Here is a 129773-nt window from a genome sequence, read left to right as displayed (position 1 = left end):
CGCTCTTAGATACGCACCATCTGATTTCGGCCCATCCACTCAGACCGTCCGAGCTTATGACAGCACCCGTAGAGAGGTCATGGGTACACTGGAGATTGAGCTCCTGATAGGTCCGATATTTACATAACATCATGGACAGAAGCTAAATCATTCAAACTCATCACTGCCTTAGATGGGTTGGGACTCAAACGCTTCATTACCGGAGGTCTCAATGACGGCATCCGAAGTGGGTTTGTTCAGGCTGGGTGTGAGCATTTTCTCTGACCTCATCACAGCTTTTATAAGCTCAACATGCGGCTGGTCTGGTTTATTCACTTTAGCAGCTAAGTAGCGTGCCAAACAGTCTCACAATGTCCACATCAGCGTCATCAACCGAAGCTTTCATGGAATCTTCATGAGGGGTACGTGGTGTGGGAATACGGGTATGTGACTAAGAAGGGGGATGACACACATGGGAGGTGAGATATGGGTGTAAGGAGGAGTGAGTGAGGACGTGGGCATGATGGATACGTGATAGGCAGGGGCGTAATGGAAATATGGGTAAAGGCGTGAAAGATTTAATGGGTATGAGGTATGGTTTAGTGAGAGAAATGATGGTGAGAGGGTGTAGAAAGTGGCTGACATGGGTATGAGGGGGATGAGCAATGGCATTGACGTAATGAACCTCCCATTATGGCTATACATTGAAATCCAACCTCGTGCATACATCTTGAACACGGTCAGAATACCTTCTGTCACAGAACCATGAACTCCTCCAATCTCCTTGCCCAATCAGTCTTGTCTTCATATCCCCAGCTAATGACATGGTTTGTCTCTCTTAAAAGGGTTTCAAGTTTAGTTGACGAAAGAATGCCACCTCTATGGATAGATTTGAGTCACCAGTACAAAACAAGCTAGATGTCTCATTTACAGATGAAATGAGTGGAGCGTAGCCATGGCCTTTCTAGTACCCACAGACAGGGAGCATATCTCCTGGGTCCTCTTACTCCTTCAAGCTGAGATGGAAAGTCTGATCCCCTCTATGGCCGAGCACCAATGACAAAGGGAGAACAACAAAAACAGAGCACAAGCAATAAACACAAAATGACCCTTCACACGCATCATTTCATATAACGATCCATGGGCTCACATGCAGGAGGTGTGTCAAAATGTATTTCAAACAGATTTCTAAGAGAAAACCAAATGGGCATGACTAACAACTCACAAAAAAAAGAAAAAAAAAACGCAGAACAGAGTCTAAAGGATAAGTCAGAAAATCAGATGCAGAATATGAGTGAGCAAAATTAGATACTAAAAAAAAGTAAGCATCTTAGCTACTCGCCTCTAAGAACTGAGATAGCATCTCATGCTAGCTAGAAAGCATAATAGAATGTGATGAACACAAAAAAGATCCTCAGCTAGCAGGAAGAATGCCTGTATCGCCCTCCTGCAAGGTGTTTCCCAGCGTGTTTTTCTCCTCCCTCCTTTTTTCCTTCTTTTTCCTTTTTTTTTTTTCTCTCCCCCGGCTCTCCTTTTTCCTTCTCCCCCCTGTTCCTATCTTCTTTGGCAAGCCACTACTTGCCCTACTGTTCCTCGCATCAGCAGCATGGCCCTCCAATCACCAGCATGGCCCCTGCCATCTTGACTTGCTGCACATCCCATCTCTCGTAGCTGCTTTCATGCCGAAAGGGGTCCCCCCACTTGCCTAGGGTGCTGCCAGCTGCTGGTGATGAGGAGGCCCCCTTCCAATGTCATAAAAAAAAACTAAAGGTCCCCGGCTCTAGAAAGAGGGGTCTACAAATATGCCCCTCTTCGGTAGAGTTCACAAGTGTAAGGAACATGAACACTAGAGTGAAAAGAAAGTGTGAATGATGAGTGGAACGGAGTAAACTCTACCGAAGAAAAAGAAAGACCCCGAAGGAACACTAGTGAAATACAGACCTACTTAGGTCAATGGACGAACATAAAGGCCCTAATCCTAAAAGAAAATGATGTCTCACAATGACTCTGAAGCCACACTAAAGGATCTAGACTCTCTCTAAGACGTCTCCATAAGTGACTCGAAAAACCATATCAAAGATGAGTAACGGTCGAACCACTCCGGAATACAATAAAGAGCGTATCCCAAGAAAACTGCCCCAAGGGAACTACACAAAAGTGCCAAGTGTAGTGCGCCCAACGACATGACCGAAGTATGTGTCGAAAACTCAGAGGACTACGTCATGAGCTATGAAAAGAGAAATCTGGAAGAGCAATGACAAATAAGCGATGAGCACAGGATAACATGGTGAGGAAAATGAGGATAGATGTAAACCCCTGAAGGCAAGATGTGTAATGCTAGTGAACATGAATGTCGAAACTGTGACTCCGAACGATACAGTCGAGGAGAAAGGACTCTGAACGTCAAAACACGGAAAGATGGTGACTCAAGGTCCTCGAATGAATATGTACAATGGCTCTGAACGCGAAACTAGAGAATGACGGTGACAGTGAATGCTAAACAGAACAATGGTTCTGAATGCCCAAAACTAAGAAAGATGATGGCTCAAAATGCATGAATGGGTACGAAGAATGGCTCTGAACGCCAAAAACTAAAGATAGAATGGTGATGGCTCCGAATGCCGAAACTGAGAATGACGATGGATTTGACCGTCGAAACTGGAAATGGTGATGGCTCTAAACGTAGAAACGGATGAGTGATGATGGCTATGGATGAGTGATGATGATGGCTCCAAACGCCAAGATTGGAAATGTCGATGGCTTTGAACGCTGACTGAGAAGTGATGATGGCTCTGAACGCTAAAACTGAAAAGCGATGATGGCTCTGAACGCCAAAACTGAGAAGTGATGAAGGCTCTGAACGCCAAACTGAAAATAGTGATGACTTTGAACGCCAAAACTGAAAAGCGATGATGAAGGCTTTGAACGCCAAAACTGAGAAGTGATGAAGGCTCTGAACGCCAAACTGAAAATAGTGATGACTTTGAACGCCAAAACTGAAAAGCGATGATGAAGGCTTTGAACGCCAAAATTGAGAAGTGATGAAGGCTCTGAACGCCAAACTGAAAATAGTGATGATGGCTCTGAACGCCAAAACTGAAAAGCGATGATGAAGGCTCTGAACGCCAAACTGAAAATAGTGATGGCTCTGAACGCCAAAGCTGAAAAGCGATGATGGCTCTGAACGCCAAAACTGAAAATGATGATGACTCTGAACGCCAAACTGAGAAAATAATAGCTCTAGAAGCCAAACAAAAAAACTAAACCTAAACACTAAACTAGAAGGCCCATAGGTGAAGACCTACGGTGGTGATACAATATAAATGCCCATAGATGCCAATCTATGGTGGTGAAATAACTGAAATGCCCATAGATGAAAATCTACGGTGGTGAAAAACTGAAATGCCCATAGATGAAAATCTATGGTGGTGAATCTGAAAGCCCAATGATGAAAATCTATGGTGGTGAAATAACTGAAATGCCCATAGATGAAAATCTATGGTGGTGAATCTGAAAGCCCAAGGATGAAAATCCATGGTGGTGAAATAACTGAAATGCCCATAGATGAAAATCTATGGTGGTGAATCTGAAAGCCCAAGGATGAAAATCCATGATGGTGAAAAACTGATCAAAGCCCATAGATGTCTGATCTATGGTGGTGATAATCTCGAAAGCCCAAGGATGAAAATCCATAGTGGTGAAAGTAAAAATAAATGCTCATAGATGAAAATCTATGATGGTGAAAAACTGAAGTAAAGGGGGATGCCCTAAACAAACTGAAAATAGGGGGATGCCCTAAACAAGATGACAGTGGGGGAATGCCCTAAATAAAATGACAGTGGGGGGATGCCCCAAACGTAAATGACAGTGGGGGGATGCCCCAAACGTAAATGACAGTGGGGGATGCCCCAAACGTAAATGACAGTGGGGGGATGCCCCAAACGAAAATGACAATGGGGGGATGCCCCAAACGTAAATGAGAGTGGGGGGATGCCCCAAACGAAAATGACAGTGGGGGGATGCCCCAAACGTAAATGACAGTGGGGGGATGCCCCAAAAGTAAATGACAGTGGGGGGATACCCCAAACAAAAATGACAGTGGAGGGATGCCCCAAACGAAAATGACAGTGGGGGGATGCCCCAAGCGAAAATGATAGTGGGGGGATGCCCCAAGCGTAAATGACAGTGGGGGGATGCCCCAAACATAAATGACAGTGGGGGGATGCCCCAAACATAAATGACAGTGGGGGGATACCCCAAACGAAAATGACAGTGGGGGTATGCCCCAAACGAAAATGACAGTGGAGGGATACCCCAAACGAAAATGACAGTGGGGAATGCCCTAGGTGATAACTCGTAAAGATCGAAAAAATGGGTCTGACAACCATGAAATCAACATGAGACACGGTAAACCCAAAGAGAGGGGGTATGCCCCAGTTGAAAAGCGCTAAAAGGGGTATGCCCCAGTATGATGACTCGCAAAGATCAAGAAATGGATTGAGTAGTGAGAAAGATCTGCAAAACATCCGATGAACTCAAAGATGGGGGTATGCCCCAGTGTGGCATGCCGCTGCAGATCTCAATCTGCTGGAAATGGCTGAAAGGGACTCTACGAGTCTCGAGCGACGCTCCACTGAGAGCTCATATCGATGAAAAGCTCAGGAATAATGGTCAGTGAGGCGAATACAATATATCTCAGCCGAGTGATGGAAACTGTAACGGATATGTGAGAGAGCGATCGCCTCCATGGCTAAATGAGGGAAATATGCCCCAGTATGGCGTCAGATGTACCCGATCTGTCCTGATAACTTGGGAATAACACCGTGGGGTGCGTAACAGATCTGATATGTACCCCATTGAAATGATGACGCGGGAACCCCAAGCACCTAAAGTAACTCCATCCAGGAATCACGACTATATCAAAGAGTACGAATCTGGCTGAATGACTCAAGAGAGGCTCCTCGAAGTATCCGGACAAAATGAAATCAAACATCGACCTGGCGTGTATCCTATAACCGTGGATGATCATGTAAACCAGTGGGGATCTAACTCCATGAAGATCCGTAAATCTCAATCGAAATGGAAATATGCCCCAGTATGGCATCAGATGCATGATCGAAGATCGGGTGGCATGAAATCATCTATCATCGAACACGCGACATCTGTGAAGAACCATAAATCACGTCTAAAACGGAAAATACGCCCTAGTATGGCGTCAGGTGTACGACAGGTCAGAAAAATAAATGACGTGAAATCACCTATCGTCGCACATGTAACCTTTGTGAAAATCTGTAAATCTCATCTGGAACGGAAATATGCCCCAGTATGGGCATCAGATGCACGACAGGTCAGAAACTAGGTGGCACAGAACCATCTATCGGCGAACATATGACATAAGTGAAGATCTGTAAATCACACCTGAAATGGAAAATATGCCCTAGTATGGGCATCGGATGCACGACAGGTTAGAAATCGGGCGACATGAAATCATCTATCATCGATCATGCGACATAAGCGAAGACCCATAAATCTCGTCTGAAACGAAAAATATGCCCCAGTATGGCATCAGGTACGCGATAGGCCCGAAGAACAACATGACATGAAGTCATCTATCGTCAAACATGTAATACTGGTCATCCGAATCCATAACTGAATCATGCACATATATCCAAGATGACCTCCCAGATGGAGAGGCATGATGGCATCCAAGTGTCGAGAAGTGCGAAACTAGCTGGATGGATCTCAGGGGCTCCGTAAGGTAACGACCATGTCCACATCTCAATGAACATCCAGCAAGTGATAATGATCGTGCAGATCTGTGAGGATCCATAAACCTCCAAATGAAATGGGATATGCCGCAGTGTGGCACCAGAGGTACGATAGGTCAAAAAACAGGTGACACCAAGTACTCATCGTCAAACTCACGATCCCGGTAATCCGAACACAACTGAATCAGACCTACACATCAAAGAGGCGACTCCCAGAAGAAGAAGCATGACAATATCTAAATATCAATCAGATCTCAATCACCTGTCCAAGTAGAGGCTGTTGAAGACGACATCTGATCCCATGGCCTCAGGGTGGTCTTAAGACACGGGACGTAACGTAGGCCAAGGTGATAGGGTGATAGAAACGAAAGAAAACTAGGCTCAAATACCCAATGATCAAAACTCATGCCCTCATATATGAAATGCAACATGTATAGTGAACCTCATGAGTCATGGACCTAAGGATGCCTAACGTGAATATGATATCGATAAGGAGACAAATGAAACAGGATGAACTGATAGTGATATGTGTAATGATGATGCGAAATGAGCATTGAACCTAAGATGGGTCGCTGTAAGGAGAGAATAAGACGCGAAGGGAATGAGATGAATCACAAGCAACGATAAAAACGATAGCGAAACAATGAATACATGAAGAAAAGTGGTGATCGACTCAGATCAAACATGAAGTGAAGTCACATCAATAATGAATGTAATGATGGAAAGGACAATGACTCGAAGTCCTTAGGAGAAGGTCACTCATCTCTCTCACAAATAGATATGACGAAGCAATACAAATAACATGGGATCTCAGAGAGCTCACATACGAGCTCCCAATAACGAACATACTCGATAAAAATGACCCCCAGACATCAATATACATATCCAATGATCAAGAACACTATGCACATACACACATGTGCTAATAATAATAATAATAATATATATATATTTTTAACATATATACAAATACGCGTACCCTAAACGTGAACAAATGAACCCCAAAGATGATATCAATAACAAATGGACATACCCCCAAGTGCTAAGGTAACAAACAAGCTCTCTCTGACAAGATGACCATTCTCAAACTAAGGATCTCTAAACCAGTGTCCGTGAGATAGATGGTGGAAATGATGTGACTATCCTCCATGTGATGAACTGAGGAGGATCACCACCCAAGGTGAAGAGAATATGAGACAAACAAATAGTAAATAGTATAAGGATGAAGAGATGAATAACACAACCAAGTAAGATGAGATGAAAATGCAGAGGTGCAGTGATAGGAGAAGAGATGAGAAAAACATGCCCCTAGGTCCAAGGCTCATGAAACTCCCAAACAATGCATGCATACATTAAAGGGCCCCTATCCCGGTGTGAAAATGTGAGCAAGGCGATAAGAAAAAAGGCTGTAATACACACGTGAGGCTCAATGGGCTAGCAACGGACTATGTATCACAAAGGAATAACAAGGTAATGGCTAACCGAAATGATGGCCACCCATCCTGCGACCATGGTCTCAAACATAGTACCTCTTTAGCTGATCCACATTGGTTGGTTCTGAGAATCGGTTTCCGTCTAAATCCATCAGCCATGCAGCGCTCTCTGGGGTCAACTCCCTGATGAAATAAGGTCCGCTCCAGGTAGGTCTGAACTTCCCTCTAGGATCTCTGATCAATCCCCTGATGACTTTCAAGACTAAGTCACCTATATGTAGTGGTCTGGGCTTGACCCGCTTTTTGAAAACGCGGGCCATCTTCCTCTGATATGCACGAACATGGTCTGCTGCTCTCAATCTCCTCTCATCTAGGAGATTAAGCTGATCAAATCGAGCCTGAGCCCAATCTGTCTCGGGAATCTGCTGCTCTAGTGCTACCCTCAACGAACCCATCTCAATCTCAACGGGTAGCACCGCCTCCATGCCATATACCAATGAGTATGGTGTGGCGCCTGTAAAGGTGCGAAAAGAGGTCCTATAAGCCCACAATGCAAATGGGAGCTTCTCTGACCAATCTTGAGAAGTCTCGACCATCCTCCGTAATATCCTCTTGATATTCTTATTCGCGGCTTCTACTGCCCCGTTCGTCTACGGCCTGTACGCAGACGATCTATGATGCCGGATGCTGTATCTCTGTACTAAGGTGTCAACCTCTGCTCTGAAATGTACTCCTCCATCTGAAATCAACTCATGAGGGACTCCATAGCGACAGATAATGTGTGATATGATGAAACTAGCGACTCCAGCTGATGTCAATCTCGCATACGAAGCGGCCTCCACCCACTTGGTGAAGTAGTTGATGGCGACCAAGATGAACTCATGACCACTGGAAGATTTCGGCGAAATCTTCCCAATGATGTCGATACCCCATACTGAAAACGGCCAAGGTGAAGTCAGTGCGTGCAACTCTGAAGGTGGCACGTGAATGAGGTCCCCATGTATCTGACACTCGGGACATCTCTGAACAAACTGGCAGCAATCCGTCTCCATGGTCAACCAGAAGTAACCGGTCCTCATGATCTTACGGGCTAACATATGTCCTCCCATATGTGGTCCGCAGACTCCCGCATGAACCTCTCTCATCACTCGATCGGCGGAGGTGCGGTCCAAACATAATAGTAGCATCCCATCAGGCGATCGTCTATACAATGTCTCGCCACAGATGACGAATCGGGCAGCCAACTGTCTCAATGCTCTCTTATCTTTGGCCATGGCGGCCTCAGGATATACGCCAAGTCTCAAAAAGTGATATATGTCATGATACCATGGCAAACCATCATCTGGCTCTGCATCATCGATCAAGCAACAGTAAGCAGGAGCAGATCTCGACTCGATCAACAAAGGTCGAACAGTGGCGTCAACGGGAATATCGATCATGGAAGCTAAAGTAGCTAAAGCATCAGCAAACTGGTTCTGCGCTCTAGGCAGATGGGTATATCTCAAATCATCAAATCTCCCAACCAGTAGCTCCAAATATGCATGATAAGGCTTAAGCTTCACATCTCTAGTCTTCCACTCACCCTGAATCTATCTCAATACCAGATTGGAGTCACCAAACACCTCCATCTGTCTAATCCCGAGCTCAAGGGCTGTCTCTAATCCCAAGATACAAGCCTCATACTCAATAATGTTGTTCGTGGCAGGATGTCGATCCGAGAATGCCAAACGAACAGATCTGGGAATGTGATCACCATGAGGGAATATCAACAAAACACCTATCCCGTATCTAGAATGGTTAGTTGTACCATCAAAGTACATGCGCCAACCCGACAGACTAGTCACGGCAGCGACATCCTCGTCTGGGAAGTCATCATCAATGGCTCTGCCATCGGAAACTGGTAATGATGCCAGATGATCTGCGACAATACTCCCTCTAATGGACTTCTGAGTGACATAATGGATGTCAAACTCAGTAAGAAGTACCGGCCATCTCATAAGGCGACCAACCAGAGCGGGTCTATCAAACAAATATCTCAGAGGATCTAGACGGGATATCAAATGCACGGAATACTCGGTCATGTAATGTCTCAATCGGCGAGTGGCCCAAACCAATGCCAAGCAATAGCGCTCAATCATGACATATCTCATCTCATAGTCTAGCATCCTCTTACTCAGATAATAGATGGCTCGATCCTTGCCCGAATCATCGAGCTAAGCTAACATGCATCCTAATGCTACGTCTGAGACTGATAGGTATAGGAGTAGAGGACGGCCTGGTGTAGGAGGCGCTAGAACTGGAGGCGACAACAAGTACTCCCTGATCCTCTCAAATGCGCACTGACACTGATAATCCCAAACAGTAGGTTGACTCTTCCTCAAGAGTCGGAAAATGGGCTCACAAATGTCTGTCAATCTGGCAATGAATCTGTTGATGTACTGAAGTCTGCCCATGAAGCCTCTAACCTCTCTCTCTGTCTTCGGTGCAGGCATGTCAAGAATGGCTCTAATCTTGTCCGAATCTACCTCTATGCCTCGCTCACTGACCATGTATCCCAAGAGTTTCCTAGAAGTCACTCCAAAAGTGCACTTCTTGGGATTCAGTCTCAATCTGAACGTCTGATCCTCTCAAAGAACCTCTCAAGAGCTGCCAAGTGATCTGATCTATCTCGGGATTTCACTATCATGTCGTCTACATAAACCTCGACATCCCGATGCATCATGTCATGGAAGAGTGTGGTCGCCGCTCTCTGATATGTGGCTCCTGCGTTCTTCAATCCGAATGACATGACTCTATAGCAATAAGTACCCCACTCGGTAATGAAGGACGTCTTCTCCATGTCCTCTGGAGCCATCAAGATCTGACTGTACCCGGAAAATCCGTCCATAAAGGACAACATCGAATGACCTGCTGTACTGTCAACTAGCATGTCGATGTGTGGAAAAGGAAAATCATCCTTAGGACTGGCCTTGTTGAGATTTCGGAAATCAACACAGACTCTCACCTTGCCGTCCTTCTTGGGAACAGGGACGACATTGGCCAGCCACTCTGGGTACTCGACCACTGATAAGAATCCTACACTGAGCTGCTTCTGGATCTCCTCTTTCACCTGCAAACTCCAACGAGGGTACAATCGTCTCAACTTCTGCTTAACCGGTCTGGCATGGGGCAGAAGTGGCAAACGATGCTGGACGATAGATGGATCAAGGCCTGGCATATCCTCATAGGATCATGCGAAAACGTCTAAGTAGGATTTGAGTAGCTGGATGAGGCTATCCCTCTCACCTGCAAACAAATCCGATCCGATCCTCAACTCCCTAGGCTGATCTGCCGTGCCAAAGTCAACAATCTCGGTGTCCCCTACACCAGGTGAAACTCTCTGATCAACGGGGTCTGAATCGAAATCGGGAGATGAGTCATCATCTAAATCATGCTGTGCAATCTCATCATCAATGTCAAAAATCTGTGATGTGGGTGAAGATGGTGCAGATAAATCAATAACATGAGAGACAGGCAAATACTCAAAGGTGCTCAGATCCATAAATGAAAAGTCAGAAACATAGTCATGATGGGAGACAAATCCCGATAAAACATCAAAGGGAATAGGTGGGTCCACAAGGTCGGACGCTCCCTCAACTAGGCCAATAGGGCCATCAAACAAATCAACAGCAACTATAACATCCTCGACGACCTCTGGAGTGGGGGCAACCTGGATCTCCTCGGCGATCTCGAGGACGAACACCCCGAAGAGATCAAATGGTGAAGCGAGCTCCGGCGGGGCTATTTCCTCGGTCTGGCTCAAACTCATCGCGAGCATCTCATCAACGTACTCGTCACGCGACACGACTCCATCCACTACGTCTCCAATCTCGGAAAAAGTCCCATGATCATCGATCTCATCCGGGAAGCAAAGCGTCATAAGGCTCGTGCGATCTGGGGAGGGAGGAGCAATCAACACAGAAGCCGAAGGGCCAGGGGCTCTATCACTCAACTGTAACTACTGGACGAGGCGCTGAAGCTCGGCCTCCTGAGTGGTGCTGAGTCCTCTGATGATCCCATCAGATGGTGCATGTGGCTCTTATGCCCTCACAAAGTAATCGGCTAGGCTCATGGTGTATGGGCGGACAGGATAATAAAAGGGCGTATGAGTCAAGCGAGCCCTCACCCTCTCCCTGCGCAGCCGCGCCATATGACGATAGTCGGCCTCAGTGGGAATGAATCCGAGCCCGAATGGTACATCGCGGTCCGGAAAGGTCATGAACTCACTAGGCCCGTGCTGACGTCGCCCCAAACCCATACCGGGAAGATAAGACATGCTCCTCATAATATCGAGTACCACCGTGCTGCTGTGCTGGTCGAAGGACATGGCTACAAAGTCTCGACAAAAGTCCTCTAGCTCAAGAGTCTGTACCTCATCAAAAGTGAACCCGGTCAGCAGTAAGTCGTCATCGCTATGGTTGATCTGGAGCACGGGCTCAACGGAAATGAACATGTCTCCTGCCGACTATACGATGACTACCTGACCCTCATGGATGAACTTCACTTTCTGATGAAGTGAAGAAGGAATGGCTCCAGCTCGGTGAATCCACGGTCGGCCCTAAAGCAGGTTAAAGGATGTAGGAATCCTCAAAACCTAAAAGACAGTGATAAATGTGGTCGGACCTATCAGGAGCTCAATCTCCAGTGTACCCATGACCTCTCTACGGGTGCTGTCATAAGCTCGGACTGTCTGAGTGGATGGGCCGAAATCAGATGGTGCGTATCTAAGAGCGATGGCGGTGGCCAGAGGACATATGTTCAGGGCCGAGCCATTGTCCAGAAGGACAGATGGAACTCGGCGACCTGAACAGCCAACAGATATATAGAGAGGACGCGTGTGGCCAGAACCCTCTGGTGGCAAGTAGTCATCGGAAAAGACGATACAAGTGGCTCTGCCAGCCGTCATCATATGAATGAGTCCCTCAGGAGTGGTCGTGGTATCAACTCTGATCTGGCTCAGAGCTCGAGTCAGTGCATCCCGATGAGTACTGGAGGACGCTAAAAGGCTCCAGATAGAAATACGAGCCTGAGTGCTCTGCAACTGCCTCAAAATCTCGTCATCCTCTGCTCTGACCTCCTCCTGGTATGACGTACCCCCTAAGGGTCTAGCGGCAGCGGCTGGAGGTGGTTGTCTCATCACTCTACCTCCTCGGAGAACATACTGAATGTCCAGAGTCTGAGAATCATCAATGTACGGAGCCTGAACCCCCTCAACATCCGGGATCAAGATGAAAGGCGTCCGGACACTGTAATGTGGCAAAATCAATGGCTCAACGGTGGCAGCCTGCACGGACGCCGCCTCGGGGACTAATCGGAATGGAGCAGGCATCCGAGGACCCAGAGTCACCCCACTCATCTCATAAATCACATCTGGCATGATGGGCTCTGGGTTTGAATCATCATCACTCAGCATGTGGATGTGGTCATCGATCACATCAAACTCTAAGAAATGAATGTCATCGGCTGGTGAAGGGACTGCATGTGTGGTGTGAGCAGGTAACGGGTTCGTGGTCACACTCGGCTGACCCAAGTGTACCAAACCCTGGTCGATCAAATCTTGAACGGCATGCCTCAAAGCAGTGCATCGATCGATCTCGTGTCCAGGCCCTTGATGGTATGCACAGTGTAGATCCATCATGAACTGAGGTGGAATCGGCTGAGGCGGTGGTCGAAGGGTGAGAGTAGTCAATAACCCAGCCTCTGTAAGCTTCCGAAGAGACTGGCTCAACGGCATGCCTATCTGTGAGAACTGCCTCTGCGCCCTCAAAGCAAAGGGAGCAGAAGTCTGTTGAGCTCTGGGTCGGGGATAAGGCGCTACGGGTCTCGCAGTGAACTGAGCAGCATAGCATGGCTGCCCTGTAGCCATGTAGGAAACCGGAGGTCTCTCAATGCCCTGGGAGGCATAATAAGGCAAAGCCAAAGTCTGCAGAGTATGTGTCTAATCATAAGCTGGACAAGGTGCCCGTGGCCTATACTGATGAGATGCATAGGACGAATGAGGCTCGGGAAACTGTGGGATCGGCTGATGGCGCCTAGGAGGCCTCTGACTGGATGAACTGATAGCACTAACGTCTGTCGACCTCTGTCCTACGAATGGTTTCTTCCCCTTAACATCACTAGGGGAAGAATCTATCCATAATCCTCTCGAGATGCCGTCCTCGACATCGTACAAAGCCATAACCAATGACCCAAAATCTGCGAACAGTACCCCGACCACATGCCTAGCGATCCTGGGCTGTAAACTCCTCAAGACCATCTGTATCTGATCTCGCTCTGAAGGTCTGTCAATAATCTTTGCAATCTTCCCGCGCCAGCGAGAGATGAACAAAGAAACTGACTCGTCCGATCTCTGCCTAAGAGCCTCTAGCTCTCTCCTCGATACGTCAGCGACAGTATTAAATGCATACTGTCTCAAGAACTCTTAGGCCAGATCATCCCAAGTCCGACGACGTGATACATCCAAAGAAGAAAACCAACGCTGTGCAGCGCCACCCAAAGACATGGGGAAAAGCATAATCATCTAAGCCCCGTCCAATCCATGAGCCCTCATGATCGTACTGTAAAGCCTCAAATGGATGCGGGGGCACCCAATCCCCATGTATCGCTCGATCTCTGGCATCCTGAACTTGGCCGGTAAATTGGCTACTGGTGCTCCATCAAAATCCTCCCAAGTAATGGCTCTGTCCAAAGTCCTCAACTGCCTCAACCCCTACTCAAGCCTATCCATGCGAGCATGCGGGTCCTCTAAGGTCGGGGTAGGCACGGTGACGGGAGGCGGAGCAACCTCGGTCTGGCTATGTAGGGTGAACGACATGGCCTGTGGTGCTGACTGACTGGGTGGAGGGGGTGGTGGCACTGTATGGTCATACTGGGCACCATCCGAGGGCGGGACCTGCTGGGCCTGCTGCCCATCTATCCTCCGGCCAAGACTAGCTATAGCCTCCTGAATCGAAGCCATGGCCTCAGCGAATTGATCGACGGTAACTATCTGTGAATCCATATCCCTCTGATCTGATCTCTGGTCTAACTGGTCCGATCCCCTGATCAATCTACCCCCAACTATAATCCAAGAAGTCAAACCCAGACTGAACGTATCGGTACTCCTGCAATAGTGGAAATACTAGATAAGGTGCGGGGTAAGGGAAACTTCACAAAGAATGTCTATCAAATGTGTCGAAAGGTAGCCCGGAAGCAACCAAACTGATATCCAATCCTGAGCAGATATATAAGAGACTACTGCGAAGGTAACCAAACCTGTCACTACTGAACCGACTCTGAAGGCCTACGGATGCACCCGCGTGTAGGGAGGGAGTCCTAATCGGAGGATCTACGACTCAACCTACAAGGTGAAGGTGGCTTTAAATGGATATGGGTGGACTTTAAAAGATCCCTAGCAGAAGCGATCATACCCTCCGGCGGTACGCAACCATCTGCACGCCTCAAAAAGAGACGGGGTGCTTCCATGCAAGGTGGTCATCACCTCCACACATGCACTACCTCGACATCCCAGGGGGTTTCCTATGGTGAAACCTCTCAAACTCTCAATGCTCAATGGTCAACTAAAGTGCACAGTGAATGGTGTGGGTGCATCCGAAAAAACCTAAGAATCTAGAGCAGAAGAGGAAACACACTGGTCGCACAACTATCCATGAAACCTAGCTTGGGGCTATACAGGTCCTCAATGATCGGACTCCAATCGACATCAAAGTGTCGCCCTCCTCCAGAATGCTCCCGTACATCGATATAGACCGTCGCTAGACCCTACTCCTAATCTCTGGCTCGGTCAGGGAGCAAGCACACAGAAGGTCTCACACTTGCAATAGTGAGAACCGAGATGAAAGGAATGACCGAAACCAAGAGAGTTGGAGGTAGGGGGATAGAAGTGAGACCCACATAGACAGACGACATGCAATCATGCAGAGGGAGGGCAGTCATGCATCATACAGTCAGACAGAGCAGGATATATCACTCATGTACACACAAGATAAGCGAGAATACGACAATCAAGACGAATAGTGATATAAACATCATACTCAAAGATGATCAAAATAGTATACAAGTCAGAGAATCAACATGTCAAGCTGAGTGATATACAATGGTGAGTGTATGCATGTGAAGTGATCAGAACAATCATGCCAAAATCAGAATCAATACGCTAAGCAATGCAATAAGATCAATCATCAATAATCCAGCATGTCAAAATCTCAAATGAATACGACATCTAAGCATGCATCAAGAAATCCTCAATGTACAATCAAGAGATGAGCATCCCCTGATCGTCCAATCAAATGCCACGTTTGCTTCACTCTAAGTTCAAGCTTGACCCTCTAAAAAAAAAATCCCCAGTGGAGTCGCCATTTTGTGGACCCCGCATTTCGGCTCATGCGTTTCCCACTCGATGGCGAGCTCGATTTTAATTTGAAAAATGATTTTTATTGATTAAGAAAAATGACTTGGAGTCGCCACTTATTTTTGTTTTATTTATGTAAAAAAAAAAAGGGTAAACAAAATAAGAAAGAAAACCCTAAGTGCGACTCTTGGTTTTGGAAAAGGTGATCTACGAAAAACCGGATCGGGCTCGGGGGTCAGGTTACTTATCGGAAAGGTACGGTGAAGACCGTAGCACCCCTCTAAGTCCCTAAAGTCGGGTCTCTACTAATAAAATGAAGCTGATGTGGCAATTGATGAGTGAATCAATGAATACTCGAGTTGATTATGTACATATGGGAATCAGAACATGCATAGAGAATGACCAGAATAGGAATTGATGCATACCTGAGCCACGAACGAGCGATGCGCTATCATAAAAACAGAGTCAGTGCACAATATAGAGCACGAAATATATCACATGCATTACCAAACAGAAATTAAAATTGTTCGAAGGAAAACTGGATTTTTGAAATTCATTTTGAAAATCGGAGTCTTAGAGATTACTTGAAAATTCGATTTTTAGAAATTAAATATAAGAATGAGAATTTTAGAAATTAAATATAAGAATGAGAATTTTAGAAATTAAATTTGAAAGGAATTGGAATTTCAGAGAACTAAATTTGAGAATCGGAATTTTGAAGAATTATTTAAAGACGGAATTTTAACAAATATAATAATGATGAAATAATAGAGATTCGATAAATAATTGCAAAAAATAGAATTTTAGAGATTGGAGATTGAATTTAGAAATTGAAATTTTGAGAAATTATTTGGAGATGAGATTTTAAATATATGAATAAGTGAATAAATAAATGAACGGGATAATAATAATAACGAAAATAATCATTAAACAGCTAAATGTGAATAGTGGAATTTTTGAAATTGAAAATTTGAAGAGTTATTTAGAAATGATATTTTAAATAAATGAATAAGTGAATAGGTAAACAAATGGAATAATAATAATAATGATTAGGTAAATAATTGTGAAAATTGGGAAGTGAACTTGGGAATTGAAAAATTGAAGAATTATTTAAGGACGAAACGCCGAAAAATCGAATTTCGAAAAGTGAAAACCCGAAAAATTAGTTTAAGGATGGGATGAAAATTAAATTTGGAAAACGGAATTGTTTTAAAAAATATTGTTTTTTTTTTTAAAAAAAAAAACGGAATTTGGAAAATAGATAAATAAATAAAATAATAGTAATGTTGGAAATAATAAAGATTAAATAAATGAATGAAAACAATGGAATCTTGGAAATTATAAATTGAATTAGGAAATAGGAATTATGGAGAATTGAACTTTAATATTAAAACATAAAGGAATAAATAAATAGATAAATAAAGTGGTGAGTGGTGGAATAAATAAATAGATAGATAAAATGGTGAGTGGTGTTGGCAGCTTGCATGCCAAAATGGCCATGCAACGTGTTACCCAGCGAACATTCATCACTCTGGGACTTATGGTAGTTTCCCAGCAAAGCGAGCAAACAATCATCACTTGATCAATCATCAAAGACCTCCGATATTTACATAACATCATGGACATAAGCTAAATCATTCAAACTCATCACCGCCTTAGATGGGTTGGGACTCAAACGCTTCATTATCGGAGGTCTCAATGACGGCATCCGAAGTGGGTTTGTTCAGGCTGGGTGTGAGCATTTTCTCTGACCTCATCACAACTTCTATAAGCTCAACATGCGGCTGGTTTGGTTTATTCACTTTAGCAGCTAAGTAGCGTGCCAAAAAGTCTCACAATGTCCACATCAGCGTCATCAACCGAAGCTTTCATGGATTCTTCATGAGGGGTACGTGGTGTGGGAATACGGGTATGTGACTAAGAAGGGGGATGACACACATGGGAGGTGAGATATGGGTGTAAGGAGGAGTGAGTGAGGACGTGGGCATGGTGGATACGTGATAGGCAGGGGCGTAATGGAAATATGGGTAAAGGCGTGAAAGATTTAATGGGTATGAGGTATGGTTTAGTGAGAGAAATGATGGTGAGAGGGTGTAGAAAGTGGCTGACATGGGTATGAGGTGAGCAATGGCATTGACGTAATGAACCTCCCATTATGGCCATACATTGAAATCCAACCTCGTGCATACATCTTGAACACGGTCAGAATACCTTCTGTCACAGAACCATGAACTCCTCCAATCTCCTTGCCCAATCAGTCTTGTCTTCATATCCCCAGCTAATGACATGGTTTGTCTCTCTTAAAAGGGTTTCAAGTTTAGTTGACGGAAGAATGCCACCTCTATGGATAGATTTGAGTCACCAGTACAAAACAAGCTAGATGTCTCATTTACAGATGAAATGAGTGGAGCGTAGCCATGGCCTTTCTAGTACCCACAGACAGGGAGCATATCTCCTGGGTCCTCTTACTCCTTCAAGCTGAGATGGAAAGTCTGATCCCCTCTATGGCCGAGCACCAATGACAAAGGGAGAACAACAAAAACAGAGCACAAGCAATAGACACAAAATGACCCTTCACACGCATCATTTCATATAACGATCCATGGGCTCACATGCAGGAGGTGTGTCAAAATGTATTTCAAACAGATTTCTAAGAGAAAACCAAATGGGCATGACTAACAACTCACAAAAAAAAGAAAAAAAAAACGCAGAACAGAGTCTAAAGGATAAGTCAGAAAATCAGATGCAGAATATGAGTGAGCAAAATTAGATACTAAAAAAAAGTAAGCATCTTAGCTACTCGCCTCTAAGAACTGAGATAGCATCTCATGCTAGCTAGAAAGCATAATAGAATGTGATGAACACAAAAAAGATCCTCAGCTAGCAGGAAGAATGCCTGTATCGCCCTCCTGCAAGGTGTTTCCCAGCGTGTTTTTCTCCTCCCTCCTTTTTTCCTTCTTTTTCCTTTTTTTTTTCTCTCCCCCGGCTCTCCTTTTTCCTTCTCCCCCCTGTTCCTATCTTCTTTGGCAAGCCACTACTTGCCCTACTGTTCCTCGCATCAGCAGCATGGCCCTCCAATCAGCAGCATGGCCCCTGCCATCTTGACTTGCTGCACATCCCATCTCTCGTAGCTGCTTTCATGCCGAAAGGGGTCCCCCCACTTGCCTAGGGTGCTGCCTAGGGTGCTGCCAGCTGCTGGTGATGAGGAGGCCCCCTTCCAATGTCATAAAAAAAAACTAAAGGTCCCCGGCTCTAGAAAGAGGGGTCTACACCATGTATTTTTTTTTTTTTTATGTGGGTTTGTTAATTGATGTGAATTTTGGGGTCCATAATGTGGATGAGATTTGTTGGATTATTTGAATATTTGTTATGGGCTTGGCCAATTTGAATTGTTTAATTTGGACATGAGACAATTGTGGTGTATATTAAACTAGGCTTATATTATGAAATATTAAATTTAGGTCTAGTAGAATTTATTTTAATTTATCTCATTTTAGGTTTGGTTGATTGTGTTTGTATTTTTGGTTATTAATTTGGATGTTCTAGGTTAAGACTTATAATAATTTGGACTCATTTTAATTAACGAAATTTATGGGATTAATTTGAAATTGGAATTTGGGTTTGAATATTTGTTTGAGATTTTATACATCTCTAGATATTTACATCTATGCTATTCTTGTTTTTGCATGAACCCACTCTACAATCTTGTTGGCTGAGTACGAATTGATGACACATGAAACTTATTGTAAGTTTATTTGGGTACATATTTTATTTTCCACTTTTATTTGGTTTTCTTTTTATTAGTTTTTGTAAATATTTGTTTGCAGAATTGAACATCGAAAAAACTAGAATTTTTTTTTTTAAATGAGAGGACGAAGTCAGTAAATGTGTTTTAATAAAACAACAATGTTAAAATATTATTTTTAATAAAAGAAAGTTTTTTTTATTATTTATAAAAATTCAGAAAATGCACTTAGAAAAATTCAAAAAAATTGTTTTTAATGACATTGTTAAAAAATTTCTTTGTTTAATAAAAACTGTCCAAAAATTGTTTTGTAAATAAAGTTGTTCCAAAAATTAAATTTTAGTAAAATTGTTTAAAAATATTTTTTTTCAAATGAATTCTTTTTCCTTAATTAAAATGGGATTAAAAGTGTTTTTCAGAAATAGAGAATTTAAATATTTGTTTTTCTTTTTAATTAAAATTTCTTTTGCAAATAAAGTTATGTCATTTTAAATAATTTATAAAAATCACCCTTTTAAATGAAAATGAAAATGAATATTTTTGTAAATAAAATTGTAAAAATTCATTATTTTATAGTAAAAGCAAGTAAAAATAATTTTTGTCCTCAAATTGAAATTTTGTAATAAATTCTTTTGATACAATAAACTATAATTAAAATTAATTAAAAATGTATATATTTTCAAATTATTTAATCTTTATATTAAAAAGGTAAATAAGTTAAATAAGTTTGCAGTAGCATATAAAAATAATTTATTTGTTGTTTTATTTTTATTTTTTATTTTTTCTTTTCTTTCACTTTTTTTCTTCATTTTATTTCCATCATATTTTCTCTCAAATTTTTGAGGAGCCAAACATAACCTCATAGATTGATCACATGTAATTCAACTTGATCCTTGAATTAATGTGCATAACTCATCAAATTTTAATAACTTGGTTGTGCTTTGTTGAAACTTTCGTTTGAACCCAATTTAATTGAAGATAGAATCTAAACTAAATCTATTTTATAACTTATATTTGATGTGCATAACAAAGCATTAGAAAACTGATTCCAATTAATGAAGAAAATCAATGTTTTAAAAATTGGATCGGATTGGTCGGTCACGGTTCCAGTCTAGTATGATCAATTGGACCGGATTTGAATTGAACCAGGGTTGGACCGCTTGAATCGGTGGTCCAACCAGTGAACCAGACAAACCTGTCGGTTCCCTCCGAACCTGTCAGTTCCCTTCGAATCGGCCGGTTCAATTGAATTGATTTTTTTTTTTAAATAGAATCAAAACAACATCATTTAGATGCTTATGGCATCAAAACAACGTCGTTTTGGAGTGTATATAACTACAAGCCTGCAACTCCAAACCCTTCCTCCTCCCCTCGCAATAGTTGTCGACCTGCCATTTTGCCCGCCACCGACGCGTAGTGGCCAGTGACACCCAAACAGCTCTTGTCGGCATTGGAAACCTCCTTGCCCCCCCCCCCCCCCCTCCCCCACCCTCGTGGCTGGTACCCCCCTCCCGACTGGGCAAGCTTTCTTTCATTCTTTCATTTAAATTGTTATGTTATTTGTTGCTGGACATCATTAATTGGGGTAAATCCCTAACGTGAAATCAAATAATGGCTTGGGTTACCAGCTTATTGATAGATATAATTTATTAATTTATTAATTTTTAATAATATATAAAATAATAAAATATATATTTACGACGTCATTGATTCGACCAATGAACCATGAACCGCTAATTTTTTCAGTTCAATGACTGGTCCGGTTTTGAAAATATTGAAGAAAATAATGTCATCATTCCTTGGAGACCTCCAATTCATTTTTGCCACCGTCATGGGTAATGGACTAGGTTATCAATAAAAATATTGATTTCATGAAAAATATCATAATTGGATTTTATAGATATATATATATATATATATATATATATATTAAGAAATATCAACATAATTTTTAATCAAAACTATATATTAATTAAATAGAAATTAATCAAAACTTATAAAAGAAATCTAAAACAATCTTCGCTTTTAGTAATAATATGTTCAAAAGCTAAAATACATTTACTCAACAAATTTATTATTAAAATAACAATCTATTTAGTTTGAATGTATTTAAGATATACAAGAAATAATAATATGTGTATAATTTTTTAAAATTTTATTTATAAATTTACATTTTTTTAATATTAATTACTTTACAAAAAATTCAAAAGATACTTCTTAAGAAGATTATTATGATCATTTTTATATTTTCGATAATCAATTAAATAAAATTTAAAAATAGTATAATTAAAATTAGTTGACTAGTATCAAACATGCTCTAATTGTCTTCATTGGATCAAGGGAAGAAGAGAGAGCTTCTCACAAAGAGTGCTAACAACATGAAAGAGGTGACCCGTTATTTGAACATTCTCTATGAACATTAAGCATTGGGATCCATTGTTGGAAAGTGTTTCAAATTCCTACTTGGCATATATTCCTTTTAGTAAAAAGTATTTCCAATCTTGATAAATTATTGTGATTCTTTTAAGCTTATAACAAATAGGTAGAGATATAAGGAATTGGGGGAGTGATACTCATGGTTTAAAGTATAGACAAAAGAAGCAAGAAAACATGTGATGTTTTAAGACTAGATAGTTGTATTTATCTTCTCTATCCTTTATATATTCTCTATGGTCGGATTATTCTTTCTTATCCATGCATGGATAAAGGTATAGTTGGGTAAACCATATTAAATCCTTACATACTTTTGTTTGGGCATTACAATGATTACCCATATGGCAAAACATAAATGGGAAAAATTTTAGAAATAAGGAGAAAAGGGAAAGAAAATATAAGTGAAGGGAAAAATCACCTACACCAAGACATTAATAAAACATGGTTATGGAAAGTAGAGAAGTTTATGGGAGTTATACTTGGTAACTGCTAAAACTAATGGAATTTGAATGGAAATTTGAGGTATAAAAAATGGAGTAATGGATAAGGAGACAATTATGGGATCGTAAATCTAATACAAGAAAATGACATGGACATGCAAGCTAAAGGGAAGCACGACATGGAAGAACAAATTAGGAATAAAAACTAGGATCACTAACTATCATATATCTTTGCACTCAAGCCTAAAAATGAAGAATGCAATCAATAGAAGTATGGCGCAATAAAAAAAAAAGACTCACAATCAAGAAGGTACATTAGGATTGCAATCAATCCTAGAGAATTGATCCGTGAGCTAAAATCAATAGGGCATGAATTATTATAAATAAGATGGACAAAAGAACTTAACTATCCCCATAGCTAAATCTTCTTCACTGCCAAGCTTGTTACTTTTTTTTTTTTTTTTTTTTTATCCTTTAGTTATAGGATTAGTACAATTCAAAAATGGGTGATCAATGAAAGGGTTTCTTTCTTCCTATTCTTATCTCATGTTCGACATGGGATTAATTTGTAGGGAACTTTGGATTACTCTGTTCCCAAGTCGTGGATCCTATAGAGTGCATGCAATCTAGTCATATACTTTTCTAGATCTAATGCAGTGAAAAACATGACATCAAAAACCAATAACAAATATAGATCTAGAGACAGTGTCCATACCTATGATTTGGTTGTTTCCAAATTGAATCAAATCCAATCCAAAAAAGATGTCGTGGGCATCGTAGATCTCATCTGCCCAAGGATTCCGCCTAATTCTCCCTTCATAGATTTAGGCATAAGAGAAAGGCAAGTTTCTATTACTCTCTTAAGGTTGGCTAGGTTTTGCACTCTTTCTTTCTCTCTGGAAGACAATGCCAAAAGGTGTAAAAGTCTAAGCCCTAAACCCTTGAGAGATAGGCTCCCTTGTGGGCTTAAGTGACTTGAGCCCAAATTGGGCTTGGGTCACCTAATCTAATCCACTTGGGTCTTAATTAATTAGTCCTATTATATCACAATTAATGAATTAACCCAATCTAGAAAGAACATTCATAAGATCTAGTGTAATATTGCATTTTTACCAAAATGCCCTTATGCACACTTATGAACTACAAACCCAAAATCCCTCAAACATATGTGCCACCATGAAGTAGGAGCTAAAGTAGGGACTATGAAGATCCATAGGAAAATACTAGCTCTCTCAGAGTCTAATTCTGAAATTGACTTTACATTTCACTAAAGAGAGTAAACTACGCTTTAGTATTCTATAATATTACAATGAGACAAAGCTTGGGTTCATGACCTACTATCCATTGCATGTAGACTCCCCATGAATTAGTATTTGTGATATAATAAAGTAAATGCTATCATCCTTTCAATATCCCCTCTCTAATCCTTTAGTTATAAATCCTCCCACTTTATGATCAATTGACATATTCTAACTTATAAAAAACATATTTTAAGTTCTCCTTAAAGAATTACTACGACCATAGATTTTATGATCACATATCCTTAGGATTACCTAAGAGGGCACACTATCTCAATCCCAAGAGACATTATGGTGCCTCTGTTGAGAATACCTGTTTTCACCAACCTCCATCAATAGTAACTTAATCTGTAGGGAATAGATGACAACCTTAAGGTCTCACTTTAAGGTCTTACCTACAGGTCAAAGCCTCTTGATGACATCAACACAAGCTCAATATCTTCTTAAGGTTAAGAGTTCATGCAATATAGTAGCTTGGTGAATCATGAGTACTCGATGACCAATATCATGATTTACTGTAAGTCTTATCCCATATTTAATCATGCACACTAGTACACTCATCATGTTAAATTCATCCTGATGACTATGACCAATCATCCCTCCAATTAGGAGATACACTATAGCCTCATATGAATTGTCTAAGTCCATGAACCAATTGTGAACAACTCATCAACCTTGCAAGGAACTCATGACTTAGATCTTTTGTACAACTCCTAATGCATCTAAGTCATATACAATGCAAGTGATGCTGGCCTGAATGCCCAAATGAATATCAATGCAAAAGAATAGAAATTAGAAAGTCAAGTTTAACTTTGGTACACCTTGTCTTGTTTTTAAGAGCTCTATCTCAACATAATTTTTCTTTGTTTTATTAATTGAATATATTTAATTAAGGAACATAAAAATTAAAATTTTGATTTTTAGGCTATAAAAGAAAGACTATTTATTCTCCTCCTCTTCTAGGCCATTCTATGATACAAGATCATAAACTTTCATAGTCCTTATAGAAATGACAAGCTGATAAGAATTGAAATGAGGAATCTGATAAGTGGGTTGAGGTAGATGGTCTAGAGAATTCTTAGTATTCAACACAATATGAAGGAGGAGATAGAAGTGTTGTTATGATAAGCAGTGATGTCTCCATAACATTAATGCAGATGATCAAGTGTATTTGGGATGAAAAATGGCATAGTGAATTTTTAATGAGGAGCAATACGTGGTTACTAATAAAGAACATATTACAACATTGTCCAAAGCCAATGACAACATTGACTAGAATTGCAGAAGTGAAAGAGAAAATGAAGGAGTGCCCATAAATCCAAAGCACCCTAATTAGTATATATATCGAGTTGTTCTAGTAGTTCCCTACTTAATTATTCCTATAGGATTCTAAGACACAATAAATTTAAATTCCTTTCCCAAGATAGGAAAAGAATCCAACGCTTGCAAAATTTCCTAACTCATGCACATATGTGCTTGATGAGGTTAGAATAAGCAACATATATCCTCGCCCGATGACTTGTGGATAAGAATATCAATATTAAGGAATAGTGGTTGGTTCTTGTAATAAGACCCAACTTGCTTATGTTCTTAATTGGCATATATTTATTTTAGTAAAAAATATTGTATAAAATACTTCTTATGTTAATACATCATTATAATATTATTTTTCTTAGAGAATAAAAAAAGTTATTTGAAATATTTGTATAAAAATTCTAGATAGAAAAAATTATGAGATAGAGATGAGCAAGTAAAGCCCATATTGAGCAGGTGGAGATATAAGAAAAAGTGGCGGGCACCTAGTAGTACAAGAGCTCATGGTTGATGAGATAGATATAAAGAGAACCCAAATTTAATATATTTTAAAGCATACCATAAAGTAAGAGACTAACAATTTATCACATAATTGACACAAAATTAAAAATTTTAAACTCTATTAACTTGTCTAGAAATAAAAAAGAGGTTTACAAGGTTACTTGGATTAAAATGTTTTATTACTTAAGGTTAAGTTTGGTTCCTAAAATGCACCAAGGAAAGAAAAAAAATGTTAAAAAAAATTATTTTTGTTTTATATTTGATTGTCTATAGAAAATATTAAAAAAAGTCAAATATAATTAAAATTAGTTAAAAACTTATGCATTTTTAAATTATTTAATCGATAAATTAAAATAAATTAAATGAGTTTGAAGTAACAAATAAAATTAATTTATTAACTTTAAATTTATTTTTTATTTTCCTTCACTTTGTATTTTCTTCTACTTTTCCTCCTTAGTTTCCTTTATTTGCATTTTCTCTCAAATTTTCCATGAACTAAACATAGCCTAAGTATTCGACAGATGTTTGAATTCGGATATATGCCTCTAGGCCCCATTTGAAGATGGTATTTTCAGTTTCGTACAAGGTTCTCTTCTGCGTTGTTCTTAAGCCGCATTTACCACTACTATATTATCAGCCAAGAGAAATTAAGCAACAATATAATTAAACTAATTAGGCTCGTAGAGCTGTCTCCCATGGCGAAAAATTCAGGAATTTTGACGACCGTAGCTGATGCCTTCAGTGAGGTAGCCCAAACTGTGAATTCTCCGAGGCCATACGTGGAAATCGGTCGGCTGGTTCGAGCTTGCCGCCTCCTTTCTCCTCTCTTGAGTAGTTTAGGAGTCTTCAAGTTTGCAGAGAAGGAGTTTTCTGCTAAGGTATACGTATCTGATCATCGTAACTATAGAATTATATATCGCTTAAACCTTTAATGTATTTGCTTGATCTCAACGCCTTGGCCATTTGGTGTATATGGAGATAAGGTGGATGATCTTGCAGAAGCTGAAAAATCAGTACATACTCTGGAATCCTTGCTTCACTCCGATATCAGAAAGAATTGTGAAAAGGATTCTAACAGTCATTCAAGGAACCTTGTGAGAGTGAAGCGATCAGTGGACATGCTAAAGATCATGTTTGAGCAAATTCTAGCTAGAGGGTATGGCCATGTTTGGTAAATCAACTGTTTTTGAAAACAAGTTTAGCAATCAGAAAATAAAAAACAGTTTTCTATTCTCCAAAACATCATAGAACAGTCTTTCCGTTATTTTCTTTGACCCATATATGAAATATCGAACACTTTATATTATATAGCTAAGATGGTGAAAATTGCCAGGGGAAACTCTATTGTCGGTCCGGTCTCTACGGCTTATAAGCAGGTATTTGCACCCTACCATGGATGGCTGATAAGGACAGGTGTTTCTGCTGCGATGATAACCCTCCCAACAAAGGCACAACTCCTGAGGAACCTGAATGAAGATGGTAATTGAATTCCATCAAACACCTTTCATTTGAAACAATATTAGAATGTTTTGCATTTTGTTCAAGATTCTAATAGAATATCAAACACAATTTCATGTTGTTTTCAGAGGCCACTGCTAATGTTCAGATGCAAAAGTACGTGACTGCATCGGCTTCTGTCTTACAGTACATTGACAAGTTATTCCGCTCCAGGTGCTCAGGCAATGAACTGCTTGGGATGGTTTGATTCTCAACTTGTTGCTTGTAGTGTATAATATAATTATAATTAATAATATGTTGTCACTGCTTTTATGTCTCTTGTGATTTTGATCGTGTAAGGGTATTAAGAATTTCTACTCTATACTTGGTTGGGGAACGTATTAAGAAAAGAAAAAGAAATATTAAAAGAAAATTATTTTCTCATGGTTTTACTATTAAAAAAAAAAATTAAACATAATTTTAAAAGTATTTAATCTATATATATTAAATGGGTTAATAACCATATAAAAATTTTTAAAATTTATTTTTTATTTTTCCCTTAATTTTTCTTTGCTTCTTTTTTTTTTAGTATTTTTCCTCAAATTTTATGGAACCAAATATCCTACATGAACAATTCCCATGTAAACTTCAAAGCCCTACTTCACTATCAATATGTTTTGGTTTTTGGAAAGTATTGAAAAGTAAAAAAAAATATTAATAAAAATATTTGATTTCACTATAAAAATATGAAAAAAAAAAAATCAAATATGATTAAAATTAATTAAAAAATTATTTATTTTAAAATTATTTAATCTTTATATAAAAGAGAGAAATAATTTAAAATGGGATGTTTGATGTAGCACTCAAAAATAATTTATTGATTTTAAATTATTATTTTTTTCTTTCATTTTTTATTTCTTTTTACATTTCCTCTTTATTTTCTTTTTCTTACATTTTTTCTCAAATTTTTCAAAAACCAATAGCTAGCCTATATACATCCACTGCCAGGTATATATCCATTTGTTGTTGTGTACGGCGTAATTAATCCAATTGGTTGAATCTAAAATAATAACATGCCCCTATATGATCCCCTATAGATATCTACACTCCAACCATTACAGGCTTTCCTTATGTTTTGCCCATTAAGCTATTAGTCTATAAACCATCTTGTCTGACCATGGGCCGAACTAATGTTTAGGAGGGATGGCCCAAATTAATCTCTTGGGTAAGGCCTTGTTGGCTTGGCAAGGTGGCCCACAGCTCTGCTAGGCCCTTCAGTGAGTGTATAAATCCTAAACAACTCAGCAATAAAAGTATTGAAGAAACTTTTTTTGTTTGATTTACCATAGAAAATATGAAAATAAATAAAATTAAAATTAATTAAAAAATTACAATGTTTTAAAATTATTTAATTTTTATAAATAGGGTAGATTATTAAAATCATTATTATATTTTCACCCATATATCAATTTATTTCCATAACTTTTTTTTTAATGTAATGTCAGTCCTATGTTATACCTAAATGTCAAATACACCATTTTATTAAGATTTCTTTTAAATTGCATAGACTTCAAAAAAAATATAATTGTATATACAAGAGAAATAACAAAGTCATGATTTAAAATGTATTAATTTTGGTTTATTATTTTTTGTACTAATATGATCTTTTTTTTTTAGATTCAAATTCATTTAAAATTATTGAACTTATTAATTGAAATTCATTTCTCTACTAAAAAAAATTATAAAAAAATAATTATGTGTGTAAAAGACATAATAGAGTTTTGTGGACCGATGTTTATACATAAATTTCTAACCATTAATTGGATCACTATGCCTAAAATCCAATGCTTTAATTCTTAGTTATTTTGAAGTTTACTTGCGTAGATTTTTTGTGTGACTTTCTAATGTTATTGGGTTTTATAACTTTCTAGCACTAATTATTAAATCAATTTTGAATTTTAAATTATTTATAAAAATTAATAAAATTAATGTATAACTTAATTTGAAATTTTTTTGTTAGATGAAAAAATTTAGAGAAATTCAAAGAAATTTAGAAAAACTCATATAATTTAAAAGAAAAATCATATTTGAAGATTTTTAGCATCGGTATTGGATTGTGGATGAAAAAAAAAAAAAAAAGATTGATATCGTACTCAAATTTATTTATTTTTTATGATTTTTTAGTTCCTTTATATATTTTTTATTTTTTAAAATTGATAAAAACAATTTATACTCCTCCATTAAAACTATTCTTTATTTCACTTTATTTTTTATAATTAGAAATTGAGAACCACAATAAGACAATGCTATGAATTTTTAAAAACAATTTTTTTAAATTAAAAAAATATATATATATATATATATATATACCACAAAACATACTCTATATTACACAAAACCTATAAAAATGCTATGAATGACATGCTCTAGATGGGCTCAATGTCTTAAAAATTAGTGTGAGCATTCACATAGATTGGGGAACTTTGGCTATGCATGTGCTTTGGTCTACTTCCTTCTTTCAAATCACTTTCATGTACACCCTAAAAATTTAGAGAGAAAAAGAGACCTTGGAGGAAGGGGAAGGTTAATTGTTCATGACAAAATTATTATTCCATGGTTCATTCCAAAAACCTTTTTGACCCATTTAATCAAAATGAAATTAATTTGCACAAAATCGACCAATTTCTTATTGACCAAATTAAAACAACTTTTCTTTTCACATTATAGAAATAAAACTCACAAACTAGCTTGTAAATGAAATTTAATTTTATATCAATATATTTAATTTCAAATTTTGTAGATTAGTACTTATCATTTATAATATATCTTTATATTTAGTATAAGAGTTTAAATCCAGAGACTGAATAAAAATATTTGTCATCTATTGAAATGTAAAAGTAATTTATGCCCATACTATATGGTTATTCAACTGGTAGAGAAAATCTCCTTTCCTCAAATATTTTAATGGGTTATGGGTACTCTCACCTCTATATTGAATATTTGTTCAAAGGGTCATTGTTAGGTCGTGTTCGAGTCTTTCGACACAAGATCTAGGAAGATGCATTGAAAGATCGATATTTCCTAGGTTTGTTATTTTTATTATCATGGGTTTTTTTCTCATATTTATAAAATTTTTAAAAATTTGAGGAAATTTTCGCTTCTATCGGGATTTTTTTTCTCTTTGTCACTTAATTTTCATCAATTATGAGTATATTATTTGTAAAATTAATTGGTTAAAATGGATGAAATAATCTTCATATTTGTAAATTTAGGTGATATTTGTTTTTTGGTTGAATAGAAAAAGTCAAAATATTTGATTTTTTTATTCAGTTAAAAGCAATATTTTCAAAACCGGACCGGTCATTCAACTGAAAAAGTTATTGGTTCACGGCTCATTGGTCGGATCGGCAGTCGAACCGGTGACGTCATAAATATATAATTTATAAATTATTAAAATTTAAAATAATTATAAAAATAAAAATAATAATTTATATATTATTTAAAAATTAAAATTTTATTTGAAAATCATTAAATTATTCTCAATAGTCATGATTCTTCTTTAATCATGGAAGGAAAATTCACATGCCTATTTAAAAAGAAAAAAAAATGGCAAAAACATGGAATGTGAGTTTTTAATTTTTTTAATTATTTATTTGTTAAAAAAAAATATATTTAAACATTCTTAAATTTATTCTAATAAATTACAATTTTATTTTTATTTAATTTTTAATAAATGCATATTGCCAAACGCGTCCTAGGGTAAACGAGGAAAGGGCAAATCCTCTTAAAAGCAATGGCTTCTCACTCTCCACTGCTCTCTCATCTTCTTCCTCCTCCCCATTTCTTCTTCCTTCTTCTTCCATGGCTTCTCATTTCTCTCCCAAACCTAGTTCTCTCCCAATGCCACCACACTCCCGTTATATTCTTTTTCGACGATTCCAACTCTGACACTTCGGACTTGTTGTCGAGCTCGGCTTCCCAGTCAACTTCCCCAATAGTCGTTTCTTCTACAAATCAACTGGTCGTCTCTCTGACGGACGCCTCAATCTTCTCTATAAGTCATTGCACCCGACCATTACTCTGGATTCTCATTTCTTCTTCCAGTGCGGGGGGTAGGAGGATGGCTTTGCAGGAGGAAGGGTAGGGTCTTGTCGGCGGGAGACGGTGAGGAGGGGGGCTTTTCCAACAGCGGGGGACGACAAGAAGGGGCTTTTTCAACGCAGGGTGGGGGTCCTGTTGGTGGGGGACGACGATAGTGGAAAAAAAAAAAAAGTTGAATCGGACGGTTCAAGGGGAACCGTCCGGTTTATCCGGTTCACCGGTCGGACCACCGATTTAACCGACCTAATTCCGGTCTGAACACTTTCTGTTTAAATGACCAGACCGGACCAAAGTCGTGTCCGATCCAATTTTTAAAACCATGGTTAAAAGTAATTCATTAACATCAATCAACATAATTAAATTAAACTTATTGATAACAAGTTCACTTTAGTTATGTTAGTTAATATCAATAAGGTACTTTTAACTTAATAGTAAAAGTCAAATATTTTAGTTTTTTATATTCAACCAAAAAACAAACATCATTTTAATCTTTTTCATATTTTGTTTGAGTAGTAACCAATTTTTTATATAAATACCCTCAATTTTTCAGGTATTTACATATAAGTTTTAAAAGAAATAATTATTTTTACGATTAAAGAATAAGTACATTTTTATGAAAATGTGACTAAAAAAAGGATAAAGGGTCCATATCACTTCTAATCAAATAATGGGTGCTCCCACTCCTGTGTTGAACATTTCCTCAAAGGGTCTTTTAAGTCAGAAAATAACATAGTGCGTGGTTACCTTTCCGTGGAGACTTCATATTCATTTCATAATTCGGACTAGGACTTGAATATCTCTTCAATGGGCCGGTCATTGGTCAGAAACTAAAATACCGTGGGCCTTAATTTCCATGCAGACTTCATTTTCATTTCATCACGAAAAGTGAAGAACTTCCACGTATGTATACATTTGTACACATTGAAAGATACACGTTGAAAAATCAACTCAATATAAAATACTGAAATAAAAGTGATGGTAGCATCAAGTAAGCTCAGAAGCAGCTCCATCAATTGTCATGCTGAGAGTGATGTTTGAGCAAATGCTCAGTAGTGGGTATGTTCATACTGGTTTCCTCCAATTCATATATATATATGAATTTAATCGAAACGGGGCTTGATTAATTTTCGGGGAAAACTCCATTGAGGGTGCGGTTTCAAAGTCATACGAGCAGTCCTTTGCTGCATTCCATGCATGGGCTACCAGAACTGCCGTCTTCTCCTCGCTGCCTCACCTTCCTACTAGGGTTAAGTTTATGAAGAACCTGAAAGAAAATGGTCATATATCAATATATGGAAGATTATAATAATATCAATTTACTGATCAATGTTGTATGCTGTTTTTCAGAGGCGTCCATGACTGTTAAGATGCAAAGTTTTATTGATTCATCAGCTATAGTAGTGCAGTACATCCACGGCTTGTTTCATTCAAGGGAATTGGCAAAAGAATTGCGTGACAGATTTGGTCTTTGGCTCTTATTTCAGCTTCAAAGCCTACGCGTTAGAATGTGACTGATGGGCATATTTTAAGGAAGGTTGGTCAAAATTGGATGGTTGGAAGGTTTTTCACGTCAGCTTTAAGTGAAATTCTAGAATTTTGAATTCAATCTTAGCTCAGTTTCTATTAGTAAATGCTTGGAAATATTTTTTTTTTTTTGGATATTTGAAGTGCATAGGTGGTACAAGGTAAAGCTTAAGCATTGTACAACTAACTACATGAGATGAAGGATTCAATTGAGGTAGAAACATTTAACTTGACGACGCTAGAGTATATAGTATTTCGATCATGTTAGAATATTGAATCATAGAATATGGATTAATTCATTATGTTGGGGTGCAATGCTGTCGTTTTTAAACCCAAAAATTTGGATTACCTAAATGATAGTTCTAAGAATAAGTCTAGAGGTATAACGTTGAATGTAATAAAATCTTTTACCTACCCGTATAAGATATTAATTGATTTTTTAATGAGATACTTAAAACTTCATCCAAAAATTGATATCTATTGAAAATGATAATAATAACAAAAAAATATGTTATATGGTGTGAATAGTATACGTATAAAGTGAAGTTATAGATTATTATAAAATATCAAAGTTTTAAGAGTACTTTTTTAGTAACTTGTGACTCTTTGAAATTTTCAAAGTTTTGACTATTTCTTTCATATACAAGTGATTTAATTTGAGGGTTACATTGTCTGGAGGCCAGGGTGGCCCCTACTGGCACGTATGCGCCACCGCAGGGTGCGATCTTGATGCCTCAACCCTTTCTTTGACAATTTTGGACCCCTTTTTTGGGGCCTTGACCCATCCACTAATCCTTGGAAAATGGTAAATTTAAGAAAGTCTTTGGACATCCCAATCCTATGCACAAAACTTTTGATGCAATGATCTAAGTTGGGTTTCAGATAGCTTGGAAGCCAAATTATGACAATTACCATATTCAAAATTGATGCTGGAGCTTATATATCTACATTAATATTGATGATTTGTTTCTTCATTTATTAAATTTGTGTACAACAAAAAAGTATTAAGTATTAATCTATTGGGCTTAGTGTATTGCTTTGTGGTTAAACAATAATCATTGTCTACTTACGGTCTGAATTCAATAAGTCACTATTTGATATTTTATCATTGTTGGTTTATTCTTTTCCAATTTAAAATTTTAAAAACCTTTTTCTAATAAAAAAAAATACATTATTTTACAATTTATGTCAAATTTTGTTGATTATTTATCATCTATTGTTGCTATTGTTAATCCAACTGGTGGAGAAGATAATGCCCACTTGCGAATGGGTTTTTGTCTGTTTCCCAATTTTAGTGGGAAATGGGTCCTCACCACTCTGTGTTGAATACTAGCTCGTTAATGGGTCTTTGGTCAAAAAAAGCGTGTGCACAAGTGATCGAAGAGCCTCTCTCTCTCTTTCCCTCTGTATATACATACAATACTGAAACTTGATATGACAGAGTACTGCAATCGAAGTAATAGTAGTGTTGGGTAAGCTCAGGAGCAGCTCTGTTAATTGGCTTCAATGGAGAGGAAACGGGAGAAGCTACTCACAAGGATGACAGACTTCATAAAAGAGGTGGCAGATTGTGTGAATTCTCCCAACCCAAGCGTAGAGGTCCATCGTCTTGTTCGCTATTGTCGCATTGGCTCCACTTTTGTAGGGTACCTCGGCCTTCCTTTCAAGTTTGCTCAGATGGAATTCTTATCCAAGGTAACAGGCCAATATACTACTTGATCATTTGATCCCTTTCCAAAGCTTTTTATGTGTACAAGGTTATAATTCAGTATCTATCAAAGGTTAATGATCTTGACAAGGGGGCAAGGCCCGATGACACACTAGAAACCTTAATTGACCGAGAAATCCAGCAGAATTTAGCTAAGAAGCCTTATAGTGGCTCAAGGAGCCTGATCAGAGTCAAGCGTTCGATCGTGATGCTAACCGTGATGTTTGAGCAAATGCTAACCAAAGGGTATGTTTAAACAAGTTTCCTTTCCATTCATAGATGAATTGTGAGACTATTCCATCGACTACAACATGGGGGTTTGCTTGATTTGCAGAGGGAACTCAATTGTGGATGCGGTTTCAAAGTCATACGAAAAGTCCTTTGCTGCATACCATGGATGGGCTACCAGAACTGCCGTCCTTGCTTCGCTTCCTGCCCTTCCTACAAGGGCCAAGCTTATGAAGAAGTTGCACGAAAATGGTAATTAATAAGGTGGTGTTTGTTTTTTTGGTTTTTTGCTAAAAGTAATTTGTTTTTAGAATTTAGGTTATTTGTTTTTATAACTTATTATAAACTTTTTACTAAATACAAAAAGTCAAAATATGTAGCTTTTTTTAAATAGAAAAAAATAATATATTGGTTTTTCTTTACTTTTTAATATTTAATAAAAATAAAATATTATAAAAACAAACAACTTATTAACATTATTAAGCATTAAGGTTCTATTTAGAATTTAGTAAAAAAAACAAACACCACCTAAGTCTATGTTTTATGGACATATACATCAACATATATACAACACTATGACAACAATTTTCTGATCAAAGTTGTATGTTGTTTTCCAGAGGTGTCAATGACTGCTAAGATGAAAAGTTTTGTAGATTCATCAGCTGTAGTAGTGAACTACATCGACAGTTTATTTCATTCAAGGGAATTGGGCCAACAACTGCTTGAATTGATTTGATCTTTGACTACATGCAATAATTTATCATTGTACAAGGTTGTAGTGCTTTTTCATGTTCCGATTCTTTTATTATGAAATAAAAAATTAAGGAAAATGATTTTTTTATTATTGATTTTCGATTCACTTGAGAAGTGTGAATTAAGCTTGGAGAATGACATGGTGAGAACATCAACAAGATGCTGATTAATTGTCGGAACTTGAAGAGCACCATGGGTGAATGGAAATCAATAGCCATATCATGCTTCATTGGAAAGTGACATGACACAAGGATTAGCACATCAATATGTAGAGCAAATATTCTCACAGTACATGAGAGGAGTAGCTGGTGGTGGAGGACCCAATTGACTACTAACTATCAGTCAAGTAGTTGGAGATGAAGGATGGACGTTTCCCCATTTTTGGCCTGTCAACACAAACCTCACACATAGAAGCACTCTCTACCATCCAGGCTATCTCACCCTTAATTATATAGTATTCATCTCTTATTTTCAATTTAAAAGGAATTAAATAAATAAATAGATTATTTAATAGATTCATACAAATATAAAAATAAAAAATTAATTAATTAATTAGTTTTAATGATATTATATTTAATTGATTGTTGAATAAAATGTACAAATCATTCTCATAATCTTATTGATAGTCTTTCTTTATATCTTTTGTATATTAATTAAATATATGAAAAATACAAATTTATAAATAATTTAAAAAAAAATCATACATATATTATCATTTTTTAGTATCCTCCAATACATTCAAACTAAATAGATTTATATAAAATGTGTTTTTAAATTCTGCATATTATTTTCAAATGTCACAAACTATATTGTGCATTTATCAATTTCTTTGACAAAAGAATTTCAACACATGTATTATTGTTTCTTATATTATTTTTAGGATTTTTTCCTAAAAAATTTTAGTTTTGATCAACTTTCATTTCATAAAAAAAATTTTATCAATATTTTACAATATTCATAATATATCCTTAAAATCCAACTGCCGATATTTTTGTAAAAACTAATATTTTCATCCATGATTGAAAAGGTTGCAATACATGGTATACTTGAGATAATTAAAAGGTTAGCTTTCAAACAATTGATGGTTTTAATATGACAATGCATAAATTGAGCAAGCTTTTTGACTATAAAGGAGAAATCTTGTTGGGTAAAAGAGAAAGATATTGAAGAGAACCTACAACTTGTCGATATTGTATGGCCTTTATAGAAGAAGACCTTTTTCCTTATGCGGAGGTAGTAAAGCATATAGTATTGGAAATTTCACGAAGACTATGTTTGGTTCCCAAAAAGTTTCAAGGAAAATGTAAGGGAAAAAACAATAAAGAGGAAAAGTTAAATAAAAGAAAAAGTGAAGAAAAATAAAAAAATTGTTTTAAAGTTAATAAATCATTTTTATATATTTCTTCAAACTTTTTTCACATATTTAACTATTCTATATAAATATTAAATAATTTTAAAATATAAAAATTTCTTAATAATTTTAATTATATTTTATTTTTTTTCTCATTTCCTATAATAAAACTAAACATGAGAAAAATATGTTAAATGAGATATTGAAAACTTCATCCAAAAATTGGTATCTATATATTGAAAATAATAATAATAACAAAAAATATGTTATATGGTGTGAATAGCCTACCTATAAAGTGAAGTTTAGAACTTCGATTATCATAAAATATCAAAGTTTTAAGAGCACTTTTTTAGTGACTCGTAACTCTTTGAAAATTTTCGAAGTTTTGACTATTTCTTTCATATACAAATGATTTAATTTGAGGGTAATATTGTCTGGAGGCCAGGGTGGCCCCTACTGGCACATATGCACCGACGCAGGGTGCGATCTTGATGCCTCAACCCTTTCTTTGACAATTTTGGACCCCTTTTTTGGGGCCTTGACCCACCCACTAATCCTTGGAAAATGGTAAATTTAAGAAAGTCTTTGGACATCCCAATCCTATGCACGAAACTTTTGATGCAATGATCTAAGTTGGGTTTCGGATAGCTTGGAAGCCAAATTATGACAATTACCATGTTCAAAATTGATGTTGGAGCTTATTTATCTACATTAATATTGATGATTTGTTTCTTCATCTATTAAATTTGTGTACAACAAAAAAGTATTAAGTATTAATTTATTGGGTTTAGTGTATTGCTTTGTGGTTAAACAATAATCATTGTCTACTGTCTGAATTCAATAAGTCACTCTTTGATATTTTATCATTGTTGGTTTATTCTTTTCCAATTTAAAATTTTAAAAACCTTTTTCTAATAAAAAAAATATATTATTTTACAATTTATGTCAAATTTTGTTGATTATTTATCATCCACTGGTGGAGAAGATAATGCCCACTTGCGAATGGGTTTTTGTCTGTTTCCAATCTACTGGTGAAGATAATGCCCACTTGCGAATGGGTTTTTGTCTGTTTCCCAATTTTAGTGGGAATTGGGTCCTCACCACTGTGTTGAATACTAGCTCGATAATGGGTCTTTGGTCAAAAAAAGCGTGTGCACAAGTGATCGAAGAACCTCTCTCTCTCTTTCCCTCTGTATATACATACAATACTGAAACTTGATATGACAGAGTACTGCAATCAAAGTAGTAGAGTGTTGGGTAAGCTCAGAAGCAGCTCTGTTAATTGGCTTCAATGGAGAGGAAACGGGAGAAGCTACTCACAAGGATGGCAGACTGCATAAAAGAGGTGGCAGATTGTGTGAATTCCCCCAACCCAAGCCTAGAGGTCCATCGTCTTGTTCACTATTGTCGCATTGGCTCCACTTTTGTAGGGTACCTCGGCCTTCCTTTCAAGTTTGCTCAGATGGAATTCTTATCCAAGGTAACAGGCCAATATACTACTTGATCATTTGATCCCTTTCCAAAGCTTTTTATGTGTACAAGGTTATAATTCAGTATCTATCAAAGGTTAATGATCTTGACAAGGGGGCAAGGCCCGATGACACACTAGAAACCTTAATTGACCGAGAAATCCAGCAGAATTTAGCTAAGAAGCATTATAGTAGCTCAAGGAGCCTGATCAGAGTCAAGCGTTCGATCGTGATGCTAACCGTGATGTTTGAGCAAATGCTAACCAAAGGGTATGTTTAAACAAGTTTCCTTTCCATTCATAGATGAAATGTGAGACTATTCCATCGACTAAAACATGGGGGTTTGCTTGATTTGCAGAGGGAACTCAATTGTGGGTGCGGTTTCAAAGTCATACGAGAAGTCCTTCGCTGCATACCATGGATGGGCTACCAGAACTGCCGTCTTTGCTTCGCTTCCTGCCCTTCCTACAAGGGCCAAGCTTATGAAGAAGTTGCACGAAAATGGTAATTACTAAGTCTATGTTTCATGGACATATACATCAACATATATAACACTATGACAACAATTTTCTGATCAAAGTTGTATGTTGTTTTCCAGAGGTGTCGATGACTGCTAAGATGAAAAGCTTTGTAGATTCATCAGCTGTAATAGTGAACTACATCGACAGTTTATTTCATTCAAGGGAATTGGGCCAACAGCTGCTTGAATTGATTTGATTTGATCTTTGACTACATGCAATAATTTATCATTGTACAAGGTTGTAGTGCTTTTTCATGTTTCGATTCTTTTACTATGAAATAAAAATAAATAAATAAATAAAAAGTTAAAGGAAAATGATTTTTTGATTGTTGATTTTCGATCCACTTGAGAAGTGTGAATTAAGCTTTGAGAATGACATGGTGAGAACATCAGCAAGATGCTGATTAATTGTCGGAACTTGAAGAGCACCATGGGTGAATGGAAATCAATAGCCATATCATGCTTCATTGGAAAGTGACATGACACAAGGATTAGCACATCAATATGTGGAGCAAATATTCTCACAGTAAATGAGAGGAGTAGCTGGTGGTGGAGGACCCAATTGACTACTAACTATCAGTCAAGTAGTTGGAGATGAAGGATGGACGTTTCCCCATTTTTGGCCTGTCAGCACAAACCTCACACATAGAAGCACTCTCTACCATCCAGGCTATCTCACCCTTAATTATATAGCATTCATCTCTTATTTTCAATTTAAAAGGAATTAAATAAATAAATAGATTATTTAATAGATTCATACAAATATAAAAATAAAAAATTAATTAATTAATTAGTTTTAATGATATTATATTTAATTGATTGTTGAATCAAATGTACAAATCATTCTCATAATCTTATTAATAGTCTTTCTTTATATCTTTTGTATATTAATTAAATATATGAAAATTACAAATTTCTAAATAATTTTAAAAAAATCATACATATATTATCATTTTTTAGTATCCTCCAATACATTCAAACTAAATAGATTTATATAAAATGTGTTTTTAAATTCTGCACATTATTTTCAAATGTCACAAACTATATTGTGCATTTATCAATTTCTTCGACAAAAGAATTTCAACACATGTATTATTGTTTCTTATATTATTTTCAGGAGTTTTTCCTAAAAAAATTTAGTTTTGATCAATTTTCATTTCATAAAAATAATTTATCAATATTTTACAATATTCATAATTTATCCTTAAAATCCAATTGCCGATATTTTCGTAAAAACTGATATTTTCATCCATTATTGAAAAGGTTGTAATACATGGTATACTTGAGATAATTAAAAGGTTGGCTTTCGAACAATTGATGGTTTTAATATGGCAATGCATAAATTGAGCAAGCTTGTTGACTATAAAGGAGATAGCTAGAGAAAGATATTAAAGAGAACCTACAACTTGTCAATATTGTATGACCTTTGTAGAAGAAGACCTTTTTTCTTATGCGGAGGTAGTAAAACATATAGTATTGGAAATTTCACAAAGACTATGTTTGGTTTCCAAAAAGTTTCAAGGAAAATTTAAGGGAAAAAACAATAAAGAGGAAAAGTAAAATGAAAGAAAAAGTGAAGAAAAATAAAAAATTGTTTTAAAGTTAATAAATCATTTTTATATATTTCTTCAAACTTTTTTCACTTATTTAACTCTTCTATATAAATATTAAATAATTTTAAAATATAAAAATTTCTTAATAATTTTAATTATATTTTATTTTTTTCTCATTTTCTATAATAAAACTAAACATGAGAAAATTATATTTGACATTTTTTTTCCTTTTCTTAATACTTTCTAAGAACCAATCATAGCCTTAGGGTTGACTCATTGATTGTGTGAAGGCTAAGATTTATATTTTAATTTAATTTTAGAAAATTTGCTCAAGTTTTTGGGGGCTTCTCTCAAATGTTTAAAAGTATATTTTTGCAAATGTGTGTGAGCATTTTTACGTGGCTGATCATATTTAGGCTATATCTTAATATTTGGCCTCATTTGGTACATTTTTTTGGAAGATGGGTATTTTGATCATTTTACAATCTTTGTGGCCCATCTCAAGTCCACATGGTCTTCTCTTTCCTTCAAGCATTTTTAGTTTTATGTAGTCTATTGAGGTTGCTCAACCAGTCAAAGTCTAATTAGTTGGGCTCTTACCATCGGCCTAATTTTTTTAATGCTTTTAAATTGTGATATTTGATCCTTAGAGGTCTGGTTTGTCATGGCTCAACTCAGTCTCCTATTTGTTGGAGCATCTAATGCCTCATTTTATAACCGTTGGACACTTTTTTGCCCTTCATACTAAACGTTGTTTGTCAATTTTGTCGGGCTTTGTGGAGCCTAATTTTTTTTGATCCGGTTTGATGACCCAACCCGAATAATATTGCGTGGTTTTTTAATGGGAGATTTACTGAGGCTTAGTCCATGGAGCGAAGGCTTAGGCCGATAGCCCATTGTGGAACCGCCTTTTGTAATTAAGGTTTTTTAGTGTGGTGTTGTTGCCGTGTTTTATATAGAGAGAAAAGATTGTAGCAGAGTGTGGTACTCTATATTCTTTCCTGATAATAGTGATATCCCTACAACTCCATGGACGTAGGCAAATTGCCGAACCACGTAAATACTGTCTTGTGCGTGTAATTGTTTTTTCTTTGGCGTGTGTTTTCTTTATTTTTATTTTCTTTTGTTTCTCACAGGTTGAGAATTCGGCTTAATTCCTTTCAACTAGTATCAGAGCCTAGGGTTAGGTTTGAGTGGGAGCAATGGCAGAGAAAGCAAGAAAGGCGTCTGGAATACAAAAGTTTGATGGCATAGACTTTGCGTATTGGAGGATGCAGATTGAAGGTTATCTCTATGGGAGGAAATTGCATCTGCCTTTTTTGGGGACAAAACCTGAGAGTATGAAGGCTGAGGAATGGCCACTTCTTGACAAACAGGTTTTAGGAATTATTAGGTTAACTCTGTCTAGGTCTATTGTACACAATGTTGTAAAGGAAAATACCACAACAGATCTAATGAAGGCTTTGTCCGGTATGTATGAAAATTCGTCCGCAAACAATAAGGTGCATCTAATGAAGAAATTGTTCAATTTGAAGATGGCAGAGAATGCATCAGTAGCACAACATCTGAATGAATTTAATACAATCACAAATCAATCGTCGTCTGTAGAAATTGATTTTGATGATGAGATTCGTGCTCTGATTGTCTTGGCTTCTTTGCCAAACAATTAAAAGGCAATGAGGATAGTAGTAAGCAATTCTATGGGAAAGGAAAAGCTCAAGTACAATGATATACGAGATTTTATTTTGGCTTAGGAGATTTGCCGAAGAGATGCAGGCGAAACCTCAGGATCTGGTTCTGCCCTAAACCTTGAGACAAGAGGTAGAGGTAATGACAGAAATTCAAATCGGGGTAGATCAAAATCTAGAAATTCTAATCGGAACATAAGCAAATCTAAATCAGGCCAACAAGTACAATACTGGAACTGTGAGAAAACAGGTCACTTTAGAAGGCAATGCAAAAGTCCTAAGAAAAAGAATGAAGATGATTCTGCTAAGTTGTAACAGAAGAGGTACATGATACATTACTTCTTACAGTAGACAGTCCACTTGATGATTGGGTTTTGAATTCAGGATCTTCGTTTCATACCCCTCCACATCGAGAAATCATACAGAATTATGTTGCAGGTGATTTTGGTAAGGTGTATTTGGCTGATGGTTCAGCCTTGGATGTTGTGGGTCTGGGAGACGTTTGGATATTGTTGCCTAATGGGTTTGTTTGGTAACTAGAGAATGTTCGACATATTCCTGACCTGAGGAGGAATCTGATTTCTATTGGACAACTTGATGATGAAGGACATGCAATACTATTTGTTGGTGGTACTTGGAAGGTTACAAAGGGAGCTAGGGTATGGGCTAATGGAAAGAAGACTAATACTCTGTATATGACCTCATGTCCAAGAGACACAATTACAGTTGCTAATGCAAGTACTGATACAAGCATATGGCACCACAGACTTGGTCACATGAGTGAGAAAGGGATGAAGATGTTGTTGTCAAAAGGAAAACTACTAGTATTGAAGTCTATTGATTTTGACATGTGTGAAAGTTGCATCTTAGGAAAGCAAAAAAATGTGAGCTTCTTGAAAACTGGCAGGACATCGAAGGCTGAAAAATTGGAACTAGTACACACTGCTTTGTGGGGGCCTTCTCCGGTTGCATCCCTTGGAGGTTCAAGGTACTACATCACTTTTATTGATGACTCAAGTAGAAATGTATGGGTTTATTTTCTGAAAAATAAATCTGATGTATTTGAAACTTTTAAGAAGTGGAAGGTCATGGTTGAGACAGAAATAGGTTTGAAAGTAAAATGTTTGAGGTCGGATAATAAAAGAGAGTACATAGATGGAGGGTTCAGTGAGTATTGTGCTGCACAGGGAATTATGATAGAGAAGACCATTCTTGGGACACCACAACAGAATGGTATAGCTGAGTGCATGAACAGAACTCTCAATGAACGTGCTAGAAGTATGAGGTTGCATACTGGACTACCAAAAACTTTTTGGGCTGATGCTGTTAGCACTACAACTTACCTGATAAACTGAGGACCATCAGTTCCCATGGAGTTCAGACTTCCTGAGAAGGTTTGGAGCGGTAAGGAGGTAAAGTTTTCACATTTAAAAGTTTTTGGTTGTGTTTCTTATGTTCATATTGATTCTGATGCTCGTAGTAAACTTGATGCAAAGTCTAAAATATGTTTTTTCATTGGCTATGGTGATGAGAAATTTGGCTATAAGTTTTGGGATGAACAAAACAAGAAAATCATCAAAAGTAGAAATGTGATATTTAATGAACAAGTTATGTACAAGGACAAGTCAACTGTAGTTTTAGATGTTACAGAGATAGATGAAAAGAAATCTGAGTTTATCAACTTAGATGAATTGACTGAAAGTACTGTCCAAAAAGGGATGAAGAAGATAAGGAGAATGTAAATTCACAGGTAGATCTGAGTACACCTGTAGCTGAAGTTCGCAGATCTTCCAAGAACATTAGACCTCCACCGCGTTATTCACCTATTTTAAATTATCTCTTGTTGACTGATGGTGGTGAGCCACAGTGTTATGATAAAGCCTTGCAAGATGAGAATTCAAGCAAGTGGGAGTTAGCCATGAAGGATGAGATGGATTCCTTGTTGGGGAATCAGACATGGGGACTGACTGAATTGCCAGTAGGAAAGAAGACTTTGCACAACAAGTGGGTATACAGAATAAAGAATGAGCACGATGGTAGCTAATGTTACAAGGCTAGATTAGTTGTGAAAGGGTTCCAGCAAAATGAGGGCATTGACTACACAGAGATATTTTCTCCAGTTGTGAAAATGTCAACAATCAGACTTGTACTGGGAATGGTGGCTGTAGAAAACTTACATCTTGAGCAGTTAGATGTGAAGACAACATTCCTTCATGGTGACCTAGAGGAAGACATTTACATGATTCAGCTAGAAGGGTTCATTATTCAAGGACAAGAGAATCTAGTCTGCAAATTAAGAAAGAGCTTGTATGGCCTTAAACAAGCTCCTAGACAGTGGTATAAGAAGTTTGACAGTTTTATGCATAGAATTGGGTTCAAGAGATGTGAAGTTAATCACTGTTGCTATGTTAAGTCTTTTGACAATTCTTACATCATATTATTGTTGTATGTAGATGATATGTTTATTGTAGGGTCTGGCATTGAGAAGATTAATAATCTGAAGAAGCAATTGTCCAAACAGTTTGTAATGAAGGATTTGGGAGCTGCAAAGCAAATCCTTGGTATGAGAATCATTAGAGACAAGGCTAATGGTACATTGAAGCTTTCATAGTCAGAGTATGTGAAAAAAGTTCTTAGCAGGTTCAACATGAATGAAGCTAAACCAGTGAGCACACCCTTGGGTAGTCATTTCAAACTAAGTAAAGAACAGTCACCGAAGACAGAAGAAGAAAGGGACCATATGAGCAAGGTGTTCTATGCCTGAGCTATTGGCAGCTTGATGTATGCTATAGTGTGTACAAGGCCAGACATTGCACATACAATGGGAGTTGTGAGCAGATTCATGAGTAGGCCTGGAAAGCAGCATTGGGAGGTAGTCAAGTGGATTCTAAGATATCTGAAGGGTTCATTAGATACATGTCTTTGTGTGGACCCGCATTTTTCACGTGCGCCCCCACTCGATCGGCGAGACTCGTTTTTTATTTGTGAAAATTTGATTTTTGAAAAAAAGTTGGAGTCGCCACTTATTTTATTTTTATTTTTGAAGGGAAAATAAAACAAGAAATAAAACCCTAAAAAAAATGACTCCATAATTTTTGGAAAAGCGTGTCTTTGAAAAACCCGAGTCTAAGTCCGGGGATCGGGTTACCTATTGGGAAGGTACCTTTGAAAGGCAGCACCCCTCTAAGCCCTATAAAGGTCTCTATTGACAAAGTTAAGGGAAATGTGGTCATTAATCAGTTAATTATGAATACCTAAGTAGACTAGATGATTTCGAATATTGCATGCCTAACAAGATCAAATAACAATGAAGGAAAGTTAAGGATGCGTACCTGGACGGCTTCCCAAGCGCCATCATAAAACATGAGAGATAGTATAGAAGTATAGCACACAACATGTATTTAATCATAGCGAATCTAGCATACATCTAAGCACCTAAGGATTATCAAACATATGCATATTTCACAGTGACATGATTGTTTACAAAATTTAGAAAGTAGGTGATACGTACCTGGATAACATAGATGACTTACAATGCGCTTCCATAAGACATGAGGGGTTAGATAATAAATAATAAAATATAGGAATCCTAGCATGCTCGTTATCTAATTAGCATAGCAAAAATTATCAAAGTCTATGAAAACACTAATTATCACACTCATCTTGTATACAATTCCTAAAAAAAGATAGACATAATTTCAACAAGTGACAAAAATGGCAACAAAAATAATTTTTGAAAAGATTTTTCTATGTAGGGGTTTCACCAATTCCCCAATTGATATACACGAATTTAGCTCAAAATTATCCCATTTATGTGGGACCACAAGCTTTGATTCGTGTCTGATTTCAAACCAAAATTTTCGTTAAAAACCGAGAAAGATGCAAACCGATCAAAAAAATGGTTGCATATTATTTTAAGAAAATGGGGTTTTGATTTTAAGAATCCTAAAGGAATCTTTGAAATGAATTTTTAAAGGGAATGGGATTTTGATTCTGAGAACTCTAAATGAATTTTTGAAATGGTTTGTTTTTAAGGAAATGAGATTTTTAGAATATTGTTATGTTTTAAAGATAAAAGAAGTTAATTTGAAAACAATAAAATGTATGAATCAAAATACCAAGCAAAAGAAAAAAAAGAACAAAATCACAAAGTAGAATTTTTGACAACCGATAAAATTGAAGTGATGGGAATGGAGGCCAATCTTCACTATTTTCCGATAATCTCTAAAAATTGATTTTGACAAAGGATGACCAAAGTGATAAACCAAAACCTTAGATCTTACAAGCACTGAAACTTTAAAAACATTTAATCTTAAGATAAACTTAATCAAACACTAAATATTATGTGACCTTTAAAATAGTACAAACGATACGTATCAACTAATATTGATGATTTGGAGTCATAAATTTAATCGACTAACTAAATAATTGAATAAAAGAAAAAAAAACACATAGAATAAATAAAATTAGTCAAAAACTAAAATGAACTATTTTTAAACACAAAATGACAACATGAGAATAGATTAAACTAATAGCCTACAATTCGAAAGCATAGAATTAATGGGAAAATAGAATAAAAAAATAAAAAAATAAAAAATAAAAAATAAAAAAATCTTAACATAAACTAAACAATATGAAACCAATCAAATTAATTAAAACTCTAAAAAATATCAACTAAAACAGGATCAATCAAAACTAAAATAATTTTATATTTTTTATTTATTTATTTAATTTTATATTTTTTATTTTAAAACATGAATATATCAACGCGGAATGAAATAAATTAACCAACTTAAATTCTAAAACTAATAAACTAAAAGGATGAATCATGAATTAAATTTAACAACTTTTAGATATGAAAAGAGTGACATAGAAGCAATTGAACTAATAAACTGAATTTTAATAACATCTAAACTAAAAGATAAATTAAAACTAAAATGTATGAAATTATGAATTTCCTAATTGAGAACCAAAATAATGCTAGTCAATATTCTAAATTTTTAACTATCATAACAAATTATCTAAACTCTAAAAAATCATAACTTTTCCATTATTAACAAAAATTGCCCAAACCAATACTAAGAAACTAATTTGTCAAACTAAGAAAATAAATTGTAACTACAGTGAACAAAGCATAATTTTCAAGCTAGAATAATAGATCAAAAATAATTTATTAATAATTGGATAAATATATATATGATAAATTATTTTAATGAACTAAAATTTTATAAAAGTGCTTAAACCTAAAGTAAAATTAAAAACTAACAAAAATGATTTTTAAAACCAAATCTCTAACCTATAGAATCAATTTTATTTATAATTAAATAAATTACAAAGCATTAATTTGGTAACAAATAAATAAATAAATAAATCAATAATTAAATGAATCAAAACCATATCAAATGAAGATTAAAATATATATGTTTTTTTTTTTTTTTTTATGTAAAGCTATCTAAAATCATATTTTATGAATTTAATATAATACATTAAAACTAACCTTTAACGTGATGAATCAAAAAAATAAATAAACAAATGTGAGATTGTATTACCATATTAAAGAAAACACGTGTTGAAGCTAATAAACAAATCAACCCACTCACCCAATACAAAAATCCAAACTAAAAATGGTACACCAAAACATCACCGAATATAATAACTAAACAATTAAACCTAAAAAAATAGTATTCTTTCTGCCATATTAATGAAAGCGTACTGGACCAATAAAGCAACCCAATATAATAACCCAACTTGAAATAAACTAAACTTTGAAAGCCCATATGTAAAAAAACATCTTACCTAGCCGGTTGTGATGATACCAAAGCAACTTGGTAGTGTGTGGCTGGTGTAGTGCAAAACGAGTGGATGATCAACCTAGCCGGTTGTGATGCTCCCAAGACAAGGTGGTGTGCGGCTGGTACGGTGAAGAACGAGTAGAGGATCACCGACTGTTGTGCTTGGTATTGGCCGGTTATCAAAGCAAACCGGATGTGTGCGGGAAGTGTGGTGAAAAGCAAGAAAATGACCACCAGCTATGATGTGGAGTTGACGCTGAAAATGCTCCCTGTGGAGGATCTGTTGGTGAGTGAACTGTTTCTTTCTCCAAGTGGCAGCCGTGTGAATGTATCTCCTTTACGTGGAGATCCGAATCTTCGGGATTGGAGACAACACCAATTGGTGATCAGGAGTAGCTCCGTGAATGATCCCTTCCCCTTAGAAAACTCACCAGCCCGCTACCTCTCCCCACTCTCAATTGTGCGGCCAAAATATTCCTCCAAACTCAGATGCGGCTGCACCTGCTCCCACTTCCAGAATCGTACTCTCTCACGCCAAGGATGATGCGGCCCTCAATCTTCAGAATGTTGCGGCTGCTGCTCCTTCAAGATTCAATGAGGTCGGTCTCTATGCACCTTCCCAATCACAGGGTCTATCTCCGATGAATCAACAAACAGTCGCTTCTCTCCGTTCCAAAACAGCAGCCTCTAATCTCATTCAAACATTGATTGATCTCTCTTCCAAAAAAAATCACAGCCTGAATTCTTTCTTTCTCCTGTCCATCGTGTGTCTTCCTTCCTTTTTTTTTCTTTTCCTTCCTCTCTAGTACCCTGCCAACATGGGAAGACAACTCACCAGCCCGGAAAATGATCTTTCTTCTCCTCAATCACGCGGCTGCACTCTCATGCTTAGAAAATAATCCCTCTTCCTTGAACGTAAACTCACTCTCTATCTATATCCATCCCGGGCCTTTCTTTTCTTTCTTTATTTTCTTTTTTTCAAACGTGGACTGAATATCTCTCAATCACAACCTCCAAGTTTCCTTTCCTAAAGAAGCCATCTCCGTTGATAAACCTCCCTAATCCAATAGAGGCACGCTAGCTTTCCATCTGTAGGCTGCCTTTATGGAGATCCTCCGAATTTTAGACAATGCATACCAATCTATGCGTGGAGGAGCCTTTTAAGTGGTGCAGGTCGTGGTGCTCTCCTTCCAATCCACCATATCTCATATGTGATATCCCATGCAAGAAAATAAAGACAGAAAGTAAAAGCCATGCAAGAGCAATGGAAAATAAAAATTATGCAATTTAAAATTAAAAGGAAAGGAAAATAGAAAAGATCACTATCGCGTATGTATAAGGAAAACAAAATATCAATTCATGTAATTTAGGAATTAGAGAGTTCGATCTTATGCAATTTTCTAAAGAATAAATAAATAAATAAATAGATAAAAATGAATAAATATAAATATAAATATCAAATCATGCAATAAAATAAATAAATAAATAAATAAAATCCACACTTTAATATGATGCAATAGATAGCAATAAAGGATAAAAAGAATTCAACTCCTACAACCAAAGATTAAAAATTCATTTGATGCAATCAAAAATCAAGATCAAGCTAAATACTTACCTAATCTAGAAAAACAGGCAATCAAAACCAAGAGCTAACCTAAGTGATCTAGGGCTATAAGAACATCTAAGCGGAACTTATCCTTGGAAAGATCTAAGTGACTCTAAGTGGAAAGTGCCTGGTGGGCCTAGGGTGCCTAAATGAGCCAAGTGTGGTGCCTAATGGGCTAGGTGTACCTAAATAGGCCTAGGGTGGTGCCTAATGGGCTTAAAGGGCCTAAGTGGGCCTAGGGTGGTGCTTAAGTGTATCTAAGTCTAAATGGGCTACCAGGAGTTGCAATAGAGTTCGATAAATCCCTCAACCATAGTCCCCAAGGTGGCTTAGAGTAGATAGGCTACGCGAGTAATAATGGGCCACCAGGGAATTGTTGTAAACGACATGTGCGAGGAAGACAAAATAAAGGGTCTACACTTTGCTTCACGGGTGCAAGTTTGAAACTGCAGGGTTATGTAGATGCTGATTTTGCTGGTGATATTGATAGTAGAAAGAGTACTACTGGGTTTGTTTTTACTCTAAGTGGTACAACTATATCATGGGCTTCAAATCTATAGAAGATTGTTACTTTGTCTACTATAGAAGCTGAGTATGTTGCAGCAATTGAAGCTAGAAAGGAGATGATTTGGCTACATGGTTTCTTAGATGAATTGGGTAAGAAGCAAGATATGGGCATTTTACACAGTGATAGTTAGAGTGCAATTTTTCTTGCCAAAAATTCTGCTTTTCATTCATAGTCGAAGCATATATAAACAAAATACCACTTTATCCATTACCTTGTTGAAGATAAACTGGTAATACTTGAGAAGATTTGTGGATCTAAGAACCCGGCAGACATGTTGACTAAGGGTGTCACTATTGAGAAGTTGAAGTTGTGCGCAGCTTCAATTGGTCTTCTGGCTTGAGGACATGAGGATGAGTTGCAGGGATGAGGGATTGTTTCTTGGAGGATAGCGGTTTGATGTTGGTGATTGAACTAGTCTCCAAGTGAGAGATTTGTCGGGCTTTATGGAGCCTAGTTTTGTTTGATCCGGTTTGACAACCCGACCCGAATAATATTGCGTGGTTTTTTAATGGGAGATTTACTTAGGCTTAGTCCATGGAGTGAAGGCTTGGGCTGATAGCCCATTGTGGAACCACCTTTTGTAATTAGGGTTTTTTAGTGTGGTGTTGTCGTGTTTTATATATAGAGAGAAAAGATTGTAGTCGAGTGTGGTACTCTGTATTCTTTCTTGATAATAGTGATATCCTTGCAATTCCGTTGACGTAGGCAAATTGCCGAACCACGTAAATATTGTCTTGTGCGTGTAATTGTTTTTTTCTTTGGTGTATGTTTTCTCTATTTTTTTGTTTCTCACAGGTTGGGAATTTGGCCTAATTCCCTTCAAATTTAACTAAAGAACCCCATTGGAGAGTTATAATCTAGAGAGTGTTCTTCCATGAGATTTAAATGTATTTATACTCTTAGATGAGGTTAAGTGCATTTAGAATCCATAAATCTCAACTTGTGTTTGAGTGTGTGGTGTGCATGGTGCACAAATTAATTAAGGTGGAGCCTTTCAAGCTTAGAATGGAAGTGCATTAAAAAAGGCTTGTTGGTGGGTGGATTAAACATTGATGGCTTTAGTTGTAGGAATGACAAATCCTTGATCCTTAAAAGATGCATGCAAAATTATCATATGAATTTTTAGATCTACACAAGGGAAGCATATGAAATATAAATATTGTAGATTTAAGTGTTTAAATTACAATACCTATGATTTGGATATTCCCGAGTCTATTCAAATCGGATATAATTGAGTACTAAATGTATACATATAATATAAATTTGACTCATTTATATATTAAAAAAAATTAACTTTATTTGTTATTTATTTTAAATAAAATTTCCAAAGATGTTAATTTTCTTATGCTTCTAATATATACTAAGTGCATTTTTTTTATTAAAAAAATATCATTTATGATTTTATTATAATATTATTATTCATGTTTTATTAAAAACTATAAATTTTTTAATTTATTTATAATTATAAAACCATTGTCATTTTTAATAACACTTTGATAAAATTTAATTAATGTTATATAAATTTAATTTAATTTTTATAAAATCAAAACAAAAAAATTAATTTATTTAAACAAGTTTTTTGTTTTTTGTTTCTATGAAACGACCCGTAGATTTCTAACCTATGAAAAGACTTATATTATGTTTCCTCCAAATGAACTAAGATGCACAAATGGATTGAAATGGTCTACCACAATTTATAAAAATCAAGGGGATGAAGAGGTCTCTTCAAAGTTTAATTACAAAAGGAAGAAAAGAGAAGTTAGTTCAAGTCATAAATTTAGGTTTATAGTCTTGTTTTATTTTTTCTTTGTCGTGAGATATTGAGGTTCTAATAGGTCTAAATCCTATAAACAAGGCTATCGATATAAGCCAAAAAAAATTCTAAGAATTGGATTAGTTTTTATGCATCTTGTTTTTAAGGATGAAAATATCAATTTTTATGAATTAATGTGATAAATATAGAAAATAATTTAAAATAAAAGGATAATATAAACTTTTAAAAATAAAAATAAAAATAAATGGTAATTATAGACAAAAAGATCATGGATAAATGGTGAATACATCAATGATTTTCTATAATGGGAAAGCACGGTTCAATTAGCTTCTCAAAATTTTCAATATTAGCCTATATATCATCGATAAATTAACGATTTTTTGTTGATGAATTGTTTTGAAAAATTGATCAACCAAGATTTTTTGTTGCTAGTCGTTGATATCCAATTTTTCGTTGATATCCGATTTTTCATTGATATTTCGATGAAAAATCTTTTAATGCTTGTCCTTGCTTGTTTGTGATGATGAATCTCCATTAGCTTTTTCTTCTAAATGCAATTTCTAGAATTATAATGAAATTCTAAAATTAATCTCTTTTTTCTATTAGTTCTCAAAAGATAGTTTTATAAATTAACTTTGGGTTGTTTTACCCTTTTTAATCAAATATTCCAAATTCTACAAACTTCATTGTGAAGTTCTTCCGATCAATTTAGTTTGGGAGATAACTTGGTTTACTTGACCTAATCCAACCCAATATTAATTTGGATAGGCTTGAATAACCAAAATTTGTTCTTGGATTGAGTTTGTTTGTTTGTTTGTTTGTTTTAACTCAAACTTGATTTAGGTCAAGCTTCGATCACAAAGTCTAGGTAATCCAATTAGATTGTTTAACTCAAACTTAATTTAGGTTAGACTCGGGTCAAGTATTTGGGTATTCTCTGCATAATTTCAAAACGATTTAATATTTATATAACTTTATAATTTATATATTCATGTACATTTTATATGTTTTAAAATTGATCAAGTGGTATTTTGTTTTCCTAAAATGATTTTTATTCACTTATTAAATTGTTTTCTCATTTAATATTTAAATTTTGTCTATGAAATAAAGTCAACAAGGTAAAATATAATATTATGGATTGACTTGATGAAATTTGATTTTTACTAATGCAACTTGACATCAAAATCTTACTCAACTCTAACCCAATGCTTAAAAAAATACTTCCCAGGTGGAGGTTGGATTAAACACCTCTACTAAATAGAGCTCCAAATGTTTTAATTTCGAATTTGATTTGAACAGGCTACAAATCCTACCCAACTTGCCCAGTTACGGTATTAAATTCAATTATTCCTTTACAATTTAGTATATTAGATAGACTTTCACATCATGCCTACCAAGCTTAATATTATTTAAGGATTTCTTTATAATTTAACAAATTACATAGACTTAAGTTTGTCTTCACATCATGTCTTCTTCTTTGTGTCTTATTCATATATAAACCCAAGCCAATGTGGTTGACTTTTCTTTACATAAAATATCTCTCTCTCTCTCGCTCTCTCTCGTTGGTTCCAATTTTGTTGATTATTTGTCATTTATTATTTGTGTGATAATTACAACTTTGTACATTTAAGTCTATGGAATGAATAAAAATGTTTTTGATTTATAAAATTTAAAGACTAATCTATGTCCAAGTCATATACTTCTCACAATATGAATTATATTAGTGAAAAAGAAAAAAGAAAAAAAAGTTTCTATAGAAGAGAGACTTCCAAGAGAATTAATAGGCTGTTACAGGCATAACACTGGTTCCATGGAGACTTCGGGTTCATTTCATTAGAACAAGTGAAGACTATATTGTCTTCAATGGAGGGGAAAAGAGAGAAGCTGCTTACAAGGATTGCAGACACCACGAAAGAGTTGGCAGATTGTGTGAATTCTTCAACACCAAGACTTGAGGTCCATCGTCTTGTTCACGGATGTCGTGTTGGCTACCTTTTCATTGGCTACTTCGGCCCTCCTTTCAAGTTTGCTCAGATGGAATTGTCATCCAAGGTAATGGCATGGGCCAATTTTAATGTGTATCAACTCCTTGCAGTACTATATTATTCCTTCATCCGAACCATTTTGATTACTTATAAACATGTATGCATGTAACGTGTTATTGGATATGTACAAGGTTATAGTTCGATATAATTAACTTAATGTATGTACATATGCATGAAAGGTTAATGATCTTAAGAACGGAGCAAGGCCAGATGATACACTAGAAACTATGATTGATCGAGAAATTGAACAGCAGTGTGCTAAGAAGCCTTATAGCGGCTCAAGAAGCTTGATCAGAGTGAAGCGTTCAATCAACATGCTGAAGGTGATGTTTGAGGAAATGCTAAGTAGTGGGTATGTTCATACAAGTTTCCTTCAATTTATTGATGAATTTGAGACATTTTTGCATGGATTACGAAACGGGGTTTGATTGATTTTCAGAGAAAACTCCATTAAAGGTGCGGTTTCAAAGTCATACGAGCAGTCCTTTGCTGCATACCATGGATGGGCTTCCAGAACTGCCGTCTCTGCTTCGCTGCCTGCTCTTCCTACAAGGGCCAAGCTTATGAAGAAGTTGCGTGAAAATGGTAATTAAGTCCATGTTTTAACTGTTTATGGACATATACACATCATGTATATAAAATTATGACCATAATTTGCATATCATTGTTGTATGTGGCTTTTCAGAGGTCTCGATGACTACTAAGATGCAAAGCTTTGTTGATTCATCAGCTTTATTAGTGCAGTACATCGACAGTTTGTTTCATTCAAGAGAACTGGCAGAAGAGTTGCTTGAATTGATTTGATCTTCGGCTCCTGTTTCAGCTTGTTTCATGGGGAGTATAACACTTTTCAGACCAAAGACAATGCCCCAAGGGTTATCATCCTAATGCAATTTGTTGGATGCTACCCTCATAGTGTCTTCTACCACAGTCTAGGAACCTGTTGCTATGTCATTGATCATCTCACACCTTATGACTAAAGATTGTACGACATTTTTGCAGGTCCATTGGTCACTCTCCATTAATGCAACTCTTAGTTTATGTTTCATTCCCAAAAAACACTAGCAAAAAAAAAAAAAAAAAAAAAACATAACAAGGAAAATATGTCAAATGAATTTAAAATAATTTATTGACCTTAAATATTTTTTTCTTCATTTTTTCTTTCCTTCTACTTTTTCTCTCTATTTTTCTTTCCTTCCCATTACTACAAAAAATTAAATTAACAACGCTTTATTTCCTGGTGCTTTTAAAAAATGTCATTATTTATTATTAAAAATGACTATTATTGGCGCTTACTCTTCCTTGGAGCTTTGTAGGAAAAATAATGGCGTTTTTAAATAATGACGCTTTTATAAATGTCATTATAACATGAAATTTAAATAATGGTGCCTTCTGAAAGCATGGTTGATGGAAGAGCTCAACATTGGCGCCCTTTAAAAGTGCCATCTTTTGCTTAATTATATAAGCTACCCCTATTTTTCCAAAATGCTTAGAACCCACGTTCCCCACACTCTGTATCAATACCCACATCTACCTCTCATCGGCAACTCCTTCGATGACTATCGATGTTGACCAAAAATTCGATAGTTTTCAACAACTCTTATCAGTTGCAATTTTCTGGGTTTTCTTGCCAATTGAGATCTCGGGAACAACCTTCTACCTTTTTAGGGTTTCAATTTCTCCATTCCGTCGTGAAACTGCACTCATCGTGAAATTGCATTTAACATAGCCATTTAATTGCCTATGAGGAAAGGCAAAGAACAAAGAGAGAAGGTGAGAACAACTCAGAGTTCCTTACAAAATTTGTCTAAGTTGTTTCCCTGTTTAGGTTAGTTTCAAAGTTGAGAAATCAAAAAATTTTGATGATTTGTTGGCTTTTTATTTTTGAAATTTTTATCTCAATTTAACGAATATGTTGCGTTATTGATGGTTGAATTATCTGGTTAGGGTGTTTGTTTGTATAGGAAGAATTAGTTGTGAAGAAATTTTAGATTTATGGAGAAATGTATCGTTTTATTTTTTGATTGTTTCGGTGTTATTTTGAAATTGATAAATGCATAGAGTTTTGGTTGTCGAGAAAATTTGAAGAAAAATGTAAGGGAAAGAAAAAGTAGAAAGAAAATAACAAAATAGATTAAAAATTAATAATTTTTTTTTTTACTTCAAACTCATTTTATTTATTTTAACTCATCAATATAAAGATTAAATAATTTAAAAATATATAAGTTTTCAATTAGTTTAAATTATATTTGATTTTATTTTATATTTTTCATACTACAACCAAACATGAAAAAATCATTTTCCTTTACATTTTTTTTTCTTAGTATTTTTTGGGAACCAAACATAACCTAGGATAAGTTTTGAAGATTTTGAGAGATATGGGTTTTGAAGATTTGTGTCGGAGTTATCTTTAAATTTTGAGAGAGAAATGAGTAGTTGGTTTATGCCTTTTTTTGAATTATCATTGCAATTTTTGTAATTGAGAAGTGATTATTCTTTTCTATAAATTTAATCTTAAAAATCTTTAAATTCTTTTTTACTATCATTAGAAATATGTTACACTTGTTATGTATTTAGCTGGCTATGATTAGGGTAGGCGTATTTAGGATTACACAAATTTTGAAAAATTACCTTTTGCCAACCCTCCATGCATAGCATGCATCTCTTTCTTCTTCCCATTATAACTGATATCAAAACCTGCCCCTTCTTACTTACACTCCACTTCTTACTTACAAGGCTATCTCTACGTTCAACTTTACGTGAGTTATAAATAAAAAAAAACACTATATATTTGCTAAAAATTCTAGGAATATTTTGTTATAAAGCTTTGCATTGAATCTTGATGTTCATCCACTTTCTTCTTTGCATCTCCGAATTTAAAAGATTTCCTTTTCTTTACATTTTCTCTTACAAACTATCATGAGATAGAATGTTTCTTTCATATTCCATTCCCCTCCCTCGAAATTTAATCTCAGTTTTGATTTCCAAATAAATATAATACTAATTGTGCTTTGGATGCATTTCTTGTTTTTTTATTTTAAAAACATAAAATGATCATAACTTCTATGCAACATTCAAGAACTCTCAGAGCTTCATCTTAAAAATACGATGAGTTTTTAAAACTATTTAAAAAAAAATTAATGTATCAAATAATTTTTATCACTACATGTTTTAAAATTGATTTTTAAGAACTTAAGATAAAGTTTGTACTTTTTAGGAAAGTGCTCCTACATTTTATATTCAATTTACTATTACTTTCTGTTTTTCACAAATAAAAAATATGAATTGTATCAAAATGAGCTTTAAACCTTTTTCCTATGTGTTTCATTGATTAGCTGCCTCTTCTCTTTACCATTCCCTGCATCCTTTTTCATATTCTATGAACATTTTATAATTCAGTGAACTTTAATTTCGAGGTACTTGTTTGATCCACAAGAAGTTAGATTAACAATTTTATTTTATTTTTTGTTCACTTTTCCACCATCCAATATAGGAGATCTACTCTGTTTTTTATTTTTATTTTTAACCCTTGTTCTACCTATTACTTAATCACTTTTTCCTTTCATCTATTTTAATTTTTCCTTAGATTTTCTATACCATTTAGTTATCTCTTGTTTGTATTTTTTTTTTTTATCAATGCTTTTCTATTGGCTTTTTTGTTTGATTCTTTTCTCTATGACTTTGCTAGCATTGCATTTGCCTTATCTTATTTTGTGCTTCCAATTGAAAATTAAGAGGTTAATAAGAAAGAGGATGGGGATTAAGATGACAAGGATGATGCAACTATGAAAAAAGATGAGAAACAATGGTGGCAATGGATATGAAAAATGGCAACTAATTAATATGCAAAGGTATCTTTCTCTTCTCCTTTTTGTATATATATATATATATATATATACATTTTTTTTGGCTTCTTGTTCATATTTGTATTAGCCCCAATTTTTAATTTTACATTTTTTCTTCTTGTCTAGATTTGGTGTTAGCCCTAATGTTAATTTTACTTTTAATTTCATTGTTCATTCTTAATTACAAACAAATTGTTTTTGGTACTATGATTTGGGTACAAATATTTTTGTTATAAACCTTTGGACGGAATCTTCATGTTGATACATTTTCTTCTCTGCATCTCCAAGCTTCATTATTACTTCATGTTTAAGATTTCCCCTCCTGCTCCTTTGTTCTTTTATAAAATATAATCACAAACAATATTTCTTTGAAATGAATGTCATGGTACATTTCTTTTTTTTTTTGTTTCTATGGTGTGTATTGGTTTGTCCATGCTCTTCAACATTTAACTTAAATGCAGTAATGCACAAATGTACATCATCCTGGTTCAAACATGTATTATGTCTAGGTCCATTCTCTATAATACTTTTAATAAGATGTTATAATTTTACCCACCATTCAAAGATTCTTCAATCAGTTAGTAGAAATACAAACTATCCAAAATAAGACCAAATAAAAACCATAACTCTCTTTCAAAATACTTGTTTTTTTTTCCCCTATAACGTATTCATTTCTTTATATTTATACAAATTTTACTTCAGTGCCTAGTAGGCACTGTGATCCACAATTAGAATTGTGACCGAGATTTTGCTTGTAAATAATATTAGGTATATTGGACTGCTTCACATCCAACCAAACTTCATCGACTCCTTGCCTATTTCTTCTTCTTTAATTTATATTGAGTTCCCTTAAATAAAAGCATAAAAAATATGGAAGCAGTAGATAAATTCTACAAGTGATAAATAAACTTCCTTGGATGGGAACCTTTTTTTATGTTCTAAATGGACAAGAAAATATGGATAGACAGTAGGATACACCAATTTTGCAAGTAATAAATACTTACATTATTGATGCTAATGTCATACCTAAAGGGGATATGCCTCTTTTTTTCAGCCTTCTATTTCAAGGGCAAAGATGGGTGTACCACTCCATAGGTCCATAGCACGGGCAATTGTGGGCAAGCCTCCATACCTAAAGGTAAAATATAATTTTTGTCAAACCTTCTAAGTATGTGTTTTCATCTGTGGTTAGAAAGACCGTAATACATGGTATACTTGAGATAATGAAAAGGTTCGCTTTCGAACAATTGATAGTTTTAATATGACAATGCATAAATTGAGCGAGCTTGTTGACAATAAAGGAGATATCTTGTTGGGTAAAAGAGAAAAATATTAAAGAGAACCTACAACTTGTCGATATTGTATGGCCTTTGTAGAAGAAGACCTTTCTCTTATGCCGAGGCAATAAAGTATAGAGTATTGGAAATTTCACGAAATAAGGTATCTTAGTTTATGTTTGGTTCCCAAAAAGTTTCAAGGAAAATGTAAAGGAAAGAAAATAAAGAGGAAAAGTAAAAGGAAATAAAAAAAAATGAAGAAAAAAATTATTTTAAAGTCAATAAATCATTTTTATATATTTCTTCAAACTTTTTTCACTTATTTAATTGTCTATATAAAAATTAAATAATTTTAAAATATAAAAATTTCTTAATAATTTTAATTAATTACATTTTCTTTTTTCTCATTTTCTATAATAAAACTAAAAGTGAGAAAATTATATTTGACATTTTTTTTCCTCTTCCTAGTACTTTCCGAGAACCAACTATAGCCCTAGGGTTGACTCATTGATTGTGTGAAGGCTAAGATTTATATTTTAATTTAATTTTAGAAAATTTGCTCAACTTTTTGGGGGCTTCTCTCAAATGTTTAAAAGTATATTTTTGTAAATGTATGTGAGCATTTTTACATGGCTGATCATATTTAGGCTATATCTTAATATTTGGCCTCATTTGGTACATTTTTTTGGAAGATGGGTATTTTTTTATCATTTTACAGTCTTTGTGGCCCGTCTCAAGTCCACATGGTATTCTCTTTCCTTCAAGCATTTTCAGTTTTATGTAGTTTATTGAGGCTGCTCAGCCAGTCAAAGTCTAATTGGGTTGGCCTCCTTCCATCTGCCTAATTTTTTAATGCTTTTAAATTGTGATATTTGATCCTTCGAGGTCTGGTTTGTCATGGTCAACCCAGTCTACTATTTGTAGGAGCATCTAATGCCTCATTTAATAACCGTTGGGCACTTTTTTGCCCTTCATACTAAGTGTTGTTGGTCAATTTAACTAGAGAACCCTATTGGAGAGTTATGTAATCTAGAGAGTGTTCTTCCATAAGATTTAGAATCCATAAATCTCATCTTGTGTTTGAGTGTGTGGTGTGTATGGTGCACAAATTAAGGTGGAGCCTTTGAAGCTTAGAATGGAAGTGCATTAAAAAAGGCTTGTTGGTGGGTGGATTAGACATTGATGGCTTTAGTTGTAGGAATGACAAATCCTTGATCCTTGAAAATTATCATAGGAATTTTCAGATCTAAACAAGGGAAGTATATGAAATATAAATATTGTAGATTTAAGTGTTTAAATTACAATACCTATAATTTGGATATTCCTGAATCTATTCTAATAGGATATAATTGAGTACTAAATGTATACATGTAATATAAATTTGACTCATTTATATATTAAAAAAATTAAACTTTAATTGTTATTTATTTTAAATAAAATTTATGAAGATGTTAATTTTCTTATACTTCTAATATATATTAAGTGTATTTTTTTACAAAAAAAAAATATCATTTATGATTTTATTATAATATTATTATTCATGTTTTATTAAAAAGTATTAATTTTTAAATTTATTTATGATTATAAAACCATTTTCATTTTTAATAACACTTTAATAAAATTTAATTAATGTTATATAAATTTAATTTAATTTTTATAAAATCAAAACAAAAAAAAATTATTTAAACAAGTTTTTTGTTTTTTATTTTTATGAAACGACCCATAGATTTCTAACTTGTGAAAGGGCTTATATTATGTTTCCTCCGAATGAACTAAGATGCATGCACAAATGGATTGAAATGGTCTGCCACAAATAAAATAAAAATAAATGGATAAATATTAATGATTTTCTATAATGGGAAAGCATGGTTCAATTAGCTTCCAGAAATTTTCGATATTAGCCTATATATCATCGATAAATCAATGATTTTTTGTTGACGAATTGTTTTGAAAAATTGATCAACCAAGATTTCTTCCCTATTTTTTCTTGCTACTCATCGATATCCAATTTTTCATTGATATTTCCATGAAAAATCTCGAAATGTTTGTTTTTGCTTGTTTGTGATAATGAATCTTCATTAGCTTTTTCTTCTAAATGCAATTTCTAGAATTATAATGAAATTCTAAGATTAATCCCTTTTTTGTATTATTTCTCAAAGGATAGTTTTATAAATTAACTTTGGGTTGTTTTGCCCTTTTTAATCAAATATTCCAAATTCTACAAACTTAATTGTGAAGCTCTTCCAGTCAATTTTAGTTTGGGAGATAACTTGGTTTACTTGACCTAATCCAACCTGATATTAATTTGGATAGACTTGAATAATCAAAATTTGTTCTTGGATTGAGTTTGTTTTTTTTTTTTTTTTTTTTTTAACTCAAACTTGATTTAGGTCAAGCTCCAATCAAAAAGCCTAGGTAATCCAATTAGATTATTTAACTTAAACTCATTTTAGATTAGGCTCGGATCAAGTATTTAGGTATTCTTTGCATAATTCCAAAAGGATTTAATATTTATATAACTTTATAATTTATATATTAATATACATTTTATATGTTTTAAAATCAATCATGTAGTATTTTTTCCTAAAAAGATTTTTATTCACTTATTAAATTGTTATATCATTTAATATTTAAATTTTATCTATGAAATAAAGTCAACAAGGTAAAATAGAATATTATGGATTGACTTGATGAAATTTGATTTTTAGAGGCAACTTGACATCAAAGTCTTACTCAACTCTAACCCAATGCTTAAAAAAATACACCCCAAGTGGAGCTTGGATTAAACACCTCCACTAAATAGAGCTCCAAATTTTTTAATTTCAAATTTGATTTGAATAGGCTACAAATCCTACCCAACTTGCCCAGTTGCAGTATTAAATTCAATTATTCCTTTACAATTTAGTATATTAGATAGACTTTCACATGATGCCTACCACCCTAAGTACTCGTTCTCATGGAAAAACCTTCCCAACCTACCAAGCTTTTAAGGATTTCTTTAGAATTTAACAAATTACATAGACTTAAAGTTTGTCTTCACATCATGTCTTCTTCTTTGTGTCTTATTCATATATAAACCCAAGCCAACGTTTTTGACTAAAATCTCTCTCTCTCTCTCTCTCTCTCTCTCTCATTGGTTCTAATTTTGTTGATTATTTGTCATTTATTATTTGTGTGATAATTACAACTTTGTACATTTAAGTCTATGGAATGAATAAAAATGCTTTTGATTAATAAAATTTAAAGACTAATCTATGTCCAAGTTATATACTTCTCACAATATAAATTATATTAGTGAATAAAAAAATTAAAAAAAAAGTTTCTATAGAAGAGAGACTTCCAAGAGAATTAATAGGCTGTTACAGGCATAACACTTGTTCAAGGATGTCGTGTTGGCTCCACTTTCGTTGGCTACTTAGGCCTTCCTTTCAAGTTTGCTCAGTTGGAATTCTTATCCAAGGTGACATGCCAACATTAATTCATACCAAGTTGAGAAAATATACGGTTTCATCTGATTCATATTGAAAGACTTTTATGGATACTAGATTGTAATTTGATATGGCTTAATATTGTATGCATCAAAGGTTAACGATCTTAACAAGGGGGCAAGAGCAGATGATACACTTGAAACTTTGATTGATAGAGAAATTGAGCAGAACTTAGCAAAGAAGCATTATAGCAGCTCAAGAAGCCTGATTAGAGTCAAGCGTTCAACCATCATGCTAAGTGTGATGTTCGAGCAGATGGTAACCAGAGGGTATGTTCATAAAAATTTCCCTTCCATTCATAGATTTATTTTAAGACTTTTGCATTGACTACAACGTGGGGGTTTGATTAATTTGCAGAGGGAACTCAATTGTGGGTGCGGTTTCAAAGTCATACGAGAAGCCCTTTGCTGCATACCATGGATGGGCTACCAGAACTGCCGTCTTTGCTTCACTGCCTGCCCTTCCTACAAGGGCCAAGCTTATGGTTGCATGAAAATGGTAATTAAGTCCATGTTTGAACTGTTTATGGACATATATACATCATGGATATAAAATTACGACCATAAGTTACATATCATTGTTGTATGTGGCTTTTCAGAGGTTTCGATGACTACTAAGATGCAAAGCTTTGTTGATTCATCAGCTTTAGTAGTGCAGTACATCGACAGTTTGTTTCATTCAAGGGAACTGGCAGAAGAGTTGCTTGAATTGTTTTGATCTTTGGCTCCTGTTTCAGCTTGTTTCATAGGGAGTATAACAGTTTTCAGACCAAAATTACACGAGACAATGCCCCAAGGGTTATCATCCTTATGCAATTTGTTGGATGCTACCCTCATAGATTCTTCTACTGCAGTCTAGGAACCTGTCGCTATGTCATTGATCAACTCACACCTTATGACTAAAGATTGTATGACATTTTTGTTGGTCCATTGGTATTTCTCCATTATCGTAACTCTTAGGTTATATTTGGTTCCCAAAAAACACTAAGAAAAAAAAAACATATTAAGGAAAATGATTTTTTTTTTCTTCTTTATGGTTGGTTCTCCTATAAAAAAATAACAAAGAAAATCAAATATAATCAAAATTAGTAAGAAAATTATACATTTTCAAATTATTTAATTTTTATATCAAAGAGTTAAAATATGTGAAAATCAAACATTGTCAATAAAAAATAAGGTTTTAATGGGTCGTCTATGTTGTTTCTTTGAATATGCTCATTTACAAGTCTCTCGTACACTTATATTGGATTAATATCCATTATGAGTGAAACCTGAATCTTCGAATTAGGTAATTAATTTAATCCAAATGATCAATTCAAACTATATATTCAATTCATCTTAAATCATCTTCCAATGATTTATATAATACAACTATTTAATTTCATTAAATCTAGTTTTAAGAGTTTAATGAATCTACCTCTTCATGTGAAAATGCCCTTTTAAACTGATCTTTGATTCTATATTTGGCATGGCTATGTGAAACTTCATATAACATGCGAAATTCAACCACAAAGTTCTTTATAAATGTACCTCACTAGTCCAATTCGCATGGTTGTGTGAACCTTAGCTTGCTTCATGCGAGAAATGCATACCACCATCACTTAAACATGTGCATTTTTATCAAGACAAGTTGAACTCCAACAATTCATCTTCCTTTAAATGACTTTATTTTCAAACAACCTTATTTCCCTCTTTCCACAAAATGCTACTCCATATCCTCTTGTCAATTTACTTCAATTTAACCTTAAAAATAACTTCACAACTCAAAATATTTGTTAGTAAAATTGCAAGAGTACCAATATGTCAATTGAGCAAAAGGACATGATTACTATCCAAAAGATGCAAAATATATCATATTTTATCATCCAAATTATGTACTTTTTGAATAGTAATCAATAAGTGGCTTAAAAACGTATTAGCAGATATTTCTTTATAGATAAGACCAATGTCATCTATGTATATGCACTATGATATTTAGGTTGCAATGGCCAAGGCTAAGAATAAAATATTTAATGAAAATAGTAGTCTCGTATGTCTAAGGCGCATAATTGGGTGGTAGTTGTTTAAGATAGAGATTATATCCTTCGATTTTAGTAAGCCATAGTTAAATTTGCCCAATCCTTTAACTAAGCAATTAAGTAAAAAATTAGTGGCATATGTGGTTTATACCTAATACAAAAGTTAGGAGTAAGGATAGCTTCTTAATTATACATTGATAGTGTATTTTTTGTGGGTGTTACCGAGCTTAAGAACCTTCAAAATAGTACCCGACCCAATGAGTATGGGTCCAACCCACAAGGATCCAATGATTTCAATCAGAGAGATATAAAAAATGGGTTATTCAAAGTGAATGGCTTTGCAAGTGGAGACAACTTAGGAAACTTAACAAAGATAAAGGGAAATTGAAAAATAAATAATAAAATTTTCCAAAATCAACATATGAAAACAATCAAACACCAAAGGCAAAGATCCATAAAGGAAATCACCCTCAGCTTAAATCATTCTCCTAAACTAGATGCTTTTGACCTAAGGTTGAGGGGAAATATATTACTAAACCAATGTTTTTGGCATTAGATTCATATAATGAATCCAAAATGAAATGATAGCGTTTAGCTCAAGTGAACCCATATCAACACAATTGAAATCCACTCCCAAGGTTGCTAGTCTTTTAGCCCTCACAACTAGTCAGCAAACACATGCCTTTTCTAGAATTCCCTTAACCTCAACACAATCAATTTAGGACATTAAAGGACTAAAATGATGCATGATTTACCTCATCTTCCCTCACTCTCTCACTGTCTTAAGAAATCCAACTATTGATATTGAAATTGAAAAACAATAACATAGAAAAAAAACACACACACACACATACACACAAAACAAAAATAAATAAATAAAACAACCAAAGCAAGAAATTAAGTTAGAACAAAATTGAAACTTCAAGATAGAAAAATTCAAAAATTAAAAAATTGAAACTACAAATTTAAAAACTAGAAATAAAAAATTAACATTTCATTAATAAACTACAAATTGAAATAATGGTTGTACTAGAAGATTCAACTAGAAATGTTAACTATGCTTAGATTCTAAAACAAAAATAAACTCAAAATATTAATTATCTTATGAAGATAAAAGTCAAAATCATAAGCTTTGGTAGCCTTTCTGACCTACTACTCCTACGATAAAATAGCCTCATTAACCCTACTTTTACTCTTACTGTAATAATGGAATCCTACTATTGAAATCTGAGAATTTTCCTTTTATACTCAACCAAATAAGTCGGTACATTCTTAGAAAAGCTAAAATAATGATTTTTTTTTTTTTTTTTGCCACTTTAGTTACCACATGGCAGCCTAGGGTTGGTGTATCTTACCGCTTTGCTACCACATGTCAACTCAAGACGTGGCCATATGCCTTGAAGTAAGTACCCTTAAAGGTTGTTCAAACTAGGTAATGTTTGCTAAAAGTTGTCTAAACAAAGTTGTGGATGTTTGAGTGTTACTTGAAATTACCCAAGTGTGCTAAGATATGTTTACTTAAACGTGTTCATTTTTTATTAGGCCTTTTGTGTGAGCTACATGGCTACCTGAATTGTTCTAAATCTGCTCAAGCAAACTTGCTTAAAGGTGGTCATGTTTGCTCAAGCTTTTTGTGTGAGGCTACATGGCTACTTGAATTGTTCTATAGATCTGCTCTGGGAAACTTGCTTAGAGGTGTTCATGCTTGTTCTGGCCTATTATGTGAGGCCACATGAGCAAGGTCATGGTTGGCTCAAGTGTAGCTCACTTTGCTCATACTTGCTTAAGCCTCTTCTAGGCAGGATTCCTTCTTTACTCGGGCTTCCCCTAGTCAAACTCTTCTTGCTCGAGGTTGTTCAAGCCTTTTCCTTGCCAATTTATTTATGCAAGCTTGAACAAGGTCTTGTTTAACTATTTCTTCTTTCTAAACTTGCTTTCTTTAACAAACACAAGTCTTGAAACCTCTCCCACAATCTCCATTAAAGCTCAAAATACTTTGTTCCATTGATTTTAATGTCTAGTTTGCACTTAAAACATACAAACAAACACAAAAATAATCAAATGCAACTTGCTTAGACACTAACAGTAAAAGTATCCCAAATACACTAAAATAGGTTCTATAAAGCCCATTGAAGTGTTGAATTTGAGTCCTCATAAGTAACCCAACTTACATTAATAGAGATCAAAGGAAGCAGGTTCGTGTCAGTAATAGCAAGTGACTTATTGACTATGAAATAGTCTAATCAACTACTTATATATGAGAATCCATCCCTAAGGTGTGGGTGGAGTGTATTCTACAATGATTGAAGATGAGTACATATCTTAGTGAATACCATATCACTTATTAGTGGCATTTATAATTGCAGGATATGCTTGATAGATTCACCTATATGAGTGTAGAAATGGGACATTTCTTATGAGAACTTAGGCAAGGTCTATAGAGCTCTCATAAATATTCAAGTAAGATCTATGGCCTATTAAAATCAACACATTATGGACAACTCTAACTTGAGAAACCAATGTGGATAATAAATTCCTTGTCTCACATAAAGAAATTATGGTTCATTGCAGATTTAACTTTCACCATATTTTTATGACTCACAACCTACTTATTCTAAGGTTGGCTCATAACCCAAGGGCATCTGTTCTTATTCATTAGATTCTAGTATATGCTTCCTCCAGTCATCCTCTATTATTCCTCCACTCATGCACAATGTGAGGAATGGTTGGAAAGTGTATGTGTAAAACTTTTGATTGATTAACAATTGTTTAAGAGGCTTAATTAGCCATTGATTGAAATCAATTAATTAAGTTTTATTGGTCAACAAATGTCTTAATGGACTCAACCAACAACAATTTCCACCTTGATTGGCTTAATTAATTAGCAATTGGTTGAAATCAATTAGCTAATTAGTTGGATCAATCATGCCTCCAATCATATATTCTACCTATTTGAGCCAATCTTGAGAGCTTATAAATAGAGTTGTAGTCTAGGTCTTTCTTCATCCCATCTCAAAGCTTCTCTCCTTTATTCTTCTCTCCTTTGAAGCCTTGTGAGCTCTTTTTGTTACTCTATCCTTAAGTGGTTTTTCTCTTTCCTTCTACCACCCTTCTCAAGTCCTTGGAAGAGCAAAGCATCCAAAGCTATCATCTCTACTCTACAAAGTAGTGTACCTCTACAAGTAACATTGGTTGTTGCATCCTGGAGGTAGAATGTCCATTGTTATCCTATTGTGCCAAGACACATTCTCATAGGAGCATGGAACTACTTTAAGGATCATGCCTTATCATGCTTTAACCAAATTCGAGAAGTTGTCTAACTTTTATTTCAAAAATTTTAGACTTGTGTTCCTACTTCTCTTTGTATGTATTTCTAACAGTTATGATATTGTTGATTGTTGAAAATATTCTCTCTAGATGTTGATTATTGACTCATAGTTGTTTAATATGTTGATTCACTTGCTACATGAGATGAATATATGTCTATTATGTGTTCAACATGAGATTATTTTAGGACAAAAAAATCATTGTACATATAAGTGCATTCCTATTGTGTGAAACTGAAAAATGATAAGACGGTGTGAATTGGAAATAAAATAAAAATGAGAGATGAAAAGATCCTAAAGAGGGCAAATTGAGAAGAGAGGAGATTTCAAGTATGGATCAATAAGGAGTGTATTAGACATGGACTAGTATCTTTAGTTGAAAACCTTAAAACCACAATGCACCCTTCTAATTATGTGATGTTTAAATTATGTTACAATTCATGTCATGAATGTGTATTACCTAATTGTGCTATGTTTCATGTGTGTAAAAGCCATAAACTTCTCAAGGTAGAAAGAATCCTTCTAAAAGATAGCGAGTTGCTCATGTTAAAAAACCAATGATAGAAAAGGGAGCTAGCATCCAAATATATATATATACATGTTCCAATTGGAAGGATGAAGGTTCTCTTTTTTACTATGTGGGGATCTTAATTTATTGAATGGTTGTATTTTGAAGATTTTTCAAGAGATTGTGTATTTTGTAAGATGGAAATGAAATTTGTATTTAGATCCATGTACATATCTGCATCTTTTATTTGTGATATATAAGTGAATTTATGGGAGCAAAATAGTATACTTCTGTAGTTGTGTTTAATTCCTTGAAAGAACTTTTGGGTTTGAGCTTGACTTATGGTTTATTTCTATTTGAATTTTTGGAGTTCTTGTGGACCTTAAAAGCTCGTGGTTTTTTTTTTTTTTTTTTTTTGCATAATATCTTTTGGGAAAATTAGGCAAATTATGGAGTCTGATAGCATATTATTCAGGGGAAGGTTCACTATAAGCGTGACTAGAGATGGCAATCAAAACCAAAAGGGTGATGAATAGAACACTTCAAGGATTAAAGCATCTCAAGTTTCAATCGTCAACTTCTTAATTGGCAAATATCCAATTGAAAATTTGCTAATACACACACACACACATACATATATACACATACGTATGTATGCATGTATTTAATATATACACACACCTATATATGTATGGATATATGTATATGTATTTACTGGACCCAAATCAGTTTGATGAACATAATGGTTCCAACCTCCTTTGCCCTTTTGCTCGCCGATTCATAAATTTTCTTCTAGGAAAGTTCTCTGCTCCCACAACCTTATGACAAAAAAAAGTAGGAAATAAGAAGAAAAAAAAGTTGGAAAATTTAGGGGAAAAAAAAAATCTAACATTATTACTAAACCATACCTTTTTCGCAGGAAGAGCAAGTGTTGTTCATTGTTTACTTGGAATTGGTTTCTACTGTGGAAATAAGGTGTGTAATTCCTAAATGTTGGGCAGCCCTGCACATGCAGTTGTTCCAAGGATGGGCATTCAATTCTTGCATCTCCTTCATAAAAGCTTCTGAGCACTGGAAGATTTTGCAAGGACAAGTTCTTCAAGTTCTGGAAAATAATCCTCTCCACTACATCTCCACCCTCATGGATCCCAATAACTCCCTCCAAACCATTGCAATACTCAATCCACAGCTCCTCCAGATGTCTGAGACTTTGAGCCACACTGTATGTGAATAGAATCCTCAGCTTCCTGCACTTTATCACTGTCAAAATCTTCAGATTGTGGAATATTGCAAGCTGGGTAGGGCCATACCATATATTCTTCAGTTCAGGTAGATTATCCCGTTTCAGTTCTCTCAGCTTTCCCACCACAACCTCTCCTTCCCTGAGTCCTTCAGTCCTAAATATGTCTTCCAAATAGCTCCCACTCACATCAAGGACTTCCAGACTCTCTAGTCTCCGCAACAGATTAGCCGGCAGCAGCCCATTCACCAGCTCATTGCACTGCTCCACCTGCAAGAACTTCATGTTCCCCAACGATCCAGGCGGAAGTTGCCCAATGCAGATCTCTTTCAAGTAGTCAAGATTGTGAACACGCAGCTCTTCCAAGCTAGGGAACAAAGGTCTGTTTGGAATATATGTTACTGCATCCATGAGGTGTACTATCTGATGGCAACTCTGGACAAGGAGGATCTTGAGGCCATTTAGGCTTCCTTGATCATATTCCATAAGAATGTTGTCTAGACCCCTGCATTTTATGTAGTATAGTTTCTCGGTTCTTTCAGTGGCCACTTTGTTGAACCAGTCTGGCAAGGTATTGATGGTGACATCGAGAATCAGGGATCTTGATCGAGCAGCTGTAACTCTTGACAGATGCACATTCATGAACCGGTTGAACAGCTTCCTGTTTATGCATATATCAAAGTTTACCCAGTTTGGATCAAACCTCACAGTTTTAGGCATGCACTCAGCATCAGAGATGTCTACCTTCAAGATATTTAAGCGATGCAAGCACGTTAGCTCATCAAAACCGGCGTTGGCTCCTGATGATGTTCCTTCAAGCAGCAGACCCCAGTCTGCGAAGCTACCCTGCATGTACATCTCTTCTAACCTGGACAAGCTTGATATCACTTTAGGAGGAATTGATTTGATGTTATTACTCATAGTGAAATCCAGCATCCTCAGATTGGCCAGCTGGGCCAGTTCTTCTGGCAAATCCTCAATGTAGGATTCTCTGAGACTAAGAATCTCAAGCTTCTCCAATTTCCCCAGTATGGATATGTCTGTTATTGACTGGCAGCAGTCTAGGCATAGCGTCCTAAGGCTTCTCAGGAGTCCAAGCGAAGGGGGTAGTGATGGGATGTCAGCACCATTGAGGTCTAAGACTCTCAGGGAGTGGAAGCTTCCAAAAAAGTCATCTGGGATCTCTTGTATATCATTGTTATTCTGTAATAACAATGTCTGGAGCTTTGGGCATACTAGTCCATCAGGGAGCTCCTCGATTTCGTTGGACATGAGTGAGATGGCTGTGTAGGCTTCATAGCTGTCCTTTGTCGGCCACTCTTTTAAGGCGCTACCAGATTGCACCATAAAGGCATTATCTTCTTCAGATGATGCGAGTAGTATAGCCATATCGCGGACAACGTCATGCATTTTCACACCGCCCTCCTCTGTGCTGTCCAACAACAGACTGCAAGCCTTGAGGTACTTGACAACAGAACGTGCTCTGCCTCTTGCCTCTTCGATTGTGTTGGCCTCTTGAAACAGCCCTTGCCCCAATCCGTACTTCACCAAGTCTTCGATGCTGATGTCCGTGTCCTCTGGAAACAAACAACAAATCAGAAAACATGGTTTGGTGCTATTGCCTTTCAAATAGTCATAGCTCAGTTTTATACATTTGAAAACACCCCCATCATCATCAAGGTTTGTTGGCTTGGACATTTCTAGTTGTCTTGCAGCTTCTTTCCATTCATCCAAGTCCTTATCGCCTAATGCTCTAGCAACAACCACCAGAGCAATTGGGAGGCCTCCACATTCTTTGACAATCTTCTGTGCTACATTATGAAAATCAGGAGAATCCACGATTCTCCCTGCTTTCCTCCCAAACAAGGTCCAAGAATCCTGTTCAGACAGAATATTCAGAGGGACTTTTGCTTGGCTTTCCATGACATGACACACATTTTCAAGCCTTGTGGTCAGTAAGATTTTGGATTTGCAGGCATCAAGGTCACTGCCAGTACTGGGAATTCCTATCTCAGATAAGTCAATTCTTCTCCATATGTCATCTAAGATTATGAGAACACTCTTGCCTCTCATTATCCTCTCCCTCAACCTTGCTGCCCTCCCAGCTTCACTCTCCTCTTCTAGCTTCAAGTTCAACATATCTGCAATTTGGGCTTGAATTTTCCTCAAATCCGGATTCTGGGATATCACAGCCATTGCAACATGCTGAAACAGCCCATCTCTGTGAGCATTTGCACCCACCTGTTTCACCATGGTTGTTTTGCCCACACCCCCCATTCCATAGACCCCAATAATATTCACCCGATCTTCTTTCAAGGCCACCATGACCTCATCCATCGCCCTTTTGGTCGATTCAAATGCCTGAAAATCCCCCAATGACAGCGTCGACTCGATTCCCAGTTGCCGTCGCCCTGGGAGCGAAACCCTTTCAAATCTTCCCGTCCCTTGGAGCTCCCTAACAGTATGTGCATCTTTCTTGGCTTGCTTGCTTAACTTGTAACGCGATATCCAATCAGGACAGCACCCACCGAAGCATGTCCTGTTCATGTCGACTTCACCATTCAATCTCTCAACCCCTCTTAGGACAGCGTCAGATTTGTTCAGCCACATCTGAACCTCGCCTTTGATTTCTTCTCCATTCATCTGGGCGGCGCTCGCAGAAAGTCGATTATCGCTTCTGATAATCTCTAGCTTCTCAACTTCATCATTGAGATTCTTTATATTTTTCCTATAGTTCACCAGATTACTCACTGGACCAGTCGCTGAAGACCACAGCCTCTCCCCAACCTGGATAACGAAACTCGCAATCTCCAAAGCCATATCTCACCTTCTTCCCTCCACAAAAAGGGTAGTTTAAGGTTGAATTTTGATCTCAACTCCAAAGGTTTAGCGCTCAGCTGTTTCTACAAATACAATTATCCCAGACACCAAACAAAATTAAGAGAAATACAGAAAGACTAGAACAAACAATAAATCAAAATTAAGCGCCAAGTGGTAATTAATGATTATGGTGATGAGATTATAACCTTGAAGAATCTGAAGTTTGAAGAAAGCCGCCTTTTATCCTATTGCACCACCGTCCAGCTCCAGTTCACTGTCTCTTGACGATAACTTTCTAGTAGGGTTGGTGGCTATCACATGGAGGGTGGAATGGGTTCAAACTCTCCACACATGGAATCCAGCGACAAATGGGCTGTCATTGTTTTACTCGAGAGCAACTTGACGCGATGATTGGGGTCTCCACTCTGTAGCCAATAATGGAGCCTTGTATATTCTTTGTCATATATGGACCATGTACTGAAGTAAAGATGGGCGAAATTTTTTGCAGTTTTGAAAAGGCGGTTGGTCAAAAGAAGAGCCATGTGAAAAGACCTTTCCGTGAAGCTTTCCCATTGGAGGCATAGCAACCCAACTAAATTGAAGACAGTAAGGTTAAGGACAAGCTTCCATTCCGTCAATGGCTGAGAGCAGAGAGAAGCTGATGAGCAAGAGACTACTGCTGATTGTTTCAATGGATTGGCTCAGCCTTTGTTGGCTACTAATTAGGGTTGCCTTTCAAATTCGCAGAAATGGAATTCTGATCCAAGGTATTCATCATTTCTCCATTCTGAAAAATCATACATTAGATCAATGAGGTCTATTGGACTTGGGAGTGATTCTTGTGACAGTACATTTAGCTCCTAACACTTGCAATAAAAAATGTTTTCAAAGCACTTCCATTATGTAATGGAATCCCAAAATAAATAAAATAAAATAAAAAGGAAAAATCACTTGCCAAACATTAGTTCAAAAGTTATTTTAAATCATTCTTTAGATTTTTAACGTTTAACTTTCGTAAAAAAATAAAAATAAAAAAACTGCTTTGAAGTTATTTCCTTCCAAAAATACTTACAACTTTTCAGTATCCACAAATTGTCCATAAAAGTAATTCTAAAAGGTTTTAAACACAGTCTAAGTAGCATTCTTTTAGTTGCCTAGAGTCATGTCATTCTCTCATCAATGGATTTCATTTGTATTCCATTTGGATATTAGAAAATTTAAGAAAGATGAGGGAAACTGATATGTCAGTTTAAACCCAATAAATCTTTATTCTATATTTTTCCAATTTTTTTCTCTTTTTTTTTTTTATTTAGGTAATGTATAATTTAAAAATATATGAATTTTTAAATTACTTTTATTTGATTTGATTTTTGTCTAAGCTTTTCTTGATAAATCAAACAAGATATTATGACCTTGTTTGGTAACAGTTTTTTATTCTTCAAAACAAAAAACCTAGAAAACATGTTATAGTAACCAAAAACTGTTCTCTATGTTGTGTCTTTTAAAATAGAAAATTTGGTATTTTCAGATAACATATTTTAGTTATTTTCACTTATTTTATGATAATTGTTTTAAAAAATAATTGTACAAACATTAAGGATGAAAGCACTACAAATAAAAATTATTTTAAAAAATTTAAAACAAGTTAAAAATATTTTAAATTTCTAAACAATTTTTTGTTCTACAAAATATCATAAAACAATTTTCAAAACTTTTTTCAAAAACTATTTTTCAAAACTATTTTCAAAAATAGTTACCAAATAGGCCCTATGTTAGTTTTTATGTTTTATGTTTTATTTGATGTCCAGTCAAAGCAAAAAATATTGATTCCTTCCACGCATACAAAGCATGGTAGTCTCTAATAACTCTATGATTAATAAAAGTTGACACTCTACGATTTTGGTTGGTTTTTAATCAATCCACCAAGAACCGAATGAGCTGGTCAAATTTAAGTAAATTCAACTAATTTGTTTATTCACCTAAACTCCAATATGACTCAACATTAATTCTTCTTAGTTTATTTTGATTCTTTCAGTTTGAGCTAAAATTGAGCTGATACAATTTTTGTACAAAAATTACAACTAAAAAACTTGTTTTAATACTAAATTGTTGCCCCTAGAGGTTTTAATGCAAATAATATTAGTTTAGAAATATAAAGATAAAATAATTCATACAAAAGTACATGAGGTTTTAACGTTGTTTGACTAACCATACATATATCTACGGATGAGAATGAATCTTTTTGTTATACCATAGAGAATATTACATATGACAAAAATCATATGCAGCTATCAGATTCTCGAAACATTACATATTTTCCCACTCTTTGTATTTACATCCGCAACTATACATCCCTTTGTTTTATCATATGTCTCTCATTCTTTCTCTCATATTTATCCATTTCGTGTAATCTTTACAAACTCATCTTCATGTCATAACCTTTTCCCTTCACTATCTAAAATGTTTATGGAAATATTTCTAATAACGTTTCTTTTTCTCCCTCTAATCACCAAACCTTCACCCGAGTTTTCTTTTCTACTATCAAAAAACCCTCTTCTTCAACTCCTTTGAATTCAAGGTTAATCTAACATCCTCTATAAAGAGAGTATCTCTACCATATATCATAGTATTCATAAAGTGCTTATAAGAATTCAATAAGAAATACATTAAAATTATGGTTTGATCTTCATCATTAATTTTAACATCAAATTCGTGATAGTTTTATTAAATTTATCAATGTGGTCTTTAATAGATGTATCTTCTTTCATTTAAAGAGTGGATAACTTCTTCAAATACAAGCGATTTGAAAAAGATTTCGTCATATGTAGACTTTTTAACTTCAACCATAACTTGGCAATTCTATCCTCTTCTACAACAGGATAGCATTATATGTTTTCTTCATAAATTCATCTTTCTCTTCATCATACATCATTGTTAATAGGGTCTCTCTACCCTTCAATGTTTTGGACAATCATAATTAAACCAATAAGGCACGCATCTTAACGTACCATAAATTTAAATAACTTCTCAAGCTCAAACTCTATTGTCATTTCAAGTTTAATAACATGTATTTTGATACCAGTTTGTTGTGAAAAACCATGACCAAGAATAATAACAAAGAAAGAGAAATAAGAATACAAAAATAAAAAACACATGACGATTTACATATTTCAGCTTAAAGTTTACATCCATGGGTGAAGACAAAAACAAAACTTCCACTATTATTAAAGAAGATTACAACCTTAGAGCTTTTAAAACCCACTAAAATTTTTATTTTTGTGGGTGTTACTGAGCTTAAGAACCTTCAAAATAGTACCCGACCCAATGAGTATGGGGTCCAACCCACAAGGATCCAATGATTTCAATCAGAGAGATATAAAAAATGGGTTATTCAAAGTGAATGGCTTTGCAAGTGGAGACAACTTAGGAAACTTAACAAAGATAAAGGGAAATTGAAAAATAAATAATAAAATTTTCCAAAATCAACATATGAAAACAATCAAACACCAAAGGCAAAGATCCATAAAGGAAATCACCCTTAGCTTAAATCATTCTCCTAAACTAGATGCTTTTGACCTAAGGTTGAGGGGAAATATATTACTAAACCAGTGTTTTTGGCATTAGGTTCATATAATGAATCCAAAATGAAATGATAGCGTTTAGCTCAAGTGAACCCATATCAACACAATTGAAATCCACTCCCAAGGTTGCTTGTCTTTTAGCCCTCACAACTAGTCAGCAAACGCATGCCTTTTCTAGAATTCCCATAACCTCAACACAATCAGTTTAGGACATTAAAGGACTAAAATACTGTATGATTTACCTCATCTTCCCTCACTCTCTCAGTGTCTTAAGAAATCCAACTATTGATATTGAAATTGAAAAACAATAACATAGAAAAAAAAACACACACACACATACACACAAAACAAAAGAAAACAAAAAATAAATAAATAAAACAAGCAAAGCAAGAAATTAAGTTGGAACAAAATTGAAATTTCAAGATAGAAGAAATTCAAAAATTAAAAAATTGAAACTACAAATTTAAAAACTAGAAATAAAAAATTAACATTTCATTAATAAACTACAAATTGAAATAATGGTTGTACTAGAAGATTCAACTAGAAATGTTAACTATGCTTAGATTCTGAAACAAAAATAAACTCAAAATATTAATTATAGAATGAAGATAAAAGTCAAAATCATAAGCTTTGGTAGCCTTTCTGACCTACTACTCCTACGATGAAATAGCTTCACTAACCTACTTTTACTCTTACTGTAATAGTGGAATCCTACTATTGAAATCTGAGAATTTTCCTTTTATACTCAACCAAATAAGTCGATACATTCTTAGAAAAGCTAAAATAATGATTTTTTTTTTTTTTTGCCACTTTAGTTATCACATGGCAGCCTAGGGTTGGTGTATCTTACCGCTTTGCTACCACATGTCAACTCTAGAGGTGGCCATATGCCTTGAAGTAAGTACCCTTAAAGGTTGTTCAAACTAGGTAATGTTTGCTAAAAGTTGTCTAAACAAAGTTGTGGATGTTTGAGTGTTACTTGAAATTACCCAAGTGTGCTAAGATATGTTTACTTAAACGTGTTCATTTTCGATCAGGCCTTTTGTGTGAGGCTACATGGCTACCTGAATTGTTCTAAATCTGCTCAAGCAAACTTGCTTAAAGGTGGTCATGTTTGCTCAAGCTTTTTGTGTGAGGCTACATGGCTACTTGAATTGTTCTACAGATCTGGTCTGGCAAACTTGCTTAGAGGTGTTCATGCTTGTTATGGCCTATTATGTGAGGCCACATAAGCAAGGTCATGGTTGGCTTAAGTGTAGCTCACTTTGCTCATACTTGCTTAAGCCTCTTCTAGGCAGGATTCCTTCTTTACTCGAGCTTCGCCTTGTCAAACTCTTCTTGCTCGAGGTTGTTCAAGCCTTTTCCTTGCCAATTTATTTATGCAAGCTTGAACAAGGTCTTGTTTAACTATTTCTTCTTTCTAAACTTGCTTTCTTTAACAACCACAAGTCTTGAAACCTCTCCCACAATCTCCATTAAAGCTCAAAATACTTTGTTCCATTGATTTTAATATCTAGTTTGCACCTAAAACATACAAAACAAACACAAAAATAATCAAATGCAACTTGCTTAGACACTAACAATAAAAGTATCCCAAATACACTAAAATAGGTTCTATAAAGCCCATTGAAGTGTTGAATTTGAGTCCTCATAAGTAACCCAACTTACATTAATAGAGATCAAAGGAAGCAGGTTCGTGTAAGTAATAGCAAGTGACTTATTGACTATGAAATAGTCTATCAACTACTTATATATGAGAATCCATCACTAAGGTGTAGGTGGAGTGTATTCTACAATGATTGAAGATGAGTACATATCTTAGTGAATACCATTTCACTTATTAGTGGTGTTTATAATTGCAGGATATGCTTGATAGATTCACCTATATGAGTATAGAAATGGGTCATTTCCTATGAGAACTTAGGCAAGGTCTATAGAGCTCTCATAAATATTCAAGTAAGATCTATGGCCTATTCACATCAACACATTATGGACAACTCTAACTTGAGAAACCAATGTGGATAATAGGTTCCTTGTCTCACATAAAGAAATTCTGGTTCATTGCAGATTTAACTTTCACCATATTTTTATGGCTCACAACCTACTTATTCTAAGGTTGGCTCATAACCCAAGGGCATCTGTTCTTATTCATTAGATTCTAGTATATGCTTCCTCCAGTCATCCTCTATTATTACTCCACTCATGCACAATGTGAGGAATGGTTGGAAAGTGTATGTGTAAAACTTTTGATTGATTAACAATTGTTTAATAGGCTTAATTAGCCATTGATTGAAATCATTTAATTCATTTTTATTGGTCAACAAATGTCTTAATGGACTCAACAAAAAACAATTTCCTCCTCGATTGGCTTAATTAATTAGCAATTGGTTGAAATCAATTAGCTAATTAGTTGGATCAATCATGCCTCCAATCATATATTCTACCTATTTGAGCCAATCTTGAGAGCTTATAAATAGAGTTGTAGTCTAGGTATTTCTTCATCCCATCTCAAAGCTTCTCTCCTTTGAAGCCTTGTGAGCTCTTTTTGTTACTCTATCCTTAAGTGGTTTTTCTCTTTCCTTCTACCACTCTTCTCAAGTCCTTGGAAGAGTAAAGCATCCAAAGCTATCATCTCTACTCTACAAAGTAGTGTACCTCTACAAGTAACATTGGTTGTTGCATCCTGGAGGTAGAATGTCCATTGTTATCCTATTGTGCCAAGACACAATCTCATAGGAGCATGGAACTACTTTAAGGATCATGCCTTATCATGCTTTAACCAAATTCGAGAAGTTGTTTAACTTTTATTTCAAAAATTTTAGACTTGTGTTGCTACTTCTCTTTGTATGTATTTCTAATAGTTATAATATTGTTGATTGTTGAAAATATTCTCTCTAGATGTTGATTATTGACTCATAGTTGTTTAATATGTTGATTCACTTGCTACATGAGATGAATATATGTCTATTATGTGTTCGATATGAGATTATTTTAGGACAAAAAAAATCATTGTACATATAAGTGCATTCATATTGTGTGAAACTGAAAAAATGATAAGACAGTGTGAATCGGAAATAAAATAAAAATGAGAGATGAAAAGATCCTAAAGAGGGCAAATTGAGAAGAGAGGAGATTTCAAGTTTGGATCAATAAGGAGTGTATTAGACATGGACTAGTATCTTTAGTTGAAAACCTTAGAACCACAATGCACCCTTCTAATTATGTGATGTTTAAATTATGTTACAATTCATGTCATGAATGTGTATTACCTAATTGTGCTATGTTTCATATGTGTAAAAGCCATATACTTCTCAAGGTAGAAAGAATCCTTCTGAAAGATAGCAAGTTGCTCATGTTAAAAAACCAATGATAGAAAAGGGAGCTAGCATCCAAATATATATATATACATGTTCCAATTGGAAGGATGAAGGTTCCCTTTTTTACTATGTTGGGATCTTAATTTATTGAATGGTTGTATTTTGGAGATTTTTCAAGAGATTGTGTATTTTGTAAGATGGAAATGAAATTTGTATTTAGATCCATGTACATATCTGCATCTTTTATTTGTGATATATAAGTGAATTTATGGGAGCAAAATAGTATACTTCTGTAGTTGTGTTTAATTTCTTGAAAGAACTTTTGGGTTTGAGCTTGACTTATGGTTTATTTCTATTTGAATTTTTGGAGTTCTTGTGGACCTTAAAAGCTCGTGGTTTTTTTTTTTTTTTTTTTTTTTTGCATAAAATCTTTTGGAAAAATTAGGCAAATTATGGAGTCTAATAGCATATTTCAAGGGAAGGTTCACTATAAGCGTAACTAGAGATGGCAATCAAAACCAAAAGGGTGATGAATAGAACACTTCAAGGATTAAAGCATCTCAAGTTTCAATCGTCAACTTCTTAATTGGCAAATATCCAATTGAAAATTTGCTAATACACACACACAAACATATATATATATACACATACGTATGTATGCATGTATGTAATATATACACACACCTATATATGTATGTATATATGTATATGTATTTACTGGACCCAAATCAGCTTGATGAACATAATGGTTCCAACCTCCTTTGCCCTTTTGCTCGCCGATTCATAAATTTTCTTCTAGGAAAGTTCTCTCCTCCCACAACCTTATGACAAAAAAAAAAAGTAGGAAATAAGAAGAAAAAAAAAGTTAGAAAATTTAGGGGAAAAAAAAATCTAACATTATTACTAAACCATACCTTTTTCGCAGGAGGAGCAAGTGTTGTTCATTGTTTACTTGGAATTGGTTTGTACTGTGGAAATAAGGTGAGTAATTCCTAAATGTTGGGCAGCCCTGCACATGCAGTTGTTCCAAGGATGGGCATTCAATTCTTGCATCTCCTTCATAAAAGCTTCTGAGCACTGGAAGATTTTGCAAGGACAAGTTCTTCAAGTTCTGGAAAATGATCCTCTCCACTACATCTCCACCCTCATGCATCCCAATAACTCCCTCCAAACCATTGCAATACTCAATCCACAGCTCCTCCAGATATCTGAGACTTTGAGCCACACTGTATGTGAATAGATTCCTCAGTTTCTTGCACTTTATCACTGTCAAAATCTTCAGATTGTGGAATATTGCAAGCTGGGTAGGGCCATTCCATATATTCTTCAGTTCAGGTAGATTATCCAGTTTCAGTTCTCTCAGCTTTCCCACCACAACTTCTCCTTCCCTGAGTCCTTCAGTCCTAAATATGTCTTCCAAATAGCTCCCACTCACATCAAGGACTTCCAGACTCTCTAGTCTCCGCAACAGATTAGCCGGCAGCAGCCCATTCACCAGCTCATTGCACTGCTCCACCTGCAAGAACTTCATGTTCCCCAACGATCCAGGCGGAAGTTGCCCAATGCAGATCTCTTTCAAGTAGTCAAGATTGTGAACACGCAGCTCTTCCAAGCTAGGGAACAAAGGTCTGTTTGGAACATATGTTACTGCATCCATGAGGTGTACTATCTGATGGCAACTCTGGACAAGGAGGATCTTGAGGCCATTTAAGCTTCCTTGATCATATTCCATAAGAATGTTGTCTAGACCCCTGCATTCTATGTAGTATAGTTTCTCGGTTCTTTCAGTGGCCACTTTGTTGAACCAGTCTGGCAAGGTATTGATGGTGACATCGAGAATCAAGGCTCTTGATCGAGCAGCTGTAACTCTTGACAGATGCACATTCATGAACCGGGTGAACAGCTTCCTGCTTATGCATATATCAAAGTTTACCCAGTTTGGATCAAACCTCACAGTTTTAGGCATGCACTCAGCATCAGAGATGTCTACCTTCAAGATATTTAAGCGATGCAAGCACGTTAGCTCATCAAAACCGGCGTTGGCTCCTGATGATGTTCCTTCAAGCAGCAGACCCCAGTCTGCGAAGCTACCCTGCATGTACATCTCTTCTAACCTGGACAAGCTTGATATCACTTTAGGAGGAATTGATTTGATGTTGTTACTCATAGTGAAATCCAGCATCCTCAGATTGGCCAGCTGGGCCAGTTCTTCTGGCAAATCCTCAATGTAGGATTCTCTGAGACTAAGAATCTCAAGTTTCTCCAATTTCCCCAGTATGGATATGTCTGTTATTGACTGGCAGCAGTCTAGGCATAGCGTCCTAAGGCTTCTCAGGAGTCCAAGCGAAGGGGGTAGTGATGGGATGTCAGCACCATTGAGGTCTAAGACTCTCAGGGAGTGGAAGCTTCCAAAAAAGTCATCTGGGATCTCTTGTATATCATTGTTATTCTGTAATAACAATGTCTGAAGCTTGGGGCATACTAGCCCATCAGGGAGCTCCTCGATTTCGTTGGACATGAGTGAGATGGCTGTGTAGGCTTCATAGCTGTCCTTTGTCGGCCACACCTTTAAGGCGCTACCAGATTGCACCATAAAGGCATTATTGTCTTCAGATGATACGAGTAGTATAGCCATATCGCGGACAACGTCATGCATTTTCACACCGCCCTCCTCTGTGCTGTCCAACAACAGACTGCAAGCCTTGAGGTACTTGACAACAGAACGTGCTCTGCCTCTTGCCTCTTCGATTGTGTTGGCCTCTTGAAACAGCCCTTGCCCCAATCCGTACTTCACCAAGTCTTCGATGCTGATGTCCGTGTCCTCTGGAAACAAACAACAAATCAGAAAACATGGTTTGGTGCTATTGCCTTTCAAATAGTCATAGCTCAGTTTTATACATTTGAAAACACCCCCATCATCATCCAGGTTTGTTGGCTTGGACATTTCTAGTTGTCTTGCAGCTTCTTTCCATTCATCCAAGTCCTTATCGCCTAATGCTCTAGCAACAACCACCAGAGCAATTGGGAGGCCTCCACATTCTTTGACAATCTTCTGTGCTACATTATGAAAATCAGGAGAATCCACTACTCTCCCTGCTTTCCTCCCAAACAAGGTCCAAGAATCCTGTTCAGACAGAATATTCAGAGGGACTTTTGCTTGGCTTTCCATGACATGACACACATTTTCAAGCCTTGTGGTCAGTAAGATTTTGGATTTGCAGGCATCAAGGTCACTGCCAGTACTGGGAATTCCTATCTCAGATAAGTCAATTCTTCTCCATATGTCATCTAAGATTATGAGAACACTCTTGCCTCTCATTATCCTCTCCCTCAACCTTGCTGCCCTCCCAGCTTCACTCTCCTCTTCTAGCTTCAAGTTCAACATATCTGCAATTTGGGCTTGAATTTTCCTCAAATCCGGATTCTGGGATATCACAGCCATTGCAACATGCTGAAACAGCCCATCTCTGTGAGCATTTGCACCCACCTGTTTCACCATGGTTGTTTTGCCCACACCCCCCATTCCATAGACCCCAATAATATTCACCCGATCTTCTTTCAAGGCCACCATGACCTCATCCATCGCCCTTTTGGTCGATTCAAATGCCTGAAAATCCCCAAATGACAGCGTCGACTCGATTCCCAGTTGCCGTCGTCCTGGGAGCGAAACCCTTTCAAATCTTCCCGTCCCTTGGAGCCCCCTAACAGTATGTGCATCTTTCTTGGCTTGCTTGCTTAACTTGTAACGCGATATCCAATCAGGACAGCACCCACCGAAGCATGTCCTGTTCATGTCGACTTCACCATTCAATCTCTCAACCCCTCTGCGGACAGCGTCAGATTTGTTCAGCCACATCTGAACCTCGCCTTTGATTTCTTCTCCATTCATCTGGGCGGCCCTCTCTGAAAGTCGATTATCGCTTCTGATAATCTCTAGCTTCTCAACTTCATCATTGAGATTCTTTATATTTTTCCTATAGTTCACCAGATTACTCACTGGACCAGTCGCTGAAGACCACAGCCTCTCCCCAACATGGATAACGAAACACACAATCTCCAAAGCCATATCTCACCTTCTTCCCTGCACAAAAAGGGTAGTTTAAGGTTGAATTTTGATCTCAACTCCAAAGGTTTAGCACTCAGCTGTTTCTACAAATACAATTATCCCAGAAACCAAACAAAGTTAAGAGAAATGCAGAAAGACTAGAACAAACAATAAATCAAAATTAAGCACCAAGTGGTAATTAATGATTATGGTGATGAGATTATAACCTTGAAGAATCTGAAGTTTGAAGAAAGCCGCCTTTTATCCTATTGCACCACCATCCAGCTCCAGTTCACTGGCTCTTGACGATGACTTGCTAGTAGGGTTGATGGCTATCACATGGAGGGTGGAATGGGTTCAAACTTTCCACACATGGAATCCAGCGACTAATGGTCTTTCTCAATGAGCTGTCATTGTTTTACTCGAGAGCAACTTGACACGATGATTGGGGTCTCCACTCTGTAGCCAATAATGGAGCCTTGTATATTCTTTTGTCATATATGGACCATGTACTGAAGTAAAGATGGGCGAAATTTTGTGCAGTTTTGAAAAGGCGTTTGGTGAAAAGAAGGGCCATGTGAAAAGACCTTTCCGTGAAGCTTTCCCATTGGAGGCATAGCAACCCAATAAAATTGAAGTCAGTAAGGTTAAGGACAAGCTTCCATTCCGTCAATGGCTGAGAGCAGAGAGAAGCTGATGAGCAAGAGACTACTGCTGATTGTTTCAATGGATTGGCTCAGCCTTTGTTGGCTACTAATTAGGGTTGCCTTTCAAATTCGCAGAGATGGAATTCTGATCCAAGGTATTCATCATTTCTCCCTTCTGAAAAATCATACATGAGATCAATGAGGTCTGTTGGACTTGGGAGTGATTCTTGTGACAGTACATTTAGCTCCTAACACTTGCAATAAAAAATGTTTTCAAAGCACTTCCATTATGTAATGGAATCCCCAAAAAAAAAAAAAAAAAAAAAGGAAAAATCACTTGCCAAACATTAGTTCAAAAGTTATTTTAAATCATTCTTTAGATTTTTAACGTTTTACTTTCGTAAAAAAATAAAAATATAAAATAAAAAATAAAAAAACTGCTTTGAAGTTATTTCCTTCCAAAAATACTTACAACTTTTTAGTATCCACAAATTGTCCATAAAAGTAATTCTAAAAGGTTTTAAACACAGTTTAAGTAGCATTCTTTTAGTTGCCTAGAGTCATCTCATTCTCTCATCAATGGATTTCATTTGTATTCCATTTGGATATTAGAAAATTTAAGAAAGATGAGGGAAACTGATATGTCAGTTTAAACCAAATAAATCTTTATTCTATATTTTTCCAATTTTTTTCTCTTTTTTTTTTTATTTAGGTAATGTATAATTTAAAAATATATGAATTTTTAAATTATTTTTATTTGATTTTATTTTTGTCTAAGCTTTTCTTGATAAATCAAACAAGATATTATTGTCTTATTTGATAACAGTTTTTTATTCTTTAAAACAAAAAACCTAGAAAACACGTTATAGTAACTAAAAACTGTTTTCTATTTTGTGTCTTTTAAAATAGAAAATTTGGCATTTTCAAATAACATATTTTAGTTGTTTTTTATTATTTTTACTTATTTTATGAGAATTGTTTTAAAAAATAATTGTATAAACATTAAGGATGAAAGCACTACAAATAAATATTATTTTAAAAATATATTTTAAAAAATTAAAAATAGGTTAAAAACATTTTAAATTTCTAAACAAATTTTTGTTCTACAAAATATCATAAAACAATTTTCAAAACTTTTCTCAAAAACTATTTTTCAAAACTATTTTCAAAAATAGTTACCAAATAGGCCCTATGTGTTGGTTTTTATGTTTTATGTTTTATTTGATGTCTAGTCAAAGCAAAAAATATTGATTCCTTCCACGCATACAAAGCATGGTAGCCTCTAATAACTCTATGATTAATAAAAGTTGACACTCTGCGATTTTAGTTGGTTTTTAATCAATCCACCAAGAACCAAATGAGCTGGTCAAATTTAATTAAATTCAACTAATTTGTTTATTCACCTAAACTCCAATATGACTCAACATTAATTCTTCTTAGTTTATTTTGATTCTTTCAGTTTGAGCTAAAATTGAGCTGATACAATTTTTGTACAAAAATTACAACTAAAAAATGTGTTTTAATACTAAATTGTTGCCCCTAGAGGTTTTAATGCAAATAATATTAGTTTGAAAATATAAAGATAAAAAAATTCACACAAAAGTACATTAGGTTTTAACGTTGTTTGACTAACTATACATATATGTACGGATAATAATGAATCTTTTTATTATACCATAGAGAATATTACATATGACAAAAATCATATGCAACTATCAAATTCTCGAAACATTACATATTTCACCACTCTTTGTATTTACATCCAAAACTATGAATCCCTTTGTTTTATCATATGTCTCTCATTCTTTCTCTCATATTTATCCATTTCGTGTAATCTTTACAAACTCATCTTCATGTCATAACCTTTTCCCTTCACTATCTAAAATGTTTATGGAAATATTTCTAATAACGTTTCTTTTTCTCCCTCTAATCACCAAACCTTCACCCAAGTTTTCTTTTCTACTATCAAAAACCCTCTTCTTCAACTCCTTTGAATTCAAGGTTAATCTAACATCCTCTACAAAGAGAGTATCTCTACCATATATCATAGTATTCATAAAGTGCTCATAAGAATTCAATAAGAAATACATTAAAATTATGGTTTGATCTTCATCATTAATTTTAACATCAAATCTGTGATAGTTTTATTAAATTTGTCAAAGTGGTCTTTAATAGATGTATCTTCTTTCATTTAAAGAGTGGATAACTTCTTCAAATACAAGCGATTTGAAAGAGATTTCGTCATATCGAGACTTTTTAACTTCAACCATAACTTGGCAATTCTATCCTCTTCTACAACAGGATAGCATTATATGTTTTCTTCATAAATTCATCTTTCTCTTCATCATACATCATTGTTAATAGGGTCTCTCTACCCTTCAATGTTTTGGACAATCATAATTAAACCAATAAGGCACGCATCTTAACGTACCATAAATTTAAATAACTTCTCAAGCTCAAACTCTATTGTCATTTCAAGTCTAATAACATGTATTTTGATGCCAGTTTGTTGTGAAAAACCATGACCAAGAATAATAACAAAGAAAGAGAAATAAGAATACAAAAATAGAAAACACTTGACGATTTACATATTTCAGCTTAAAGTTTACATCCATGGGTGAAGACAAAAACAAAACTTCCACTATTATTAAAGAAGATTACAACCCTAGAGCTTTTAAAACCCACTGAAATTTTTATTTTTTTCTCAAAATAACTTCATAAAACTTAAAATATTTATATTTATTTATTCTTTATTAACTTCCATTTATGGCACACATTTTTTATAATATAAGTAGTGATCATGATCAATTTCATGGGAAAAAAAACAAAAAAACAAATAAAGAATAGTGTGTATTTTTATTTTTCGTTGGAGGTTTCCTAAAAAATGTTTGGTATTCTCCGGACTCTATTGGTGAGAATTTGACACCTTGAGAAATTAAACAAAAAGTGGTTGCATTGGCTTATTTTTTGGGTGTACCAATTGAAATATTTTGAAATGATAGGAACAAGTGAATGTTTTCTTAGTGGGAGGAATGATCTTTGATATGCGCGTTTTTGACTCAAGAGTAATGGGCTCCCATTTATGTAATCATATATATAGCCCATATTGGGAGATTGGGTTGGGCTTAGAATGTTAATTGGTGGTGAATGTAGGAAGGTAATTGATATATCGAGAACCGTACAAAGAATCCATTCAGTGGTTCAAGAAGCCTCGTCAGTGAAGAGGTCAATAGTCATGCATCAGCAATTGCTGAATTTTCCCTCACTTTATAACTTGATCATATGCCTCATAATCTTTTAAATTATCTTCCTCCTTGTAGTTTACAGTCATTGCCATTGGCAAGTGTAATGCCATTTTCTATCAAAAATGCTTTCCTAGAAAATAAATTAATTTTTAGATACAAACTTCAAGGGATGTGGGTGAGTTGCTTGGCTTGATTTGATTCAACTTGCATCTCACCGAAGGCCACCCTTTTCCCCTCATTTTTTGGAAGACAGCTACACTTCCAGAAAAAAGAACTTCAAGAATATACCAAACCCAGCTACCACACTGGTACCAACACTAACTTTTCCAAGATTTTTAATTTCCCATTTGCTAAAATGGATCCAAAGTGAAAGCAATAATTCGCCTTGTCTGTGACTCTGTTGTAAGCTTATAATCAAGTTCAGATCAAAATTGTCATGGTACCATATACAGGGGACACGAGCACTAAATGCATGCTACTTTGACAAAACTTTATGGTGATTTGAGCACCAAAAATGAACAATAAAGCAATCAAGGGAGGAATGGAGTTATAACAAAGGCAAGAAATAATGGAAACAATTGCTCAAACCAAAATCCTTACAGCAGACTTAATGGCAAGCAACTCTTCTCTCTCAACCTTCTTCCAAACCCCATTAATCAGCAACTGGCCTTTCACACCTTCACATAAAGTAACATCTTTATCATCTGAATCGTGGCCCTCTATTGTTTGATCCTCAACAGTTTCCCTCATCTTCTTGACACTTGAGTTATCCAACATCTCAATATCAAAACAAGCTTCTCTTTTTCTGCTACAGTGCTTCAATTCCCACAGCTCCCTTCTTTCTGATGATTCTGGGGGCATTTTTTGGTTATCATTATGGTCAAGAGCAGGAAGGCGGCCAGAAGACCCAAGAGCACGAGGCAACATACCAATCGGACATGGGTTCCATGACTTTGCCACAACCCATCTGCTATGGTTTCCATCATCACCATTTGTTGTCGTCTTCACAATGCTGCCCTTCACTCGATGACGTTTAACTAACTCCAGCTTCTCAGCTGCTTGGCGGATAGCATCCTCCTGATGAACAAGAAGTTTTTCAAAACTCAAGGGGGGAGCAGTCTCTTCAGTAACATCTGATTTTGATAAACCTAGCAAACAGAAACGGCTGAGTTTCTCAATCATAATGTTATTTTCTGCCATCTGCGCAAGAAGCAGAGCCGAACCCATGATCAGCTTGTTGTCAGGGGCTGATACTAGAAGACATTTACGTAGAAGTTCTAGGAGAGTTGCTTTTGGTATCTGTATTTCAGAGTAAAACCCCTTGAAGTGCTCAACAAGCCATGCAAAGAGTGAAGAAAGGAGTTCAATTTGGCCAATCTCAACATCATCCTCTGACGATATGAGATGATGTCCACCTATCAAAGATTCCAAGTGAATAAAAATTTAAATAAAAAACAAAGCAAGTCACAACTTGATGATTTTACTAAATCTTTTTAGACACATGTGAATTACTACCAGGAAATCTCCAACGAAGACTATAGAGCTCTATGCTATTCCACACCAAGCTAATTACAGATTACCCAGAGTGATGTACATATATTGCTGAGTTTTGTCTAATCCCTACTTAAATGAAGAATCCAATTTATTTTCACAAATGAGATCATGAATAATTCAAATCATGGCGATGTGTCTAAAAAAGATAAAACTGTGCTCATAAGATAATTCAGTAGAAGGCAAGTCAGAGATGGTTGCAAAGGTAATTACCAATTTCAATTTTCATGGCTTCCTGAGTCTCTATCATATCAAGAACTGCCTTAAGAAGGGTCAGAGGCAATTCCGGTTCCTTATTTGAGAATTTGGTTAACAGAAGCTTCCAGTCATCAAATACAGTTTGCATATTGTCAGTTCTCTGGCCAATTTGAGAATTTTTCAAAAGCTCAGCCAAGTGCAAGGAATCAGACGTCTTCAGCAACAAATCCAGTAGCACAGATACTACTTCTGAGGAGTAGGAAGAATATAACAGAACAAGATTCTTCAAAATCCTGGTAATCTGTTTCTTGGGAACTGAAAATTCATATCATATCTATCAGAGAAAGCAAATGCTTTATATCTAGACATTTAAAGAAATATTGACAGGCAACCATGGCTTAATATTTCAAAGCCCTTTTGGTATCTAATTTAGTTGGTGGGAGCGATGTGAACTGAAAGATGTTAACCAATTTGAATGTCTGCTTTGTTAAGCAAAATTTTGTTGACAAATTATACTACCTTCTATTTTCTATACAATGATGTACTGTTCTATATTACATGTTTCATGCTGACGTTTAGGCTATGTTTAGTTCCCAGAAAGTTTAAGGGAAAATGCGAGGGAAAGAAAATAAAGAAGAAAAGGAAAAGGAAAGAAAAAGTGAAGAAATAAATAAATAAATTTAAAATCAATAAATTATTTTTATATGTTTCTTCAAATCAATTTCATTTATTTTCGTTGATTATATAAAGATTAAATAAATTTAAAATACATAAATTTCTAACTAATTTTAATTATATTTTATTTTCTTTCTTATTTTTTATAGTGACACCAAACATAAGAAAACAATTTTCCTCTGCATTTTTTTCTTTCCTTAGTATTTTCCGGGAACCAAACATAACCTTAGTAAACCTATTTACCTCATAAATAACTTAACTTGGCATTGAAAAAGATTATATTTAAGTTCCTGAATGGTTTTTGTTCCTTGTTTCATTCCAATACCATTGTAACACTGAGGGCAGGTTCATTGACATGCAATGGAGTCATTAACATTTTTATTAATTGATGTTAGCTTAGCTATATGTTCATGCAAAGTACATGGCTTCAGTGTAAAGACAACATTTTCACAAGTATTCAAAACCCTCACCACTTTCTATGTCTAATAGACTGAACAACCCCCAAACACCCCCCCCCCCCACTTTCTATCTCTAATAGATTGAACAGGATTGGATTAAATTGTTTTACCTCCAGAGTTGGAAGAGAGGAGCTTTCCAGTCATAACTGAGAAGAACTTATTACTTCCACAAAGTAGTTCACCATGTTTACCTGGAAAAAGAAGCAGAAATCAGTCAAATCAAAGTTCCTACACTAAAAGGAAATAATGAAAGTCATAACAAAGTCATGTTAGATCAATTGGAGAAAGGAAAATGTAATAACAAAATCATGGTTTGTCCCTTTGAGCACTCATAGAACTATCAATCATTTGATGTGAGAAAATCCAAGGTACCTGCACAATGATGAACCACACACTTTTGTGAATTCAGGATAATAACAAAAATTTCCATGTTTCCCCTACCTTTTCCCTAAAAATGTAAAATACTAAGCCATCCCACAAAACTGCTGTTGAAAAGGCAAAACTTCCAAATAAGGTCGGCCATGCTTAATGGGGTACAATGGTAAAAATGAGCTTCCCTAATGTGAGGACGTTAAAATGGATGACTGACAAAACTTGAAAGATTGAAAAAGAAATAAATGCATCCTGTAGGAGACTAGAGGGAGTGCCTTTTTGGAGGGAAGATGAGGGAGACTGATCTAAGAGGGTTTTAGCATACGTAACTGAAACCAACAAATGTGTCACTAAGGAGACGTGAGTTAATTGAAATTAAAGATGCTGAAAGGAAAAATAAGAAACCAAAAGAACTCGGGTCAAGCCAACAGGAAAAGACATGGGAAAAAGACATGGTGGCCTCATCAACTCTAAAGCTTCTTCTGAGGTAGGGAATGGAAGAAGGGTGAAGTTTTGGGTGGATAGATGGCATAGGAAGGAACCCTTACATGTGTCTTCTCCCATTTTATTTGCCTTAGCTATGAATAAAGAGGCTTGGGTAGCAAATGTCTGGGAGGAGCATGGGGAGGGGGGACACTAGAGCCCTTGTTTTCCTGAACATCTGAATGACCAGGAGTTGGATACCGTGAAGTCTCTTTTCTCAAGCTTGCAAGGGAAGTCTGTGAAGAGGGGAGTGAAGGATAAGGTGATGTGGATGGAATCAAGAAATAGTGCTTTCTTGGTAAAATCTTTGTATGCTATGTTGGAGCCGAGGTGTTCAATTCTATTCCCCAAAGGCATTATTTGAAATTCTTGATTTCTGTCTAAAGTGAGCTTCCTCGCTAGGTAAGCTTGTTGGGGGAAGGTTCCGACTTTAAAGCAACTTTCAAGGAAAAGTTAGTCCTTAGCAAACAAATGTTACCTATGTAAAAGCAAGGTGGAATCCATTGATCATATCCATCTTCATTGCCCTAGAGCTATGGAGCTTGGGCCCTTGCTTTTTGCATTATTTGGAGTTGTTAGGGTTCTTCCTTTGTCAGTTGAGGAGACCTTATTTAGTTGGCATGGTTCCTTTGTGGGAAGAAAGCAAAAGAATGTTTGGAGAGCAGCCCCATTGTATCTTTTCTGGACTTTGAGGAAAGAGAAACCAAAGAGCATTTGAAAATACAAAACAACCAGTTCAGTCTTCAAAGAGTCATTTGTGTTAAATTTGTTGCTTTGGGTTAGAATGTATATTGCAGAACTGTCTTTATTTGAATTTGTAGATTGGGCGGGGTCTAATCAAGGGAGAGCAGTTTTTTGCATTTTCCCTCATTTTGGCTATGCTATTTGTTTTCCTTTGTATGCAACCCATGTATCTTGGTGTATAGCCTTCTTAATTAATATATCTTTCCTTTTCCTTATAAAAAAAAAAAAAAAATTAATGGCTGAAATGACTCTAGATAGAGAGAATGGAAAACAAGGATGCATATAATCAACATCAATTTTTTTCATAGGCAATGATATAGTTCATTAAAAAAGCAAAAGCACAACAAAATACACCGAAAGTATATAAAGAGCACCAAAGAGAACCACAAAAAAATTAAAAAAAAAAAGAGCCAAGGACTTGTTTCTGATAAAAAAAAAAAAAAAAGCCCAGAGCCAAGGAGCAACCAGGTCGATTATTACACATGATCCACATCAATAGTGTGGACACAAGGTTTTATGGTGGCCATTGTTGATAATTCAGTTCAGACACTTACACAAAGTTACAGTGTTCTTAATTTGTGTAAAAAACTATTTTTCAATTATATGCAGCAAATTTTCCATCAAAGAATTCAGGCAAGAGCTCTAAAACACAAAAACCTGTTTCTATTTCTAACTTTAGGTATCATTCTTTCTTGCATCAGATCTACCATAATTATTGAAAAGGTTTTACTACTAGACATTTCTCATAGTTTCCAAATTTGCATGATGCACGTTCTGATACCATTTTTTTTTTAAGAAATGCATATAACATGCAAAGGATCTGTATATCTAAAGTTTACAGTTGCACATTAGCCAAACAGTTTCAAAAACAAAAACAAAAAAAAAAAGGTGAAATAAAATCAATAAAATAGGCAAGTGATTAACAAAATGCAGAAGTAGAACATAAAATACAAAAAACAGATCCAAAGATTTTAAATGAAGCAAGAACACATTAATGGAAAAGACGACCAGTTCTTTGTGACCATGTGTGTTTGGTGGCAAGAAAGGGCAAGAGAGGATAACAATTAGAACAGCCATTAGTCAAAGAAAGCAAACTTTTACAAGAAATTAAATATTTATTTTGGACCATTATGTTACTACATACAGCTAAAATTCAATGAAGTAGTGAAAATTTCGAAGCCACGTATATGGCTGCATTTGACAACCATGCCACTTGTGCATGTATTATGCATGTAAAAAGAAACATATGGTAAATCTTTATGAAGAGCATTTGCAGAAGAGAAGGCAGTTGAACATCCAATCATTAATGCAAGATTCACTGGAGAATGACTTCATGTATCACATAAATCAGAGATAAAAATAAACTTACAAAATTATTTTCACCAATTAATTTTTACAATAAATAAAAAAAAATTGTATTTCCATACATACGTTTTCCTTTGGCTAATGGGCCACCTGATCGCGAACTCTGCCTCACTTTCAAACAGAAAGCCAATTCACGGATTTTAGACTTGATTTCTTTTCTGATGTTGGAACTTCCATCTCTTTGCAATGGAATTGCCTTCTTTTGAGGCTCCCAATAATAAGATTTCAACCAATCAAGTGCCTGAAAATGTCAAAACCAGATGTAAGTTATGATAAGGTTTAACACTCTAAATTTTCCACTGACAGTTTAAGAAGCAAGTGAAAAACCAAAATTGACAAAATACAAGAACAAAAACAGACTGACCAGTAGTGTGAGAGAAAAATAAAGGAAAGAAAAAGAAAAAGGAGAAGGAGAAACAAAGTGATTACATCACGTAAGCATTCTTGATCATATAATGTTAAGTAAATTTTTTAGAAAAATATAATTTTTTAAAGCCATTGGTCCATGTAACTTTTACACTTCTCTGAATCAACATAAACTATTTCCAAAAATAGTTTATGATCAAAAAATTGTACTAGTATTATTGACCAAAAACCAACATTCTTGCACTGATGGTTGTTTCATCATTGGCATCCAGTTTTCACTAAAACCAAACAAAAATGGATGGGAAAGTTGAGTGCATTCATTACAAACAGATATCGACTAACCATGACATCATGTTCTAGTTGATGCAAATACCCAAAATAAGAGTAACTAGTAGGAAATAGCTAAAAGAAATGCTTCAATTGATGACCGCATAGACAAGAACAAAGTATACCTTAACTGAGGCAAGACGAACCAACAGCAGTGAAGGGAGATCACGGTGGGAACCCTCTAAACATGGAACAACATAAAAGCACAAACCAAACTTAGTCCAATCTAAAGTCAAACCAGGAAGAATCAGGAGCCAATTTTGCATCGTAATTCAATAATAGACAAAGTCACTGGCCTTGTGGCCCACTAGAATCTTATCACTCTCCACCTGGGAGTGTTCAGAGGACTCAGCATTTAGAGTCCCATATGCATTAGGCAACATAAAAGTAAGTTGCTTACCATGACGAATATCAATCAGCATACGTGGAATACCAATTGCATCAGCTGCCTCGGCAATTGAAACCTGTTTCGCCTTGCGTGTCTTCTCAACAACACCATTTACAAGCCTTCAAAACAAAAGAATAAAGCCTGTAAGCCTAATTTTCTTACCTGTGGCTCATGGATTTGTGCACACAAGCATGTGCAATAAAATTAGTTCTGATCTTCAACATTACATACAACTTTAACCAGATGATGAGAGTTAGAAACACAGAGTGCACCCATATGAATGTAGCTATGAAAAGCTTACAAAGATTTCAACTTGCATTCAATTGGCTTCTAATCAACTCAGTTTAAGTGTTAGAAAAACATTAGCATTGTCAAGTATGCGGCTACCAAAAAGCTTACAAAAACATTCAAATGGTGTTCAATTGGTTTCTAAACAAATTGGGTCAAGATTGTAATCCAAAATTCTTCCACATTTATAGGAATGCATTATTCTTAAAAATGTTGTTTTTAATGCAAAATCTATCCAAAAAAAGGAAGAAGAAAGAAGAAGAAATAGTTCCCAAATATTAGGCCACTCCTTGTGAGATTAGTAGCATGATGGAGATTTCTTTTAGAGGTTTTTGGATAGAAGGGTGGGAGGAAAAACACTACTCGGCTGTTAGACTACCACTTACCAATAACTCTAGATGTTAGGAAGTGGGCAAAAACGTATATAAGGCCAACATTCCCTCTTGTGCAAGCCCCTCATGTATGTGGGACAATCAAATGGGAGAACAAAAAGCATTCGAAGTACATTGAACCCAAGACTTGCAAGAACCAAAACCTCAATAACAACTACATGCACAGCATAAGGTAACAGACACTCAAAGAGGCTTTAGACCAAAATACCTCTTGGAATCAAATCTCTAATGGCTCATTATTTATAGAACAAAAAATAAAAGAAAAATGAGAAAAATTGGGAAAAAAAAAAAAATTGGGGAAGAGAAAATGAAAGAAAAGAATGGGATGGTTGTCTTGCTTATCAACTAGCATCCTAAATAAATACACACACAAATATATACAAACATACATACATATATAGATATATATATATACAAGGAGAAAGAAGAAAAGCCAAATATACAGCCACTTGATATAACTACTTATACTCTCAACAAAAAACAAGACATCTAGTATGGATTATAGAGACAAAAAAGTGAGAAAATTTCCCGAACAAAAGGGCCTCCTTATAGGCCCATGTGATGGGTATGATTTCTTAGCCTCATTCTACCTATTGGTAACCACGGGATTATCCTCGAAGCATATGAGAAGCAAGAAAATTTCCTGAATGAAAGGGCCTCTTTATAGGCCCCTTGCAATGGGTAGGATTTCTTAGCCTCATTTTGCCTATTGGTAAAATGAGCTTTTGTTAAAGGAAGACAAATACTGGACACTGTGCTGAAAGCCAATAAGATAGTAGATGAGAAAAGACAATCTAAAGAGGAAGGGGTAGTTTTCAAAATTGATTTTGGAAGGGCTTATGATCATGTGGATTTCTAGACCATGTACTTGAAAGGAAGGGATTCAATTCTACATAGAGGACCTGGATGAGAGGTTTATCCTCTCTCTCTTTTGCAATTCCGGTAAATGGTAATGCCAACGGTTGGGTTAAAGCTCCTAGAGACTTGAGACAAGGAGATCCACTATCTCCTTTCCTCTTTAGTATTGTAGCTGATGTGCTAAGTAGATTGATGTTGAGGGTTAAGAAGAGTAGGTTATTGGAAGGCTTCACTGTAGGAAGGAGTAGGACTACAATCTCCCATTTGCAATTTGCAGATGACACCATCTTTTTTTTCTAGAGCTTGTCTGGAAGAATTACAAACTTTTAAGATAATTTTGTTAGTGTTTTGGCACATTTTTAGTTTTAAAGTCAACCTAGAAAAGAGTACTCTATCTGGCATCAACATTGATCCTGATCAACTCATTAAGATGGCATCAGTGCTTGATTGCAAAGTGTTAGATTGGCCTATTCCCTATTTCGGACTTCCACTAAAGGGGAACCCAAAGGCAGGTGTTTTCTAAGATCCAATGATTGAGAGAATTTTGGGAAGATTAGATGGATGGGAAAAAGTCTAGTTGTCTTCAGGTGGAAGGATAACTTTTATCCGTTTGTGCTTATCCCATATTCCTTGTTATTTCTTTTCCACATTCAAGATCCCTTCTTATGTGGGCCAAAAATTTGAGAACTTGCAAAGGGATTTTCTTTGGTTAGGGGTTGGGGAGCACAAGAGAGACCATTAGTTAGGACTTGGCGTGTAAGCCTAAAGGGGAAAGGGGACTAAGGTTTAGGAAGATATATGTAAGGAATTGTGCTTTGTTAGGGAAATGACTTTGGAGGTTTCTAAGTAAAATTTTGCTCTTTAGCATCAGGTTATTCTAAGTATATATGAGACATATACTAATAGACGGGATGCTAATACTATAGTCAGGTGGTCACATCGTTGCCCTTGGAAGGTTATTGTATAGGTCTTTCAAGGTTTTTCTAGATTCACTCAATTGGTGATGGGAGATGGGATGAGAATTCAATTATGGAAAGACTTATGGAGAGGGGATCAACCTTTGTGTTCTCCATTCCTAGGTCTATTCATAATTGTCACAGCTAAAAATAGTACTATTTCATCAATTTTTAGGTTCACTAATCCTTTCTCTTGGAATTTAAACTTTCGTCATAATCTTTCTGATTTTGAGATAGGATATCTTAAAAGACTCATGTCCTCTCTTTCTTTTTGCACTTATCCCCTTTTGTTCTTGATGCGAGAGCTTAGTCCTTATCTTAGTCAGGTTTACTTACAATAAAATCCTTCTTTTCGGTCTTGTCCAACCATATTGATCCAATTCCATTTTTCCTATTGATTTTGTTTGGAAATCACAAACCCCATTTAAGGTCAAGTCTTTTGCTTGGTTAGTGGCACACAAGAAGGTAAACATCAATGACATGCTACAAATGAGAAGACCTTACAAAGCCCTTAGTCCTGATGTTTGTTTGTTTATAAAAAGTGGTGAAACAATAAATCATCTTTTCTTACATTGTCCTTTGACTTTCAAGTTATGGTATAAACTATTGAAATTGGCTCAATTGGATAGGTTCCTCCTAGGAGTATATGTGACATGATGACTATCTCATATAAAGGGTTGGGAAGTACCATTAGAGGCAAGGTGTTATGGCAGTTCGCTTGTCTTGCTTTGATGTGGGTTGTGCGGCAAGAAAGAAATGCTAGGATTGTGTTTAAGACAAGGCGAGAACTTCAGAGAGTCTTTGGAATATTATTCCTTTCTTAGCCTCCCTTTTGGGCCTCTTGTACCACAACTTTTAAGGGTACTCCCCTTGATATGATTCAACTTGACTTGACGTTGGTGTGTAAGTCTAAAGGCGTAGGCTAGCAAGGACTGATTGCTTTTTGTATATTCCGATATAGGTTATGGCACCTCATAGTTGTATAGATTTACTTAGTACTATAGAGGTTCCTATATACTTTTTGTGTAGTTTTTTCTTTAGGATTCATCATCCTTCTACTGTACTTATCGTCACGTTAATATATTTTATTATTGTTTCTCATCAAAAACCAAAAAAAAAAAAAAAAGAGATTAGTTTGGACTTTCATATAAAACTGCAAGATTTATTACACTATATCTTTATATTAACTTGGAAATGCTATAGATTAATAGATCAATGCATCAGAAATTAAAAAAGAACCTTACCTCATGATTGCCATGCAGTATAGCATTGCCAGCATTTCTTCCGAGTGCAAAAGATCATCATTTGCATCAACTCTACAACCAGCCAAGAACATGCATGAATATAGCTACTTTGTAGGCAAAATAAAGGGAAAGCAATCTTAAACACAATTACATAACACAATATTTAATAAAGCTGAAAATTGAAATCTACAAAATAAAAGAAAGCAAGGATAAGAAAATAAAATACACTCTCATCTAAATGTTAGAAGCTAGTAACTCCTTCCTATGGATTTTTTTTTTTTTTTTTTTTTTTTGTGACAAGTAAAATCAGAAGTGTATATATAAAAAGAAAGAGGTGCCTAAAAGGCGTCCTTAAACATACAGGAGGTATACAATGGTTACCTTAAGGCAAAACCAAAAGTAAAGAAGGGCTACAATAAACAACACCTGCCCTCACCTAAAACCCAACCAATCAAAGAAATTAATTAAAGGTCCTTCACAAACATCTTAGTCCAAGACTAGAAATTACAAATAAAAGAGTTTAACCTTTAGACCGAAAGCTCCTCCTTATCAAAAGCAAGTTTGTTTCTTTCTTTGCTAACTGACCAAAAGATATATAATGGAGTTGTCTTTCATGCCTTTTTGCACTTCTTGCCCACAAAGAAGTCAGCCAACCAAGAAGATTCTCTCTAACTGTCAAGAGAAAGACCCAAGACACACCAAAGAGAGCCAAAAGTAGCTACCAAATAACTATAGCCTTTACGCAGTGAAGTAGAAAGTGATCAATAGTTTCTTCTTCATTGTGGCAAGGGAAACATCTATTTGCTAAGGACCACCACTTCCTCTTAACCTGATCCAATGTTAAGGCCATTCCCACGATGCTCCCAAGCGAAAAAAACTACCTTAGGAGATACGCAAGAGCTCCAAATGATGCTCATCGAAAAAGGAACCAAACTTCCTGGCTCTAAGGCAACATAGAGAGACTTGACAGAAAACTTCTCGCTCTTTAACTCTATCCAAAGCACCCCATCTTTGACATATCTAGACACCCTCTTCTCTTGAATTCTCAAAAGGAACCACTTCACAATTTCCACCTCTCAATCATTGAATGGCCTATAGAAACAAGGATTCCAACCACCCCTTTCAAGCGTCAAGTCCCAAACATCTACCACCACACCTCTTTTGAAACAGCTAAGGCAAATAAATAGGGGAAAGAAGCACACAAAGAATTGTCACAACACCACTTATCCTTCCAAAAACTCACCCCTTAACCATTACCCACTAAGAATGAAATCCTACTACTGAAAAGATTCCATTCCTTCCTTATAGCTTTCAATAACCCCACTCTATACCCCTCTCCCACTTCACAAGAGCACCACCCCCTTCTTCTTCCTCATACTTCCCACTAATGACTTGCTTCCAAAGAGTCCTTTTTTCATCTGCAAAGCACCAACACCATTTACCAAGCAAGGCCCTATTGAGCGAAGAAAGACATCTAACGCCCAAACCACCCTTCCTCTTATCTTAAGAAACAATCGCTCACCTTACTAAGTGAGACTTTCGCACAAAAGCCCCCTCACCCCAAAGAAAGTCCCTCTAAATCTACACTAATCTCAATCTAATCAACCTTAATATGCATATCAAAGACATAAAGTAGATAGGCATGCTAAAAATGGTGTTTCGGATTAAAGTGACTCTCCCTCCTTTTGAGATATATTGTCTATTCAACATGACTAACCTTTTGCAAAACCTCTCCACCTCATACCAAGCTGCCACGAATTTAAATGGGGCACCCAAAGAAAGACCCAAGTAAGAGGAAGAGAGAACTCCCACCTTACAACCAAGCTCTAAGACCAAATCATTTAAGTTCTCCACTCTCCCCATCGGTAGTAGCCCGCTTTTATCCAAATCAATTCTCAACCCTTAAATGGCTTCAAACCACATTAGCAACCAATTTAAATAAATCATCTAGTATTGTGAAGCACCACAGAAAACAACAGTATAATCAAATATGAGATTTAGACCCCTACACCAACTCGTTCCCTCACCCTACAACCCGACAAAAACCACCACTCACAACCCTCTTAAGAAGGTAACTAAGAGCCTCCATAGCAATCATGAATAATAGCGAAAAAAAGGTCCCCTTGCCTCAAACCCCTAAAACTTTGAAAAATGCCAAACGAGGTGCCATTGACAAGGATAGAGAACCTAGCTATAGAAATGCACTACTTTATCCAACCAATCCACTTTTTCCCAAAACCCATATTTTGCAACACAGAAAGCAAGAAGTTCTGGTTTACATGATCATACGTCTTCTCTATATCAAGTTTGCAAAGCACACCACACTCATTACTTTTCAATAACAAGTTGATAGCCTTGTCCACAATCAACACTACATCCAAAATTTGTCTACCCATTACAAAAGAATTTTGGGATAGGGGCACCACTTTACCTACCTCCTTTAATCTATTCACTAACACTTTAGCCAACTGCTTATACAAACCACCCACCAAACTAATAGGCCTAAAATATCTAAGATCTTCAACACCCCCTTTTACTAGAATTAAAAATAGAAAAGTTGCATTCAAGCGCTTTACAAATTTGTCATGCTCATGCAATTCCCTAAAAAAAACCCATAACCTCTTCCTTCACAAAATCCCAACTAAACTATCAAAATGCCATAGAAAAGCCAACAAAACCTAACCCTTTATCCCTGCTAAGGTCCAACAGAGCGAAGAAGACCTCTTCAATTGAGAACAACTCCTCTAACCTTATAGCATTCTCACCTCCTAACCCATCAAAAGCCAATCCATTAACGCTAGGTCGCCAATCCTTAGGTTTAGTCAACATGTCCTAAAATGCCCACACCACCCCATCTTGAATTTCATTCTTCTCTAAAAAAACATATTCCATTTATTTTAATCTTGGCTAAGCAGTTCCTCTTTCTATGAGCATTAGCCATCTTGTGGAAAAAAACTAGTGTTTATGTCACCCTTCTTCGGCACACTTCCCTTGATTTTTGTCCCTAGGAAATTTCCTCTAAGAGGACCCATTTTATGAAGTCCTCTTTTGCCTCTTTTCTAGCCTCCACCTCTTCCACCATTAAGGCACAAAAACTCTCTTTCTCATCCTAAAAGGTCACTTACAGCAAAGCCAAACTCTTTCTAACCTCAACTTTGCCACACATTTCTTCATTCCAACTTTTCAAGTTGGCCTTTAAAGCTTTTAATTTTGCTACCAAAATAAAGTTGAAGGAGCCACAAGAATTAAACCCCTACCACTAGCTTTTCAGTAGCTCTTTAAACCCCTCCTCCTTTAACCACAAGTTTTTGAATCTAAAAGGAGCGGGACCTCTCCTCACTCTTACCCCATCTAACAAAATGGGGACATGATCAAACAACAGTCTAGGTAAAACACTCAACACAACCCCATAGAAGTGACACTCCTAATCCTCAAAAACCAAGAATCAGTCCAATCTTGACTTAGACAAACCGTTCATCCCACCACTCCAAGTAAAAGGGCACCCCTACAAGGGAAAGTCTCTTAGGTCCAAATCCTCAACGAGTCCTCAAGACACATTCTCACAAGTTCACAAAAATATATATCTGAGTAATGTTGTTTGCGATAAACAAATCCATGGATTAGGGAAACTTGAGGTTTAAGACAAGGTAATCCTCTTTCTCAACTCCTATTCATCATTGCAACTAATGCTTTAAGTACAGTGTTGTTAAGAGCAGAGGAGAGCAATTTATTAGAAGGCTTCATTGAGTATAGAAGTAGGACTAGAGTATCTCATTTATAATCTGCAGATGACATCATCTTTTTCTCTAGAGTTTCTATGACAAATCTACAAAACTTCAAACTAATCTTTTTGTTTTTTAGGCACGTTTCAAAACTTTAGATCAATTTAGAAAAGAATACTCTTTCAAGCATCAACACGAGTCAAGATCAGATTTCCAGTTTGGTTTTGATGCTTGAATGTAAAATCTCATAGTAGCCTTTAACTTAACTCGGTCTTCCATTAGAGGGAGAATCCAAAGGCAAGCATGTTTTGAGATCCTATAATAGACAAATTTTCGAGGACATTGGATGGGTGGAAAAAAACTTTTTTTTTTTTATTAAGCAGAAGAATAACTCAAATCCAATCAAGCTTGTCCCACATTCCTGGCTTTTTTTTTTAATATAGGTAAACAAGAGAAGCATTAAAAGCGCCAAAAAGGAACACATTCCTCACTATTTCTTATCTCTTTACAAAATTATAGCATTAATGGCATCAAGGATGAGAAATTGCCAAAGAAATTCTTTGGTCAAGGATTGGGAAAGGTAAAAGAGATCATCTTATCAACTAGACCTATTGTATAAGCCTAAGGTGTATGAAAGTTTGGGGTTAGGGAAAGTTTCTTTGAGTAAAGTCTGATAAAAAAATAAAAAATAAAAAGGTTTCTTTGAGGAATCATGCTCACTTAGGGCAGTGGCTCTAAAGGTTTCCTAGGAAAAGTTTCACCCTTTGGCATCAAGTTATTTTGAGCATTTACAAGACATCAACATTCTAGTTAAATGGTCACATTAGTGCCCCTGGAAGGCCATTGCATAGGTTTTTCAAGATTTTTCTACACACTAGCTTTGTGATAGGTAATGGATGAGAATTCGTTTTTCGAAAGATATGGGTGGAAGGATCAACCTTTTGGTTATCAATTTCCAAGACTTTCCAAAGTTGTCATAGTGAAAAACCTTTATATCTAAGTTATCCTTGGCAATTCTTCCTTTTCTTCTTAAGACCTTAACTTTTGTCGTAACCACACCGATTTGTAGATTGAGGAACTTGAAAGACTTATTTCTTTTCTCAAATGTGTACATTTGTCATCAGCCGTCCTAGATGTGAGAGACTGGTAATTATCCTCCTCCAATTCATTCTCAATAAAATCCTTTTTTATGGCCTTGTCCAATCTATAAGATACAGGTGCCTTTTCTCCAGCCAAATTTGTATGGAATCCTAATGTCTCATCTATGATCAAGGTCTTTACTTGGATTAGTGGCACAGAAGAAGGTAGATGCCAATGAAATGTTACAATTGAGACGACCTTAAAAATGCCTTAGCTCTAACTCATACATTCTGTGCACAAAGAGCGGAGAAATAATTGTATCATCTTTTTTAAATTATCTCACTACTTTAGGGTTATGAAACGATCTATACAGACAAGCTAGGATGGATTGGGTTCCACCCACAACCATATGTGACATGATGGTCACCTCATATAACGGTTTGGGGAGTAACCTTAAAAGCAAGATCCTTTGACAAATCATTTGTCTAACGTAGTGTGGATTGTGATATAAACTAGAAGAACCCGATCTTCCCTGATGACTGACTGATGAAATGTACATGTACAAGGGGAGTCACCTATACAAGGACTGGGGTTAAACTTCATCAATTGGGTTCTTGGTTATTACAAGTAGTTCTTGTCAATCTGGAGCTATGGATGTGTTTTTCATGATTTTGACTAGTTAGGGTTGTCAAAGTATTGAGAAGAGAAATTCTTACAAGAGAAGGGAGAATGGGTTGAAGCTCAGAGAAATGTCGACGAGGGGAGGCCGGAGCTGGTTTGCTGTGGACCCTAAGTCCTTCAACCTTTCGCTAGAGGAAGTTGGGGGGAAGCCGAGAGGCTTTATTGAGGAAAGAGAGAGAAGTCTTTCAGCTTGGATTAGGTTTGGGGGGATGTGAGTTTACGCCGCTTGTTGGCTAGGGTGGAGTCTTGCTACAAAGATGAAGACTTGGTGGGTAGGAGTTCTGAATGGGAAGAAGAAGGGAGGAAGTTCAAGTTGGAGTGCAGGTCAAACAAAGCAGGAAGGTTTCTATTTTGTTCAGTGGTGATGGAGGAGGCGAAGAGGTTTTCATTGATTTTCCATGAAGAGAGGAACCTCTAAAGGGGTTGGTCTTTACTAGCGAAGTAGCTTTGTGCTCTAGGAGTCCTACCATTAGCAGATTTTAGGGGAGTAGTTTTTTGGGCAGAGGCGAGGTGTTTTCCAAAGGAGGGGACTGTTTAAGGGTCCTTTGCAGACGCGATTAGGAAAGGGCCAGGTGGGGTGGGAGAAGCTGTTTGGCTACAGTTGGGGGAGAGTGAGATGAAGTGCAAGGAGGAGCAACTGAGGAGGTGCTTGGTAGGGTGGTTTAGAGAGGTTGCAGAGCCTTTCCCAGATTTATCGTTGGTGCAAAGTGCAGTGACTAGGTTGTGGTCTTTGAAAGGGGGGGTGAAAATTTATGTCTTTGGAGGTTTCCTGTTGTTGCTTGACTTTGAATTGAGTTCGGAGGCAAAGAGGGTGGTCTCAAGAGGTTCTAGAAGATGCTTAGACAAAGTTCTGCATCTGGTAAGGTGGACCCTTGCTTGAAGGGGGTTCCCCTAAGGAAGTCTGGGTGAGGGTGTTGGGTCTCCCTTTACATCTATGGAGCAGGGAGGTGCTTCAGAAAATAGGGGACGGTTGTGGGGGGTTTGTCGCTTTGGATGACGACATTGCGATGTTGTCTCATCTTCAATCGGCGAGAATCTTGGTTAGGTCTTGTGGGAGAGTAAAGCCTGGCTCGTTGCAAGTGGTAGTGGGGGCTTCCAGCTTTTCCATTCAGTTGTGGTGGGAAGTTCCCCCCAGTTTTTCGATGCTGGTTCCAAGATACAATAACAATGGTGATTGCGGGCTGGAGGAAGGGGAAAATGTGGAGGGAGGACCACACGCTAGCAAGAGAGTGGGAAAGAAGGGGTAAGCTTGGCTGGTTGCAGACGGAGACGTGTTGCAACAGTTCAACAGGAACACTCAGCAAGGTAAAGAGACACTTGTCCGTCCCACAGAGGCTGCAGCAGGGGAGGTTGTCCAAGAAAAAGATTTGAGACGTACTAGTTGTAGGAGATTGTTTAGTTGACCCTTGTGGACAAGGCAGCTATAGCAGAGCAGGGTCAGGATCTCTGTTTATGGGCGGCAGGTGTTTGGGTGGGACCCAAGGTGTTAAGTGTTGTGTTTCCAATCAGGCCCAAGGCTTTAATGGGTTGGATGGTATTAAGGCCTGATTAGCCTCAGTTTTTGTAGAAGAAGAGGATTTAAGTTTGGGCCAGGCCCACAATTCTCTTTGTACGGCCAAGGGGGTGGGCTTAAGAGAGGGTTGTGACTTTTCAAACATGGTTGTGGGAGAGAATGGCCCTCTAGGGCGTTACAAAGGGGGCGATTTCTCAGCAGAGAGTTAGACGACTGTGCAGAGAGCATGCATCGAGGATGTTGTTGAGGGGCTTGAGATGTCAGTTGTGTCGGCTTTCGTGTGTTCCCATGTGGCATTCACTGACAAAGCCCTAGTGGTAGAGGCGAAGAAGTTTCCAAGCTCTGCTTCTTCTTTGGGGTTTTTGGAATCTAGGTGTCGTTCATTAAAGATGCTACTTCTTGATGGGAGTTTGGATGAGACTTCAGCTAGCGCTGAGAAGGTTTTTTCTGGTAAGGGTGGGGGGGGGCTAGGGCTAAAAAATTAGAGACCCCTAAGGCCCTAGAGCTTGTCTGCATTCCAAAAGAGGAGGTTATGGATAATCTTCCCTCTAAGTTTGTCAATTTTAGCAGCTTTGTGGGGATGCCAGTTGAGGGGTTCGAAAAGGAAATCAGTTCCCTGCTGAAGAAATTGGAGGCAAGGAAAGGGCGGGGGATGAAGGTCTCAAGCAGAAAGAGATACTCTCCTTATGCTGTTCGCATCAAAAGGGAACTCCGAAAATTAGAGTGCTCGATGAACTACAATAGTTCCCCTCTGACTGTTAGAGGAAAAGGAAGGAGTAACGGGGTTTCAGAACCTGTTATGTGAAGTCACGGTCTTCTTTTGATTGCTGGTGGGTGTTTGGAGAGTTCTTGTTTCTGGTTGGGTTTCCGGGGTGTCTCTGTTTAGATTGTATTCCTAGTGGAGGTTTTTGTGTTCTTGGGTTTTGCTTGCCCTATGGCCTTTGTTATATACTTCGTGTGTACTCTATAGCGCCATTTTGCAAGCACATTTAATATATTCCTCTTATTTACCCATCAAAAAAAAAAAACATGATGTGGATTGTGTGGTGGGAGAAAAATGTTAGAGCCTTTGAGGAGAAGTGGAGTACAATAGAGATACTGAGGGATCTAATTAACTTCTATTCCTCTTTCTAAGCCTCTTGTACATCTACTTCTAAAAGCATTCCTCTCATTGTTTTTCAACTTGATTCGTCCTTAGCATACAAAACAAAAGGGTCTGAATAGCAACAAGAGGAGTTTTGATTGAGTTTAAGGAGGTCCTATTGCATTTTCTTTTATACTAAACCATTTGGATAAGTCTCATTGAGTAGTGGAAGGGTTTAGCCATATTTTTTATCAATTTTTTTGTAACTATAGGGAGGACTCCTCATCTTTCTATGTTATTTTTACTCATGTTTAATACATTTTTGTTTCTTATCACAAAATAAAAAACAAAAATATTCTAAATGTCCATAAGGTGATAAAGGAGGGATTCAATGGTGCCAAAATAGAAGAAAGATGGAGGAGAGAGAAAGAGAGAGGGTTGTAGAGAGAGAGAGAGAGGGCGAGTTCGGGAGGAGATCCAGTGGAGCTGTGCGCAAGCGATGGCGTGAAAGATTTCAGTAGCTTGGATGCTCGTACCAGTCAGTGGAAGAGAAGCTTTGAGGTGGAGTCGAAGACATTCGAGATCGAGCTTGAGAGGAAAAAAGGCAAAACGCAAATCTTCATCGAGGAAAGGAAGCGAGGGGTTTCGTCGTGGATTAAGATGGGGCCGGAGAGCTTAGGGTTTGTCACGGAAGGTTTGGCATTGTGTATTGAGGACACACGGACAGGTAGATGGGTAAGAAATTGGAGGGAGAGAGGGAGGCTCTTTTCGCTTTTGCGGGACGAGAACAAAGGAGGAAGCTTCATCCGTTTGGGAGTAGAGGATGGGGAGAAAAAGAGGTTTAACATTTATATCCCTAAAGGAAAAGGAGGGAAAGGGGGCTGGAGTGCGATGTTGGAGATTCTTCAGGAACTGGTCGGTACCACGAAAAGGAAGGAGTATTAGAAGGAGGAGAAGGTGCCGGTGGCGCCATGTGAGGGGAGTAGCTACGCGCAAGTGGTGAAGGGACAGAAGCGCATCGGCAGGTCAGTGGCTAGGGTAGAAGTAAACCACAAGGACCTATACCAAAACCTAAAAAGGCTGGATCAGTGCATTGTTGGGTCGTGGGATTCGAGGTCGGCAAAGGGGGAGGACTTGAAGAGATGGGGAAACCAAATGGCTCGATCGTGGGGGCTGAGGGGAAATTTAGGTTTGGCCAAGCTGGAAAGGGGTAAGGTGTTGTTAGAATTTGAGAGGTGTGATGAAGCTGAAAAAGCCATTAAAATGGGAGGAATTTGGGTAGGGAAGACAATGTTGTGGCTGGAGAAGTGGAACCCTAGGACGGGGTGTCTGTTAGAAGGAGAAAAGAGAAGCGAGGCTTGGGTGAGAATTGTGGGGCTCCCCATCTTGTTGTGGAACCGGGAAATCCTGAGAAAGGTGGGGGAGAAATGCGGGGGGTTCTTGGCAATTGATTCTCAAACGGAGAGGCTGGAAGAATTGCAGTGGGCAAGAATCTTGGTGAAAATATCCGGCGAGGAGCTCCCTAGCATGCTGGAAATTGGGGTCGAGGGGATGTATTACTCGCTCACCTTATGGTGGGAAGTTAGGCCGGTAATGAGAACGATGCCGGCAGAAAGGAAAGGTACAAACAGGGGTGATGCTGTAGGAGAGGTTGAGGGTGATGTAGATACACGCGCGGGCAAGCGCGTGATGGAAGTGGTGGAAGGCGCGAGGCTCGAGACCCACCTGCAGTCGGCTGATGGGACGAGGGGGCAGATGGATGGGCCGGGGTCTTGTTGGGCCATCTCCCGAGGTCCAAATGGACTGGATCTGGGGGACAAAGAAGGCTTGCATAGGAGGCTCTGCCCTGCTGGGCCTCAACGTGGTTTGGACTTGGATGTTGGGCCCGATGGGCTCGTGTCGCCTAAGGCCGGGCCAACTTCCAGTGGGCCTTCGCCTTCTGAAGGGCCTTTGTATCTAAAGGGCTTTGGAATTTTGGAGCCCGTTAAATCGGGTGGGCTATATGGGGGGGATGACTGTCATGACCCATCTGGAGTAGCTTTGCCTCTCGTGTGGACTGGCCAAAGTCAAATGAAGGAGGTAGACGCTGAAGGAGTCCCTTTTTGGGATTATGATGGCAGGAGGAGACAAGCTGAAATGGAGCCCTGTCTCGCAGAGAAATCAAGAACCGACTACGCCCTAATTGAAGAAGCATCGAGGTACGAGTGTGCTCCTATCCCTTGTGGCTTTATGGCATCTGAACTATCTTCTTCTCCTCTCTTCTTTTTTGGTCGGACCCCGTTGGGGGATTTTGGCGACATTTCTGGGGAGGATAGGAGAAACTCCTCTTTGTATGCTTCTCCCCTGGGGGCCCTCGGAAGAGGAAAATGAGTGCCGATTGAGGGAGGGCTCAAGCGCCTGTAAGGAGAGCAGTGGTAAGATGCTGAGACTAGCCCAATTGATGCCACATGTTGGAAAGGGATGGGAGGAGGAAAGTTGGGAGGAGAGTGAGTTGGCCAAATTCAGTAAGTTCTTGGGTTTTTCTACAGAAGGACTGGAGAAAGAAATTTTGGAGTTTATGATTAAGATCCGAAAGAGAAGGGAGAAGGTCCACAGCAAAAACATGCTAGAGAAATCCAGATTTGAAAGGGAATTGAAAAGGCTGGAATGCTCTATTAATTACGAGAGGGGGAAAAAGCAAAAGGGTGAAATGATAGTAGGAGGGGATCAGTCTATGGTGGACAAATGAAGATTAGAATCTTAAGCTGGAATGTTCGGGGAGTTAACGACAGTGCAAAAAGAAAAGTGATTAAGGCCATGATCAGGAGTCAAAGAGTGGATATGTTCTGTCTCCAGGAGACTAAAATTCAGTCAATGACAGAGGGGTTGGTGAGGAGCTTAGGCTCTGGAAGGTTCCTTAATTGGGGTACTGTGGATGCCCAGGGGTCTGCGGGAGGGATCCTGATATGCTGGGATAAGAGGATCCTGGATTTAATGGAATTGGAAGTGGGGTGCTTTTCAATTTCCTGTAGGGTGAGGAATGTGGAAGATGGTTTAGTCTGGATGTTTACTGGGGTTTATGGGCCATTTTCTAAAGAGGAGAGGGAGTGGATGTGGGAGGAAATAGGAGCAATTCGTGGCATTTGGGAGGACCCATGGTGTATAGGGGGTGACTTCAATGTCACCTTGTCAATGAGGGAAAGAAGTAATCAGGGGAGACTAACGAGTGCAATGAGAAGATTTGCTCAAGTTGTTGATGAACTAGAACTCATTGATCTCCCATTACAAGGAGGGGTGCTTACTTGGAGTGGGGGGAGGAACAATCAGGAGTGGGCCAGATTGGATAAGTTTCTGGTGACTCAGAGCTGGCTTGACCAATTCAATGAGGTCGTGCAATGTAGGCAGCCAAGACCGACCTCAGATCACTTTCCTATTGTGCTGATGGGGGGAGGGATAAGGAGAGGTCCGTCCCCGTTTCGATTTGAAAATATGTGGCTTAAAGCTGACGGATTCTCGGATCTTCTCAGGGGATGGTGGCAAGAAATTGAGGTTAGAGGGAGGGTCAGTGTCAGACTAGCTACTAAAATGAAGGTGCTGAAGCATAAGATTAAAGTGTGGAATAGGGAGGTGTTTGGTAGGCTGGAAGTTAATAAGAATTTAGCCTTGCAACAAGTGGAGTTTTGGGACGGGGTGGAAAGGGAAAGAAGCTTGTCTGAAAGAGAGACTGAACTGAAAAAAGAAGCCAAGGATTCCTTTAAAAAATGGGTTTTATTGGAGGAGACCCACTGGAGACAACTGTCCAAGGAATTGTGGCTTAAGGAGGGAGATAGAAACACTGGATTCTTCCATAGAATGGCTAATGCGCATAGAAGGAATAATTCTTTGGAGAGAATGAAAATTAATGGGGTTTGGCTGACTGAGGAGAAGGAGATGAGGGAAGGAATAGTGAGTGTTTTTCAGCAGGTGCTCTCTGAAGAGCCAGGCTGGAGGGCGGATGTTGAGGGACTGCAATTTAAATGTCTAAGTTCCAGTGAAGCTGAAACTCTGGAGGTGCAATTTTCTGAAGAGGAAATCTACGCAGCCTTAATGGGTATGAATGGGGATAAAGCGCCGGGTCCGGATGGTTCACAATTGCGTTTTGGCAATCAAGTTGGGGGGTAGTGAAGGAGGAGATTATGGATCTGTTTAGCGAATGCGTTCGTTTGCTAACAGTCTTAATTCCACCTTTTTAGTCCTCATTCCTAAGAAATGAGGGGCTGAAGACTTGGGTGATTTCCGGCCAATCAGCTTGTTAGGAAGTTTATACAAGCTATTGGCTAAGGTGTTGGCGAATAGGCTAAAGAAGGTGCTTGATAAGGTGGTGTCAGGGGACCAAAACGCCTTTGTGAGAGGCAAACAGATCCTGGACGCGTCTCTTATTGCCAATGAGGTGATTGATTTCTGGAACAAGAGAAAAGAGAAAGGGCTGATTTGTAAATTGGACATTGAGAAAGCCTATGACAGCATTAATTGGAGATTTCTCATGAAAGTTCTGGTCAAAATGGGTTTTGGGTCGCGGTGGCTGGAGTGGATTTGGTGGTGCATCTCTACCGTCAAATTTTCAGTCATGATAAATGGGGTGCCAGCTGGTTTTTTCTCGAATTCTAAGGGGCTAAGACAAGGAGATCCCATCTCCCCGTATCTCTTTGTGTAGGGGATGGAAGTTCTTAGTATTCTAATTAGAAGGGCGGTTGATGGGGGTTTCTTATCAGGCTGCAACATTAAGGGAAGAGGGGAAGAGGAGATGATAGTGTCACACCTGCTCTTTGCGGATGACACAATCATCTTTTGTGATGCTAATAAAGAGCAAGTGTCCGCTCTAAGTTGGGTGTTGGCTTGGTTTGAGGCGGCTTCCGGCCTTAGAATCAATCTTGATAAAAGTGTCCTAATTCCGGTGGGTGAGGTGGAGGACATTGAGGAGCTGGCTGTGGAACTTGGCTGTAAAATAGGAATGCTGCCCACTGTGTACTTAGGGCTGCCCCTTGGAGCTCACCACAAAGCTGTTTCCATTTGGGATGGGGTGGAAGAGAGAATGAGGAAGAGATTAGCCCAATGGAAAAGACAGTATATTTCAAAGGGAGGGCGTATTACCTTAATCAAGTGTACGATGGCCAGCCTTCCCATATACACTATGTCCCTTTTTCGAATGCCGAAGAGTGTTGTAAAAAGACTCGAAAAAATACAAAGAGACTTTCTTTGGGGAGGGGGCAGCTTGGAGAGGAAGGTCCACTTAATTAATTGGGAGGTGGTGTGTACTCGCAAGGAAAAGGGTGGCCTTGGCATGAGGAGGATTGACTCCTTGAACAAAGCGTTGTTGTATAAATGGGTTTGGAGATTTGCTGTGGAAAAGGATAATCTCTGGAGGTTAATGATCGGGGTGAAGTATGGTCAGGAAGAGTTTGGGTGGAAAACTAAAGAAGGCCGGGGAACCTACGGAGTAGGGGTATGGAAGGAGGTCATGAAGGAAGCTAAATGGTGTTGGGAGAATATCAAGTTCAAGGTAGGGAAAGGGACTAGAATAAAATTCTGGTCGGATCAGTGGTGTGGGAATGAGAGGCTGTCCCATGCTTTTCCCCAGCTTTATGAGATGGCGGCCAACAAGAATGCAACGGTTAATGAGATGTGGGAGCATAGCAGTGGCCCAGGGGGCTGGAATCTCAGATTTCATAGAGATTTCAATGATTGGGAGCTGGACTGGATTAGAGGATTGCTTATTAGGCTCAAGGACGTCAAGCTCTCTTCAGAGGAGGACGGGGTGCTTTGGAAAGGGGGGGGCCATGGGAAGTATGGGGTGAAGGAGGCCTATAACGGGCTGGTTGTCATCAATACTTGCGACTTTCCGTATAGAGGCGTTTGGGTGAACAAGGTCCCTACCAAAGTGGCTTTTTTTGCTTGGGAAGCCGCGTGGGGGAAAATTCTCACCTTGGATAGGCTTCAAAAACGGGGCTGGCAGTTCCCTAACCGGTGTTTTTTGTGTGGTTGTGTAGAGGAGAGTGTAAATCACATTCTTCTTCATTGTACAGTGGTAAGGGCCTTATGGGATATCGTTTTTGCCCTTGTGGGGGTTCATTGGGTGTTCCCAGAGATGGTGAAGGAGGCTTTATTCAGTTGGAAGGGCCCCTTTGTGGGGAAAAAGAGGAAAAAAATTTGGAATTCTATCCCGTTGTGTATTTTTTGGACGGTATGGAAGGAAAGAAATAGGTTAGCGTTCAAGGGAGGGGTGTTAAATATACAGAAACTCAAAAATTCTTTTGTTTGTACCTTGTGGAGTTGGGCTAGGGTGTATATTGGAGAGGAGTCCTCTTCACTCTTAGGTTTTTTTGAGTGGCTAGCGACCACTTAAGGGAGGGTAAGGGTCTTTGTTTTTGTGCTCTCGTTTTGAGGCAGATTTGTATACGTCCTGTATGCTTGGTGGCCTTTGCCCTTTAATATATTTGCGATATTTATCAAAAAAAAAAAAAAATGGTGCCAAAATAATGGAAGATATTTCTTTTATCCAATACATGGTTTCTAGACAAAACATTTCTTGAGCTAAGACAAAAGATCTTCTGCAGACTGACCAGAATCTTTGAATTATTCAATCCTCAAAATAAGGTGAGTAATAGAATCTGAAGGGTTCAAATACTAGCAATATTTCACAGAAAAAGCAACTAGGTGGTTGATTTGATATTTTAGATGTGAAAGAAATAACATAGGCACAAATGGGTCTAACAACAAGAGCAAAGCCCAAAAAGAATTTGGAAAAGTGAGCTATGCCCCATGGATGAAATCTTTTATTTGATAGATAATGAAGGATAGGCTTCCTTGCCATGGACAGAGGCTCAGCTATGGGTCTTGAGTGCTCTGGCCGCAAATGGGGATCCAAATCTATTATTTTATTCACTATCATTGAACTAGGAGAGCTTGTAATCTTTTCAAAGTTATGACACAGTCACACATGGCATAAAACCTAATTAATAAGCAGTTAATATTAGAAAGTACAAGAATGTGGCAAGGGAACTAGAACATGCCAGATTACAAGCACTGTTAGTCTTATAGGTTTTTCTAATTAATCAAGAGCACCAGCCTATATGGACATATACCACACACATATACCTGAAAAAGGGGTCTTGTTGCTGAATTTCAATGATTGAAGCAGTAACTTCAACCACAACTGGAAGACATCCTCTGCTTCGCCATGCAGATACCTGAAACCAAAAACATAGATTTCAATATTAAAAAATAAATTGCCCTGTTTGATCGCTGAGAAAATGTAGGAAAAGAAATGAAATACTAGTTTCGAGTTCTAGTTTTTAAGTGTGGTGTCCCTTGTTTTGGTTTATAAAAATCCAAAATTCAAGTAGTTGCATTAGGATAATTTATGAGGAGATTTCTTTCAAAAATTCTGAGTTCAAAACCTACTTTTCTTTTCCTTTACTGTCTCAGCAAGCAAAGAAAGAGAAACTTGAAGTGATTTTCATACTCTTCCAAGAGCAAAGCCAACAGAGTCCTGAGAAGAAGAGAAGAGAGACTGTCTCACAGAGTTCCATTCTTCCCAGTTTAACCATGGAACTAGTTTTTGGCCATGTGATCCTTCGTTATCATGTCTGGATGCTTGCTCGAACCCCAGTAGAGACTCCATTCCAACCACAGTTTCAGATTCAGAAAACTCTGATTGGAAAGAGACCTTAAACCACACCTTGAATTGATATCCAAACTTCAATTTTTCACAAGATTATTTTGATTCTCTTAATCGGTCAAGTTCATTCCCTTCACTTCCCTGAAGTTTTACACTGAAGTTAGTTCCATGAAAAAATAAATAAATAAATAAAAAACATGTGTGTGTCCAATTGAGAACCATTGTTTCCATCACTAATGACTAATCCATGATTTACAGTATAGTTCCACTTAGGCACTTACTAATCCGTTCAAGGCTGCCACTAATTTGATTAGTCAAAGTGTGACCACCACTAAAAGCCCATTGAAAGTGGTCTCCTGCAATAAATAAATAAAAAAGAAATCGCTTATAGAATGTATTCATACATATTTTAGACTCTTGTTACACTGCTGTAGAACATTAAATACAATTAATGGAAACGAAAACATATTTCTGGATGACCATATTCAATCTCAAAAACAACTATAATTAAAATAATACAAACACATTTAAATTGGAGGGCAACATAATCTATCGTTAACATACATGCCAAATTTATCATCCCAGCATACAACATAATAGAAATCCTCTCAAATGATCAAGTACTCACATCCTCCAAGACAATTAAACAAGAACATAACTAGCTCACAGAAATGACTGTATTTCAAACTAATTAGCAAAATAAAGTTACAATTCATTGAGATACAATTATGCCAAATTCCTCACATGAACTCAAAGTTCCCTCTGATTGCTTTCTAGCACTGTATTTTCACCTAACTAATCATGCCCACTTGTTGCACTCAAATAAGAACTTGTTTTTTCATTTGAGGATCAAGTGCCTAAGTTCACATACTAAGCTAAAATCCATTAGCCATAAGTACACGCAACATGGTTGGATGGGCTCTAACTTCATTCTTATTACTTCCAATAATTCTACTGCCACCTAAACCATGTTTGGGAACTCATTTCACTTGATTTGGAACTTGCTTTTTTAATTTAGGTATCAGGTGTCCAAGTCCCAAACTAGGCTAAAAACAATTAAGCTACAAAAATACAAATATATATACATATATATATATATCATATTAAGCCAGGTTTCACTCTCATTTCTTCTACAACCTTGTTTCCACTCATTTGAAGCATGTTTCATTCAATCAGAATTTCTTTGTCCAATTTGGTTTTATATTGGACAGTGCTTGAGGCGTAAGCCTCCGACGTGTTCTTGTTGCTGTGATTGCTAGACACCAAAAATAAAGAAATAAGTAAAGAACGAAAGCTGTCTTTGAATCAAAAGAGCTCGTGTAAAGTGAAATTAGAGGAGAAAACACAAAAATAAAGAAATAAAATAAAATCCCTAACCCTAATTCTAACTCTTATCTCACATTCGGTGGATTGTCGGCGGCGGCACATCAGCCTTCTCAACACCGTCGGCAGCCGTTCACTCCGAAGTAGGCAGCTTCTGCATCTTTCGTTTGTTCCGACGGGATGTCCAGGTCTGGTCCTCGGCTCTTCCCCTCTGCTCGTTGTCCGTTCTTTCTTCTCCCTAATTTCCTCACTTCTCCAATTTTATTTTTTTAAATTATTTTATAGTTCTCCCTTTTCTTTTTTTTTCTTTTTTTTAAATAGCTTAAATAATGTAGGATTAATTTATTAAAATGATGAAAAAATCTCATATTTATAAAATTAGCTATTCTCATTTTTTAAATTGAAGATTAACCCAATTTTTATATAAATATTTTTCAATATTTTCATTATTTTTCAATAAACACAAATGCTCCATGTTTACTTCTTTTTAATTTTTAATTTATTTTATTATAAATTAAAATATATTTTATAAATAAATAAATGTTATAAAAATTGATGAGTTATTTTTTCAAAATATTTTTATTATTATTTTATGCATGTTAAAATAGGAAAATTTAAAAAAAAAATTAAACCAAAACATTTTTAATTTAATTATATATTTATCAAGATTGGATGCAACAATATTCAAATCCATCTAAAATTTTGAAAAAAAAATCTTAAATTTATTTCTAATTCATATATTTTAATTTCAAACTCGTTCCATTAAAAATAAAATACTACAATAGGCATAAAAAAATATGTTAATTACCATTTATAGACTATTTATTTCTTTTTTTTAAGAAATCATCTTCATCTCTTTGTTTTATTTATTTTTATAGGTGGTCTCTTCTTTCTTTCTTTTTTTTCTTTTTTTTTTGGCTTTTTATGTAGAAAATTAGCAAACTAAATCAAATTTAATTTATTTTTCCGACATATATTCGTTATTAAAAAACTTTAGATAATTGATGATTGATTTTTTTTCTCTTTGCAATTGATTTTTTTCCACCTAACCCATGTATGGCATAAATACTCAAATGAGAACATGTCTATTGAATCACACTCAAAAGAAGTACAACACCCACTCTACTAAGGCAATTTGGGAATCTGAGGGCACTTTTGCAACAACTATGTTAAGCCTATTCATCAGATTTTGTCAAGCATTTATACAAACCCTCACCAAGATGATAGGTGCAAAATCTCTGATATCATCTACTCTTTTTGAGGAACCAACATCAGGAAATTGTTGTTCAAACTCCTCTCAAAAGTCCTAGTCAAAAAGACCCCTCTAAGCATCATCATACATGCTTCCTTATACTTTATTAGAGTATGATACAAATTATGGACTCAAATCTTAACAACTTTAAGTTTTTAAGAAATTGAAACTTAACATGGTATCAAAGTCCTAATTAAGTGGAAGTCTTGGACTCAAGTCCTCTCGATAAATACCTATCTAACTATTTGTGATCACAAAATATGTGATTTGTTTGTTGCTCTTACGATTTATGTTTCTCATTATGAAGATGGAGTCCTATATTGGGGGATTAGAGCATGATATATATTATGGGCTTAAATCCTAACAACTTAAGTTTTTAAGGAAAGTTGGTAACTCAACACATCTAATATTCCTCACTCCACAAACCTACTCAATCCCAAGCTAATTACAATATCAAAGGACATAATTTTCAATTTTGGATTCTTGGAGACACATAAAACTGCTTTGTGCAACTGGAGAAAAGATTTGATGAATCTCCTTTTGCCAAAATCACTAAGCCTCCCAACAATCCCAAAAATAATTTTTAGCAAATTATTTGGTGATAAACTCACTAAAAGTTGTTGCAATGACAAAATTATCTTTACTGGTTCTCTAACTCCAATTTTTAAAAAGTCAAAGATGTTCCCCTAAGGAAAAATCTTTAATATAGATAAGTCATCTATTTGCTAAAAGAAAAGGTCTTTGGCTCTTCAAGGATTAGAAACACAAGATTTGAAAGGGAAAACCCATTTTTTCACCATGTTAGTTCACCTTAATACAACCCACTAACTTGGGTTTAATAAAAAGCCTCTATTATATTTCTTTTTCTTCATTCATGATTGTCCCTTGTATATAACACCTAACTACTTTAGTCTCAAACTTCAACAATGGTGAAAATAGATTAATCCATTCTTTTCCTTACTCTAGAACTTCATTTTTATAGATAATGGTGAATAAATAGTATACCAAAGTACACAAAACATATACAATGGTCAATAGGCACCAAAAGGCTATGCCTATAAAAAGAGAACAAAAGAAACAACTCCCTCATTCAATAAGATTCTAACCAATCTACAAATCAATTAATGATATAAAGTCTTCTTATATATATATAGCCTAACTTATGATAAAGTTACTTGGAAATAAACATTTCGACTTTTAATTAGATTACTCCTTATCTTCAAATGATTTCAGATTTCTTTCATTTGAATTATTCAAATAATTCATAAAAGAGAGACTTTCAATACCTTTTTTGCATTGTTCTTCCTACAAAAGAATCATGTTAACTTAAAAAAAAATAGCCTTTCTTACCAATAAATATGGCTCCCAAACCATGCCAAAGAAATAAAAAAGTAACTACCATAAAACTTTTTTTTGGCACAATGAAAGAGAATGTGATTAATTGATTTTTTTTCGTCTTTAAATATAAAACATTTACTTGCCAACCACCACCCTCTCTTTTAAACTTGATTTGACGTTAACTTCTTTTAACTAGCTTCCTAAGCAAAAAAAAGTTGCCTTATACGAGATCTCTAAATTCCAAATTATGCTCATTGGAAAAAGAGTGTTCCTATTCAAGACAAAATAGAGATATTTGACAAAAAAAAAACTTCATTCCTCCAATCCATCCAAAACACCATATCGTATTCTTCCTTATTCACTATGTATCTTGCAATCTTGAGAAAAAAGTCTCCACATCATGAAGCTTCCAATCGTTTAAGCGTCTAGAGAAACCATATTCCATTTACCTCCACATACATTTGTCCTATCCCACAATTTGCATACAAATAGGGAAAGCACACATACAAGGGCTCATCCCTCACACCATCTATATGTTAGGATGGGATCATCATTGGTGCATGCATTGAAGACCTTAGGGATATGAGATCTAAGCAGAAGTGGAAGCATATATGATTTTTCTAAAACCTTATATCTAGGCGCTAAAAGGCATACTTTTTTATTTTGATATCTTTTAATACAAGATGGCTCCATCTTTGACCCTTAGCATGTATGTAGAGTCAAAGTCGTGATTTTCTTATGACAATGACGAAAATATCTTGACCAGCTAATTTTTCAATTATATCATTAATTTATTACAGATTTTTCAACAAGATACCGATTTCTTACCTTTTATCGTCAACTTTTCGACGCCATGTCAACCATTATATTATAGAAAAAAATTTAGTGAGACGTTAAGTTGTAGAAAGCCCAATTCGTATCACCTGAGATGGCACCTCTATGTAGTAGGAAGCTCAACTATCAAATAACCATTTGGGGTTTTTACCTTTTTTATTTAGGATGCCCCATTTCTCATTTAAGGAAAAACAAAAACAAAAAGTATCAAATGAATAGTTGAGCAAGGCCTCAAATATTATATAAAGGGTCTGCACCACTTATACATATCTTGTAAACAATATATTAATATTAAAATTAATTAAAGTAAATTAAGTTTAGTTACTTTATTATATTTTATATAATAATTAAATATAAAACAAATAAAAATTTATAGATAAAATTATCAAAATTTTTAAATAAAAAAATATTTATACATATATCATTATTTTTTTTATATCCTTAAAATAATACAAATTTTACATAATATTATGAATTTAGGATACATATATTATTTTATTCAATAAAACACCGTAATATTATATGTTTATTATTTAGAGTTTTTTTCCAATATTTATATGAGTTTTGATTAACTTATGTCTCATCGATGTTTTTTATTGAAATTTTTGTCAATATATCTCGATATTTCCATAAAATCAAGTTATCAATATTTCCGTAAAAACTAATATTTTTATCTTTATGTAGAGTGACAACACAATCTTGAGAAAGAGAGAAAGAAGGTGACTAAGGTTTTCTATGGAAGATTTGAGAGTGAATATATAGATTGATTAATTGGCCAAACTAAACCTTAACAGGATTTAAATAACCTCTCTTGTGAGCTTAAATGACTTAAATCCACTATGAGCTTCGGTCACTTATTCTAACTCACGATTGTCATAATTGATTAATTAGTCTTAATGGGTCTCAATTAATTAATTAGTTCTAAAGGTTTCAATAAATTAATTAGTCCAATCTAGAAAAACCAAAATAAACAATCATAAGTTTTTGTGCCCCAAAATGCCCTTGTGCACACATATGATTAATTAAACCTAATTTCCCTCAAATCTTTGTGCCAATAAAGACTATAAGCTCATATGAGTACTATTGAGACCCATGTGAAAATAATCTCTTTCAAAGTCTAATTGTGAAGTTGACTTAACACTCCACTAAAAAAACTCAAGTGCACTTAGTACCCTATGATATTACATCCAGATAAAATTGATTATATCCAATTTAATCAATTTCTCAAGTTTGCGACCTATCATCCACTACATTCAAACTCCCTATGAGTTGATTTTATAATTTCATGAGGTAATAACTATCAACTATTAGGATTGAGCCCCAGAAAACATGAAATGATATAACAAATAAATATTCAACTATAATTATTTTTTTTATTTATGTTTCTTGTTTGCCTTTTACTATCCTATTAGCATTAATTAGTTATCTAAGCATACACGTTTCACATCACTTGGATTGTACATGACTTGGATGCATTAGGAGTTGTATAGAAGATCCAAGTCATGGGTTCTTTGTAAAGTGATGAGTTATCCATAGTCGATTCATGAATTTGGACAATCCATCTCTAATTGTAGTGCATTACCTCCTAATTGAAAGGATAACTTGTCTTAGTCAGTGAGATGATTTTTTTCATGATAAGTACACTAGTGTATATGGTTACACATTAGATAAGACTTACGGTGAATCATGATGTAAGACTATCAATTGTCATGATTCACCAAGTTATTATATTATATGGACTTTCAACGTTAAAAAGATATTAAGTCTATGTCAAAATCAATAGGAAGCTTTGACCTATGGATGAGACCTTAATATAGTCATTTATACGAATTGGGTTACTATTGATAGAGATTAGTGGTAAAAAAATATCTCAATGAAGGTACCATGATATTTCATGAAATTGAGATAGTGTGTCCTTCTGTGCAATCTAAAGGACATGTGATCACAACGACTATGGTCATAACATTTCCTTTAAGGAAATTTGACATATACTCAATGGAGTTAGAGTATATCAAGTGATCACATAATAAGTGGATTTGTAACTCAAGAATTGAGGAAGTAATCTTGATAGGTTGATAGCATTAATTACCTTATTAGATTACGAAGGTCAATTCATTGAAGATATACATGCACTGGCTAGTAGGTCACGAACTTGAATCTTGTCTCGTTGTAATTTCAAAGGATACTAGAGTGTAGTTGATTCTTTTTAGTGGAAGATTGAATGAACTTTCGAATTGGATTTTAAAGGAGCCAATATTTTTCTATAGGTCCTAGTAGTCCTTGCTTGACCTCCTAGTTATTGGTGGCATGTTGTTTTTAAGGATTTTGGGTTTCTAGTTCATAAATGTGCGTAAGGCCTTTTGGTAAAAATTAAATATTATACTAGATCTTATGAATTGTTTTTCCAGTATAGGTTAATTAATTAATTGGAGCCTATAAAGACTAATTAATTAATTAGGACTCATGTGAACAAGATTAAGTGACTCAAGCTCATTTTAGGTCTAAGTCATTGAAGCCTTTAAGAAAACCTATAAATACCCTCTTAGGGGTTAGGACTTCAGACTTTTGTTTTCATCTTCTAGAAAACTTCTAGAAAGAAACCCTAGTCATCATCTAGAGAGAAAAGTCCACACTTTTCTCTTGCCTAGTCTTTACAAGAAGAGATTGGATGGAAAAATACTGAGTAGACAAACTTTTCAATGCTTCTACGGTTTGAAATCTTCTACCACTTTTTTTTCGGCTTGAAATCGATTTAGTAACCTCTAGATTGCAAGTATGACTATATCCTCCCTAGATCTACTATGATAATGGTTTTTGTTGTCACATTTTTCCGTTGTATTAAATTTTTCGAGCCCTAAGGATAGTTGCATGCATCCTACTAGATTCAGGGTTAAGGGATGAAGTCATCTAGAGTTCCCAACAACACCATACATCAATTTTATCCTCAACCATGTATTCAATAATCTTTATTTTTTTACCTCCCCTTAATTTCTTAATATCCCCTAATTAAGTTTCTTTTCCTTGCAATTGGTCAGCTCCATCAAATCCGTAGGAACGCCAGATTCAAATTCATTTATAATAATTAAATTTCAACCTCGTAAAATTAATCCTAAATTATAGTGCATTAATTTTCATACAATAAATATTAAACTTATCACTTTTCATGTGTTCAAGAGGAAAATTTTGGTGTGTTACCCAACATTAAATTTGTTTTTTTCCCAAGTTTTGGTTTTTCTTTTGAATCCAATATCTTGTACTCATGTATATCCATGTGTAGAGAAACAAATTTTTTTTCTTACATTTTTTTCTTGAATTTCTTATTTTACAATCATGTTTGCCACCTATTGAGTAACTAATTTTCACGAAAGTTTAATTTTCTCTGAATTTACATATAAGATCAATAAATTACAAAAATAAACATGTGATGAGATTTACATCTTAACTATGTTCAATCATGAAGTAGTTGTCATGTCTATTGTCATGGCTCATTTTTGTTTTTTTGTTTCTTTTTTCGGTTTTATATTTTTTTTTCATTTTTTTTAAGATGATTAAGAGATCGTTTGAAACTAATTCTAATTAAAATATTTTCCTTATTCAAAAATCACTTGAAGTTATTTTCTAGATTTTTAAAAATGATCATAAATATTTGTTAAACACCAAATTTGTATGAGGGAAGGCTTCCAAGTATTAGGAAGCACTTTTAATCTCTCTAAAAATCATTACCAAGTAGGCTTTTAGATGCTTCATTTCACTTTATTATAATTAAGGATATTTTAGGTGCTTCATTTTCATGACATTTAAGTGACTTTCTTTAAGAGAAAAAAAGGAGAAGTAGTTAGCCATATAAGCAATTCAAAATTTTGTTTTATGCTAATCAGTGTCACCAGCTTTAGCCTACTTTTTATGACTTTGGTGGTATTTTTTTAGGAACCATGCTCAAATAAGCCGATTGGAGCGTTTAGAGGAAACTTGATCCACTCTATCTATTTTCATGATAGTGATGCTATTGTCTTCTTGTTTATAGCTTACCCACTCTCATGTCTTCTTTTTAAAAAAAAATAAAAAAAAAATTGTTACTTATAGATCCCAACTTGATGGTTAATTGTTTTCAAAAATAATTTAAAAAATTAGTTTTTTAAAAATTATTCTCTAATTTTTGTAAAACAAAAATCGATTTAAAAACATAAAATATTTTTAACATGTTTTTAATATTTTAAATATATTTTAAAAATAATTTTTATATATAATATTTTATTTTTAATCATTATACATGTTTATATAATTAAGAGAGTTGGGAGGAGAGTTTGGAGAGAGCTTGAGATAGTGAGAAATTGAGAGTTTAAAAATTTTCTCTCTTGTAATTTTCCTCCTTCGGTTTGTTGTATTCATCACTCTGAGTCATCCCTCTGCTATCAACCAGCTTATATTCATCAACTCTCTGTAATCAAGGTATATTTTCAATAAACAATATTTTCATATTCAAATATTTGTGTTTTTATGTTTAAATTTCTACAATAAATTAGACAGAATTAGACATTAAATATTTCTATTTTTATACTTGGAGATCATTAGATAGAATTAATTATTGCGTGCATGAACTGTTGAATGTCCAATTATCCATGTAAGCAATTCAAAATTTTGTTTTATGCTAATCAGTGTCACTAGCTTTAGCCTACTTTTTATGACTTTGGTGGTATGTTTTTAGGAACCATGCTCAAATAAGTCTATTGGAGTGTTTAGAGGAAACTTGATCCACTCAATCTATTTTTATGATAGTGATGCTATTGTCTTCTTGTTTATAGCTTACCCACTCTCATGTCTTCTTTTAAAAAAAAAAATTTTAAAATTGTTACTTCAAGATCCCAACTTGATGGTTAATTGTTTTCAAAAATAATTTTAAAAAATAGTTTTTTAAAATTTATTCTCTAATTTTTGTAAAACAAAAATCGATTTAAAAACATAAAATATTTTTAACATGTTTTTAATATTTTAAAAATAATTTTTATGTATAATATTTTATTTTTAATCATTCTACGTGTTTATATAATTGTTTCTTAAAATATCTTTTAGAAAACAAATGAAAATAACAAAAAATAAATAAAAAAAATTGTTCAAAATACTTTATTTTATATGTTTAAGAATAAAAATCATAATACAGTTTTTAATTGTCAAACATGTTTTTTATATTTTTTATTATTCTAAAAAATAGTTCATAAATAAACTTTTATCGTCTCAACTCAATTAAAATTTTTGTATTTATTTAAATGATTTTTTTTATTAGAACTTATAATAGAGCTTAATATGAAATATAAAAAAATATTACTTCTCATAAAAAAAAAAAATTTAACTTATATAAGAAGAAATGTCATATTTAATAAAAATTTTGCCATACCAATATTTTTCTTTAAATACCTTTGCTTTGATCTCAACTTCAGACTTTAGTCTAAGATGAAAAGAAAGAATCATCCCAAATAGCACCCAAAAATCTGCCTTTCTTTAGCCCATGTCCTGTCATCTCTTTCCTTTGGTGAGGCAAGTAGAGTTCAATTTTTACTCGTCTTCTTTTGAGGTAGTACACTTTTGTTCTGGAGTATACATTTTTTTTTTATTTTTCTTGTGAATAATTTAATTTGTCTGTTCTAGATTTGATGCTTCTCATGGAGCCCACTATCATCAAATTTTATCTGAATCCTCTATGTCAAGGACAAACACTAGCATCTGTTACATGTATATTTTTAATTATATCATATATTATATTTTTTATTTAGAACTAATTTATTTGTTTTAAGTGAAATTCATTGGATCGAATCTTAACAAATATTATAATAATATAGTGAATCATGCAAAATGATGTCTTTCATGAGAAGACAAAAGATATCGAGACAGATTGTCATTTCATCTCCTTAGCTCAGATTCCTTCTTAATAGTAGAGTTGTTGAACTTCACATGTTCACATGTTCACTCCTAGACCATCTTCTATCTGAGGGAGGATATTGAAATATTAGTTGTATAAATTGCAGGATTAGTATGGTTTTCCCTTTTGCCTTATTTTTTTTTTTTTTTTTTTTTATTCTCTTAACAAAACTTCTATTATATTATTATTACTTTCAGAACAATTTGGTTTCAATTTCTAGCTTCGGGTAAAAACAAATAATCCCTCTCCTTGTCCTTATCATATCTTTCCTTTGGTTAGGCGGGTTTGATTTTTTTTCTTATAAGAGTTCACTCTTTGGCCCCTTTTTCTTCTCTTGAGGTAGTACACTTTTGGTGTAGAATGCATATACTCTTTTTTTTTTTCATTCTTTGTGGAGCCTTCTAACTACTATAATCAAATCTTATAAAGACTTCATACAAATCTTCAACCTCAAAAACAACACTAGCATATCTTGGTAATTAATTTATTTATTTTAATTATAATTCATTTGATTGATACTTAACAAATATTATCAAATCTTATGAAAAATTTAAGTGTTCATCGTCTCTAGATTAGAACAACATCATGAATAATTTTCTTTGATCTCCATGGAGACTACTTATTGGGCAACCTTAGATGAAAAATGTCAAATCTCAAAAAGTGCTTCTTCAATCTGCTTTCTAGATGAAATACAATGAAATTAGTATAATTTCTTTGAAAAATAATTAAGTAGAGACTATCATTAGTGAAGAAATATTTTGTGCTTTTAGGAAGTATGCCCAAATAAGTCCATTAGAGTGGTGAAGGGCTTTTATCTTTTTCATGTCAGTGATGTTGTTGCCTTGATGTTTACAGCTTGCCTACTTTCTTGTTTTCTTGTCTGCATCACTTCCCAAGATACACCTACATATCTACTCCTTTGTCTTCATCTTTTTCTTTGGATGGGCAAGTTCCATTTTTCATTTCTTTTACAGGAAGTACACTTGATGTGTGGGGTATGAAACAGAAAGAAAATACTTCAAAATTTGAAAATCAACTGAATGTATCAATTGATGTTCTAGAAAAATATATCAAAAATTGGGAAATGCTAAAACATGAAAAACATAAAATTTATCAAATAGGATCTTTCAACTTTAGAACAACCTACAAAATCAAAGTGTCAAAAAATACACATTCTATAGGATCAGAAACTGAAATTATAAAACTTCTAAAGCCAAGAGACCGAGAAATTTTAAAGCAAGAAAATTTCAAAATTCTCCATATAGGAGCCATTCAAGTAGCAATCAAACCTTTAATCAGACTAGGGTTAAACAAATCAGTTTGTGCTTGCCTCAAAGATGCAAGACACAATAACTTTGATAATAGAATCAAACATGGTGCATGACCCTGTTTACTTCAATTATTTCCCTGATTTAGAGTTAAGTTGTATAGATGATCTATCCATACTAGAAGCTTTAACTCTAAATGTTCAAACCAAAGGTTATGATATGGATCCTAGAGCCAAAAACATTCTTATAGTATATAGGATATACTATAAGGCAATGACCATATTAGTAGATGCAAATCATTTGCTAAAGCCCACAAAAGGAAAAATCCTTTTATTTCAAGCCAATGAAGAACACTCTTATGTAATGACACCCTTAGAGATCCCTTGGGAATCTTTAACACATTCAAACACTTGGAATTTCAAACAACTTGCTATTCCAAAACCCATTAAAAATAGGAAGCCTCTTTATATCACATAGGATGACAAAGGGAATTTAAGATTTGTTTGGTAATTATTTTTAAAAATTGTTTTGTAATATTTTGTAAAACAAAAGTCTAATTGGAAACCTAAAATATTTTTAACATATTTTTAATATTTGTAAATATATTTTAAAAATAATTTTTATGTGTAATGTTTTATTTTTAATCATTTTATATGTTTGTATAATTAATTTTTAAAATAATTATAAAAAACAAGTGAAAACAATTTTAAAATATTCTTTAAAAACACTTTATTTCATATTCTTAAGAATATAAAATAGAAAACAGTTTTTTAGTGTCAAATGTGTTTTCTTAGTTTTTTCTTTTAGAGTATGGAAAATAGTTTTCAAATAAACTCTTATATTAGTTTTTATCAAAACTTATCAAGAAAGAAATAAAATATTAATTATTCTAAAAACTTTATTTAGCCCTTATTTAGTAATTGTTTTTTAAAATAGTTCTGAAAAATAATTTTTAAAAACAGTTTTTGAAGTTCTTTAATGTTTTATAAAACAAAAGTATATTTGAAAACATGTTTTTAATATTTTTAAATATGATTTAAAAATAGTTTTTATGTCTAGAAATTTATTTTTAATCATTATATATGTTTGTATAATTATTATTATTTTAAAAACAACTCTAACTAAATAGTCGAAAACCATTAAAAGATATCATCTAAAAATACTCTATTTTTTATTTTTTAAAATATAAAATAGGAAACAATTTTCTAATTATCAAATATGTTTTTCAATTTTAGAACAATTTGGTTTCAATTTCTAGCTTCGGGTAAAAACGAGTAATCCCCCTCCTTGTCCTTATCATATCTTTCCTTTGGTTAGACGGGTTTGATTTTTTTTTCTTATAAGAGTTCACTCTTTGCCCCCTTTTTCTTCTCTTGAGGTAGTACACTTTTGGTGTAGACTGCATATGCTCTTTTTTTTTCATTCTTTGTGGAGCCTTCTAACTACTATAATCAAATCTTATAAAGACTTCATACGAATCTTCAACCTCAAAAACAACACTAGCATATCTTGATAATTAATTAATTTATTTTAATTATAATTCATTTGATTGATACTTAACAAATATTTTCAAATCTTATGAAAAATTTAAGTGTTCATCTTCTCTAGATTAGAACAACATCATGAATCATTTTCTTTGATCTCCATGGAGACTACTTATTCGGCAACCTTAGATGAAAAATGTCAAATCTCAAAAAGTGCTTCTTCAATCTGCTTTCTAGATGAAATACAATGAAATTAGTATAATTTCTTTGGAAAATAATTAAGTGGAGACTATCATTAGTGAAGAAAATATTTTGTGCTTTTAGGAAGTATGCCCAAATAAGTCCATTAGAGTGGTGAATGGCTTCTATCTTTTCCATGTCAGTGATGTTGTTGCCTTGATGTTTACAGCTTGCCCACTTTCTTGTTTTCTTGTCTGCATCACTTCCCAAGATTCACCTACATATCTATTCCTTTGTCTTCATCTTTTTCTTTGGATGGGCAAGTTCCATTTTTCATTTATTTTACAGGAAGTACACTTAATGTGTGGGGTATGAATGTGCTCATGATTTATATTACACCACCTCCTCCTCCCTAGTGAAGATTGGTGATTTTAGTAAGCATCCATTTTGAATATGAATTAAATTTTAACCTTCCAACAAAGTTTGCTCATATAGTAGGATATAGGTTAAGTATATAAAAATTGAATCATTAAAAAGTTTTCTTTCTTTCCTATTACTTTCCTACATCAAATCATTTGATTAAGTAACTTCCTATTGAACGTGAAAATTCTTGCTCACGCGTGAATCAAGTTCATTTTCTCTATCCCAAAATCATGTGAGTTGAGGGGGAAACTTGTTGGAAGATCGATCATTTGAGTGTAATGTGATTTGATTGTCTTGATGACAAAATTTTTCATATGTGAAGTGGGAATAGAACTCCTCGTAAATATACGATTGGACCCTTCATCCACCATGCCATTGTTTGAAGAAGTTGTTTTTAATGTTAAAATGGACTTAAAGATGCAAAATGTTACTTTTAAGAATGTTGGATAAAACTTTCAAATATAAATCTCACATTTTTTTAGTATAATCGAGCTCTATTTTAGAAAAATAAGAAGACTTTGGTTTTTTTTGTCCAAATTTGATGAGAAAGTATACTTCTATTCAATTAATTTGTTTAAAAGATAAAATATACTCTCATTTTTTATAAATATATATATAACGATCCACATTCAATCATGTAAATGTTATCCGCTTTAGGCTTAAAGAAGTCTTGTTGTGTCTCATGAAATTATAAAGTCAATCAGACAAACACCCCTCAAAAGGCCAAACAAACCTTTCATACCTAACTGTGTGGATATTGTTCGTTTTAAACCAAAAAGAGTTCCTACAACTTTAAAATACGTTTATAAAATTAAGAGGAATTTATACATAAAATTAAGTATATTTGGTAAAGTAACTCAATTGTATGACTTAAAATCAAAAACAATTTTAAGTAATAAGTAAAAATTATTAATTTATTTTTAAGTGCATATTTTCATTTTACGTTTTTACCATCATTATCCTTATTACATTCACGGCCTCTTTTACTATTTCACTACCTTTATTATTACTAGATCTCTTTTGCCCTAATTGATAAATGATACATATTTCAATTTGATAATTTAAAGTTAATTTTATCAAAATACTTATAGTAAAAAATGTATAATAAGTCTTAAATCAATGAATTGAGTATAATTTAACAGGAACTTAAGTCATTAAGTAATAAGTATTAAGTTTTACTAAATACCTTCTCAAAATTTTAAGAGAGAAACACAAAAAGGAAAGATAAAATAAAATAAAAAGTAAAAGAAAGAATTAGATTTAAAATTAATAAATTATTTTTATGTAATTTTTCAAACTTGATTTACTTATTTTAATTATTATACATAAATATAAATATAAATAAAAGTTTCTACCTAATTTTAATTGTATTTAATTTTTTTATATTTTATAATAAAATTAAATATGAGAAAATCATTTTATTTATTTATTTATTTATTTTTGGTATTTTTTAGAAACTGAGGTGACCCAAAAGCATAATTATATTTTTCTGAATACAAATTAATAGCAAATGTTCTTTTTTTTCCAATAGTGTTTGTTATTTTCCAAAAAAAATAAAATGGCCCTTTTTCTCCAAATTGAAGATGTGAACAGAAAATCAAAGAGTACACGATGATGGGTCTCTATCAAAAGGACCGAACAGTGTGGCACAACGAAAATGAATGGTCTGGCAATCTTCACTTGATTTTCAGTATTCACTTTTTCAGGAAGGGTACTTGAAATAGTGGTCAGATTTGTAGGCGCCTGCAATGGACACCCATGTGACCAAACCAGCCCCTCTGGACCACAACAGGATTTGCAATTACCAATTTGTCTACTACCATTATTCCCCTCATTCTATTTCTATGTGGGAATCTAAACGAATCTCTTTAAATAAATAAATTCAATATATATATATATATAAACTTTACATATTCTTTTGAGTATGCTTGATTTTTCAAAAATTTCACAAAGGAAAATAAAAAGGAAAAATAGATAGAAATAAAAAATTAAGAAAAATAAAAAATAGGTTTAAATTTAATAAATTATTTTTATATATTTTTTTAAATTTATTTTAATTATTTATTTATATTATATAGAGATTAAATAATTTAAATATATATAAATGTTTGATAAATTTTAATTATATTTTATTTTCTTTTATATATTTTATAGTGAACCAAATATGAAAAACCGTTTTCATTAACATTTTTTTTCTTATTTTAGTATTTTTCGGAAATCAAATATAATCTTCATGTAATTTTAAATGATATTTGTTTTATTCCAAAATCAAAGAGATAACATACTTGTTTGGTAATTTTTCTTGAAAAGATAAATAAGACTGTTTGGGTAATTATTTTCGAAAATAATTATAAAAAAATAATTTTTTCAAACAATTTATAAAAATTATCGTCTAATGTTTTATTAAACAAATATCTATTTGAAAACCTGAAATATTTTTAACTTATTTTATATATTTTTAAATATATTTTACGATAAATTTTATATACAATATTTTATTTTTAACCATTCTTCATATTTATATAATTATTTTTTAAAATAATACTAAGCAAACAAATGAAAACAATTAATGTTTCTTGAAACTATCATTTTTTTTAAAAAAA

At 35.4% G+C, this 129773-nt stretch overlaps 8 protein-coding genes across 15 annotated transcripts; 5 read left to right on the top strand and 3 right to left on the bottom strand.

Moving 5' to 3' along the window:
• Nucleotides 1–25942: 25942 nt before the first annotated feature.
• Nucleotides 25943–27074, top strand: LOC100266751 (accelerated cell death 11). Its single transcript, XM_002263136.4, has 4 exons — nt 25943–26178; nt 26284–26456; nt 26634–26779; nt 26887–27074. Exons 1-4 carry the CDS (start codon nt 25996–25998, stop codon nt 27003–27005), a joined length of 621 nt encoding a protein of 206 aa, XP_002263172.1. The 5' UTR covers nt 25943–25995; the 3' UTR covers nt 27006–27074.
• A 6660-nt stretch (nt 27075–33734) lies between these two features.
• On the top strand, nt 33735–35138 carry LOC100259901 (accelerated cell death 11). Of its 2 annotated transcripts, none has more exons than XM_002262880.5 (4): nt 33735–34057; nt 34144–34316; nt 34405–34550; nt 34916–35138. In XM_002262880.5, the coding sequence occupies exons 1-4, from the start codon at nt 33869–33871 to the stop codon at nt 35032–35034; spliced, it is 627 nt and encodes a 208-aa protein (XP_002262916.1). In that variant the 5' UTR covers nt 33735–33868; the 3' UTR covers nt 35035–35138. The 2 variants fall into 2 exon arrangements, with proteins under 2 accessions (XP_002262916.1, XP_059596705.1); XM_059740722.1 differs by having other exon boundaries at nt 34405–34562; nt 34832–35123.
• A 2422-nt stretch (nt 35139–37560) lies between these two features.
• On the top strand, nt 37561–38706 carry LOC109121426 (accelerated cell death 11). Its single transcript, XM_002262910.4, has 4 exons — nt 37561–37882; nt 37969–38141; nt 38230–38375; nt 38470–38706. The coding sequence occupies exons 1-4, from the start codon at nt 37694–37696 to the stop codon at nt 38586–38588; spliced, it is 627 nt and encodes a 208-aa protein (XP_002262946.1). The 5' UTR covers nt 37561–37693; the 3' UTR covers nt 38589–38706.
• A 14428-nt stretch (nt 38707–53134) lies between these two features.
• On the top strand, nt 53135–54330 carry LOC132254652 (accelerated cell death 11-like). The gene is made up of 4 exons (XM_059740828.1): nt 53135–53424; nt 53597–53769; nt 53857–54002; nt 54103–54330. Exons 1-4 carry the CDS (start codon nt 53236–53238, stop codon nt 54219–54221), a joined length of 627 nt encoding a protein of 208 aa, XP_059596811.1. The 5' UTR covers nt 53135–53235; the 3' UTR covers nt 54222–54330.
• Nucleotides 54331–58320: 3990 nt separating this feature from the next.
• On the top strand, nt 58321–62710 carry LOC100251312 (accelerated cell death 11). Its single transcript, XM_059740496.1, has 4 exons — nt 58321–58400; nt 62124–62296; nt 62385–62525; nt 62626–62710. Exons 1-3 carry the CDS (start codon nt 58338–58340, stop codon nt 62518–62520), a joined length of 372 nt encoding a protein of 123 aa, XP_059596479.1. The 5' UTR covers nt 58321–58337; the 3' UTR covers nt 62521–62525; nt 62626–62710.
• A 5673-nt stretch (nt 62711–68383) lies between these two features.
• On the bottom strand, nt 68384–79611 carry LOC100246175 (probable disease resistance protein At4g27220). Of its 2 annotated transcripts, none has more exons than XM_019223024.2 (4): nt 79521–79611; nt 72145–72725; nt 68787–72021; nt 68384–68696 (listed from the first exon to the last, which is right to left on the bottom strand). In XM_019223024.2, exons 3-4 carry the CDS (start codon nt 71936–71938, stop codon nt 68657–68659), a joined length of 3192 nt encoding a protein of 1063 aa, XP_019078569.1. In that variant the 5' UTR covers nt 71939–72021; nt 72145–72725; nt 79521–79611; the 3' UTR covers nt 68384–68656. The 2 variants fall into 2 exon arrangements, with proteins under 2 accessions (XP_019078569.1, XP_019078570.1); XM_019223025.2 differs by having other exon boundaries at nt 68787–72015.
• Nucleotides 79351–83856, bottom strand: LOC104880792 (probable disease resistance protein At4g27220). 4 transcript variants are annotated; one of them, XM_019223026.2, is made up of 3 exons: nt 83109–83856; nt 79751–82985; nt 79351–79657 (listed from the first exon to the last, which is right to left on the bottom strand). In XM_019223026.2, the coding sequence occupies exons 2-3, from the start codon at nt 82900–82902 to the stop codon at nt 79618–79620; spliced, it is 3192 nt and encodes a 1063-aa protein (XP_019078571.1). In that variant the 5' UTR covers nt 82903–82985; nt 83109–83856; the 3' UTR covers nt 79351–79617. The 4 variants fall into 4 exon arrangements, with proteins under 4 accessions (XP_019078571.1, XP_019078573.1, XP_019078574.1 ...); XM_019223028.2 differs by having other exon boundaries at nt 79751–82979; XM_019223029.2 differs by having other exon boundaries at nt 79751–82917.
• Nucleotides 83857–87140: 3284 nt separating this feature from the next.
• Nucleotides 87141–114740, bottom strand: LOC100263330 (pre-rRNA-processing protein las1). 3 transcript variants are annotated; one of them, XM_010658589.3, is made up of 11 exons: nt 114555–114740; nt 113436–113510; nt 112999–113295; nt 112632–112723; nt 97439–97510; nt 93713–93819; nt 93438–93493; nt 92686–92860; nt 89766–89846; nt 88538–88837; nt 87141–88188 (listed from the first exon to the last, which is right to left on the bottom strand). In XM_010658589.3, exons 3-11 carry the CDS (start codon nt 113155–113157, stop codon nt 87356–87358), a joined length of 1875 nt encoding a protein of 624 aa, XP_010656891.1. In that variant the 5' UTR covers nt 113158–113295; nt 113436–113510; nt 114555–114740; the 3' UTR covers nt 87141–87355. The 3 variants fall into 3 exon arrangements, with proteins under 3 accessions (XP_010656891.1, XP_019078659.1, XP_059596575.1); XM_019223114.2 differs by lacking the exon at nt 112999–113295; XM_059740592.1 differs by lacking the exons at nt 113436–113510; nt 114555–114740 and having other exon boundaries at nt 112938–113002.
• Between the last annotated feature and the right edge of the window lie 15033 nt (nt 114741–129773).

The sequence above is a fragment of the Vitis vinifera genome, chromosome 11 (genome assembly GCF_030704535.1).
Source record: "Vitis vinifera cultivar Pinot Noir 40024 chromosome 11, ASM3070453v1".
NCBI classification, from domain to species: Eukaryota; Viridiplantae; Streptophyta; class Magnoliopsida; order Vitales; family Vitaceae; genus Vitis; species Vitis vinifera.
This window is presented reverse-complemented; position numbering and strand designations above follow the sequence as displayed.

Coding starts and splice junctions, on each gene's coding strand:
- LOC100259901 (XM_002262880.5), top strand. CDS start 33,869: ATGGAGAGGAAACGGGAGAAGCTACTCACAAGGATGACAGACTTCATA. Junction 34,058..34,143: donor AGATGGAATTCTTATCCAAG/GTAACAGGCCAA, acceptor TATCTATCAAAG/GTTAATGATCTTGACAAGGG. Junction 34,551..34,915: donor GAAGAAGTTGCACGAAAATG/GTAATTAATAAG, acceptor GTTGTTTTCCAG/AGGTGTCAATGACTGCTAAG.
- LOC104880792 (XM_019223026.2), bottom strand. CDS start 82,902: ATGGCTTTGGAGATTGTGTGTTTCGTTATCCATGTTGGGGAGAGGCTG. Junction 79,658..79,750: donor TTGCTCCTCCTGCGAAAAAG/GTATGGTTTAGT, acceptor TTTTGTCATAAG/GTTGTGGGAGGAGAGAACTT.
- LOC132254652 (XM_059740828.1), top strand. CDS start 53,236: ATGGAGGGGAAAAGAGAGAAGCTGCTTACAAGGATTGCAGACACCACG. Junction 53,770..53,856: donor GAGGAAATGCTAAGTAGTGG/GTATGTTCATAC, acceptor ATTGATTTTCAG/AGAAAACTCCATTAAAGGTG. Junction 54,003..54,102: donor GAAGAAGTTGCGTGAAAATG/GTAATTAAGTCC, acceptor GTGGCTTTTCAG/AGGTCTCGATGACTACTAAG.
- LOC100263330 (XM_010658589.3), bottom strand. CDS start 113,157: ATGGAGTCTCTACTGGGGTTCGAGCAAGCATCCAGACATGATAACGAA. Junction 93,494..93,712: donor GCTGATTGATATTCGTCATG/GTAAGCAACTTA, acceptor TTCCATGTTTAG/AGGGTTCCCACCGTGATCTC. Junction 88,838..89,765: donor CCTCTCTTCCAACTCTGGAG/GTAAAACAATTT, acceptor ATGAATTTTCAG/TTCCCAAGAAACAGATTACC.
- LOC100251312 (XM_059740496.1), top strand. CDS start 58,338: ATGGGTGTACCACTCCATAGGTCCATAGCACGGGCAATTGTGGGCAAG. Junction 58,401..62,123: donor GCAAGCCTCCATACCTAAAG/GTAAAATATAAT, acceptor TATGCATCAAAG/GTTAACGATCTTAACAAGGG. Junction 62,297..62,384: donor GAGCAGATGGTAACCAGAGG/GTATGTTCATAA, acceptor ATTAATTTGCAG/AGGGAACTCAATTGTGGGTG.
- LOC109121426 (XM_002262910.4), top strand. CDS start 37,694: ATGGAGAGGAAACGGGAGAAGCTACTCACAAGGATGGCAGACTGCATA. Junction 37,883..37,968: donor AGATGGAATTCTTATCCAAG/GTAACAGGCCAA, acceptor TATCTATCAAAG/GTTAATGATCTTGACAAGGG. Junction 38,376..38,469: donor GAAGAAGTTGCACGAAAATG/GTAATTACTAAG, acceptor GTTGTTTTCCAG/AGGTGTCGATGACTGCTAAG.
- LOC100246175 (XM_019223024.2), bottom strand. CDS start 71,938: ATGGCTTTGGAGATTGCGAGTTTCGTTATCCAGGTTGGGGAGAGGCTG. Junction 68,697..68,786: donor TTGCTCTTCCTGCGAAAAAG/GTATGGTTTAGT, acceptor TTTTGTCATAAG/GTTGTGGGAGCAGAGAACTT.
- LOC100266751 (XM_002263136.4), top strand. CDS start 25,996: ATGGCGAAAAATTCAGGAATTTTGACGACCGTAGCTGATGCCTTCAGT. Junction 26,179..26,283: donor AGAAGGAGTTTTCTGCTAAG/GTATACGTATCT, acceptor TATGGAGATAAG/GTGGATGATCTTGCAGAAGC. Junction 26,457..26,633: donor GAGCAAATTCTAGCTAGAGG/GTATGGCCATGT, acceptor GAAAATTGCCAG/GGGAAACTCTATTGTCGGTC.